Genomic DNA, 137933 nt, shown 5'->3' on the forward strand with positions numbered 1-137933 from the left:
CTTGTCTCTCACACCCACACAGACACACTGTCACACCCACATACATACCCTGTCTCACACACAGACACCGTGTCTCTTTCACACCCACGCACCCTGTCATACACCCCCACACAGACACCCTGTCACACACACACACCTTGTCTCACACACCCACACAGACACCCTGTCACACCCACATACATACCCTTTCTCACACATCCACACACCGTCTCACACACCCATACAGACACCCTGTCACCCCCCCACACACCCACACACCGTCGCAACCAGAGCACCACACAGACACCGTCTCTCACACACGCCGTCATACCCATACACCCTCTCTCACACCCCCACACAGATACCCTGTCACCCCCACACACAGACACCCACACACCGTCACAACCACAGCCCCATACAGACACTCTGTCTCTCACACACCTCGTCATACCTGCACACCCTGTCTCACACCCTCCCACACAGACACTCCGTCTCTCTCTCACACACAACCTGTCACACATACACAGACACTCTGTCATACCCACTCCCCCAGAGACACCCTGTCTCTCTCTCTGACACCCGGTCACACCCACCCCCACACAGACATCCATCACACACACCCACAGACACCCTGGTGCAGCTCCACATAGTGGAGGGGCCTGACCCCGGGAGAGAGTGGACCCCCGAGAAGGGCTGTCGCACTGAAAGAGGTTCCCACCACAGACCACACAGGGCCAAGAGCGGGCATGACCTGTGAGTCTGTGACACACTGTCACACCCACACAGACACTCTGTCGTACCCACACCAACCCCGTCACACCCACACAGACACCCGACCCGGCACACCCACACCCCCATCACGCCTACACCAACACCCCATCACACCCTCACAGACAACACTATCACACCCACATCCCATGTCACACCGTCAGACCCACACAGCCACGCATGACGAAGTTGGGTTTTATTCATCTTAGGTTGCACGTGAGTCTTACTGTCCTATATTAATACTGTGTGTGCCTCAGTTTCCCTGTGTGCTGCCCCAATACTTTGGGGGTGGGAATTGGGGATGTGATTTTGCTGAGGCCCTGGGGCAGGTGAGACTGCCTGGCTGTTTGCACCTGTTTATCCTGAGACTCAGGAGGGAGGGTGCGACCAGGTGACACCTTTGGTGCGTGGAGACGGGACATGAGGAGGTGTTGGTTGGGTGACTGGAGGCTGGCAGTCTGCTTGGTGGGGGACTGGAAGAGGAGGAGTCCAGGGTGTGTGGCCCACAACTCCCCAAGTTGGACTTGGCTGAAAATCACTGATTTCTGTGCTAACAAGCTCTGCCCTACGCTGTGTTCCCGGCTGTGATGCAGTAGGGACTGTCTGTGTGGGGAGTGGGAGAGCAGGGGAGGACTTCAGGGGATGGACGATGCCAGAGCCTGTAACCTGAGCTAGGTAAGGGAGGGGAAAGGTCAACACCTTTGCCCGGGAAGGGGACAAAGGAAGGGAGTGGCAGGAGGGAAGCAGTTTGAGTTTGGGCTTGGGGCTGTGTGGGTGGAATTCAGGGTATCCTAGCTAGGATCCAAGCACCCTGAAAGCCCAGAAGGACTCGGTGAAGGGGTCCTGACTGTGCCTGCAAGCTCTGCTGTAACCTGTGTTCCTGTTGTCCAATAAACCTTCTGTTTTACTGGCTGGCTGAGAGTCACTCTGGGTCCCAGGAAGAGGGGTGCAGGGCCGGACTCCCCCACACTCCGTGACAACTGGTGGTAGCGGTGGGATATACTGCACCCCGTGGACAGCGCTTCCTGCAGTAAGTGACTGGGGAGCAGTAAAACGAAGGGGTGGTTAACCCCTGGGAGTGTGTGCCCAGTGAGAAGGACTTTGCAGTAACAGGGTCCCCCGGGGGATTGCAGCGAGCGGTCCCAGGGGCGGAGGATTCTGCAGCTCAACCCTGGCAGAGAGGTGGTGACCTCAAGAAGGGCTGGTGCACTAGGGGTCCCCCTGGAAACCATGGGGAGCGGCGAGCACCCCGGCCTTTGAGTGGCCAGCAGGAAGATGTATGCCAAGCGGCGCAAGTGCGACCTGCTGGAGCTGTGCAAGCAGAGGGGGCTGCACCCAGGGAGGCTCAGCAAGGACCAGCTGATTGCCCAGCTGGAGCAGGGAGACCGCATGAATGAACGGAGCCCTGTCTCTGAGGGAAGCAGCCGAGCAGATGCAGCGCAGGCACCAGTGTCCCCACTGGGAGTGGTCAGCCCGCGGACGAGGGCTTCCCGAGACCCCCCCTTCCTAGGCCTAGGGGAAGGGCGGGGAGGAGCCCAGTGTATACCGAGGGCACCATGACACCCCCGGCCAGCAGGGGATCCGCCCAGCGAAGCTCACCCCCCAGCAGGGGATCCTCCCGGCAACGCTCGGCATCCGTGGAGCGGAGGCGGCTGGAATATGAAAGGGAGAAGCTAGAGTTAAAGAGGCAAAAGCTGGAGGAGAAGGTGAAACAGCGTGAACATGAGCTGGAGGAGAAGGCGAAACAGCGTGAACATGAGGAGAAACAGCGTAAACATGAGCTGGACCTGGCCCGGCTGGCGAGCAATGGGGCCCCGGCTGCGGTGAGTGAGGGGCGGCCCAAGCCTACAAAGAGCTTTGATAAGCACTTGCTGCCCCGGCGTAAGGAGGGGGAGGACATAGATACCTTCCTGACGGCCTTTGAGAATGCCTGCGAGCTGCACAGGGTTGACCCTGCAGACAGGATCGCAGTTCTCACCCCCTTACTGGACTCCACAGCCATGGAGGTGTACAGCCGACTGAAAGGGGCGGAGGCAGGGGACTACGAACTGTTCAAACAGGCCCTGCTCCGCGAGTTTGGGCTGACTCCTGAGATGTACCGGAAAAAGTTCCGGAGCCAGCGTAAAACCCGTGAGGTCACATACCTACAACTGATCAACCGGGCGCAGGGGTATGCCCGCAAGTGGACAGCTGGGGCCCAAACTAAAGAGGGCCTGCTTGACCTATTCATACTGGAGCACCTGTACGAGCAGTGCCCGTCCGACTTGAGGCTGTGGTTGATGGACCAGAAGCCGGAGAACCCACAGCATGCAGGCCAGCTGGCCGACCAATTTGTGGACAGTCGGGCAGGGGATGGCAGGGAGGAGTCTCGAAGGAGCAAGCCTGCCTCAACACAGAGAGAGAGTCATCATGGGACCTCCCAGAGGGGGCCTATGGAGAACCCTCCCAAAAGGGGAACATCCAGCGTCAGGTCCCTCCGACCCACTCAAGGGGACCCACGAGACATGGGCTGCTATCGCTGTGGCCAACAAGGTCACATACGGGCCCAGTGCCCCAAGCTCAGGGACAGACCAAGCAGACCCAACCCGCAGAGGGTGGACTGGGTAAAAACCCAATCGGAGGAGGGGCTACATTCCCAGGAAAGGGGGGCTGGCAACGTACCACCTATGGATGCTCCAGGCTCCGGGGTTTTGGTTTACCGGGTGGGCGCGGGGCTACCCCTCCGGAAGGAGTGCATTGTTTCCCTGGAGGTAGATGGGAGGAAGGTCACTGGGTACTGGGACACGGGCACAGAGGTGACGCTGGCCCGGCCCGAGGTGGTGGCCTCAGATCGGATGGTGCCTGACACCTACCTGACCCTGATGGGCATGGGCGGGACCCCATTCAAGGTGCCCGTGGCAAGGGTACACCTGAAATGGGGGGCCAAGGAGGGCCCCAAGGATGTGGGGGTACACCCATATTTGCCCACGGACGTGTTAATGGGAGGGGACCTCGAGGACTGGCCTAGTAACACCCAGAGTGCCCTGGTCGTGACTCGTAGTCAGAGTCGGCAAATGGCACTGCTCCCTGACAACGGGGAAGGTACTCGACCCGAGGTGCAGGACCCTAACCCAGGGGGCGGGGAACGCCCAGGGGCACGGTTCAGAGAGGCTGCGGCCTCAGACCCAGCCAGCAAGAGAGAGCCGGTCCCCATCCCTGTCCCAGCTGCTGAGTTCCAGGCCGAGTTGCAGAAAGATCCCTCCTTGCGGAAGCACAGGGACCGGGCTGACCTTAGTGCGGTACAGACCATGAGGAGAGGTTGCAAGGAGAGGTTCCTGTGGGAGAAGGGGTTCCTGTACCGAGAATGGGCTCCCGCAGGGGAAGTAGAGTCATGGGGGATCAGGAGGCAGCTGGTGGTCCCCCAGAAGTTTCGTCACAAGCTGCTGTACCTGGCCCATGACATCCCTCTCGCAGGGCACCAGGGAATCCGGCGCACCAGGCAGAGGCTGCTACAGAACTTTTACTGGCCTGGGGTCTTTACCCATGTCCGACAGTACTGCCAATCCTGTGACCCCTGCCAGAGGGTGGGGAAGGCCCGGGACAAGGGGAAAGCGGCTTTGAGGCCTTTACCCATCATAGAAGAACCTTTCCAGAAGGTGGCCTTGGACATAGTGGGACCCCTCAGCAAGACGACCCGGTCAGGGAAGAAATACATCCTGGTGGTGGTGGATTTTGCCACTCGCTACCCCGAGGCGGTGGCCTTGTCCTCTATCGAAGCAGACACAGTGGCAGATGCGCTGCTGACAATTTTCAGCCAGGTGGGGTTCCCCAAGGAGGTCTTAACGGACCAGGGGTCCAACTTCATGTCGGCCCTGCTCCGGTCCTTATGGCAGAAATGTGGGGTCCAGCACAACTGGGCCTCAGCGTATCACCCCCAGTCCAACGGGCTGGTAGAAAGGTTCAACAGGACGCTGAAGATGATGCTAAAAACATTTATGAACCAGCACCCGAAGGATTGGGACAAGTACTTACCTCACCTGCTGTTCACGTACAGGGAGGTGCCCCAGGAATCTACCGGGTTTTCACCTTTCGAACTGTTGTATGGAAGGCGGGTAAGGGGGCCCCTAGACCTGATGAGGGACGAATGGGAGGGGAAGGCCGCTCCCGAGGAAGAGTCAGTGGTGGAGTATGTCCTGACCTTCCGGGAAAGACTGGCCGAGCTCATGGGCCTGGCCAGGGAGAATCTGGCCCGAGCCCAGAGGAGGCAGAAGGTCTGGTATGACCGCACGGCACGGGCCCGTGCCTTCGCCACCGGAGATCAGGTGATGGTTCTCATCCCTGTGAGGAGAAACAAACTCCAGGCCGCCTGGGAAGGGCCCTTCAAGGTTATCAAGCAACTGAATGAGGTAAACTATGTGGTGGAGCTGTCAAACCGGGCACATCACCGTCGGGTGTACCATGTGAACATGATGAAACCATACTATGACAGGGGGAATGTGGTGTTGGCCGTGTGTGGACATTGGGAGGGGCAGGGAGATGACCCCTTAGTAGATCTATTCCCTGGGACAAAAGCTGTTTCCCCCCTGGAGGCGATTCCCCTCTCTGATCAACTGACCCCGGGCCAGCACGCTGAGATCAGAGGGGTGCTGCATCTATACCGACAGCTGTTTTCCAACCAGCCTGGACGCACTAATTTGACTGTCCACCGGGTGGAGACCAGGTCACATCCCCCTATAAGATGCTCCCCTTTTCGGGTCACTGGTAAAACTGCCCAGGATCTTGAAAGAGAGGTCAGGGACATGCTGGCTTTGGGGGTGATCCAGCCGTCTTCCAGCCCTTGGGCCTCGCCAGTGGTGCTGGTCCCCAAGAAGGATGGGTCAATCCGGTTCTGTGTGGACTATCAAAAGCTCAATGCCATCACCGTATCTGATGCCTACCCTATGCCCAGGCCTGATGAGCTCCTAGACAAGCTGGGAGGTGCTCGGTACCTCACCACTATGGATCTTACCAAAGGCTACTGGCAAGTGCCGCTGGACGCAGATGCCAGGCTGAAATCGGCCTTTATCACCCCTCTGGGGCTCTATGAGTTTCTGACCCTGCCCTTCGGCCTCAAGGGAGCACCGGCCACCTTCCAGCGCCTGGTGGATCAGCTACTGAGGGGGATGGAGAGTTTTGCCGTGGCGTATATTGACGACATCTGCGTCTTCAGCCAGACCTGGGAGGACCACGTGTCCCAGGTTAAACAAGTCCTGGACCGACTCCGAAAGGCTGGGTTAACAGTAAAGGCTGAGAAGTGCAAGGTGGGGATGGCTGAAGTATCTTACCTGGTGCCATCGGGTGGGGAGCGGCTGCCTGAAGCCGGAACCAGCCAAGGTGGAGGTGATCAGAGACTGGCCTGCTCCCCAAACCAAAAAGCAGGTCCAGGCCTTTATTGGGATGGCGGGGTACTATCGAAGGTTCGTGCCCCACTTCAGTGCCATAGCCGGCCCCATCACTGAACTGTGCAAAAAGGGGAAGCCAGACAAGGTGATCTGGACTGAGCAGTGCCAGGAGGCTTTCTGGGCGCTGAAGGAGGCTCTGGTTAGCGACCCAGTTCTGGCAAAGCCAGATTTTGACAAACCCTTTATGGTGTTCACCGATGCCTCAGACACGGGACTGGGGGCGGTGTTAATGCAGGAGGATGAAAAGGGGGAGAGACACCCCATCGTGTACCTGAGTAAGAAGCTGCTACCCCGGGAACAAAGCTACGCGGCCATCGAGAAGGAATGCCTGGCCATGGTGTGAGCCCTTAAGAAGCTAGAGCCATATCTCTTTGGGCGACACTTCACCGTGTACACCGACCACTCTCCCCTGACCTGGCTGCACCAGATGAAAGGAGCCAACGCCAAGCTCCTGAGGTGGAGCCTGCTCCTGCAGGACTATGACATGGACGTGGTCCATGTGAAGGGAAGTGCCAACCTGAAAGTGGATGCGCTGTCCCAGAGAGGGGACCCTGAACTTCCCCAGGTCAGTGGGCAGAGTGACCCCGCTCAGTTCAGTCTCCAAGGGGGGAGAGATGTGATGCAGTAGGGACTGTCTGTGTGGGGAGCAGGAGAGCAGGAGAGGACTTTAGGGGATGGACGATGCCAGGGCCTGTAACCTGAGCTAGGTAAGGGAGGGGAAAGGTCAACACCTTTGCCCGGGAAGGGGAACAAAGGAAGGGAGCGGCAGGAGGGAGGCAGTTTGAGTTTGGGCTTGGGGCTGGGTGGGCGGAATTCAGGGTATCCTAGCTAGGATCCAAGCACCCTGAAAGCCCAGAAGGACTCGGTGGAGGGGTCCTGACTGTGCCTGCAAGCTCTGCTGTAACCTGTGTTCCTGTTGTCCAATAAACCTTCTGTTTTACTGGCTGGCTAAGAGTCACTGTGGGTCCCAGGAAGAGGGGTGCAGGGCCGGACTCCCCCACACTCCGTGACACCGGCTGGCTGAGAATCCCATCTGACTGAGAAGTGGGGGTGCAGGACCCTGTGGCCCCCCTGGACCCCGCCTGGCCGGACGCGCTGTGGGGAGCACACAGAGGGGCAGAGGATGCTGCATGCTCCAAGCTCAGACCCAGGAAGGTGGAAGCCTCCTGCTCAGGAGACAGTCGGCTCCCCCAGAGTCCTGCCTGGCCTCGTATGGACAGGTGACACCACGCACCCCGTCACAGCCCCACACGGGCACCCCCTTTCCCTGTCTCTCAGACACCAGCAAGTACAAACACCCCCCCATAGAGGCACACACTCCGACACCCACAGGCACACACCCTGTCACAAACATGCAGGCACACAGCCCACCATCACACTTGCCCTCTCTCGCGCGCGCATACACACACCGTGACAGGCACACCTGCACACAGACGCCCCCCCATCTCGCTCACAGGCACACCTGCACAGACACACCTGCACGTACAAACACTCCCTGTCGTGCAGACCCCAACAAACGCACGCTGCCCCAGACACAACCGTTCACGTGGATACCCCCATCTTTCTCTCATACACTGTCCCACGTGTACACGCAAATACCCTGTCACAGACACACCCACGTGCACACTCAGCTTTGCGCACACCCACCCATGACAGACACTTTACTGTCACAGATACTTGTGTACACACACACTTCACCATCACAGACACACCTGCACACACAGACACACACCCTGTCACAAACCCACCCATACACACACCCACCGATACAGACATATCCACGCCTCATCACAGACACAGGCCACACACACAGCCCATCCCAGACACACACGCGCACATGTACGTCACAGACACGACTGGCCACACACCCCACCATCACAGACATGCCTGCATGCACACCCCCATCACAAACACACAGCCCACTGTCACAGGTGCCCCCCAGCCCTTCCCCCATTCCAACCCCTACCCCAAAGTCGCTGCCCCAACTCCGCCCCCTCCCTGCCCCAAATCCCCTCCCTGGCCCTGCCTCTTCGCCCTCCTCCCTCCCAGCGCTTTCCATGCAAAACAGCTGTTTTGCGGCGCAAGCATTGGGAGCCGGGGGGAATGGGGCACACAGCGCGCTCAGAGGAGGAGGCGGAGGAGAGCTGGGGCGTGGAGGCGCGGCAGGAGCTGCCAGTGGGTGCTGAACACCCACCCGTTTTTCCCCGTGGGCGCTCCAGCCCTGGAGCACCCACGGAGTCGGCACCTGTGGTCACAGGCTCAGTCGCACACAGCTCATATACAGCCCCCCACAGTCACACATACACTCACCCGCACCTGCCACACATGGCACCACAGCACAATCATGCACACGCCGCACCCTGTCACACACAACACATCACAGTCGCGCACACACATGCCACCATCATAGGTGCACACCATATTCACACCCTGCGCCCACTCCTCACTCCCAAACATGCCCCCTTCCTCAAGCCACCCAGCCTCCTAGAACATCACATCACATCACGTTCACACCCACCCCCTCACATGGACAACCACACCACAATCACATGCCACATTCGCACCCCCCCACCACAATGTCACACCCACAGCAGCAGGAAGCTGGGCTCAGATGCATTTTGCAATCAATCCGGTTACTTAATAATGGGAATTTCCCAGCCCTGGGGTTGTGTTTCCCATCAGCCTCCCCCCCGCCCCCCGCTGGTGGGGACAGGATGGGGTTTCCCGCTCCCCTGGCCCGGCCTGCTGGCAAATCAGCCAAAAATGATTTGTGCCTAATTGCGGGAGGGGTGAAAAAACCTGCGGGGTGTTGGTGCAAGTGTGTAAGGCCTGCAGTGGGTGGGCGTGAATGAAGGCATATGGGGTGTGACTGAGTGAGGGTGTGCAGGAACAAAGGGTGGGAATGGGTTGATCTGCCGGGGGGGGTGTGTTTGGGTTAGTGTGTGTGTGTGTGTTATGGTGCGAGGGTGTCTATTTACACAGCTGTGAGTGTGTGTGCAGTGTCTGTCTTGTGCGTGTTGGTGAGTGAGTGTTTGGGGGTGTGTGTGTGGGACAGGGTGTGCCAGTGACCAAATAACCCCCCAGAGGTGGCGGAGAGCAGCTGGGCCGTATGTACAGTGTAATGCCGGTCGGTTGACGCTTTCACCCCAAAGGGAGAGGAGCCGTCAACTCCAGGAACATGTCCAGGGACAGACCTGGTGCCCCTCGGCCATGGGGCCAGCAGCCTCCCCCAGACACAGGGACCCCCCCGAGCGACACCTTGCTGGGACCCCTGGCAGCCCCCCAGGGCCGGTCTTATCGGGAATCAGCCCCCACCCTGCCACAGCAAGTCGTCTGCTCAGGGTTAGGGTGTTCTCCCTTCCCCCCGGGGAACCTCCTCCCTGGCCCGGGGGCGGGATTAGGGTGTTCTCACTCCCCCCCCCCCCCACCAGCCTCCTCACTGACTGGGGTGGGACGGGGCGGGTGGAGCCAGTCTCAGCCTGGACTCTCCCCAGAGACACTGCAGGATCCTGGTTTCCATGGACGGGGTGAGTCAAAGCCGGTCGGGGGGTCTGGCTGGGAGGGGGGCGGGAAGGGCTGGGATGGGAGGAGGGCAGGGGGTCCCTGGATCTAGGACAGCTGGGAGAAGGGAGAGATGTCTGGGGCTGGCCCACACTTGGGGGGAAGGGGAGGGCAGGTTGCACCCATGGGGAACCTGCTCCTGTAGTGGGGCCCCACCCAGGTGCTGAGCAGCTGCATGGGGAGTTTGGGGGAGACAGGGATGAGGGAGGCACCATGGTGGAGAAGGGGGTTGGGGTTCCCCCATCCTGCTATGGGAACAAGGGGTTGTGGGATGCAGTGGGGGGAGGACAGGGCCCCTGGGGGCAGGTTACCTCTGACCTGACACCTAGGGGGAGCTTCTTCCCCCATTGCCTGCACCCTGACCCCCGGGGTGTCCTGTCCCAGGGCTCAATCTCTGACCCTAGGGCAGCTCATTTCCCCTCTTAGCCAGTGGAACTACCTGCCACTGGGTATTGGGGCTGAGCAGGGTTCAGAACAGGGTGTGGGGGTGTTACATGGAGAATGGACATCCAGAGGTATCCCAGGAGACCCCACTCCCCTCCCAGAGCTGGGGAGAGAACCCAGGAGTCCTGGCTCCCAGCCCCCACTGGTCTGACCCACCAGCCCCCACCCCCCTCCCAGAGCCGAGGAGAGAACCCAGGAGTCCTGTGGGCAGCCGAGTGATGAGGGTTTGGAGCAGGCAGAGGGAATTCTCTGCCAGCTGGTGCCTGTCGCTGCCTGGCTCTGCCCCTGGGTCCCCGCTGCCCCACCCTCCACACACACAGCCGCAGCCCCGCCTGTGTGCGCAGCAGGGTGCACATGTCATTAAGCAGCATTTGGGTTGCGACACTGTCCTCGGTGCCAGGCCGCACCTCCCCACACATACCCCGGGCAGGAGAGCCGCCCTGGGCATTCCTGGCATCCTCCCGTCCACCCTCCTCGGGGAAACCCCTGGGCAGCCCGGCAGCGTCCCTCCAGGGCTCTGGGACCCAGGGGCAGCCCCCTGCCTGCATGGGGGGAGCCCAGTTCTTGGGCACTAAAGGGGCCCCCAGGGACACAGCCCCCCCCACCCCGGAGACCCTGTGCTGGGACAGAAAAGAAAAAGATTCCTGGGCCCCAGCCCAGCTGTGACCCACAAAACCAACCCTAGTGTGAATCGAGCGGGGCTGTGGGTCGGGAGTGAGGGGCACCGGGAGGGCAGCACTGGGCTAGCATGGGCTGTGGGTCAGGAGTAGGGGGCAGGGCTGGGCTAACAGGAGCTGTGGATCGGGAGTGAGGGGCACTGGCAGAGCTGGGGGGCAGGGCTGGGCTGGCAGGGGCTGTGGGCCAGGAGTGGGGACACTGGCTGAGCTGCGGAGGGCCATGGCTGGGCTGGGAGGGCCGTGAGTCGGGAGTCGGGGCCCTGGCCAAGCTAGGGGGGGCATGGCCAGGCTGGGGGGGCCGTGGCCGGACTGAGGGGGCTGTGGGTCTGGAGTGAGGTGTGCCAGCCGAGCTGGGGGGCATGGCCAGGCTGGGGGGGCTGCGAGTCAGGAGTGGGGGTGCTGGCTGGGCTGGGGGGGCTGCAGGTAAGGAATGGGGGTGCTGGCTGAGCTGGGGGGGCTGCGGCTCGGGAGTGGGGTGCCAGGGGGGCAGGGCTCAGCAGGGGCTGCAGGTTGGGAGTGAGGGGCGCTAGCCTAGCTGAGGGGGGGCCATGGCCTGGCTGGGGGGTCTGCAAGTCAGGAGTGGGGGCACCGACCGAGCTGTGGGGAGCTGCGGGTTGGGAGTGAGGGGCTGTGGCCGAGCTGGGGGGGGCACAATCGGGCTGGGGGGGCTGCGGGTTGGGAGTGAGTGGAACCGGGGGGCAGGGCTAGCAGGGGCTGAGGGTCTGGAGTGAGGGGCTGTGGCCGAGCTGTGGGGGCGCAGGGCCAGGCTGGGGGGGCTGCGGGTTGGGAGTGAGGGGCACTGGGGGGCAGGGCTGGCAGGGGCTGAGGGTCTGGAGTGAGGGGCGCCGGCCGAGCTGGGGGGGGGCCATGGCCGGGCTGGGGGGGCTGCAGGTCGGGAGTGGGGGCGCTGGCCGAGCTGCGGGGCCATGGCTGGGCTGGGGGTGCTGCCAGTCAGGAGTGGGGGTGCTGGCCGAGCTGGGGGGGCTGCGGATCGGGAGTGAGGGACCCTGGCTGAGCTGGGGGGGCCATGGCCAGGCTGGGGGGGCTGCGAGTCAGGAGTGGGGGGGCCCTGGCCAGGCTGGGGGGGCTGCGAGTTGGGTATGGGGGTGCCAGCCGAGCTAGGGGGGCCCTGGCCGGGCTGAAGGGGCTGCGAGTTGAGTATGGGGGTGCCAGCCGAGCTCTGCGCAGGTTTTAACCTCCTCTCCTCTCCTCTCCCCCCCTCACCCCAGCATGGCTGGACTGCGCCCCCCAACGCCTCGGCAATGCCCCCCAACAAGACGGGCTGCGGGGAACGGGCCGACTTCCAGTACGTGCTGTTCCCCGTGGTTTACAGCCTGGTCTTCGTGCTGGGCCTGGCCGGGAACGGGTCCGTGCTCTGGTATTTCCTGCGCACCCGGACGGCCACCGCCCCGGCCAACATCTTCCTGGCCAACCTGGCGTCCCTCGACCTGCTCTTCGTGCTGACGCTGCCCTTCCGGGTCGGCTACCACGCCCTGCGCAATGACTGGCCCTTCGGCGAGGCCCTGTGCAAGCTGACCGGTTCCCTCTTCTACGCCAACCTGTACGGCAGCTCCCTCTTCCTCAGCTGCATCTGCCTGGAGCGCTACGTGGCCGTGATGCACCCGCTGCGCTCGCTGCGCCTGCGCCGGCCCCTCTACCGCGTGGCCGCCTGCCTGGCCGTCTGGGCCCTGCTGGCCGCCGCCGGCCTGTACCTGGCCCTGCGCGGGCCCCTGACGCGCCCCTTCCCCGACGGGCGCCTGGCCTGCCTGGAGAACTTCTCCAGCGACTCCTGGAGGGGCCGCATCTCGGGCGTCAGCCTCTTCGCTGCCGCCGTCGGGTTCCTGCTGCCGCTGACGGTCATCGGCGTCTGCTACCCGCTCATCGCCCGCCGCCTGCTGGACACGCCCGGGATGGCGCCCGGCTCGCGGGCCGCCCGGCGCAAGGCGCTGCGCACGGTCCTGGTGGTGCTGGCCGTCTTCCTGATCTGCTTCGCCCCTTACCACCTCACCCAGGTGGTGCACACCCTGGGCCGCCTCGGGACGCTGGAGGGCTGCCGGCTCCTTCGCGGCACCTACGCCGCCCGGCGCGTCACCATGGCCCTGACCAGCCTCAACGCCTGCCTGGACCCGCTGATCTATTACTGCGCGGCCGAGCGCTTCGCCTGGAGCCCGCCCTGCCGTGCCGGGTGCTGCACGGGCTGGCCAGCCTCCTCCGGGGACTCCCAGGGCTCGGGGCTGCAGGCGCTGGACAATGGGGCCTCCCGGGGGGCCCAGGCCGAGACAGGCACCTCGTCCCACGATGTGGCCTGAAGGGGAGACACCAATGGACACCCTCCTCCCCTCCCCCCGCTTGCTGCGCTGTGGGCTCCGGGGCCCCTGGGAGCCGGGCTGCTGCATTCTCAGCTGCTGGACAAGAGAGGGATGGTGAACAGTGTTACAGGGGTGTATACGTCCATGTAGTATTACGTGTGTGCAGTCGTGTGGGCGTGTGTGTGAGCACACAGGCGTGCCAAAGGCCGAGGGGTCGGCGTGTACGTGTGTGTGAGCACATGGGCATGCCAAAGGCCGAGAGGTCAAAGTGTGTGTGTGTGTGAGCGCATGGGCATGCCAAAGGCCGAGAGGTCAAAGTGTGTGTGTGTGTATGTTTGTGTGAGCACACGGGCATGCCAAAGGCCAAGGTGTCAATGTGTGTGTGTGTGTTTGTGTGAGCGCACGGGCGTGCCAAAGGCCGAGGGATCGGCGTGTGTGTGCGAGCACACTGGTGTGCCAAAGGCTGAGGGGTTGGCGTGTGTGTGTGCATGAGTGCACGGGCGTGCCAGAGGCCGAGGGGTTGGCGAGTGTGTGTGCGTGTGAGCGCACGGGCGTGCCTAAGGCCAAGGGGTCAGCGTGTGTGTGCGTGTGAGGGCACGGGCACGCCTAAGTCTGAGGGGTTGGCGTGTGTGTGTGTGTGCGTGTGAGCGCACAGGCGTGCCTAAGGCCGAGGGGTTGGCGTGTGTGTGCGTGTGAGTGCACAGGTGTGCCTAAGGCCGAGGGGTTGGCGTGTGTGTGTGTGAGTGCACGGGCGTGCCTAAGGCCGAGGGGTTGGCGTGTGTGTGCGTGTGAGTGCACGGGCGTGCCTAAGGCCGAAGGGTTGGCGTGTGTGTGCATGTGAGCGCACGGGCGTGCCAAAGGCCGAGGGGTTGGCGTGTGTGTGTGCGTGTGAGCGCACGGGCGTGCCTAAGTCTGAGGGGTTGGCGTGTGTGTGAGTGCAGGGGTGTGCCTAAGGCCGAGGGATTGGCGTGTGTGTGCGTGTGAGTGCACGGGCGTGCCTAAGGCCGAGGGGTTGGCGTGTGTGTGCGTGTGAGCGCACGGGCTTGCCTAAGGCCGAGGGGTTGGCGTGTGTGTGCGTGTGAGCGCACGGGCATGCCTAAGGCCGAGGGGTTGGCGTGTGTGTGCGTGTGAGCGCACGGGCATGCCTAAGGCCGAGGGGTTGGCGTGTGTGTGCGTGTGAGCGCACGGGCATGCCTAAGGCCGAGGGGCTGGCGTGTGTGTGCGTGTGAGCGCACGGGCATGCCTAAGGCCGAGGGGCTGGCGTGTGTGTGCGTGTGAGCGCACGGGCATGCCTAAGGCCGAGGGGCTGGCGTGTGTGTGCGTGTGAGCGCACGGGCATGCCTAAGGCCGAGGGGTTGGCGTGTGTGTGCGTGTGAGTGCACGGGCGTGCCTAAGGCCGAGGGGTTGGCGTGTGTGTGAGTGCACGGGTGTGCCTAAGACCGAGGCATCGGCCTCTCTCCCTTGTTCACGCTGACGTTTGTTGGCATCATCAGATCTCACCGAATTGACCGGATGTTGTGTGCGTGGGCATCCGAGGGAGTCTGTGGGTGTGCTAGGTGTGACTGAGTGTGTGCACCATGGTGTGAGTCTGTGTGCGTGGTACAGGTGTGTGTATGTGTTTGATCCTCGTGTCCGGCTGAGTGTGCCTCTCGTGGGCTGTGACTGCGTGCGACTGTCCTGTGGGGAAGGGAGGCTTGTCCCTTCCCTGTTAGGGGTGGGTGGGTGTGAAACAGAGAGAAACCCCTGGGCAGGGGGCTGCTGGCGTCTGTGTGTCTTGGGGTGGAGGGAGGCGGCTGTGTATGGCTGGGGCAGTTGCAGCTAGTTGTGTGTGTGACACTGTGAGGTGCTGGGTTGTGTGCTGCTGTGTGTGAGAGACACTGGGATGTGTGACGCCGGGGAACCTCCCTGTGGTGTGTGCGTGACACTGCGGGGTGCTGGTTGTGCTGCTGTGTGTGTGAAGTGTGCGTGGCTCTGACTGGGTGGCGGGGGACACCCTCCCTGTCGTGTTTGGGTCCCTGCCTCCTCCCCAGCTCCTTTTTGTATATTTTGCACTTTTGCCAAGTAAAAGCAATGTTGCCACTGTGCTCCGTCCCCGTCACTCCCCAGATGCGCTGCACGGCGCCGGTGCCTCAGCACAGCCCTGGGGGCCTGGGGGGGCGGGGGGAGCCCTGGGCTGGTGCCCCACAGTTGCTCCCTGTCACAGGGTCCCCAGGCCTCGAACTGCTCCCCATGAAGCCAGGCAGGACTCTGGGGAGCCCCCTCTCCCTTGGAGCAGACTGTCTGCAGGGCAAGAAGCTCCCACGGCTTCACCTCCTGGGTCTGAGCATTCAGCATCCTCTGCCCCTCCGTGCGCTTCCCACAGCGAGTCGCCCCAGCGGGGTCCTGGGGGGGGCCACAGGGTCCTGCACCCCCACTTTGCAGTCAGACATGACTCTCAGCCAGCCAGTAACACAGAGGTTTATTGGATGACAGGAACAGGGTCTAAAACAGAGCTTGTAGATACAGCGAACCGGACCCCTCGGCTGGGTCCATTCTGGGGGGCAGTGAGCCAGACCCCCACGTCTGCACTTCACTCCTCGACCCCAGCCAGCTCCAGACTAACAACCCCCTCCAGCCCCTCCTCTCTGCTCAGCCCCTTTCCCGCGCCAGGAGGTCACCTGATCCCTTTGTCTCCAACACCTTCAGCTGGCACCTTTGCAGGGGGGGGCCCAGGCCATCAGTTGCTAGGACACTGGCCCTTTGCTCTGCCAGATACTTAAGAACTGCCATGGGGACACTGAGGCACCAACACAGTATTCAGAGCAAACATTAAGACATTCCCAGTTCATCACACTCCCCACCCCCCCCCGAAACTGAGGCAGCCCCTGGGGCGGGGATCCCTGGGCTGGGCCCCATGTTGGGGGAGGTTCCCAGCGATCCCCAGGGGGGCAGAGTCCTGGGAGAGCCCCACCCCCAGAAGCAGCGCAAACGCCAGGTGCTGGGGGAGCTGGGGGGTGCATGGGGATGGGGGAGAGGTGTGCGTAGGGCTGTATGGGGGGGGGGATGGAAGGGAGGTGTAGGGCTGTTTGAGGGGATAGATGGAGGGGTGTGTCTAGGGATGATGGGGTGTATATGGAGGTGATTGGAGGGGTCTTGGCGGTGAGGGGTGTGTGGGGAGGGGGTGTATAGGGCTGTATGAGGAGGGGAGGGGCATGGAGGAAAAGGGGTGAAGGGCTGTTTGGGGGGATGGAGTGGGTGGAGGGGGGTGTAGGCTCTTGGGGGATGGAGTGGGGGAGGCGATTAGAGGGGGGTGTATGGAGGGAGGGGGCTGTAGGGCTGTTTGGGGGGAAGGAGGGTGGAGGGGTGTAGATGGTGTATGGAGGGAGGGGGTGGGGAGGAGGGTGGAGGGGTGTAGATGGGGCATGGAGGGGGGTGTACGGAGGGAGGGGGTGCAGGGCTGTTTGGGGGGAAGGAGGATGGAGGGCTGTAGATGGTGTACGGAGGGAGGGGGTGTAGGGCTGTTTGGGGGGAAGGAGGGTGGAGGGGTGTAGATGGGGTATGGAGGGGGGTGTATGGAGGGAGGAGGTGCAGGGCTGTTTGGGGGGAAGGAGGGTGGAGAGGTGTAGATGGGGTATGGAGGGGGGGTGCAGGGCTGTTTGGGGGGAAGGAGGGTGGAGGGGTATAGATGGGGTATGGAGGGGGGTATGGAGGGAGGGGGGTGCTGGGCTGTTTGGGGGGAAGGAGGATGGAAGGGTGTAGATGGGGTATGGAGGAGGGTGTATGGAGGGAGGAGGTGCAGGGCTGTTTGGGGGGAAGGAGGATGGAGGGGTGTAGATGGGGTATGGAGGGAGGCGGTGCAGGGCTGTTTGGGGGGAAGGAGGGTGGAGGGGTGTGATGGGGTATGGAGGGGGGTGTATAGAGGGAGGGGGTGCAGGTCTGTTTGGGGGGAAGGAGGGTGGAGGGGTGTAGATGGGGTATGGAGAGGGGTGTATGGAGGGAGGGGGTGCAGGGCTGTTTGGGGGGAAGGAGGGTGGAGGGGTGTAGATGGGGTATGGAGGGGGGTGTATGGAGGTGGGGGGGTCTGGGCTGTTTGGGGGGAAGGAGGGTGGAGGGGTGTAGATGGGGTATGGAGGGGGGTGTATGGAGGGAGGGGGGTGCAGGGCTGTTTCGGGGGACGGAGGGTGGAGGGGTGTAGATGGGGTATGGAGGGAGGTGGGTGCAGGGCTGTTTGGGGGGACGGAGGGTGGAGGGGTGTAGATGGGGTATGGAGGGAGGGCGTGTAGGGCTGTTTGGGGGGAAGGAGGGTGGAGGGGTGTAGATGGTGTATGGAGGGAGGGGGTGCAGGGCTGTTTGGGGGGGAAGGAGGGTGGACGGGTGTAGATGGTGTATGGAGGGAGGGGGTGTAGGGCTGTTTCGGGGGAAGGAGGGTGGAGGGGTGTAGATGGGGTATGGAGGGGGGTGTATGGAGGGAGGGGGTGTAGGGCTGTTTGGGGGGAAGGAGGGTGGAGGGGTGTGATGGGGTATGGAGGGGGGTGTATGGAGGGAGGGGGTGTAGGGCTGTTTGGGGGGAAGGAGGGTGGAGGGGTGTAGATGGTGTATGGAGGGAGGGGGTGCAGGGCTGTTTGGGGGGAAGGAGGGTCGAGGGGTGTAGATGGGGTATGGAGGGGGGTGTATGGAAGGAGGGGGTGCAGGGCTGTTTGGGGGGAAGGAGGGTGGAGGGGTGTAGATGGGCTATGGAGGGAGGGGGTGCAGGGCTGTTTGAGGGGAGGGAGGGTGGAGGGGTGTAGATGGGGTATGGAGGGGGGTGTATGGAAGGAGGGGGTGCAGGGCTGTTTGGGGGGAAGGAGGGTGGAGGGGTGTAGATGGTGTATGGAGGGAGGGGGTGTAGGGCTGTTTGGGGGGAAGGAGGGTGGAGGGGTGTAGATGGAGTATGGAGGGGGGTGTATGGAGGGAGGGGTGTAGAGCTGTTTGGGGGGAAGGAGGGTGGCGGGGTGTAGATGGGGTATGGAGGGGGTGTATGGAGGGAGGGGGTGCAGGGCTGTTTGGGGGGAAGGAGGGTGGAGGGGTGTAGATGGTGTATGGAGGGAGGGGGTGCAGGGCTGTTTGGGGGGAAGGAGGGTGGAGGGGTGTAGATGGTGTACGGAGGGAGGGGGTGCAGGGCTGTTTGGGGGGAAGGAGGGTGGAGGGGTGTAGATGGGGTATGGAGGGGGTGTATGGAGGGAGGGGGTGCAGGGCTGTTTCGGGGGAAGGAGGGTGGAGGGGTGTAGATGGGTTATGGAGGGGGGTATGGAGGGAGGGGGTGCAGGGCTGTTTGGGGGGAAGGAGGGTGGAGGGGTGTAGATGGTGTACGGAGGGAGTGTATGGAGGGAGGGGGTGCAGGGCTGTTTCGGGGGAAGGAGGGTGGAGGGGTGTAGATGGGGTATTAAGGGGGGTATGGAGGGAGGGAGTGCAGGGCTGTTTGGGGGGAAGGAGGGTGGAGGGGTGTAGATGGGGTATGGAGGGTGTGTTCGGAGGGAGGGGGTGTAGGGCTGTTTGGGGGGAAGGAGGGTGGAGGGGTGCAGATGGGGTATGGAGGGAGGCGGTGCAGGGCTGTTTGGGGGGAAGGATGGTGGAGGGGTGTGATGGGGTATGGAGGGGGGGTGTACGGAGGGAGGGGGTGCAGGGCTGTTTGGGGGGAAGGAGGGTGGAGGGGTGTAGATGGGGTATGGAGGGGGGATATGGAGGGAGGGGGTGCAGGGCTGTTTGGGGGGAAGGAGGCTGGAGGGGTGTGATGGGGTATGGAGGGGGGTGTATAGAGGGAGGGGGTGCAGGGCTGTTTGGGGGGAAGGAGGCTGGAGGGGTGTGATGGGGTATGGAGGGGGGTGTACGGAGGGAGGGGTGCAGGGCTGTTTGGGGGGAAGGAGGGTGGAGGGGTGTAGATGGGGTATGGAGGGGGGTGTATGGAGGTGGGGGGGTGTAGGGCTGTTTGGAGGGTGTAGAGTGGGGGAAGGGTATATGGGGCTGACGCAATGGAGGGCTGGGGAAGGAGTGTGCATGGGGCGGAGGGAGCTAGATTAGACTGACCCCCCCGGGACATCCCCCCCAAGGCACCCCCTGCCTGCCCACCTGCCCCATCTCCGATCTGGGGGTGCCCCGCTGCATGTGCCCCCAGGGAGCCGAGCTCTGTGTTGGGAGGGGCGGGGAGGGGGGGAGGCGGCTGCATCATCCCTGCTGGCCACCAGGGGTCGCTGCTGCACCCCAGCCATGGGACCCTGCCCCCCCACACACTGTGCCCCTGACACCTGCTCCCCTCCCCCACCCAGCCCAGGACAGACTCTGACCCCAACTGGGGACAGTTCCAGGTGCAGCCCGGAGTGGGGGGCTGATTACGAACAATGACACCCCCACACTGCCCCACAGGCCGGGCAGCCCCCTGACGCTCGGGTCCCCGAGCCCACGGCTCACAGGCTGCGGGGGGAGGGAGTCCAGACCCCTTCAGCGCCCAGATGCCTTCGTTGTGCCACACCCCAGAGCCAGCCGCCTCTTGGGGCCAGGCAGGGGGTCGCCCCTTAAACAGCCCCCCGCCTCCCATCCCAGAGCCAGCCGCCACTCGGTGCCGGGCAGGGGGTCCCCCCCTAAAAAGCGCCCTATGCCCACCCCAGAGTCAGCCACCACTCGGGGCCGGGCAGAGGGTCCCCCCATGAACAGCCCCCCATGCCCACCCCAGAGCCAGCCGCCTCTTGGGGCCGGGAAGGGAGTCCCCCCTTAAACAGCCCCCCGCCTCGCACCCCAGAGCCAGCCGCCACTCGGGGCCGGGCAGGGGGTCCCCCCTTAAACAGCCCCCCGCCTCCCACCCCAGAGCCAGCTGCCACTTGGTGCCAGGCAGCGGGTCCCCCCATAAACAGCCCCCTGCGCCCACCCCAGAGCCAGCTGCCTCTTGGAGCCGGGCAGGGAGTCCCTGTATAAACAGCCACCCGCGCCCAGCCCAGAGCCAGCCGCCTCTTGGGACCAGGCAGGGGGGTCCCCCCTTAAACAGTCCCCCGCACCCACCCCAGAGTCAGCTGCCTCTCGGAGCCTGGCAGGGGGTCCCTGTATAAACAGCCAGGGGCTGGCTCCCCGGCGCTGGCAGCTACTTGTGGCACTGTTCAGGGGGGCAGCCCCATAGCTCAGGGGCCCTGGCACCTCTGGAAGGAGGAGATTCCCCACGGCTCCAGCACGTCTTCATGAACTGCCAGGCCGGGAACAAGCTCCGGGGGCCCCCCAGGGCCAGGAATAAGCAAGGAGTCCGTCCCCCACCCTGCAACCCCCCCAACTACCTCCTCCCCCGGCCCCATGGGTGATGAGGGTTGCAGGGCTGGGGGAGGGGGCAACTGAGGGGGTTGCAGGGTGGGGGAGGGACTGGCCCTGTTGCCCATAGGGCCAGGGGAGGGGGCTAGGGGGTTGCAGGGGAGGGAAGGGGGCGGTTGGGGGGTTGCAGGGCGGGGGAGGGACTGGCTGTGTCACCCATGGGGCTGGGGGAGGGGCAGTTTGGGGGCTGGGGGGTTGCAGGGCAGGGGGAGGGAGTGGCCCCGTCGCCCATGGGCCCGGGGGAGGAGGCTGGGGGGTTGCAGGGCGTGGGAGGGACTGGCTGCCTCGCCCATGGTACTGGGGGAGGGGGCGGTTGGGGCGTTGCAGGGCAGGGGAGGGACTGCCTGTGTCACCCATGGGGCTGGGGGGTTGCAGGGCAGGGGGAGGGAGTGGCCCCGTCGCCCATGGGCCCGGGGGAGGAGGCTGGGGGGTTGCAGGGCGTGGGAGGGACTGCCTGTGTCACCCATGGGGCTGGGGGGTTGCAGGGCAAGGGGAGCATCTGGCCGTGTCACCCATGGGGCCGGGACAGTGGGGCTGGGGGGGGTCCGCGCACTGGAGGATCACAGGCCAGGGGCCCTGAGGACGGGGACGGGTGGGGTCTGGGGGCCGTGGGAAGGGCCAGGGGTGGACACGGGGGGGCAAGGTGGCTGGGGCTGGCGGGGGTGGGGCTGCCCCCCACACTTCTCCACACCCCCTTAGCAGGGCCTGCCCCACGGGTTGGCTGTCGGTTTGTCCCGGTGCCAGGTTAACCCTGAACACGCCCCTGAGGGGTCTGGGGGGGTTGCCATGGGGGGGTTCTCTGAGCTAGTAGGAATGGGGGGGCAGGTCTCTGGCCGGTGTCACACAGGGGGTGGGAGGACGAGATCCTGTCTGGCTTTGGACTCTCTGAATAGGGGGTGTTCAGGGGTCCTGGGAAGTGGGGGGGTCTGTGGGGGGTTCGTTCCATCTGGGAGCCCCCCAGGGACGGGGTGTGTGGGGTGCTGCATGGATGTGGGTGCCAAAGGTACCAGGGGAAAGTTGGGGGGCTGGGGCAGATGAATTGGGGGTGATGGGCACCAGGGCAGAGTGGGATTATGGGGGGGCTGTGAGGGGGGCTGACAGTGGTACCAGAGGAGGCATGACCCCATCCTGCAGGGGGTCCCGGGGGCTGCACTGGGGGGCTGAGGGGGTGCATTGGGGAGTTGGGGGGAGGGATCTGTCTCTCTCAATGACCAGCCCCTCCCAGTAGCAGTACTGGAGCCCCGACTACCCCATCTTCACCCAGATCCAGGCGCAATGGCCGCAGCGCCCCCCCCAGGCCACGGCACCCCCCTTGAAGCCCCCCATGACTGCCCCAGCACACACCCCTGGCACCCCCCAAAGCCCCCCCACGACCTCCCAGGGAACCTCCAGTGACTGCCCTGCCCTCCCCTTGGTACCTCCCAGTGACCACCCAGTGCCCCCCTGCCCTGTGTGTCCCCCCCATGGGGGCCGTGCCCCCTGGTGGCTGGGAGGGGCCGAGAGGGTGTGTGGGGCTGGGAGGGGCGGTGCCCCCTGGTGTCTGGGGAGGGCCTGAAGGGGGCGGTGACCCCAGGAGAGGCGCTGCCTGTATCCCCTGTGGGGCACTGACCCCGCTCACCCCGCTCTCTGCCCCCTAGGCCCAGTGCTTCTGCTGTCCCTTTGCCAGGCCGAGCGGTGCCAGGCCAAGTGTGTCGCTGCGTGTCCAGGCTGAGTGTGTCGCTGCGTGTCCAGGCCGAGTGGCGCCAGACCGAGTGTGTGACCATGTGTCCAGGCCGAGTGTGTCGCTGCGTGTCCAGGCCGAGTGGCGCCAGACCGAGTGTCTTGCTGTGTGTCCAGACCGAGTGGCGCCAGACCGAGTGTGTGACCACGTGTCCAGGCCAAGTGTGTCGCTACGTCTCCAGGCCAAGTGGCGCCAGACCGAGTGTGTTGCTGCGTGTCCAGACCGAGTGTGTGACCACGTGTCCAGGCCAAGTGTGTCACTACGTCTCCAGGCCGAGTGGCGCCAGACCGAGTGTCTTGCTGTGTGTCCAGACCGAGTGGCGCCAGACCGAGTGTGTGACCACGTGTCCAGGCCAAGTGTGTCGCTACGTCTCCAGGCCAAGTGGCGCCAGACCGAGTGTGTTGCTGCGTGTCCAGACCGAGCGTGTGACCACGTGTCCAGGCCAAGTGTGTCGCTACGTCTCCAGGCCGAGCGGTGCCAGGCCGAGTGTGTTGCTGCGTGTCCAGGCCGAGTGTGTCGCTGCGTGTCCAGGCCGAGTGGCGCCAGACCGAGTGTGTGACCACGTGTCCAGGCCAAGTGTGTTGCTACGTCTTCAGCCCAAGTGGCGCCAGACCGAGTGTGTGACCACGTGTCCAGGCCAAGTGTGTCGCTACGTCTCCAGGCCGAGCGGTGCCAGGCCGAGTGTGTTGCTGCGTGTCCAGACCGAGCGTGTGACCACGTGTCCAGGCCAAGTGTGTCACTACGTCTCCAGGCCGAGTGGCGCCAGACCGAGTGTGTTGCTGCGTGTCCAGACCGAGCGTGTGACCACGTGTCCAGGCCAAGTGTGTCGCTACATCTCCAGGCCAAGTGGCGCCAGACCGAGTGTGTGACCACGTGTCCAGGCCAAGTGTGTCGCTACGTCTCCAGGCCGAGTGGCGCCGGACCGAGTGTGTTGCTGCGTGTCCAGGCCGAGTGTGTGACCATGTGTCCAGGCCAAGTGTGTCGCTGCATCTCCAGCCCGAGTGGCGTCAGACCGAGTGTGTCGCTGCGTGTCCAGACCGAGTGTGTGACCACGTCTCCAGGCCGAGTGGCACCAGACCAAGTGAGTTGCTGCGTGTCCAGGCCGAGTGTGTGACCATGTGTCCAGGCCAAGTGTGTCACTGCGTCTCCAGGCCGAGTGGCGCCAGACCAAGTGAGTTGCTGCGTGTCCAGGCCGAGTGTGTGACCATGTGTCCAGGCCAAGTGTGTCGCTATGTCTCCAGCCCGAGTGGCGCCAGACCGAGTGTGTCGCTGCGTGTCCAGACCGAGTGTGTGACCACGTCTCCAGGCCGAGTGGCGCCAGACCAAGTGAGTTGCTGCGTGTCCAGGCCGAGTGTGTGACCATGTGTCCAGGCCAAGTGTGTCGCTATGTCTCCAGGCCAAGTGGCGCCGGACCGAGTGTGTTGCTGCGTGTCCAGGCCGAGTGTGTGACCATGTGTCCAGGCCAAGTGTGTCACTGCGTCTCCAGGCCGAGTGGCGCCAGACCAAGTGAGTTGCTGCGTGTCCAGGCCAAGCGTGCGACCACCTGTCCCGGCCGTCTCCAGGCCGAGCGGCGCCAGACCGAGCGTGTGACCACGTGTCCAGGCCGAGTATTGCCGCGTGTCCAGATCGAGCATGTCATCGCGTCTCCAGTGTAGGATGAGTGCCCTGCGCCGTGGGGGGGCCCCTGGGGAGGGTGAGCTTCCCACACCATGGGGGGGAATGAGCTCCCCACACCACGGGGGGGGGCCTGGGGGATCAGCACCCTACGCCATGAGGGGGTCCCAGGGGGAGAGGTGAGCACCTCACACCACAGGGGGGGCCCGGGGGCGGTGAGCGCCGTAGTCCAGGGGGAGGGCTGAATGCTCCATGCCACGGAGGGGTCCGGGGGGCTGATCGCCCCATGCCACAGGGGGGTCTCGGGGGGTGAGTGCCGGGGCCCGAAGGGGAGGAAAGAGTGCCCCATGCCATGGGGGGGTCCCAGGGGGAGAGGTGAGCACCTCACACCACAGGGGGGGCCCGGGGACGGTGAGCGCCGTGGCCCGGGGGGAGGGCTGAATGCCCCATGCCACGGAGGGGTCCGGGGGGGTGATCGCCGGGGCCCGGGGGGTGAGCGCCCCATGCCACAGGGGGATCTGGGGGGGTGAGCGCCATGGCCTGGGGGGAGGGTTGTGTGCCCCATGCCAAGGGGGGGTCGGGGGGGTGAGTGATGGGGCCCGAAGGGGAGGACAGAGTGCCCCATGCCATGGGGGGGTCCCAGGGGGAGAGGTGAGCGCTTCACACCACAGGGGGAGCCTGGGGGAGTGAGCGCCTGGGCCCGGGGGGAGGGTTGAGTGCCCCACGCCACGACGGGGCCTGGGGGGGTGAGTGCCCCTCACCCCGGGGGGTCCGGGAGGGTTGAGCGCCCCACACCAGGGGGGAGGGGCCTGGGGGGGGTGAACGCCCCTCAGCATGGGTGGTCCAGGAGGGTTGAGCACCTCACGCCACGGGGGGGTCCAGGAGGGGTGAGCGCCCCACGCCACGGGGGGGGTCCAGGAGGGTTGAGCGCCCCACGCCACGGGGGGTCCGGGGGGTGAGCGCCCCTCACCACGGGGGGTCCGGGGGGTGAGCGCCCTGCGCCACGGGGGGTCCGGGGGGGTGAGCGCCCCGCGCCACGGGGGGGGTCCGGAGGGTTGAGCGCCCCACGCCACGGGGGGTCCGGGGGGGTGAGTGCCCCGCACTGCAGTTCCCCAGGGCGGATGCTCCCCCCAGGCCTTAGGAAATGATGCAGCAGCTGGGAGCAATGGAGCAATCGCACTGGGGGGAAGTGACAGTGTGAGGCCTGCATGGGGGGCAGCGCTGGGGACTGGGGCTCCCCCCCCCTCGCCAAAGTCAACCTAGGGTTGCCGAACTCTCTGACCCCTAACCCGGCCCCTTCCCTGAGTCCCCCCCCCCCCAGCTCACTGGGTATGAGGGGTTTGGGGGGGCTCAGGGCTGAGGGTTGGGGTGCAGGACGGGGTGCAGGCTCTAGGGCGGGGTCGGGGATGGGGGGGTTGGGATGGAGGAGGGGGAATCTGGGTTTGGGGGAATCTCAGGGCTGGGGGTTGGGGAGCGGGAGAGGACACAGTCTCTGGGATGGGGGTGCAGGCTCTGTGGTGGGGCCGGGGATGAGGGGGCTCTGGGTTGGCAGGGCTCAGGGATGGGGATTGGGGTGCAGGAGGGGTGCAGGCTCTGTGGTGGGGCTGGGGATGCGGGTTTGGGGTGCAGAGGGGGCTCTGGGTTGGGGGGCTCAGGGCTGGGGTTTGGGGTGCAGAGGGGACTCTGTGTTGGGGGCTCAGGTCTAGGGGTTGGGGTGCAGGAGGGGTGCAGGCTCTGGGGTGGGGCTGGGGATGCGGGTTTGGGGTGCAGAGGGGGCTCTGGGTTTGGGGGGGCTGAGGGTTGGGGTGCAGAAGGGACTCTGGGTTTGGGGGCTCAGGGCTGGGGTTTGGGGTGCAGAGGGGACTCTGTGTTGGGGGCTCAGGTCTAGGGGTTGGGGTGCAGGAGGGGTGCAGGCTCTGGGGTGGGGCTGGGATGCGGGTTTGGGGTGCAGAGGGGGCTCTGAGTTTGGGGGGGCTGAGGGTTGGGGTGCAGAGAGGACTCTGGGTTTTGGGGGCTCAGGACTGGGGGTTGGGGTGCAGGAGAGGTGCAGGCTCTGGGATGGGGCTGGGGATGTGGGTTTGGGGTGCAGAGGGGGCTCTGGGTTTGGGAGGGCTCAGGGCTGGGGATTGGGGTGCAGAGGGGACTCTGGGTTGGGGGGACTCAGGTCTGGGGGTTGGGGTGCAGGAGAGGTGCAGGCTCTGGGGTGGGGCTGGGGATGTGAGTTTGGGGTGCAGATGGGGCTCTGGGTTTGGGGGGGCTCAGGGCTGGGGATTGGGGTGCCGGAGGGGTGCCGGCTCTGGGGTGGGACTGGGGATGTGGGTTTGGGGGGCAGAGGGGGCTCTGGGTTTGGGGGGGCTCAGGGCTGGGGATTGGGGTGCAGAGGGGGCTCTGGGTTGGGGGGCTCAGGTCTGGGGGTTGGGGTGCAGAGGGGGCTCTGGGTTTGGGGGGCTCAGGGCTGGGGGTTGGGGTGCAGAGGGTGCTCTGGGTTGGGGGGCTATGGGTTGGGGGTCTCAGGGCTGGGGTGCAGAGGGGGCTCTGGGTTGGGGGTCTCGGGGCTGGGGTGCAGAGGGGGCTCTGGGTTGGGGGGGCTCGGGGTTGGGGCAGGATGCTCCATGCGCTACCCCCCACACCCTGTATTGGCCCGTTCCCGTCCAATGGGAGTGCAGAGCCGGTCCTCGGGGCGGGGGCAGCGAAGGAAGCCTTGTGGGGTGCCCCCCCAGCTAGGAGTCAGATCGGGGGTGCAGCACGGAGCCGGGACAGGTGGGGGCTCAGCTGCCTTCACCCTGCAGCTGGTGCAGCCCGGAGCCGCCTGGGCCCCTGTTCCACCCGGTACCGGTCGCCCAAATTCACCCCCTTGGGCTGCCCTGCTCGGGGCGCTGGGCCCCATAGACCTGGGGGGAGCCGTGGGTCCCACATAGAACTGGGGGGAGTCGTGGATCCCCGTCGAGCTGGGGGGTGTCAGTGCTGGCGTGTCTGTGGAAATAGGGGTGATGTTGGGTCCCCTATGGAACTGGGGGGGATGTTGAGTCCCAGTGGAACGGGGGGGGGAGTTGGGTTCCTGTGGAGCTGGGGGGGACACTGGGCCCCATAGAGCTGGGGGGACATTGGGTCCCAGTGGAACTGGGGGGATGCTGGGCCCCATTGAACTGGGGGGGCGGTGCCAGCATGTCTGTGCTTTGAGCTATTTTTAAATAAACGTCTGTGGAACAACCCCCACCCCTGGTGTTGTGGTTGCTGAACTTTCAGCCAAGCCCATAGACAGACCCCCCCCCGGTTGGGCTCCCTACCTCTTCTTAGTTCCCCACCCCCCCAGCTGGGATCCCTACCTTTCCTTGGCTCCCTGCCCCCCTTAGTTCCCTGCTCCCCCCAGCTGGGTGCTCAGCCCCCCCCCTTACCTCCCTGCACCCCTTAGCTCCCTGCTCCCCTCAGCTGGGTGCTTAGCCCCCCCCTTAGCTCCCCATCCTCCCCAGCTGGGCTTCCCGCCCCCCCTTAGCTCCCCACCCACCCCCAGCTGGGTGCACTGCAGCATGCAGCAGCCTAGGGTTTCCTGCCCCCCACCCTACGTGCACCAGGCCCCCACCGCAGGCCCCCCCTGCAGGCGGGGCCCCTCGCTCTCAGCGCCTCCTGCTCACGGGCCCTTTGCATACAGCTCCCAGATCACAGCGAGAACAAGCCCTCCCCACAGCTGCCTCGGGCAACTCGCCCCCAGGGTCACCACAGAGCCATCAGTACCAGGGAGAGAACCCAGGAGTCCTGGCGCCCAGCCCCACCAACCACTCCTGCTCCAGAGCCGGGGGTGGAACCCAGGAGTCCTAGCGCCCAGCCCTCCCCATCCCCCAAAATAAAGGCTGTCGTGTTAACTGGTAAGTGGGCCCCTGGATAACCGCTGAGGAGTGGGGTATAGGGGGTTTGGCAGGAGGGCTGGGACCCAGGACTCCAGGGTTCTCTCCCTGGCTCTGGGAGGAGGGTGGGGACTTGGGGGTGAGAGCAGGGCTGGGAGCCAGGACTCCTGGGTTCTCTCCCCGGCTCTGCGAGGGGAATGGGGGCTGGTGGGTTAGAGCAGGGGGGGCTGGGAGCCAGGACTCCTGGGTTCTCTCCCCGGCTCTGGGAGGGGAGTGGGGGCTGGTGGGTCAGAGCAGGGGGGCTGGGAGCCAGGACTCCTGGGTTCTCTCCCCGGCTCTGGGAGGGGAGTGTGGGCTGGTGGGTTAGAGCAGGGGGTGGGGCTGGGAGCCAGGACTCCTGGGTTCTCTCCCCGGTGCTGGGAGGGGAGTGTGGGCTGGTGGGTTAGAGCAGGGGGTGGGGCTGGGAGCCAGGACTCCTGGGTTCTCTCCCCGGTGCTGGGAGGGGAGTGGGGGCTGGTGGGTTAGAGCAGGGGGTGGGGCTGGGAGCGAGGACTCCTGGGTTCTCCCCTTGGTGTTCCAGTCCCCCACACCTTGTGGGGTGCCAGTGACCACGGGCACTGCTGCAGACCGGGCTGCTGCTGGCACCTCTGCCCCTGCGTTGGGGATTTTTCACTCTCCTGTGATATTTTTGCTCTCAGGAAGCGCAAGTGGCTACAAATGGTGGCTGTGCCGAGCTGCTGCTGGGCTCAGTTCCTGCTTTCTCTCTCTGTGCCAGCAGCACTGCAGCCCACGGGGGGCAGAGGCCTTGCCAGGTGAGAGACCCTGCCGCGGCTCAGGGCTGCCCCAGGGGGAGCGGGGGTCCGGCGGGTAGTGAGGTGTGCCTGGGGTTAAGGGGATGGGTGTGGGGTGTCCATCCAGGTCTGGCCCTTTGGCTTCCCCAGTGGGCCTGCTCCAGGAGCGAATTTGGAGCGCGGCCGGGTGGAGAATGTTTGCCGTGTCCCTTGTCTCTGTTAGCCGAAGGGCTGCGGGTTGTTCGGAGCCCCCCTCCTGTCCCGCTGCCGTGGGCACAAGCCCTGTCCAAACGTGGTTCGTGCCACACCATGTTCCGTCACGGGCCGGAGCCCCAGGAGACTGCTCGGGTGCTTATGCTGGGCTGGGGTGCGATGCCGGAGGAGGCCGGCCCTAACCGTTCCCAGCACAGGGGCGGGCACACAGGGTCTCCGTGAGTGTGGGTGGGCACCTCTCCCTTGTCCGTACCTGCAGAATGGCAGGCGGTACGGCACGGGAAGGCGAGTTGGACGCAAGGGTCAGAGACGCCTGCGTTAAGATGCAGAGGTCCCGGGTTTGATTCCTGAAGCTGAAGACCCAGGACACGGTGTTTTGAATCGGCCTTTCTGCTCTCGCAGGGCCTGGAGCTGGGCCGGAGCCTGTTGGCGATTGTACTTCATCCAGGTCGTTGATGAAGTCAACTGCCTGAAGGGGGGTCCAGAGAGGCTGGAGCTCGGCTGGTCTCAGTGGTGGCAGATGACAGGACAAGGAGCAATGGTCTCAAGTTGCAGAGGGGCAGGTCTAGGCTGGATATTAGGAAACACTATTTCCCTAGGAGGGTGGGGAAGCACTGGGATGGGTTCCCTAGGGAGGTGGTGGAATCGCCTTCCTTAGAGGTTTTTAAGGTCAGGCTTAACAAAGCCCTGGCTGGGATGATTGAGTTGGAGTTGGTCCTGCTTTGAGCAGGGGGTTGGACGAGATACCTGCTGAGGTCCCTTCCAACCCTGATCTTCTATGAGTCTATGAAGATCAACTCCCTGCTGATGCAGTGGCGGGGAGGGGAGGGGGAAGGAAGCAAAGACTGGCAGGCGACAGGTACGTAAGCGTGAGGCTGGGCTGGTCGTTCGGCGCTGAGCGGGGCCCAGCCAAACCCCGTGAGCTGGAGAACACAGCCGGGGCACAGTGATACGTCAGGGATCGAGGATGCCAGGCCCTACTGCAGCATGGGGGCCTGGGGCCTGGATAGCGGCCACTGGAAAGGACTTGGCATTGGGGGCAAACAGTCCCACGCGTATGCTCAGCGCGATGCTGGGGGAAAAGGGCCAATGTCACCCTCAGCTGGAGAAACGGCTGGAGCGAGAGCAGCAGGGCGGGGAGTTTACAGGGCGCTGGTCAGATAGATACTGGCTCTGCTCTCCGGGTTATCAAGGGGAGAGGCAGGAAAGAAAAGCCCCAGCGAGGGACTCAATCCGTTGAGCTTCTCAAAAATCAACGTGACTCAATTCCAGTGTCTGCTTAGCTTCATGGGGAGAGCAGACAGGTACTAACGTGGTCTTGGACATAGCTGAGAGAGGCAGCGCATGAGCCAGGGGCTGGACATTAAAGCCGGACACATTCTGGCTAGAAATCAGGATTGTTCCTGGTGCGGGCGATTAGCGAACTCCCCCGAGCAGCGGTGGATGGTCCCGTTCACTGTAGGGCTGGAGCCGATTTAGTGGCTGGGCTCCACGCACCCCCCATTCTCGGCCTCGTGTGGTCCGTGGGGGGTGCCCCTTTCAGTGTGACAGCCCTTCTCAGGGGGGCCCCTCTCTCCTGGGGTCAGGCCCCTCCACCTCCCGGAGCCGCACCTCTCTGAGCCTCAGCACGTCTGTCTCTGCCGTGGGCCACTGCAGGGAGTCCCCTTGCTCTGGGGCCTCCCCCGGGGCCTCCATTCCCCTGTTCTCTAGCCCGGAGCGACTCTCCGGCCAGCGTAACACAGGAGGGGTTATCGAGCGATGAACCCAGCACAGGAAACTCTCCAGACCTCAGGCCTGGCCTCCCCCAGCCCAGTCCCCCTGCAGCCAGGGGAGCTCTGCCTGCTCCTCCTCTCCAGCCCCGAGCCCTCCTGCTTCCGAGCTGAGATCACCGGCCCCAAGCCCCCCCTCTGTCCATTGGCTTCTCTCCAGGGAAACAGGGTCGTGAACAGGCAGGCCTGGGTCTCCTCTCCTCTCAGCCCCCCTCTGGCCCCTCGGGCTGGAACCGGCTGGTCAGGTCACCGGGGTCCTCTCCCCGCAGCCCGTTGTCCTCCCACTGGCCAGAACTGGCCGCAACTCCGGAGCCGGGTCTCCGGGTCTCCAGGTCACTAGTCACTGGGGTCTCCATCCTCCAGGCTGTAGACTGGGGTCCCAAGTTCCCTCTCCAGTCCCTGTACCAACAAACACCCTCTCCCCTCCCCTCGTTAACCAGTAACACCCGGGGACACTGAGTCCCCCTCCCTCTGCATGCAACCCCCTGGAAAACACACAAACCCCAAAGAAACCCCCCATTTTGTCACACAGGGCCAGCTGGCCAGGGTTATGCAGGAGACCCTCCCGGGGTAACGATTTCCTGGGCGACCAGCTGATCGAATGATCGCTTCTGCGCCAGGATTTCCATTGCATCCAGGCAGGGGCAGGTCGGCCGAGGTTCTCTCTGCTGGTGGCTTGTGGGGGCGGGCAGGGGTGGGAAATTCACTGGCAAGTTTAACATAGGGCCTGATGACTTAACGCTTTTCTCGCCTGTGACATTTCCGGCGATAGCCGGTTTCATAGGTGTGATGGCACGTTGACAGCTGTGAACGCTTTGAAGAGCAGAGCAGCTGTTCGGGGTTCAAACTTAGTCACGTAATCCAGGGGAGCCGCCCACGGCCTGCATCCAGTGCCCAAAAGCGGCCGCTGCTTCCTGGCATCTCTCATCTGCCCTCTGCGTAACCCCTGGACAAAACGTAAAATCTGAGGCCCGGAGCCGCAAAGTTGTTTAGGCTCCGAACGCCTGTTAAAATCAGGGAGTGAGGGGGCCGGAGCGGGGCCTGAACTTGTGCCTGGCTTTCGGAGCACTTGGTGACACCAGCTGTCAAACCAGAAGCTCTGCTCGCAGGGCAGAAGCTTCCAGCCGAATCCCCTTTGGCAGAGAGCGACGGGCGTTTCTGGAAAGCCGCCCAGGGCGGTTTCTCCCGGTGCACGGGTGCTGCCAAGGTCCGAGAGCTGCAGCACATCATGTGTTCTGGTGCCAGGCTGCCTGCAAACATGCTGGCTTGCCGCTGCGTACAAGGCCTTTGCCTCAGTGTGGTTCAGGCTCCAGGCGGTTTTTACCCTGAGTAAGGATTTCAGTATTGGTTCCCCAAAGGGGCCGCAGGTGCCAGGCACCAGCTGGGATTAGTCCCAAGGGGTGAGGGCGGTTGGGGGAGAGAGAGTCTGCGCCCTCGGCCTGCGTTGTGTAAGAATGGCAACGTTTTGATGATTTCCCATGATTTTTATTTTAGGGGGGGAGCTGATTCTTGGGAAACCTTCACGCAAACGGCCTCAAATCTGGACCAGTGACATTACCCGGGATGCCCATGTGGCACAGCGATTTTCACATCAAGCCAAGTAAGCGGCTAGGTTCTCGAGCACGTAGAAAAAACGAGTGTTAAAGATTCACAGAGTATCACTCTTAACCATAATGGTACTCCTTCCCACCATCCATCCATCCCTCCATCTCTCCCTCCTTCCTTCCATCCCTCTGTCCATCCTTCCTTCCCTCCATCCCTCCCTCCCTCCATCCCTCTGTCCTTCCATCCATCCATCCATCCTTCCTTCTGAACCATTTCCTTCTCCCTGCGCCAGGAGCTTTCTGGGACCTGACTCCTGGTAGCAGGCCCAGTTCTCTGATGCAGGCTTCATCTCCCAGGGCTGTTCGCCGCCCCCGCCCCCCCTCACGCAATCTCTGAGTGAGCAGACCCAAAGCGGGCCCTGAGCCGCTGACAAACACAAACAGATTCAGCCGATAGCATCTTTGCACAATCCCCCGACGGACGTGGGGGGGGGGGGGGCGGACGGGGTTTGTGGCTCAACTTACTGTAACTTCTGAGAGTGAAACACGAGGCTGAGTCCTGCTAGAGTCACCCCCGCTGGTGGACCTGCTGCAGTCGTCTGTTAGCCCAGCCCTGGGTCCCCTCTTCACCCAGCTCTGCTGGTGTCCCGCAAGCATACCCTAGACCTCGCCTCCCCACGGCTTGGTAGGTGAGAACCGGATGATAACAAAGGAAAGATAATTCCTTCTTAGTGTCTTGTCTGCACAAATGCTGACCTGTTTTTTCCTGTCCCTGCGTGAGGTTGCCCCCCATTGCTGCCTGCGATCTGTGGCTGCTGAGTCAGCCGTGTCCTCGCTGATGTGACATTGGAGGTGCGGCAAACAGCTTGACATGGCTCAGCTGCCCTCACCGCCTTTGGAGAGATGTGGTGCAGTGTCTCACCAGCCAGAGGCCGGGACTTGGTTCAGCCAAACACCTAGTAAACTGCCCGGCTCAGATTCCTTCACCCCCGGGAAATGCAAGTGCCTTTTAACATAGATTTGTTAACAACAGCTGTTCTGTTCCCCGGGGTAGATTGATTTAAATCCAGGTGACAAGCCACTGACACAAATCAGCAAGCAGGAAATCTTGTTTTAAATCATCAGTTTATTCTCATTGGTTGGTATCATTTGGTCCTTCTTTTTGCTAACCAGGACGATACACAGTGTATCAAGCCACAGTTAGTTAATCAGTTTTACAGCATAACATACTTTTATCCAGTCCTCATGTGAACGTTTGTTTTTATGTTAGAAAATTGCGAATGACACATTTCCTATTGACGAGATGAGGAACTTTTTACTCGTGGTTTGGTCACGCTGCATTTGGGTGGAAACTGGAATTCAACTAAAAATGCACAAAAACAACATTTTAATTTGTTTTCATTGCATAAATCAAACTATTTGACATGTGCTGGACACGGGAAGAGAAAAAGGACGTTTATCAAAGTATGTTTTGCATTTAAAACTGATGGATTTATTAAACAAAGGAACAATTAGTATCTGCAGTTAAGTGAAGTGAACCTGTTATTTCTGATCACCTCACCTTTCAAGATTTTAGAACTAGTAGATTTCATCCTCACACGTAGTTTTTATTCAGCTGTTGGAAGAGGGAAAACAAGCTTTCCTGCCATTTCAACTCCCAATCCATGTCACACAGAATCGTAGAATATCAGGGTTGGAAGAGACCTCAGGAGGTCATCTAGTCCAATCATCTGCTCAAAGCTTTGAACTGAACTAGCTGAATAAACTTCAGTGAAGAAAATATTCCCTCTGCATCTCCTGAAGAAGCTCCTGGCCTCACAAGCTGGCTTAGTATGTCAACAAACTCTAGTTTCTCGGTGCTTAACCAGTGATATCCACCAATTCAGGGGTTTCATGTCCTGCTTGAATATTGTTGCCCCTGTTGACCTGAGTCGCTCACCAATATTTGGGGTGCAGTGGGTTGTTTCCATTGGGGGGAGAAACTGATGATGGACTCAGGCATTTATTTGAAGCCATCCTGTTTCTTTACAAAGAACCACAGCCAGCACTCTTACCCAAACGCTGCTGCTCTTTGCCGTTTCTCGGTGCTGCTCTGGCTGTCTCTGGGGGCTTCCTGATGTCAGTTCTCTCTGTGCTGCTGTGGCCTTTCTGCACGGATCCAGACCCGGCTCCCTCCCTCCAGCAACCAGCTTGCTCACCTCAAGGAGAGCCCCGCAGACTGTGTGGGTGGCTCCTAGTGTTTCGGGCGTCTGTTCCACAAAGGGGCTCTGTGGCTCGTACATTTGTCATGAATTCAGGGTGGCTGCTACGACCACCAGCTTCAATTAGGCTTTGCTCAATCCCCAGCACAGTAACAGGGTTATTTTTAAAAAATAATTTAAATTATTTTAATACATTATAGTGCCCCTCAATCCTGGATTGCAGCCTCTGCCAGCCCAGTCCTGCCCCCCCTCCGCCCTGCCGGTGCTCCTCACTCCCGACCCGCAGCCCCTGCTAGCCCCGCCCGAGGTTCTCCTTGTGGTGGAGCTTTGTAGAGGATGGGTTTCATAGGCCAGATGTGTCCATTGTGATCCTTTCCTCTTGCCTGACACAAGGCACAGGATGACTCCCTATTTAGGGACTGAAATCAGGGTTTGGTTTTCGGCAGAACCGGGCCCTGGCCGATCTCTCTCTCCCGCCCAGCTGCAGTGGGGAGCTCCAGGCCCTCGGCAGTGCTGAGGAGCAGATCCAGGTTTGGCTCTTATCTGCCTGTGGTTTAAGGCCCTGTGGTTTCTCTGAAAAAACTTCTGCTTTTCTGCATGGGCCACTCCTGTTTGTGTGATTTCACCCTGCCCCCGCCCTGTCTATCTCTCTGTCTATTTTCATTCACTTGGGCAGGGACGGGCATCTGGGCAAAGTGTCTGCCCAGCGCTGGGCAAAGCCGGCCCCAATCGCTGACTGGGGCTCCCTGTGGGTGGCCCCAGCACAGAGACAGTCTGGCTACAATGGGCCAGATGGTCCTGCAATAGAAAATGGGGTGTGATCTCTTTAGCTTCACAGGGACTGTTAATGACCAGGAAGAAACCGACTGTAGGGGTTGATTTTCTCACATCTGCTACCGCGAGTTCTCATGCCAGGGTGCTGGCACTGCGGGAGACAAGACGGGCCTCGGTTCCGGTCCAGCTGGGCGTTGCCTGAGGATCTCTGCCCGTAAGTACCAGTTCTAGCAAACGGGCTTTCTCACCACGAGAGGCTTCCACAACAACAGAGGCTTTTTGTGCATATTGAAATTTTTCGGCGGTTTTGGCCAACTGAAACATGTTGTCAAATCCCCCCTAAAGTGTCGTTGACCACGGACGTTTCCAGATCAACCCAAACGCCATTTTCCACTGGGAAAGATTTTTCTACCCTCTCTGGAAGTCACTGAACGAAGAGATGTCCGGTCTGCATGTTCTCCTTTATCCACTAGGAAAAGGCAGAACAAGAGACAATGGCTGGAAAAATTCAGACTGAAAATAAATAGCTACGGTTCAAATGGGACAGGAATTAACCTCAGGACTGTGGTGTATTGAAAACTGTATTGCAATTACAAGCTGTCACTTTAAAGCATAGACTCACAGAATATCAGGGTTGGAAGGGACCTCAGCAGGTATCTAGTCCAACCCCCTGCTCAAAGCAGGACCAACCCCAACTCAATCATCCCAGCCAGGGCTTTGTCAAGCCGGGCCCTAAAAACCTCTAAGGGTGGAGATCCCACCACCTCCCTAGGGAACCCATCCCAGTGCTTCACCACCCTCCAAGGGAAATAGTGTTTCCTAATATCCAACCTAGACCTGCCCCCCTGCAACGTGAGACCATTGTTCCTTGTTCTGTCATCAGGTACCACTGAGAACAGCCGAGCTCCATCCTCTTTGGAGCCCCCCTTCAGGCAGTTGAAAGCAGCTATCAAATCCCCCCTCAATCTTCTCTATTGCAGACTAAACAATCCCAGTTCCCTCAGTCTCTCCTCATAAGTCATGTGCTCCAGCCCCCAATCATTTTCATTGCCCTCCGCTGGACTCTTTCCAATTTGTCCACATCCTTCTTGTAGTGGGGGGCCCAACACAACCCAGCATCCAGATGAGGCCTCACCAATGTCAAATAGAGGGGAATGATCATGTTCCTCGATCTGCTGGCAATGCCCCTACTTATACAGCCCAAAATGCCGTTGGCCTTCTTGGCAACAAGGGCATGCTGCGGACTCGGGTTTTCCCGGTCCTACTTGCAGGCTGGGGGCTCTGTAGGGAAGCAGGTGATCTGGGTCTAACATTGGCCAGTCTGCAGATGGCCTATGGCAAAATGGGGTGAGGGGGGCCTTTCTGCCTTAAGGAGCAGCCTGCTTTCTCTCTCCCTGTTTGGATTTGTGTGAGCCGGGGCTCTGGGTTCTAAGAAGTAAACTCCTGTTACTTTGCAACCATCCAGCAAGAGTATTTTATGTTTTTAATCTAAGGCGTGAGCGCGTGCCGTGAACATACAGGGACCAACTGACTCAGGGCTGGGGGCAGATTCTCCAGCATGTGGAAATTAGGCATCTCGTTCTTAGAGCGCCTCAGATTTGGGTTGTATGGGGCGATGCGGGAGCCCAGAATGGTCCCACAAATCTACTTCCTCCTGGGCTGCTCTTTGACCCCACGGCCAGTGCGACGAATTCACTGTTCCCTGTTTCCTCCTAGGTTGAGCTCGGCGCAATCGTGGATCACGGAGCCGCGTGGGGGGCAGCATCCGGGACTCGGTGGGACAGATGCTTCCCTGACCCTCGTGGGATACTTGTCCCTCACGTGACCTGGAGCTTCGCAACAAGATGACCTCCTCCAATTGCAGCAACAACAGTAGCAGCAGCAGCTCAGCAGACACGGTCTTCGTGGGCCTCTACGCCCTCATCTTCACTCTGGGGCTGGTGCTCAACCTGGCCGCGCTTTACATCTTCTTCCGCTGCAGCAGCATCCGCTCCCTCACCACCGTCTACATGAAGAACCTGGCTGTCTCCGACCTGCTCCTGGTGGTGTCCCTGCCCGTCCGCATCTACTACTACAGCAAGCGGCCCGACCTGGGGGACCAGGTCTGCGAGATCACGGGGCTGCTGCTGCTGGTCAACATGTACGGGAGCATCTTCCTGCTGACCTGCATCAGCTGGGACCGCTGCATGGCCGTCTGCTTCCCGATGCACCCGTGGGTCCAGACGCTGCGCAAGCAGGCCAAGTACATCTGCCTGGGTGTCTGGCTGCTGAGCTGTGCCGGCACCGTGCCCACCTACTTCACCCGGATGAAGGAAGACGGGACGATGAAGCACTGCTTCGACAACCAGCCCAAGTACGTCACCCGGCGCAGCGTGTCCTCGGCCATGGCCCTGTGCTTCGCCCTGCCGCTGCTGGTCATGGTGGTCTGCTCCTGGGCCCTGCTCCGCGCCATCCACCGCAGCGCGGCCGCCCAGATGGAGCTGGTGAACAGCGCCAAGATCCGCAGCATGATCGTGGCCAACGTCACCATCTTCCTGGGCTGCTTCCTGCCTTTCCACCTGGTGCTGATCTGCTACCAGGTAGACGCCCTGAAGGGCGAGACGCTGGACTTTTCCTACCGCTGCACCTTGCTGGTGGCCTCCGCCAACGCGGCCCTGGACCCGCTGGCCTATTACTTCGCCACCGAGACCTTCCAGCGCATGGTGGTGATGGACAACCTACGCAAGGCCTGGGGCTTTCACACCGACAGCGCCGAGGGGCAGAGCCGCTCCCAGACCGCATTCAGGCAGTGCATCTACCTGCAGAACATCATGGCCGTGCCAAACAGCACCCCGCTGGTGGGGAGCCCCAGCAGGGAGCCCCGGAGCTAACGGGCCACACAAGGCCCCCTGGGCAGGGCACAGGGCAGTGGGACGTGAGTGAGGGAGGAGGGTATTTTGTTACATGGGCAACCCAGGTTGAGGGTGTGGCTGGCTTGGGTTACAGTGGGTGCTGGGATGTCTAGACAGTATTTGGGATGGTCTAGATAGTATTTGGTCCTGCCATGAGGGCAGGGGACTGGACTCGATGACCTCCTGAGGTCCCTTCCAGTCCTAGCGTCTATGAGTCTATGTCGCAGGCTGGGTTTGCGCTGGGCGTTGGGACAGGGGCATCGTGGGCTCGGGTTGGGCTGGGCACTGGTGCAACCCACACACGTGGGCGTGGGGCTCTGTCCCATCTAGTGGCACCAAGACCACTTAGAGATGAATGAATCTGCTACAGCCGTAGCTACCAGCCAGCTGGCTTTTGGCTCCTGCGGTAGAGGCTCTGGCGCTAAGCTTCAGAGGTCCCAGGTTCAATCCCGCCCGCCGACAACTGGGGTCTGCCAGTGTTACGCTGGGTTTGTGCCAGGCGCTGGGGTGTCGCAGGCCGGCTTTGCGCTGGGCACTGGGACGGGGGCGTCGCAGGTCGGGTTCGCCCCGGGCGCTGGGACGGAGGCGTCGCAGGCCGGCTTTACGCTGGGCGCTGGGACGGGGGCGTCGCAGGCTGGCTTTGCGCTGGGCGCTGGGACGGAGGCGTCGCAGGCTGGCTTTGCGCTGGGCGCTGGGACGGAGGCGTCGCAGGCTGGCTTTGCGCTGGGCGCTGGGACGGGAGCGTCGCAGGCTGGCTTTGCACTGGGCACTGGGACGGGGGTGTCGCAGGTCGGGTTCACCCCGGGCGCTGGGACGGGGGTGTTGCAGGCCGGCTTTGCGCTGGGCGCTGGGACGGGGGTGTCGCAGGCCGGCTTTGCGCTGGGACGGGGGCGTTGTGGGCCCGGGTAGCGCTGGGAGCTGGCGGTGGCAGTCCCTCGGCTAGGGAGACATAGCGCTCAGAGCCTCGCCCAGGGGAGGTGTCAGAATCAGCAACGGCCCAGCTGCAAACTGTCACCCCAAGGCGCCCAGTGCTCGTGGCCCATCCCCTAACCGGGGTGGGGGAGGCAGGACCCCGCCTGCTCTGCGTGCGTGCATGCATGCATGTGTGAAATTGGGCGGAGGGGGTGGTAATTTGGGCTGAGCCACTGGGGTCGTGGCAGGGGGAGGCGTCTTCTCCCTCCTGGCCCTTGGGCTGCAGCCTGGGGGTCAGCTGGGTGCAGCGTTTCCGCAGCGCCTGCTGCCGGCGGGGTTTGCCTGAGGTTTCACGCCCAGGCTCCTGGCAAAGGCAGCAGGAATTCCCCCCCTCCCCGAGCTGCAGGCGCTTGTGGTTAAACCGATCCGGTGCCGCAGCTGGGCGGCCCTCGCCTGCAGAGGATGACTCAGGGCTCGAGCAGCGGCCGCTCCGGGGTCCCCGGCTTCGTCCCCCGGCTGTCGCTCATCACTCGGGCATTTCTGCTCGGAGCAGCAGCGTGCCAGCCTGTGCTAGCCAGGCCCGCTGGCCGGGTCGGCCAGGCCAGGGTTTTGCGGGGCCAGATTTCACAGCAGCGCAGCTCCCGGCTGGCTGCATCGAAGGAGTTTTGTCTGCTGCCTTGGGAGCTTAAATTCGGGCCTTTAACTGCTGGGCCCAGCCAGTCCTGACTCTGCACTGGGGTTTCGAACGGTCTCTGCTGCAGCACAGGGGGGCAGCCGAGGACAGCGGCAATCAGGGCGCCGGCGTTCAGGGGGGCGTCTCAGCCCCAGCCGTGTCTTCCCGGCGGGGAGCCGGGACTCAGGTTCGGTTCCTGACTGGAGGCGGGAAGCGGGGGGTGAGATTGTGCCCGAACTCCTGGGCTTCGGCTGAGTGTGCGCCAAGGTCCGGCCCGGGGTCCCTGGCAGTGTCATGGAGTTAACGCCACCCCAACCCAGGGCCGGCGCTTCCATTTAGGCGGCCTAGGCAATTGCCTAGGGCGCCAGGACTATTGGGGGGCAGCGTTTTGCCGGGGGGGGCGGCAGGCGGCTCCGGTGGACCTGCTGCAGTCGTGCCTGCGGACGGTCAGCTGCTCCCGCAGCTCCAGTGGACCTCCCACAGGCACCACTGCGGCAGCTCCACCGGACCAGCCGGACCAGGGCGCAGGGCGGTGAAATTGCCGTGCGCCTAGGGCGCTCAAACCCCTAGCGCCGGTCCTGGCCCCACCTGAGGAGGTTTCCCGCTCGAGATGCTGGGGCCCGGTGCAGCCTCATGGCGTGGCAAAGGGGCCGGCTCTCCCCCACTTTGTGACCCGGCCGGCCGGTGGTATCCAGGGGTTGCCCCACTTCCCTTCCCACTCTGCAGGCTCCTGCCAGCACAGGCTGGGCATGCAGCCAGGACCCTGCCTCGGAGCAGGAGGAAGCAGCGGTTGTCCAGGTGTGGGGGGATGTTAGAAATAATGCAGGAGAGTGAGGGGCTGGACAGGGGCTTGGTCCTTCTATTTGCAGCGACTCATTTCCAGCTCCGCCAGGGCTGGTCCTTTTAAAGCAGCAGCAAATAAAACATAATTTTGAAGCAAGAGGCAAGTGTGACACTGCAGGTCACTGGGGGCACTGCCGGGGGAGGGGGGCTGCTAGCACACCCCCCACAGCCTCCGAGTGTGGTGCCGTTTGCTGCGATGGGGCAGGGGGCCTGGGAACTGGTGGGGTTTGTGTGTGAGCGTGTCCATGGGGGTCTGCGTGTCCGTGGGGGGTTATGACATGTCTAGGGGGGTGTTTGGGGGGCTGTAGGGCTGTGTCGTGGGGGGCAGATGTGCATATGTGGCTCTGTCTGGGGACGTGCTGTAGGGGAGGTTCTAGTACACGTGTCTTTGGGGCTGTTCATGGGGGCTGTGGTTGTACCAGGGTTTTTATGGGGTGTCTGTGCCTGTATCTACAGGAAGCCTCGGTGGGGGAGGGAACCCGTATGTCGAGAAGGGATGTTTGAGAGCGTGGCTGTAGCTGGGGTGTCGAGGATGTTTGTGTGGGGCTTGTGGTCATAGGGTATCTAGGGAGTTATTTATGGGTGTGCTCTGCGGCCGCCTGTCCCTGGCCCTTTGCTCACAGAGCCCTGGGGGGGCGGGTGGGGTTATCACACCAGGGCCCCAGGGCCCGCTGGGATGGCCCCCCCCCCCGTTCACAGGTCCCAAAGGGCTTAGGGGGTTTGTGGGGGGCACAGATACCTACATCCAGGCTGGAGGGGTCCCGGGGAGGTTAGGGGGTTCGTGGGGGGCACAGATACCTATGTCCAGGCTGGAGGGTTCCCTGGGGGGTTGGGGGTACATGGGCACAGATACCTACATCCAGGCTGGAGGGGTCCCTGCGGGGGGTTAGGGGGTACGTGGTGGGTACAAATACCTACGACCAGGCTGGAGGGGTCCCTGGGGGGGTTAGGGGGTTCTTGGGGGGCACAGATACCTACAACTAGGCTGGAGGGGTCCTGGGGGGGGCTTAGGGGGTATGTGGGGGTCACAGATACAGAGACCAGCAGCCCCGCACCAGTCAGGGAGGTGAGTGGGTCTGCGCCAGGCACAGGGTCCTGTGCCCAGAGGTGAGGGGCTGCCGAGAGCCAATCACCCCAACTCACCCCCTCCCCATCACAGACCGTGGGGCAGCAAGGGGCAACTCCCCCCCATGCTCCTTCCCCCCAGCTAAAGTCCAGGGGCAGCAGGTTCAGTTTTCACCCTTTATTTGCTCATTTCTTCACTATCAAACCGCCCCAGATGGAGGTTTTGGCTCCGCGGGCTACGGGCGCCTTCCCCAGCAGCCCCGATGCACCAGGGGATTTTATCCTGCTCGGATGTGGCGGGAGGGCCGGCCAGGGCTCCCGCGTCCGGGCGGTGGCACAGGGTGAGCTGGGGCCGACTGAGGCCCCGGCCTCTGGGGGGTGTCGCAGGACGAGCGGGGGCCGGTCGAGGCAACAATGGGGAAGGGTCTCCGGCCCCACGGGCTGGGCCAGACATCCCCCTGCCGGCTCCCCCTCAGCCTAGGGCCGCTGCCGGGCTGGGAGCTCCGTCTCCATTGCCCCCAGCCCCCCTGGGGCTGCCCCCTTTGTGCACAGCCCCCCCGGGCTCGGCCCCCACCAGCTCCCACTCCTCAGCACTCAACACCCTGTAGCTGAGGCTCCGGTACCGGGAGACGTCCTGGCTGCGGCTCGCCCCCGTGGCCTCGTAGATCTTCCTGAGCACGGGGGGCAGGGGCTCGAAGCCGCCCAGCCGTGCCAGCTCCTGGCAGTAACCCCACTGCCGCCCGCCCAGGCGGTGGAAGTGCTGGGGGGCCCCGAGGTGCTGCCGTAACTCCCCCTCGGCGGCCGCCTGCAGCTCGGCGGCGGGGGGCAGGCGGCAGGTGCCCGCCAGCACCGCCAGGCAGAAGAGCAGCTGGCAGTGGAAGTGGGGGAATGGGCAGATCTGCTGGCAGAGCCCGATGAAGAAGAGGCCGGGATGGCGCGGCAGCAGCAGGTGCTGGTACAGCGGTGTCACCGTGTGGTCAGTCAGCCGCAGGCCCAGGCGGGCGGGCGCCAGGAAGGGGAAGCCGTACCGGTACCCGGTGCAGAGGATGAGGACGTCGGCCCTGTGCTCGGCGCCGTCCTCGAACTGGACCGTGGGCCCTGCCACGCCCACCACCGGCGCCGCCTGCAGCACGTTCCCGGGCAGCCCGGGCAGCGGGGGCTGCCGGTGGCTCAGGATCACCCGCCGGGCCAGGGGGGCCAGCTGCAGCGTCAGGTCCACGCCGGACGGGCCGGCCCCCAGCAGCACCACGGTGCGGCCCGCAAAGGGCTCTGGGCAGCGGTACTCGTGGCTGTGCAGCAGCCGGCCTGCGGGAAGGGAGAGAGGGGTGAAAGGGGGAGCTGTGGGGGTTCCCCTGCCTCACGGAGCAGCTCCCTCCTGCTGGCAGCCCCTTCCCCATGCCCGGAGCAAAGGGCGGCTCACAGGAGATGGATCCCCCCCGGGACCCCGGAGGCTCCTACCTGGGAAGGTCTCCAGGCCGGGGATAGGGGGCACGAAGGGGTCAGCATAGTGACTGCAAAGGGAGCAGAAAGAGGGGCCCCATTAGTGCTTCCCTGGGGCCTGGGGGGGTCCCATTCACTGACACAGCCCCCCCCCCCCCGGGAGGGGGATTCTCCAAACTCCAGCCCAGGACCAGAAGTTTGCTCGCCCCCTGAGGAGGGGTGTTTCTGGGGCTCCCCCCTGGCACCCCATGACTGCCCCCCACATCCTGAGCTCCCCCACAGCCCGGTCTTTATCCCCCCAAGGTCTGGGCTCCCCCACAGCCACCCTCTGCACACACCCGGGGGAGAGGCCTCTGCAGAGCAGGCAGCCCTGTCCCACCCACGCACCCACCCCAGCGAGTGACCCTGCTCAGCCCCTTTGCCCGCAGGGCAGGGGGCACAGCAAACTGGGGGTGCCCCCTCACCCCACGCCATCGCCCGAGGACCTCACCCGGTGCAGACAAGCACAGCGTCGAAGCGCTCGGTCGTCTGCACTGTCCGGTCCTGGGCCCGGCAGGCGGTGACGTCCCAGCCGCCCTCGGCGCCCTCGGCCGGGCTCACGGCATCCACCAGCCACCAGAACTGGAAGGGGTGACAGGAGCAGGTCAGATCCAGGTGAGAAGTGGGCGGGGGGGATGGTAACAGCCTCATCCGGGGGCTGCCGGAGCAGCCGGTGCAGTGGCCTTGGCTGGGCAGGGTCTGGGCTGTGCCTCTGTGGGGGGTCACATCCCGCCGGGTGACGAGGTGTCTGGTTTTCGGGGCTAAGGTAGGTACTTGTCCTAGGACACTGCTCTGCGCCTCGGAAGCAGCCAGCAGGTCCAGCTCCTAGGCGGGGGGGCGGCCGGAGGCTCTGCGGCAAGCGTGGCCCCCGCCCCGAGCGCCGGCTCCGCACTCCCATTGGCTGGGAACCTGCCTTAGCTCCTGTGCCGCTGACCGGGAGCCACCTGAGGTAAGCCCACGCCCCAACCCTCTGTCCCAGCCCTGAGCCCCCCCAAACCAGGAGCCTCCTCATCCCTGAGCCCCAACTCTGAGCCCCACCAAACCCTTCATCCCTGAGCCCCAGCCCTGAGCCCTCCCAAACTGGGACCCCCCTCATCCCTGGCCCCAGCCCTGAGCCCCCCCAAACCCAGAACCATCTCCTGCACCCCCAGCCCAGAGCCCAGACCCCCTCCTGGAACCCAGCCCTGACCCCCCCCAAAACCAGAGCACCCCAAACCCCTCATCCCTGGCCCCAGCCCTGAGCCCATACCCCCTCCTGCACCAGAGCCCAGACCCCCTCCTGGACCCCAGCTCTGAGCCCCCCACCAAACTTGGAGCCCCCTCCTGCACCCCAACCCCCTCATCCCCTCCTGCACCCCAACCCCCTGCCCCAGCCCAGTGAAAGAGAGCTGGGGGGGGGCCTTGGGGAAGGGGTAGAGAAGCAGGAGGAACCACGGGGAATGGGGGGTGCTGGGGTGTTCGATTTTGTGCCCATAGAAAGTTGGCAACCCTAGACTGGACCGAGCTCCATGCTCAGGCCCTGTCTTTGGGGGGGGGTGTCCTGAGGGGGAGGGCGCATCCTGTGGGGACCCAACTCCATGCTCAGGCCCTGTCTCTGGGGAGGGGGGGTTGGGTCTGTGCCCCTGGGGGGGGGTGTCCTGCGGGGTCCAGCTCCGTGCTCAGGCCCTGTCTCTGGGGGCGGGGGCCGTGCCCCGGGGGGAGGGGTTGTGTCCTGTGGGGACCCAGCTCCATGCTCAGGGCCCGTCTCGGGGGGAGGGGGCCGTGCCCCGGGGGGAGGGGTTGTGTCCTGTGGGGACCCAGCTCCATGCTCAGGCCCTGTCTCTGGGGAGGGGGGGTTGGGTCTGTGCCCCTGGGGGGGGGTGTCCTGCGGGGTCCAGCTCCGTGCTCAGGCCCTGTCTCTGGGGGCGGGGGCCGTGCCCCGGGGGGAGGGGTTGTGTCCTGTGGGGACCCAGCTCCATGCTCAGGGCCCGTCTCGAGGGGGGTCCTGTGCCCCTGGGGGGGGCCACCTCTGTGCTCAGGCCCTATCTCAGGGGGTGGGGGGGGGCCGTGCCCCGGGGGGAGGGGTCGTGTCCTGTGGGGACCCAGCTCCGTGCTCAGGGCCCGTCTCGGGGGGGCATGTCCTGCGGGGGCCCAGCTCCGTGCTCAGGGCCCGTCTCTGGGGGGGCCGTGTCCTGTGGGGTCCAGCTCTGTGCTCAGGCTCTGTCTCTGGGGCAGGCATTGGGGCCCCCCAGGGGTCCCTGCCCCGCTCGGCCCCCCACTCACCCTGATGTGCTCTCGGACCCCGAAGTGGTCGGCGTAACGCTCCAGATAAGCCAGCACGTGCGAGTGGTGCAGGAAGGACGGCAGCGAGGGGTCGAAGGGAAAGTCGGGGAACGCCATCACCTCCTTGGGCAGGTTGGTCCTGGGGGGGTGCAAATGCTGCTTAACGCCCTCCCCTCTCCAGATCCCCGTCCCCTCCTGAACCCTCAGGCCTGGCCCACGGGGGTAGCAGAGGGTGTCCCAGCTGCAGCAGGAAATGGGGCAGGTGTGGAGGCGGGGGCAGTGAGGAGACAGACCCCCTGGGGGGACGGGATCCTACCCCCCCACACACATGGAGGCCTGACAAGCGCCTCTGCCCCTGCCCGGTGCCCCGCGCCGGCTACCTGAGGTCCCGGTACATGCTGGAGCAGATGGGGAGCCCGTCTGGTCCCTGCCCCGTCTCTTCGGTATAGACCCAGGTGCCCCCGATGCGGCCGGACGCCTCGAACACCACGGGGGGCGCGAAGGACTCGGGGCGGGCAGCGAGGTGGCGGGCGGCGCATAGCCCGGCTGCTCCTGCCCCGATCACCGCCACCCGCAGCTTCCCTGGGGCCGTCATCCTGCAGTGCGGCTGGGAACAGGCAAAGCAGAGGGGCTGAGAGTTGGGGCCCAGGCCTCTCTCACTCCCCCTCACCCCAAAACCTCCCTGCAACCGCCACAGCCCCCCAAGTTCCCCATTGCCCCTCACCCCTAGATCACCCCCATAACTGCCCCCCGCTTTCTCCCCCCTGCCTCCTCGAGAGAACAGGCTCCTACCCCGTTCACAGGCACAAACCTTGCGTGGACTTTGGCCACATCTCACAGACCCTCGGCGGATTCCCCACGGGCAGTCACGCGTCAGCGAGGGGGGAGGGACTTAGAAGGAGTTTGGCACCCGTATCCCCAGCACCTTCCCACCCCCGACCCTGGACAAACTGGTTACCCCAATGGGGTTCCCTCGCCAGCTCCGGGGTAGGGCGTGGGGGCTATTTGCACAAGGAGCCCGCACTGGGCACCGAGCTGCAGCTGCCTCTGGGGTGGAGGGTAACGAGTATTTGTAGAGATCTACGGGACCTGGTTAAAAAAACAGTGGAGGAGGGGGATTTTTTTTGTGTACGTTTCTGAAGCCTAGTCTGGAAACCTTGGGCAAAAATGGAAAAGAAACTAGTCTAGGAAATATTTTCTCTCAGCAAGAACAGTGCAAGAATTTGTAGAGTTACTTTAAAATGCTGTTTGAGTGCAGTGCGTGGAAAATGCTTTCCACTACTCACTAGTCCATGTTTACAACGAATCCGCCGTGTCTCTGGACACAGGAGTTTCTTCTCTTTCGGCAGGATACGGTCGGGTCATTTGGGAGCCCACAGGATCCAGCCTTCCTCCTGGGTTACAACAACGGGGACGTGGGCTCTTGGCAACATGATTTTAAACCCCCCCAAGGTAGGTGACACCCCCCCATCTGTTTAGAGGGGAGCCCAGCACGGTCAGGAAGTGGAAACTAATCCCGTTTCCAGCTGACACTGTGGGGGATATTTCCCCCCCGTGGGGCCAGGACACCAGGAGGGAGCTGCCTGCCGGGGGGGGGGTGTCTCTAACCAGCCCAACAGGGCAGAGGGTGGGGGTCTCAGTCTCTTCGCCCCAGGTGGGGGCTGCCCCCCAGCTGTGCCCTGGGGCTCCAGCAGAAGGGATCCCCCTCACCCTCCTACAGGCACAAGTGGGGCTCAACCCCCACCCCGGCAGGCTCATTGCCCCCCCCTCCTCAGCCCCACTGCTGCCCTCTGACTCACCAGCTGGGCTCAGACCCATATGCACTTTCCTCGGTGGCACCCCACAGCATGCTGGGAGTTGTAGTCTTCTGCCTCCTGCCCAAACTTGGTGCCGAGTTGTGGGGTCCTGTGTCTGAACCCCCGCACCCCCCGCAAGGCAGCAACCAGCCCTCTTTCCCTGCAGCCAGAGGGGGGCCAGGATTGGGTCTGGTGAAACCAGAGTGACCAAATAGCCCGGTTTTATAGGGACAGTCCCGATTTTGGGGGCTTTTTCTTATATAGGCTCCTATTACCCCCCCACCCCCATCCCGATGGTTCACACTTGGTGTCTGGGCACTGTCGGTGAACCTGCACCAGTGTCTCCGTTTGCCTTGTGCAAGGGCCGCACGGCGCGGCAGATAGAAATCAACACACCCGGCCTTGTGTGAGTTACATCGAACGGCCTGAACTGTGCTGGAGCCACCCCTAAAACAAAGCCAAGCCCAGTGGGGGCCGGGGCGGGAGGCAGCGCAGCGGTGAGTTAGCGACACGTCGTACCCGGGTTTGGGGCTCGCTGCTGTGGACGAAGCGTGGCTGCTATACTGCTAATTACGGCAGGGCACTTACCCCTCCGTGGCGCCGTCCGCCACGGCGAGCAGGACAAGCGCTGCAGGAAGTGGGGCTGCCCCACTGTGTGTGTGGGGGGGAATGATCTCTGGCAGCCACATGGGGCAGTGCCCTGTGTACAGACCCCCAACTGCAGCAGTGACCCCTGCTGGCCAACAGGTGTGTGTGTGCAGCACCCCCTGGTTATTCCCCCCCCCACAGAGGCAGTGACCCCTGGGGGGGTAAGTGGGGCAGTCCCCCCGGTTAACCCCACACACACACAGAGGCAGTGACCTCTGGGGGCGTAAGTGGGGGAGCCCCCCCGGTTAACCCCTCCCACAGAGGCAGTGACCTCTGGGGGGGTAAGTGGGGGAGCCCCCCCAGTTAACCCCCCCCCACAGAGGCAGTGACCTCTGGGGGGGTAAGTGAAGCAGCCCCCCCCGGTTACCCCCACACACACAGAGGCAGTGACCCCTGGGGGGGGTAAGTGGGGCAGCCCCCCCGGTTATCCCCCCCCCCACAGAGGCAGTGACCCCTGGAGGGGTAAGTGGGGCAGCCCCCCCAGTTATTTCCCCCCCACACACACAGAGGCAGTGACCTCTGGGGGGGTAAGTGGGGCAGCCCCCCCCGGTTACCCCCCACACACACACAGAGGCAGTGACCTCTGGGGGGGGTAAGTGGGGGAGCCCCCCCCTGTTAAACCCCCTCCCCCCCCCCGAGGCAGTGACCCCTGGGCAGTGGGGGCTGCGCTGTGGGAGGGGGCGGCCAAAAAAAGCGCCTTCGCCCCGCCCCACCCGGTGTTCTGCCCCTCCCCTGGCCCCGCCTCCAGCGTTTGACCCCGCCCCCTGCCCAGACTCCGCCCCCCCGCAGGGGAGTTCCGGACCGGTCAGGGCAGCGTGATGGCGCAGCGGCTTCAGCGGGAGCTACTGAGCATGCGCTATCCGGGCTCCGCGCGCCTGCGCAGTCCCAGCCCAGGCCGCCGCCGCCGAACCCGCCTCCCGGGTCCGAGCCGGTGACGTCGCGTCCGCAGGGCGGGGCCAGGGGCGGGGCTGGGGCCGCGTCCCGGGGCAGGCTGGGAGGTGTAGTACCTGGCGCACCTCGGGCCGGAAGTGACGTCACGGCCGCTGATTGGCGGAGAGACCCTGGGGCTGCCTCGCGCTGGGCCGGACCGAGACTCCCGGAGCCGGGGGTGGGGGCGGGGCAGAAGGTGGGAAATGGGGGGGGTCATGCGGGGGGGGGCTGGGAAATGAGCAAGGGGTGGGGGAGGGGCAGAAGGTGGGAAATGGGGGGGTGATGCGGGGGGGCTGGGAAATCAGCCAGGGGTGGGGGCGGGGCAGAGGGTGTGAAATGGGGGGGCAGGGGTGGGGGAGGGGACAGAGAATATGAAATGGGGGGAGGGGCGGAGGGTGTGAAATGGGGGGATCAGGTGGGGGAGGGGCAGAGGTGTGAAATGAGGGGTTGGGTGGGGGAGGGGGCAGAGGGTGTGAAATGAGGGGTCAGTGGTGTGGGGGGGCAGAGGTGGGGGAGGGGGCAGAGAGTGTGAAATGGGGGAGGGGCAGAGGGTGTGAAATGGGGGGATCAGGTGGGGGAGGGGCAGAGGTGTGAAATGAGGGGTTGGGTGGGGGAGGGGGCAGAGGGTGTGAAATAAGGGGTCAGTGGTGTGGGGGGGCAGAGGTGGGGGAGGGGGCAGAGAGTGTGAAATGGGGGAGGGGCAGAGGGTGTGAAGTAGGGGGGGATCAGGTGGGGGAGGGGCAGAGGTGTGAAATGAGGGGTTCAGGCCGCGGGGGATTTAAAGCTGTTGCTGTGAATCCCTCTCAGCACATGGGGAGCGAGGGGGGAGGACGGAGGTTCGATCCCCTGCTGCAATGATCCCTTTAAAAGGAGTCTGGTCACCTCCTTCCTGAGCCACGTTTCTCGTAGACTTGTGTTAATCCAGAGTCACTGCAAGGCAGAACAGGGAGTGACTCCGGATTAACATGGGGACAGATAAGATCAGGGCATGTCCTGGTGGGGAGGGGGTTTCAGTTGTTGCCAAAGGGGGGAAAGTGACTCAGTTTCTCTCTGTCTCTTTCTCTGCTCAGGATATTGGGGTTGAGCTTCCTGGTTCAGACACTGCTGCCCCGATTGTGGTTTGGGGCCCCAGGCTGAACAGCTGCTGCTCCCCCAGCGGGATCGGGGCTGGGGAGTGACCGTGAGTAAAGCTTCCTCTGTGCCCAGCCAAGGTGAGGATTTTCTCCAGTTGGGGCGGGGAATCACTCCAGCCCCTCGGGAGTGGTGCGATCAGGCAGGCCGGGGCCTGTCCTTCCCAGGCTCCTTCAGGACCCACTTGCCTGGAGGGGCCCAGCCAAACCCCCCACCCGTTTCTCCCCCCCCCCCAACTGGCCGAGACTGATCAGCCTTCTGCATCAGTCCCAGGCGGCTCAGCTCCAGGGAGACAGGTGGGGCCCCACAGGTGGTGGGAAGCAGAGACTGCCTGGAGCCGGAGGTGCACTGGGGTCCGGCCAGGGGGCAGAGAGGACCCACCAGGGGAGGCCAGGTTGTGGAGAGGAGCCGTCAGGGGGCAGACCGAGAGGAGTAAGTGGTGGACGGGGTTGGGGGAAGCCAGCGGGCTGGAGGGGTCTCAGGGCACAGTGCAAGCGGAGCAGGCCAGGGCCTCTTCTGAGCATGGGCCCGGCTCCAGGGTGCCATTGTAAACCCAGCACTGAGCAAGGAGAGGAAAAGCCAGTTCCTGACTCTCCCTGCTCCCCCTGCTGCGGGAGTGCGATGCCCTGGGGGCAGTGTTGGGGAATTCCCCAGGGTCACTTCTTTTGTTTGGTTACTGGGAGGGTTTCAAAATGTCTCGGTGGTTTAGTGCTCGTGGAAGGGGCCAGTCAGTGCTGTAATAAAGTGGCCAAACATTTCCCCCGCATAGAGTCGTAGAACTGTGGGGCTGCAATGAACCGTGAGAGGACAGCTAGTCCGGCCCCCAGCACTCAGGTGTTTGTCCAACCCATCCTTAAAAACCTCCAGTGATGGGGATTCCACCACCTCTCTTGCTAATCTAGTCCGGTGCTTTATTCGTTTTTTTCACAATTGGCTCAGATGCAGTTTGTGATCCGCTATAGCCCCCGATCATTTTCAGTAGTACTAACCCCTGGCCAGCTACTCCCCACTTTATAGTGGTGCGTTTGGTTTTTCTTCCCTAAGCCTAGTACAGTGGTCCCCAACGTGGTTATCCCCCCTCACACACACTGAGGCAGTGACCCCTGGGCCCGGGGAGAGTACACGACGAAATGCCGCCGAATATCAGCGGTATTTCGGCGGGGATGCCTCTTGATGATGTCACTGGTCGACGGGTGCTCCACCACCACAGTGGTCCTTCGGCTGGCACCCGCCAGCCAGAAAGGTTGGAGACCACTGGCCTAGTACTTTGCACTTGTCTTTATTGAATTTCATCTTGTTCATTCAGCCCACTTCTCCCGTGTGTAAATGTTACCTTGAATTCCAATCCTGTCCTCCAACGTGCTTGCAGCCCCTCACACTGGCTGCTATCTGCATATTTAGACAGCATGCTCTCCAGTCCATTATCCAAGTAATGAGTGAAAATATTGACTATGTCAGATCCAGGACTGGCCCCCGGGCACCCCATTGTATACATCCTCCCAGTGGACAGTGAACCACTAATGATTACTGTCTGAGTGCAGCCTTCCAACAACATTGTCACCCATTTTGTAGCACTTTCGTGTGCACCACATTTCCCTGGTTCACTGTGAGAATGTCATGGGGGCCTGTGTCAAAAGCCAGACTGAAATCAAGATATGTCCTGTCTACAGTGTCCCGTGGATCCATAAGTCCAGTACCCCTGTGAAAGCAGGAAATGAGATTGACTTGGCGTGATTTGTTTTTGGAAATCCAGGCTGGCTCTAACTTATCACCTTCCTGTCCTCTAGGTGCTTGCAAATGGATTGTTTAATAATTTGTTTATTCCAGGTATCTAAGGAAGGCTTGACGTTATTCCCCAATTCTGTTTTAAAAGATGGGTACAATGTTTGCCCTTCTCCAGTCTTCACCGTTCTCCAGGCGTTCTCAAAGATAATTGCTAATGGTTCCCAGATTGCCTCAGCTAATTCCTTGAGCTAAGATGAATTTCATGGCTGACTTTAATATATCTAATGTATCTACATATTTTTAACCTGTTCTTTCCCTATTGTGGTGTCTGTTTTTCTCCTCTTGGTTAATAATAATTACCTGAATAATTATAATAACTACCCGAATCGAGGGATGATCTTCAAATAATTGCAGCTGAGTTGCAAAGAAGGCTTGGAAAATCGCAGAAAAGTAATAATGGACCTTTATTAATTGCCGTAATTTGGAAAAGCCACAGCAGACCTATTTGTTAAAGAAAAATCTGCTGGAATAATATAAACATTCAACTATTACATGAAGCCTGTGAATTGTTTTGGTAACCAGACAATTTGCTGCAGCTACAGGGCCATAACACGGGTGGGGTGAGTGGGGCAGCCACCAGGGGAACAAAGCTTGGCAGAAAAATGAGGGTGGAAATTTGAGTCACAGACCATGAAATCGGGTGTCCAGCTGCCCAGCTCTGAAGGCAGAGTGGCGAATGACAGCTGCCGGCTGAGTGCCTCGCTCTGAAGGCAGCACCACCACAGAACAGAAGTTAAGGTGACAATACTAAGCCACTCCTACTTCTCTCCTTCAGAGCTGGGCACCAGCCAGCATCCACCACTCTCCCGCCACCCAGCTCCAGGCAGCGCCGTTGCCAGCATCACCTCAGGAGTAAGGGTGGCAATACCGCGACCCCCTGGTGGGCTTGCGACCCCCTGTTGGGTCTGGGCCCCCAGTGTGAGAAACGCTATGGAGAAATCACACTTTTATGGGTGTATAACACATCCGCGAAGTTTCCTATTTATGCCATGACCAACCCTTGAAAATGGTATGATTCCCCCTCCCCCCTGTGATTTAAGCAGTACCCTACTTATTGCCTTCTACATCCCTTGCTAGGGGTAACTTCTTTTGTGAGTTAATCTTTCGGATTTTGTCCCCACATTCTGACGGTACTCAATAGAGGGAGACAATACCAGAAAATGTGGCAATGGCAGAAGTGCCAAATGCCTTTTGTTTCCGTTGTCACCAAAACGTTTCGCAGCAATTGGACATCTAACTTAATGAATGCCAATGAAAATGAGGTAGGGTCAGAGGCTAAAATAGGGAAGGAACACGTTAAAAATGACAGGTTAGATGTCGTCAAGTCACCAGGGCCTGATGAAATGCACCCTTGAATGCTGAAGGAGCTGAGTGAGGAGATCTCTGAGCCATTAGCGATTAGCTTCAAAAAGTCATGGAAGATGGGAGAGATTCCAGAGGACTGGAAAAGGGCAAATCTAGTGCCCATCTGTAGAAAGGGGAGTAAGGACAACCTGGGGAATTACAGACCAATCAGCTTCTTTTAATTCCCCGGAAAGATAATGGAACAAATAAGCAATCCGTTAGCAAACACCTAGAAGATAATAAGATGATAAGTAACAGTCAGCATGGATTTGTCAGGAACAAATTCTGTCAAGCCACCTAATGTTTTTTTTCTGACACGATAACAAGCTTGTGGATAGAGGGGAAGCAGTAGACATGGTATATCATGACTTTAGTAATGCTTTTGATACTGTCTTGCATGACCTAAACAAACTAGAGAAGTACAACTGAGATGGAACTACCATAAGGTGGGTGTGTAGCTGGTTGGAAAACTGTCCCCAGAGAGTGGTTCTCAGTGGTTGACACTCAAGCTGGAAGGGCATATCGAGTGGGGTCCCACCGGGATCAGTTCTGGGTCTGGTTCTGTTCAATATCTTTGTCAGTGATATAGATAATGGCATAGAGAGGACACTTAAAAAGTCTGTGGACCGCACCAAGCTGGGAGGGGTTGCAAATGCTTTGGAAGATGGGATTAAAATTTAAAATGATCTGGACAAAATGGTCTGAAGTAAATAGGATGAAATTTAAGAACATAAGAACGGCCGTACTGAGTCAGACCAAGGGTCCATCCAGCCCTGCATCCTATCTGCCCACAGTGGCCAATGCCAGGTGCCCCAAGGGAGTGATCTCTTTCCTGCCATCCATCTCCACCCTCTGACAAACAGAGGCTAGGGAGATCATTCCTTACCCATCCTGGCTAATAGCTATTAATGCACTTAACCTCCATGAATTTATCTAGTTCTCTTTTAAACCCTATTACAGTCCCAGCCTTTACAACCTCCTCAGGCAAGGAGTTCCACAGGTTGACTGTGCACTGTGCGAAGAACTTCCTTTTATTTGTTTTAAACCTGCTGCCCATTAATTTCATTTGGTGGCCCCTAGTTCTTGTAATATGGGAACAAGTAAATAACTTTTCCTTGTTCACTTTCTCCACATCACTCATGATTTTATAGACCTCTATCATATCCCCCCTTAGTCTCCTCTTTTCCAAGCTGAAGGGTCCCAGCCTCTTTAATCTCTCCTCATATGGCACCCGTTCCAAATCCCTAATCATTTTAATTGCCCTTCTCTGACCAAATACAGACAAATGTAAAGTGCTCCACTTAGGAAGGACCAATCTGTTGCACACATACAGAGTGGGAAATGACGGTCTAGGAAGAAGCACTGCCGAAAGGGATCTCGGAGGGTCATAGTGGATCACAAGCTAAATATGAGTCAACAGAATAACCCTGTTGCAAAAAAAAGCTAACTTGATTCTGGGCTATATTAGCAGGAGTGTTGTAAGCAAGACACAATAAGTCATTCTTCTCCTCTCCTCTGTGCTGATTAGGCCCCAGCTGGAGTCTTGTGTCCAGTTCTGGGTGCCACATTTCAGGAAAGATTTGGAGGAAGTTCAGAGAAGAGCAACAAAAATGTTGAAAAGTCTATGAGGGAAGATTGAAAAACTTGGGTGTGTTTAGTGTGGAGAAGAGAAGAGAGGGGACATAACAATTTTCAAGCATGTAAAAGGTTGTTATAAGGAGGAGGGAGAAAAATTGTTCTCATTAACGTCTCAGGACAGGACAAGGACAATGGGCTTAAATTGCAGCTGTGAAAGTAGAATGAATTATATTGTAAAAATAAGACTGGATTAAAGAAATGTTGTATGTACCTTTAAGCAGAAGTAAGAAATGCTGAAATACAGGTGCCAGGAAAAGAAACATTAAGCATAAACAATGGTGCTAATGGCGAAACATTAACAGAAGATCGGTAATAGTAAGGAAATAAGATATGCATGCCTAGCTCAGGTAAACTTGTCACATTCTGCTTCCTTTATTATCTTGTTCAGTTCTTGCCCTTTTATCTGTATAAATAAGATAGGTTGTGTCTTGCATGGTGCTCACATTATCTGGGTGTTATTAGCAGAGCGCTGTGCTAATAAAACAGAGTGCTCTGAGAAACGGTGAGTCCTGAGTCTAACTTTGACACAGCAAAGGTGGTTTAGGTTGGACATTAGGAAAAACTTCCTAACTGTCAGGGTGGTTAAGCACTGGAATAAATTGTCTAGGGAGGCTGTGAAATATCGATCACTGGAGATTTTTAAGAGCAGGTTGGATAAGACACCTCTCAGGGATGGTCTAGCTAATACTTCGTCCTGCCATGAGTGCAGGGGACTGGGCTAGAGACCTCTCGAGGTTCCTTCTAGTCCTGTGAATCTATGATTGTGCTGCTCTTTTGAACTTGCCCATAGCAATTTGTCCATGATTCAGATTTTTGTAGGATTCCTTTTTGTTGTCTGGTCTGGTCGTTAAAGAGCGCGTAATGGAGCCGTATTGGCAGCTTACTATTCTTTCCGTCTTTCCTTCGCATTGTCATCGTTTGCTGTTGCTCCTTTAGTCCTGTCTCTGAGAAGCTGCCAGCTCTCCTGAGCTCTATTCTCCTTAGAATTTTGTTCCCATGGCACCTCGCGGTGATGGGTTTGGCCCTTTGGGTGTCACCTGACATGCTGGGGTGCCACTGAGGCAGCCTGTTCTGCCAGCCTGGGTGCCCTTTACCTGGCCGGGTTAGGCTCACAAGCCTCTTCCAGCCAAGCACGCGGCAGAGCCACGCCCAGCTGCATGGAGAGACAGATCCGCTCTGGAAAGATTCAGCCTTAGGGTCTTGCCTCAACACTCTGGTGCCCGCTCCCTTTAAGGGGGACAGACTCAAAGGTTTTATGAAATTCTCCCCCTCCCTCAATGTGGAGGGAGATATGCACGACTTCTTCCCCCCCTCCCCCCGCTAGAAATTACATAAACTGGGTTATATTATAAACAAGAAAGAAGTTTATTAACTACAAAAGGTGAATTTTAAGTGAATGTAAGAGAGAACAGACAGAACAAAGCAGAATACGCAAGTTAAGCTCAAACTACTTAAAAACAGGTTACACAATGTAATTTTTTACCCTACGTGTTATTTGAGGCGGGTTGCAAAGTTTCTATGGTTCAGAGTTCCAGTTACGTTTCTGTTCAGACTGGACCCCTGTCTCAGTCTGGACTCCCTCCTGGCCTTGGCTTCAGGTGGCTTTAGCAGTCTTTCTTCTTGGGCAGACAGGCCATGGAGAAGAGGAGTCTGGTTTGCCTTTCTCTCCACCCTTAAATGGGATTTACACAAGGCGGGAATCTTTTGTTTCCCAAACTTGACCCCCTGCCCCACCCTTCCCTTCCCATGGAAAGTTACAAGAAGTCCCAGGTAATGTTGAGTCCTGTCCTCCCGCCAGTTCGTCAGCATCAACCCTGAAATGCCCGTCCCCTGGTTACTGCGTCCATCTTCTGAAGCAAACGGGTGTCCCCAACACATTCCAAGAGCTCATTGGACACTTTGTGTCTGTTTGAATTACTTTTCTAACAGTGTCTGGGTAGTTAAAGTCCCGTGTCTCTCCCCTCCAATTACTAATTGTGTTTGGAATATTTCTGTTATTTGCGTGACAGAGTCGAGAACATCCGTCTGTGGGGAAAGAGCCGGGGGGAATTGTGATGTGATGCGACTGTCCTGTTCTGACACGTCCCCTTCGTACCCTGACAGGCTGCAGTGTCACGTCCCATCCTCCCAGGGACCAGGGACGGGAAATGGCTGCTGTGGGGCCAGCGCAGGTAGGGATTGTCGGGGAGTTGCTGGTGGGCTCCTGTTGGTGGGAGAAGGGCAGTAAAGACATAGGAGGTGGGTGCTTCTGGGGGTGGTCAGGAGATGGGTGGGGGCAGGAAATACCCAGGGTGGAGAAAGGGAGAGGGAGAGGGTGTGACAAACCGGCTGGGATTAGTTTACAGTGGGGCCTAGATTCTAGCAACAGACCCATGGGGTTTGTGGGTGGAAATTCCCTAATTTGTCAGCCCCCCTGGACTGGGCTGGGGAAATGTACCAGCCTCCGATACTGGAGTCTGAACCTACTAGCCAGAGGGCAACCGGCAGTGAGGCCTGGGGAAGACACCCCATCCCATCCCATCCAAGTGCTGGCACTGAGGAGGCTGTTGGGATATCTGCCAGGGGGCTCCATCACCTGAATCAGCTTCTGGCAGGTAGGTGAGTGTTGAATGTTCAGACCCCTCCCATCTCTCTCTGCTAGAAGGGGCGAGGGGCTCTCTCTCTCTTCCCTCCCCCTGATGCCTCCTGGCTGCTCTGATGGGGAGGGAGTGTGATCCTGCCTGCCTGCCTCCCAGAGCTTCCATGTGATTGGCCCTCTCCCCTGTGACTGGTGGGGTTGTCACTGGGCAGCAGGTACAGAGTGGGGGGCTCTTTCTCTTTCAGGGGCCAGTGACTTTCGAGGAGGTGGCTGTGTATTTCACCAGGGAAGAGTGGGCTCTGCTGGACCCTGCTCAGAGAGCCCTTTACAGACATGTCATGCAGGAGAACTACAAGAACGTGACCTCGCTGGGTAAGGATTCCCATCCCTTCAGTTCTTAGAAGGGGAAATGAAGAGTTAAGGTTCACAATACACCCTCAGCGTTGCCCTGTTTCAGCGACACCCCGAGAGGCCAGTGAGACGCAGACCAGCGCTCTGCCCTCCCCTCTACAGAACACTTTGGGAGCAGAGCACAGGTGCAGGACAGTGCAAACGCTGACACCGTCTCTTTGCTAAGGCAAAACTTGGGATTAGGTCCAATGTAGGGAACAGAAGCTGCCTCCCCCCGGCCTGCGCTCAGATCCTGAGCCTACTGCACACAATCCATCTTGGACTTTCATAATGTCACCACCCCTTTACCCTTCCAATGAGGATTCCTTCTGAGTCCTTGCCTTCACTTACCCCTCACTGAGCCCCAGGGACCCTAGGCATGTATGGCACCAGCCTGCTGACAAACCTTGTGGCAAGAACACACCCTTGTGCGCCTTTATTGATGCTGCCTACACCACTCCGCACTGAAATGAGGAATACCTGTTCCTTCCAGTTTCATGTGCACCTCTCTCCGTGTCACAGCTCTGCCAAGCTAGTCCCTCCACTGTTCATGTAAAGCTACAGCTGGCACAGTGCACGCTGCTGGAGTGCCTGCGAATAAATGCTGGTGTTCACATATGAGGGACACAACGCACAATGGTATGTGCTAAGTCCTTCCTTCTGTCAATCAAGACATTTTAAGGCCAAGGGAGACTATTCGGTCATCTAGTCTGACCTCCTGTGTAATACGGGCCAAGAGAGGTTGTGGGATCCTGGTCACTGGAGGTTTTGGAGAAGAGGTTAAACCGATGATCTGTGTATACTTGGTCCTGCCTCAGGGCTGGAGGACTAACTGACAAGTAGCGTAGGCCTTTCTCCATTTACATGAGAACTGTCCATGTATGAATGCAGCACACTGGACAATGCAAAGTCTCTCTCGTGTGGCTGTAAATACCTACTGGCTGCAGCACCCCAGAAGACATGGTGTTTATAAGGAGTCTGAAATCATTGAAAGCAGCAAAGAATCCTGTGGCACCTTATAGACTAACAGACGTTTTGGAACATGAGTATTCGTGGGTGAATACCCACTTCGTCAGATGCATGTGACGAAGATGCATCTGACGAAGTGGGTATTCACCCATGAAAGCTCATGCTCCAAAATGTCTGTTAGTCTATAAGGTGCCACAGGATTCTTTGCTGCTTTTACAGATCCAGACTAACATGGCTACCCCTCTGATACTTGAAATCATTAAGATTCGCTGAAGTGCCATCATGACCCAAAGATGTGCTGCCTCCAGAATGGCCTGTCTCAGAGTGGTGGAGCTGTGGGGAGCACCCTTCCAAACAGCAAAGCCTCGGAAGTAGCACATATTGGGATGTTTGCGCTGCCTTTGGGAGAGACCCTCCCAGTCTGGGTCCCCAGACTGGCCTTGGTGGCCTGTATGTAACTGCAAATATGTTGTAGATTGGGCTGGAGCTCAGTCTCTTAAGCCTGAGCTGCAGTGTCTGCACCAGCGGTATGTGTACCCCTGGGGTACGCAGAGGTCTTCCAGAGTTGCTACAGCAAAATCACTAGCCAAGTCAGTACAGAGTAAAATTTCATACAATGTCTTGTTTATACTGATCTATATAATATACATTGAAATGTAAGTACAATATTTATATTCCAATTATTTACTTTTATATTATTTATACATTATTTATAATGATATGGTAAAAATGAGCAAGTCAGCAATTCATGGTGTGTGGTGACACTTCTGTATTTTATGTCTGATTTTGTAAGCTGGTAGTTTTTAAATGAGGTGTAACTCGGAGGTACGCAAGACAAATCAGACCCCTGAAAGGGGCACAGTAGTGTGGAAAGCCACCGGTCTACACAACTATTTTTAATGTGCTAGCACCTACAGTGGAGCACCCATAGGGAGACACATCTCAAAGAACCATTGTTACTGCACAAGTTGAGTAACTTCTTCTTTTGCATGTTACCTGATCTCACTGGTTTTCTTTCCCCTGAGCAGGGTTCCCAGTTTCCAAACCTGATGTCCTCTCCCAGCTGGAACGAGGGGAAGAGCCGTGGACCCCAGATCTCCAGGGTTCAGAGGAAAGAGAGATCCTGAGAGGCAGCTGCATGGGTGAGGGATCATTAAACCTACTCAGCTGTTGAAGGAAACAGCTGGGATTCCCAGCAAAGACCTTGTGAGGTCTCTGGCTTCAGGGTGGTCCTCAGCAGGTGTCCTATCCTCAGGGCAGATACTGTTCCTGGCTTCCTACCCATCCTAACTCCTGGCAGTAGTTCTCTCCCCAGACTCCCTTCTCTCTGACTGTTTCAGTGGGAACTGGATGCAGAATTGATCCTCTCCTCTCTCCCCGTTGGAGAAAAATCAGGGACTGAATTTACCCATCTCCAGCTACTGTCTTGGCTTGTTCCCCCCTTTTCCCTTCCGGTTTCTGAGGTTTTCCTTTCTCTGTCCCAGCAGGTGAGGGGATGGTGAGAGAGACTGTGGAGCAGACGCCTCAGCAGGAAGAGGAGCAAGTGGAAGCACGTGGGGCGTTGTTGCAAAGATGCAAAGGGAGTGTGTCCAGGAGTTGTGAGCAGGGAAAAGGCTCTCAGGGGCAGCACAGGCCAGAGAAGCGTCAGGGGAACCAGCCAGCGCAGAAAGTTGGAATATTTGTTAATTATCGGGAAATTCACAAAGGCCTCAAGGAAGCCACGACCCAGCAGAGAATCCTGACGGGAGAGAGAAATAACACAGACTTTGAGTGTGGGAAAAAGTTCAGGAGGCACTTACACCATCAGAAAATCCACACTGGAGTGAGACCCTATGGATGCTGCGAGTGCGGGAAAACCTTCGCTGAGCGCTCAACCTTTATTCGCCATCAGAGGATCCACATCGGAGTGAGACCCTATGGATGCTGCGAGTGCGGGAAAACCTTCGCTGAGCGCTCAACTCTTATTCGCCATCAGAGAATTCACACAGGCGAGAAACCCTATGGATGCTGTGAGTGCGGGAAAACCTTCGCGCAGCGCTCACAACTTCTTAGCCACCAGAGAATCCACACTGGAGTGAGACCCTATGGATGCTGCGAGTGCGGGAAAGCCTTCACTGAGCACTCACGCCTTATTCGCCATCAGAGGAGCCACACAGGGGAGAAACCCCATGAATGCTGCGAGTGCGGGAAAAGCTTCGCTCAGCGCTCACACCTTATTCGCCATCAGAAGATCCACACAGGGGAGAAACCCTATGGATGCTGCGAGTGTGGGAAAACCTTTACTGAGAGCTCGCACCTTATTCACCATCAGAGGAGCCACACGGGGGAGAAACCCTATGGATGCTGCGAGTGCGGGAAAACCTTCACTGACCACTCATGCCTTATTCGCCATCAGAGGAGCCACACAGGGGAGAAACCCTATGGATGCTGCGAGTGCGGGAAAACCTTTGCTCGGCGCTCACACCTTATTCGCCATCAGAGGATCCATACTGGGGAGAAACCCTATGGATGCTGCGAGTGTGGGAAAACCTTCGCTCGGCGCTCACACCTTATTCGCCATCAGAGGAGCCACACCGGGGAGAAACCTTATGAATGCTGTGAGTGCGGGAAAACCTTTGCTCGGAGTTCACACCTTATTACGCATCAGAGGAGCCACACAGGGGAGAAACCCTACGAATGCCGTGAGTGCGGGAAAGCCTTCACTCAGATCTCGGGCCTTATTTCACATCAGAGGAGCCACACAGGAGAGAAACCTTATGGATGCCGTGAGTGTGGGAAAACCTTTGCTCACTTCTCAAATCTTATTACACATCAGAGGATCCACACAGGGGAGAAACCCTATAAATGCCATGAGTGCGGGAAAACGTTCGCTCAGCACCCACACCTTATTGCCCATCAAAGGATCCACACAGGAGAGAAACCCTATGAATGCCATGAATGCGGGAAAACGTTCACTGCGAGATCAGGCCTTACTACACATCAGAGGAACCACACAGGGGAGAAACCCTATGGATGCTGTGAGTGAGGGAAAACCTTCACTTGGAGATCTGGCCTTATTACACATCAGAGGAGCCACACAGGAGAGAAAACCCTATGAATGCCGTGAGTGCGGGAAATTCTTCCATCATGACTCTTCTCTTATGTATCACCAGAGAAGCTGCAAGGGAGAGAAACACCATGAAAATCTCGTCTGGGTCTCAGAAAAGATGTTTTTTCCCTTTTGCTAATTCCCAAGTAGTGAACTTTAGGTAGCATTTATGGCGTCTCAGCTCTCTCAGGTGAGTTGTCTGCTTTTCCATTTTGCAGCTCACCCTTCCTTGGAGTGAAGCCCACGGTGTTTTTCATCAACCCCTTTGTCCTGCATCATGGAAGTGTGCGTCCCTCCAGGATTGTCCGTCAGCCCCAGGTGGGGGAGCCAGGAGTGACCTTTACTCGGTACATGGAGGTTAAATCTACCTGGGCCTTGGCTGCACTAGGGTTTTCCATGGAGTTAGCTAGATTGAGTTAGGGATCCTGACGTAAAAACACAACTAGTTGTTTCAATGAAGAAAATAGCCCATATAGCGTCCAGGGTAAAGTAGCAAACCTCCTCACCGCCGGACACAACCTCCGTCACTTTTCCTAGTCTAACCAATTTTGGAGCATCACGTTTATACTTTTCCTCCCACTGCAGTGATTGTTAGTCACCAGGTTCCCCCATTAGGGACAGATTGCCTCGTTCCCAGATTGCACTGGGTTCTGCTGAATAGCAGTTGTGTCTTGTACCCTTTTTCCTCAATGTAAATATAACAGAGAAGGATCGGGGATAGAGGGTGTGATGAAGTGGGGATTTTCCCTTGTTATGTTGTATGTGAGCCTATGTGAGTTTTACATGAATATTGTGTGTGCCTCAGTTTCCCTGTGTGCTGCACCAATACCTCGGTGGTGGGAATAAGGGTGTGTGACTGTGACAAAGTGGGAATGTTCTCAATGTTTTCTTCGAACACGGGGTGGGTGCCTGTGGCACAGCAAGGAGTGGGGAGTGTTGACCTGGGAAGGTAGCAGGGGAGGTTTATTGGGACTGGCTGCACTGGGGATGGGAGACTTTCCTTGAGGGAAGCTATCTGTGCATGTAACATGAGAACCCAGGAGGGAGGTTGGAGCCAGGTGACACCTCTGCTTGGGAAACTGGACAAAGGCTGGGGGAGGAGCTGGGGGGAGGCTGGGTGAGAGGCTGGAGGGAGGTTCAGTTTGGAGATGGCTGGGGAAATGGAGCGGAGCCAGGTGAGGCTCTGGTCTTCCTGCCTCCCCAGAATGGACCCGGCCAAGGGGTCCCGTTCTCTGTACCTACAAGCTCTGTTTTAGACCATGTTCCTGTCATCTAATAAACCTCTGTTTTACTGTCTGGCTGAGAGTCACGTCTGACTGCGAAATTGGGGTGCAGGACCCTGTGGCTTCCCCAGGACCCCACGTGTGCGGACTTGCTGTGGGAAGTGTACGGTGGGGCAGGGGATGCTGAATGCTCTGGAGTCAGACCCAGGAAGGTGGAAGCTGTGTAAGCTTCTTGCCCTGGAGACAGTCTGCTCAGAGAGAGGAGGCTTCCCCAGAGTCCTGACCGGCTTCGTAGGGAGCAGTTCCAGGGCATTGCCCTGGGACTCCGTGACACCATGTGGAATTGATCTTCTCCACGTTCTACAGTTCCACCGCTCAATGCGTCCTATGATTCAGGGTTCTCAGCCCTCTGTTTGTGGATCACAATTTGTTTCCTTTGCTCCTAAAACAGTAATTTAGGGCCTGAGATGAAAGTGTCACAGACCTGGATGGGGAATTTGAATGGATCGCAAATACAGTGAGATCATTTGGAGTTGAAATCCCAGTTTCCAACGGCTGGCAAAGCCTGTTGTAGGACTTTTCCTACGGAGATGGGTTTGTTTGCAGATGGGGAGGCTGGCTGGTTGGTTTGTTTTTTTCCATTATGGCGATGCTAGAACTTGCGTCTGACGAAGTGGAGATCACCCACAAAAGCTTATGCCCCAATATGTTTGTTACTCTGTAAGGTGCCACAGGACTCTTGGTTGCTTTTTACAGATCCAGACTAACATGGCTCCCCCTCTGATACTAGAACTTCTGTAAATAATATGACTCAGGCCTAATGAGCGAAGGAGGTTTGAACGGCTCAGAGGAGAACGCAATGGGAGAATCTCTTGTCCTGATTCTGAGTGGTCATAGAATCATAGGCTCATAGAAGATCAGGCCTGGAAGGGACTGTGACGTTATTGATATAATCTGGGACCATATAGAACATGGCTGCAACCAAGGTCCTGTAGTGGCACCAAATCTTATGTAAAGGGGATCATATAAGGTGTCTAAGACCAGGTTATGGGTTGCTGGTTAGGATTATGCTGTCTGTATGTCTGTATCATTTTGTAGTTGAAGTTATGAATATTGGCTTTGTACTGTCTGTATTTCAAACTTGTGCTGTGCTGCTGGGTGACACCTCAGACCATTTGGTGTCAGTTCTGCCTAGCCTGCTTGATGGCCCATTAAGGACCATGAGCTACACAATTGACCCATTGAGAGAAGGCAGATACACCTTGTAACTCAACAAAGTATGCAGAGACTTGCCCATGTGACTCCAGACTCCATTTTGCTGTAATTTTCCACAGTAAGAACAAAGAGGTTCTTACACCTGGAAAAGCCTATAAAAGGCTGGTGCCTCATCTCCATCTTGTCTTCAGTCCTGCTTCTTACCTCTAGAGGGACTTTGCTACAAACTGAAACTCTGAACAAAGGACTGATGACCCATCCCAGCTGGGATGTTCTCCGGAGACTTGATTTGAACCTGCAGTTTACTCCATCACTGCTACAAGCCTGAACTAAGAACTTTGCCTGTATGTAATTGATTCCATTTAACCAATTCTAGCTCTCATCTCTATTCTTTTCCTTTTATGAATAAACCTTTAGATTTTAGATTCTAAAGGATTGACAGCAGCGTGATTTGTGAGTAAGATCTGATGTGTATATTGACCTGAGTCTGGGGCTTGATTCTTTGGGATTGAGAGAACCGTTTTCTTTTATTGAGGTGTTGGTTTTCATAACCATTCATCCCCAGGACGAGTGGCACTGGTGGTGATACTGGGAAACTGGAGTGTCTAAGGGAATTCCTTGTGTGACTTGTGGTTAGCCAGTGGGGTGAGACCAAAGTCCTCTTTGTCTGGCTGGTTTGGTTTGCCTTAGAGGTAGAAAAACCCCAGCCTTGGGCTGTGACTGCCCTGTTTTAAGTGATTTGTCCTGAATTGGCACTCTCAGTTGGGTCCTGCCAGAAACGCATCGCTACAGAGGCATAGTCGGCAGGATCCACAGAACTAGGTCAATTAAGCTTTGGGTCAGAACCCCACGCTGTCCAAATTTGAAATTTAATATTGAGAGTTTGGTTGGTTGAAGATCAGTGACCATGAGCCAGAAAGCATCAGCAGAAGCAAGGAAATTGCAAGCCCTGATGGACAGCCTGCAGTTTGAACATGAGCAAAAACTGGCAGAAATTCGAATGGAAGAGGAATACGCCTTGGCCTGGCTGGAGAAAGAAGCTGCTAAGAGAGAAGAAAAAGCTCATAAGAGGTGTCTGGAGCTGCTGGCTGCTGAGGAGAAAGCTCGACAGAGGCAACAGGAGCTGGAACAGGAGACTGGCAAGATGCAGCGAGAAACTGCCAGACTTCAGCTCCTAGTCAAAGAAGCAAGGGAAGAACGGCAGAAATTGGATCCTCTCGGAAGTCCAGTTTGTAACAATATTGGTATGTTGTGTAACTCTGTGCAGTTGTCTGGGGGTAACCAAATGTACCCCAACGTGGCCACCTGTTATGTCAGTGCTGTTACTGTGAGTTCAGTAGAAGGTGGCTCCATAAATTGGGCCAGTGCTCTGTATGGGAGTGGTAATGAAAAATTCATAGGGAGTGTAAAAGTCAGTGGTGAAAGCTGTTTAGGGCAAATGATGGCTTCTAACATCACTCTTGTTAAAGCAGATCTGGTCAAAGAGGAAGATTATTTACCAAACCCAAGTGGGAATGTTATAGTCCTCTGTGAGTTTATGGTGCGTGTGCCTGTAGCCAGAATCCACCTGGAATGGACTGGGGCCCAGCATGAAGTGATAGCTGGCTTCAGGAAGTTGATTGGGGAAGATGTTAAAGCTTTGTTCAGTCCAGGTAGCCAGTCACAGGACAGAAATGATCTCAAACCTGTGTCTATTGTGGGCAATGATTTGCCTGGGAAGGGTTGCTCCAAAGGTGTGTCTGGGAATGGAGTTTCTGAACGTCTGTCTAATGTCTCAGAAGTGAATCTGGGGTTAGATCGAGAGCAGAAAGAGGTCAGTGGTGAGGAAAATGTTTCTCAGGAGCAGATTAATGTGAATGGTCAGGGAGAAGCCCTAACTGAGGAAGGAAAGGGGAGATTTTCTGTAGGTGATGGATTGGTGGCTAGTGCAGCTTGTAAAAGGGAACCTGAAATGAGTAACTGTGATTTGCTGGAAGTAGCTCAGTGTAGTGAGAAGAGAAGCAGCTTATCTGTTGGAAGTGGCAATGTGCCTGGTAGGGGAAGTTTGGATGAGCCTAGGCAGCCTTATGAGCTGATGGCTTTGCTAAGTCAGCGGTTTGGGAAGACAAGGATAGTGGAAGATGAGTGTCCCTATCCCTTACCTGAGTCCTGTGTGGAGAAATGTGACAATGGAGGGAATGTGCCTGTGTCTGTCAGGGGTATTGACTTGCCTATGGAGGAAGCTACCTCGGTCTGCAAACGGTTGTCTGTGAACAGCCCTGTGTGCTGGGACAAGGGAAATGAAATCCCAAGCTGTGTGTCTGGGGAAGGAGAATGTGTCTCCGGCTTTTCCGTGTCTGTGGAGTAGACAGAAAGTGTCTTTCAGCTTGTGATGGTTGAGAATAGTGCAGTTGTCTCAAAGTTGGTTGTGGATACAGCTAAAGCCCAGGAAGGGAATGGTCCTAAGTCTGTGTCTGCTGGGGAGAATGGCACTGTGACTAGGTTGCATCCAGTTAGTATCCTAGCAAAATCCCAGAGACCAGACAATTCTGGTGCTTGTAGTTTGCCAGTTGCTAATGTGTGGTTGGAAAAGGGTGTAGCAACTTCGTCTGTTCAGGGTGATACCCTGGCCAGGGCACAAGCAGAGCATGAAGGTGATTTAATTGTGTTACCTACTGACAGTTTGACAACTTGTAGTAAGAAGGAAAAGATTCCTGAACTTGTTCATGGCCAAGGGAAGGAGAATGCTTCTAATCTGTTATCTAGAAAGTCTATAAGTTTGCGTGAAAGGGGATTGTGTAGAAATCTGCCTGATGGGCCAGAGGTGATTCTGGATGTAAGTGAGACCCAGAAAGAGTCTGTGGTGGCTCAGGAAAGTGTTCCTTTAGAGCAAGCCCTAGGTGAAGCAGGGAAGGGCAACATTTCTGAGAGGAGTGAATTGCTGCGAAGGCCTGATCTACACTACGCGTTTAAACCGATTTTAGCAGCGTTAAACTGATTTAACGCTGTACCCGTCCACACAACGAGGCCCTTTATATTGATATAAAGGGCTCTTTAAACCGGTTTCTGTACTCCTCCCCGACGAGAGGAGTAGCGCTAAAATCAGTATTACCATATCGGATTAGGGTTAGTGTGGCCGCAAATCGACGTTATTGGCCTCTGGGCGGTATCCCACAGTGCACCATTGTGACTGCTCTGGACAGCAATCCGAACTCGGATGCACTGGCCAGGTAAACAGGAAAAGCCCCGCGAACTTTTGAATTGCATTTCCTGTTTGCCCAGCGTGGAGCTCTGATCAGCATGGGTGGCCATGCAGTCCCAAATCCAAAAAGAGCTCCTGCATGGACCTTACTGGAGATACTGGATCTGATCGCTGTATGGGGAGACAAATCCGTTCTATCAGAGCTCCGTTACAGAAGACGAAATGCCAAAGCGTTTGAAAAAAATCTCCAGGCTATGATACAGAGTCCACAGCACAGTGCTGCGTGACAAGCGTAACGGAAAGCCAAAGAATCAAATGGACATTCATGGAGGAAGGGAGGGGGTACTGAGGACTCCAGGTATCCCACAGTCCCCAGCAATCTCCGAAAAGTATTTGCATTCTTGGCTGAGCTCCCAATGCCTGTAAGGTCAAACACATTGTCCGGGGCGGTTCAGGGTATAGCTCGTTAATTTACCCCCCTCCCCCGTGAAAGAAAAGGGAAAAAAAATTTTCTTGACTTTTCAATGTCACCCTATGTCTACTGAATGCTGCTGGTAGACGCGATGCTGCGGCAGTGAAGAGCAGTATCCGCTCCTCTCCCCTCCCCGGTGGCAGACGGTACAATATAACTGCTATCCGTCATCATAATCAGCCCGTGAGTGCTCCTGGCTGGCCTCAGGTGAGGCTGGCCGAGGGCACCTGAGTAGAAATAGGAATGATTCCTGGTCATTTGCGGTAGATGGTACAGAATGGCTGGTAACCGTCCTCATCATAGCAACTGGGGGCTGAGCTTCATCAGCCCCCTCCCTTTCATGTCTAAAGAAAAGATTCTGTACTGCCTGGACTATCATAGCAGCGGGATGCTGGGTTCCTCTCCCCCACACCGCTTAATGTCCTGCCTGGACTATCATAGCAGCTGGAGGCTGCCTCCCCCTCATTTTATCTCATTAACAAGTCAGTGTTTCTTATTCCTGCATTCTTTATAACTTCATGACACAAATGGGGGGACACTGCCATGGTAGCCGCGGAAGGTTGGGGGAGGAGGGAAGCAATGGGTGGGGTTGTTGCAGGGGCACCCCCTAGAATGGCATGCAGCTCATCATTTCTGCGGGAACTGACACGGAGCGGCTGTGCTCTCTGGTACACTGGTTCTCTGGTACACTTGCCCCATATTCTAGGCAGGACTGACTCTATTTTTAGATACCATAAAGGAGGGATTGACTCGGGGAGTCATTCCCGTTTTTGTCTTTGCGCCCCCAGCCGACCTCACCCAGGGGCATCTATGATAGCAGCAGACGGTACAGAACGACTGATAACCACCTCTGCTGTCATGCAAAGGCAAATGAATGCTGCTGTGTAGCGCTGGAGTATCGACTCTGTCAGCGGCATCCATACACATACAGTAACAGTAAAAAAAAAAGCTGAATGGGCTCCCTGGTTGCCATGCTATGGCATCTGCCAGGGCAATCCAGGGAAAAAGGGTGCGAAATGATTGTCTGCCGTTGCTTTCCCAGAGGAAGGAATGAGTGACGATATTTACCCAGAACCACCCGCGACAATGATTTTTGCCCCATCAGGCACTGGGATCTCAACCCAGAATTCCAAGGGGCGGGGGAGACTGCGGGAACTATGGGATAGCTACAGAATAGCTACCCACAGTGCAATGCTCCAGAAATCGACGCTAGCCTGGGACCATGGACGCACACCACCGAATTAATGTGCTTAGTGTGGCCACGTGCACTCGACTTTATACAATCTGTTTTACAAAACTGGTTTATGTAAAATCAGAATAATCCTGTAGTGTAGACATACCCTTAGAAAAGCTCCTGGGGAAAGGAATCCTCATGGTAACCTGTGCAAGCAGTTCGCTGCAACTGAAGGTGTGGAAGTGATTTAGTCAAGGAAGTTTCAGTTCCTAACAGCCAGAAATTGTCTGTTGTAAATGGATCCACTGACTTTCCTTTTGAAAGATCCAGTGTGGGTAGCTCTGAGAAGGTCTCGATGGAATAAAAACTGTTAAGAAAGTTGAGCAGCCCTATAACCACATGGCTATGTGTGGCCAGCGTGTTGGGAAGACCATGGTGTTGGGCCAGGAATGTCTCCATGCTGATTTTGTGAGTGAGCAGTCTGTGCTTCAGGGTCTGAGGACAGATTTGGTTACTAGGTTTCAGAGCAAAACAGTTTTATGGCTGAATGCTTGAGGATGCAGGGGAAAGCAAGCAAAATCTCACCCTCATACCCTCTGGATTGGTGTGGTATCTCTGTAAGGGTATGTCTACATCTACAATTTTGCAGCGCTGGTTGTTACAGCTGTATTAGTACAGCTGTATAGGGCCAGCGCTGCAGAGTGGCCACACTTACAGCAACCAGCGCTGCAAGTGGTGTTAGATGTGGCCACATTGCAGCGCTGTTGTGCGGCTTCAAGGGGCGTTCGGGGAACGCGAGAGCAAACCGGGAAGGAGACCAGCTTCCCCGCGGTTTGCTGTCACGTTCCCCGAACCCCCCTGCAAACCGCAGGGAAGGAGACCTGCTTGCACGGGGGTTCGGGGAACGCGAGAGCAAACCGGGGAAGGAGACCAGCTTTGCCGCGGTTTGCTCTCGCGTTCCCCGAACCCCCCTGCAAACCGCAGGGAAGGAGACCTGCTTGCTCGGGGGTTCGGGGAACGCGAGAGCAAACCGCAGGGAAGGAGACCAGCTTCCCCGCGGTTTGCTCTCGCGTTCCCCGAACCCCCCTGCAAACCGCAGGGAAGGAGACCAGCTTGCACGGGGGTTCGGGGAACGCGAGAGCAAACCGGGGAAGGAGACCAGCTTCGCCGCGGTTTGCTCTCGCGTTCCCCGAACCCCCCTACAAACCGCAGGGAAGGAGACCAGCTTGCACGGGGATTCGGGGAACGCGAGAGCAAACCGCAGGGAAGGAGACCTGCTTGCTCGGGAGTTCGGGGAACGCGAGAGCAAACCGCAGGGAAGGAGACCTGCTTGCACAGGGGTTCGGGGAACGCGAGAGCAAACCGCGGGGAAGGAGACCAGCTTCCCCGCGGTTTGCTCTCACGTTCCCCGAACCCCCCTGCAAACCGCAGGGAAGGAGAACTGCTTGCACGGGGGGTTCGGGGAACGCGAGAGCAAACCGGGGAAGGAGACCAGCTTCCCCGCGGTTTGCTCTCGCGTTCCCCGGACCCGCCTGCAAACCGCAGGGAAAGAGACCTGCTTGAAGGAGAGGCTTCCTCAGGTATGCTGGGATACCTGCTTATTCCACGGAGGTCAAGAAAAGCGCTGGTAAGTGTCTACACTTGATTACCAGTGCTGGATCACCAGCGCTGGATCCTCTACACCCGAGACAAAACGGGAGTACAGCCAGCGCTGCAAACAGGGAGTTGCAGCGCTGGTGATGCCCTGCAGATGTGTACACCTCCTAAGTTGCAGCGCTGTAACCCCCTCTCCAGCGCTGCAACTTTGTGATGTAGACAAGCCCTAAGACAGAGTCCAGCCTTGGAAGTGGTAGCAGCTAAGAAGTTAAAAGCTGGCATTTGTGTTGATGCAAATTACCTGACTGGCAGGGAGAAAACAGACTTGCTAATAGCTGTTAGCACAGAGAGCCCACCCCATCAGCCAGTGAATTCAGTTAAGCAAGAGAAATCAGGGTGTGATCCTGCATGACAAGGAGGAAAGAGAACTGAATTTTGGGAAGGGAAGCCGCAGCTTAACCCTAAAATACCCAGACCCCAATGGTATGGAGCCGAAGGTGTGGCATGACAAACATGACTGCAGATGGACAGTTGTACTGAATTTGCTGTTATTGCTAATGGTGATTTTGTAACTAATGTGTTGCTATTGCCAAGAACCGTAAAAATGTACAATGTGCCTAATCTTGTGAAAAATCCCCTGAACGTGTTGAAAGGAATACGTGAGAACTCACTTTGTTAAAAGGCCTTGCTATATTGGTGTTTCACAGTTAATGCCTGTAAACAGTATTGAAACTTTTCCCAGGGGAAAAGACATTCCAGACCTAATGTGCTGTATGAAAAAGGGAAACTGAGGCACACTACCATATTGCTTGCATGGCTAAATGCCAAGATTCCTGTACTATTGACAACATTAATATCTACATTGATTTGTAAAAGCAGCAAAGAGTCCTGACAGATGTTTTGGAGCATGAGATTTTGTGGGTGAATCCCCACTTCTTTGGATGCATGCCGTCAGACTCATTGATTTGATGTTAATTGGGTTCCAAACATTTGCCAGAGCTTGTATGGATAAAGTAGCTGTAGTAAGACAGACCCAAGGATGGGGAGCTCTTGGGATGCAGTGAGTGATGTTTGTGTCATCCCTTCCTGCATCAATTTTGCATTGGGGGTGTGATGTTATTGATATAATCTGGGACTATACAGAACATGGCTGCAACCAAGGTCCTACAGTGGCACCAAATCTTATGTAAGGGGGTCGTATAAGGTGTCTAAGACCAGGTTATGGGTTGCTGGTTATGATTATGCTGTCTGTGTGCATGTGTCATTTTGTAGTTGAAGTTGTGAGTATTGGCTGTATACTGTCTGTATTTCAAAGTTGTGCTGTGCTTCTGGGAGACATCCCAGACAAGTTGGTGCTAGCTCTGCCTAGCCTGCTTGATGGCCCATTAAGGATCATCAGCTACACAACTGACCCATTGAGGGGAGGGAGATACGCCTTGTAACTCAGCAGGGTGTGCAGGGACTGGCCCATGTGACTCCAGACTCCATTTTGCTGTAATTTTCCACAATAAGAACAAAGAAGTGTTCTTACACCTGGAAAAGCCTATAAAAGGCTGATGCCTCACCTCCATCTTGTCTTCAATCCTGCTTCCTACCTCTGGAGGGAATTTGCTACAAACTGAAGCTCTACACAAGGGACTGATGACCCATCCCAGAGGGGGATGTACTCCAGAGACTTGATTTGAACCTGCAGTTTACTCCATCACTGCTACAAGCCTGAACTAAGAACTTTGCCATTACTGCATGTAATTGAGTCCATTTAACCAATTCTAGCTCTCATCTCTACCTTTTTCCCTTTATGAATAAACCTTTAGATTTTAGATTCTAAAGGATTGGCAACAGCGTGATTTGTGGGTAAGATCTGATGTGTATATTGACCTGAGTCTGGGGCTTGATTTTTTGGGATTGAGAGAACTGTTTTCTTCTATTGAGGTGTTGGTTTTCATAACCATTCATCCCCAGGACAGGTGGCAAACTGGAGTCTCTAAGGGAATTCCTTGTGTGACTTGTGGTTAGCCAGTGGGGTGAGACCAAAGTCCTCTTTGGCTGGCTGGTTTGGTTTGCCTTAGAGGTGGAAAAACCCCAGCCTAGGGCTGTGACTGCCCTGTTTGAGCAATTGGTCCTGAATTGGCACTCTCAGTTGGGTCCTGCCAGAACCACATCGTCACGGGGTTCGTGGGGGGCACAGATACCTATGTTCAGCCTGGACGGGTCCAGGGGGTGGGGCTTAGGGATTTGTAGGGAGCACAGATGCCTACGTCCAGGCTCTAGGGGTCCCAGGGTAGATTAGGGGGTTTCTGGGGAGCACAGATACCTACATCGACGCTGTAGGGGTCCCTGGGGCGATTGCGGGTTGTGGGGGACCAGATACCTACGTCCAGGCTGTAGGGGTCCCGGGGGAGTTGTAGGGGGCACAGATACCTATGTCCAGGCTGTAGGGGTCCCGGGGGGGCTTGGGGGTTTGTGTGGAACACAGATACTTACATCCAGGCTGTAGGGGTCCCGGGGGCTTAGGCGGTTTGTGGGGGGCACAGATAACTACATCCAGGCTTTAAGGGTCCCAGGGGGGCTTAGGGGGTTCGTGGGGATACAGATACCCGCCTCCAGGCTGTAGGGGTGCCGAGGGAGGTTGGGTTCGTGGGGAGCACAGATACCTACGTCCAGGTTGGAGGGGTTCCTGGTGGGTTAAGGGGTTTCTGAGGGGCACAGATACCGATGTCCAGGCTAGAGGGGTCCCTGGGGGGCTTACAGGTTTTCTGGGGGTGACAGATACCTACATCAAGGCTACATTAGTTCCTGGGGGGCTTAGGAGGTTCTTGGGGGACACAGATACCTATGTCCAGTTTGTAGGGGTCCCCAGGGGGCTTATGGGGTCGTGGGGTTCACAGATATCTACATCCTGGCTGTAGGGGTCCCTAGGGGGCTTAGGGGGGTTGCAGGAGGCACAGAGACCTATGTACAGACTCGAGAGATCCCAGGGGGCTTTGGGGGTTTATGGTGGGCACAGATACCAACGTCCAGGCTGTAGTGGTCCCTGGGGTTACGGGGTTTTGGTGGGGACATAAACCAACTTCCAAGCTATAGGGGACCCTTGGGGGCTCAGGGGGTTCGTGGATGGCACAGATACCTGCATCCAGTCTAAAGGGGTCCCTGGGCTGCTTAGAGGGTTCTTGGGTGGCACAGATACCTACATCCTTGCTGTAAGGGTCCTGGGGGGCTTATTGAGTTTGTGGGGAGCACAGATACCTATGTCCAGGCTGTAGGGTTTCCTGGGGGGTTAAGGGGTTTCTGAGGGTCACAGATACTTATGTCCAGGCTGTAGGGGTCCCGGGGGCTTAGGGGGTTCGTGGGGGGCACAGATTCCTACGTCCAGGCTTTAAGGGTCCCAGGGGGGCTTAGGGGGTTCGTGGGGGTACAGTTACCCGCCTCTAGGCTGTAGGGGTGCTGAAGGAGCTTAGGGGGTTCGTGGGGAGCACAGATACCTACGTCCAGGCTGTAGGGTTTCCTGGGGGGTTAAGGGGTTTCTGAGGGTCACAGATACCTATGTCCAGGTTGTAGGGGTCCCTACAGGGCTTAGGGGGTTTGTGGGGTGCCAAGATACCCACGTCCAGATTGTAGGGGTCCCGGGGAAGATACCTACATCCAGGCTGTAGGGGTCCTGGAGGGCTTAGGGGGTTTGTGGGGGGTGCAGATACCTAGGTCCAGGCTGTAGGGGTCCCGTTGGGGCTTAGGGGGAAGTGGGGGACACTGGTACCTACGTCCAGGCTGGAGAATTCCTGGGGGGACTTAGTGTTTTCTGGGGAGAACAGATACCTATGTCCGGCCTATAGCGGTCCTGGGGGGGCTTAGCAGGTTGTTGGGGGCAGAGATACCTACGTCCAGGTTGTAGAGATCACGAGGGAATTGGGGGTTGTGGGGGGCAGAGATACCTATGTCCAGTTTGTAGGGGTCCCGAGGGAGCTAAGGGGGTCGTGGGGTTCACAGATACGACGTCCAGGCTGGAGGGGTCCCAGGGGCGCTTATGGGGTTCAGGGGGGCACAGATACCTACGTCCAGGCTGTAGGGGTACCTGGGTGGCTTAGGGGGGTTGTGGGAGGCAAAGATACCTTTCAGACTGGAGGGGTCCCGGGGGGTTTAGGGGGTTTATGGTGGGCACATATACCAACGTCCAGGCTGTCGAGATCCCTGGGGGGCTTACAGCGTTCGTGGGGGGCACAGATACCTACGTCCAGGCTGGAGGGGTCCTGGGAGGCTTAGGGGATTTGTAGGGGGCACAGATACCTATTTCCAGGCTGGAGGGGTCCGATGTGGGCTTAGGGGTTTGTGGGGGGCATAAATACCTACGTATAGACTGGAGGGGTCCCAAGGTGCTTATAGGTTTTTTGCTGGGCACAGATACCATCGTCCAGGCTGTAGAGGTCCGTGGGTGACTTATGGGGTTGTTGGGGGGCACAGATACCAACTTCCAGGCTGTAGGGGTCCCTGGAGGCTTAGGGGTTTCGTGGGGGACACAAATACCTACGTCTAGGGTGTAGGAGTCCCTGGGGGACTTACGAAGTTTGTGGTTGGCACAGATACCTGTGTCCAGCGTGTAGGGGTCCTTCGGGATCTTATGGGGTTCGTGGGGAGCACATATCCCTATGTCCAGGATGTAGGGGTCCCGGGGGGCCTTAGGAGGTTCGGGGGGACACATACCTATCTACAGGCTGTAGGGGTCCCTATGGGACTTAGAGGATTTGTGGGCGGCCCAGATACCTACGTCTAGGCTGGAGGGGTCCCTGGGAGGCTAAGGGGGTTTGTGAGGGGCACAGATACCTATGTCCAGGCTGGAGGGGTCCTGAGGGGCTTTGTGGTGCTGTGGGGGGCACAGATACCTACGTCTGGGCTGGTGGGGTCCCTGGGTGGCTTAGGGGTTTGTGGGGGGGCAGAGCTACCGTAGTCCAGGCTAGATGCGTCCCAGGGGGATTAAGGGGTTGTGGTGGTGTACAGACAAAACTACACAGGATCTTTTCAGGGGGCAAGACAAAGATACCACATTTATTATGATAATTTGATTTATGACTAATAACTAATATCTTAATTCTTATACACACACATTATACCTAATACCTATACACACACACACACATTCTCACACACACACATCCATCAGATGTTCTGCAGCTGCTGCATAGTTACCAGTCCTGAAGGTAGCTTAAGTTCATGGCTTGATATTGCAGCTTGGGTTCATAGGTTGTGGCGGTAACTGGCCAGGAAAGCCGTGCACAAGGACGAGCTGGGTCTCTGTTGGACACAAGGCCGGTTCTAGCCATTTCACTGCCCCAAACACGGCGGCACGCTGCGGGGGGCGCTCTGCCTGCCGCTCGCTGGTCCCGCGGCTCCGGTGGACCTCCCGCAGGCGTCCCTGTGGATGCTTCACGGGAGCCGTGGGACCAGCAGACCCTCCGCAGGGATGCCTGCGGGAGCTTCACCGGAGCCGCCTGCCGCCCTCCCGGCGACCGGCAGAGCGCCCCCCGCGGCGTGCCGCCCCAAGCATGCGCTTGGCGCTCTGGGGACTGGAGCCGGCCCTGGTTGCACATGCACCAATGTTCTCCCATGTTGGCAGCAGAATGTTACCCAAAGTCTCTCATCTCACCCTTCTTTTTTATAGGCTTTTAGTTTGGATTCAAAGTCTCTAGGTCTTGCTGTGTCACGCTGCCTCTGGGTTTGGTGATTGATCACCCGTCAATTGCAGGCGTGACTTTCAGCCTTGAACCTGGCTTTGATCTTCCTTCTGTTGTTCTTTTGTCCTTTTCTTTTTAGGGTGGATGCTTCTTACTTTGTTTAGGGCTGTTGTCTAGGTCTTCAGCCGTTGGTATTTGAACTTTATCTCATCAGGACAGGCTGGGGCTGGAGGTTGATTCCATCATCCATACGTGCCTCAGTCACACATCTAAACTAGACTAATAAGATTACAGCAGGATTTGCAAAATTGAAGGTTGGAGGAAGCTTTTACAAAATGGAGTGAGTGTTTGAAAATGGGATTTGAATTACAATATGGCAAACAGTGAACAGAAGGTACAATGTAGGCAAGTGCAGTGAATGGTGAAAAGAAGTTACATTAATAAAGTGAACAATTAAAAACAATTTCATGTATCAGTTCTACAGTGGGGGCACAAATACCTATGTAAGCAGAGTCAGGATGAGCTTTACCCTGACGTCTGGTGGTGAATTATGATGAGTGTGGAAAAGAATTTCAGGGGCTGATCGTGTTTGCATAGGCACATCCACCTCCCCCGACATAGCCATGGCAGCCTGGGATGATTGCTTTGGCAGCTGTGGGGTCCCCGGTTTCTTTGTTGTTGGGGCGGGAGATGTGGAGTGTTGTCACCCTGATTGTGTGGATGAGGAACTGTGAAACTGCTTTGAGACAGGGAGTCTCACCATCAGTTGAGTGGCACTCGCTAGACAAGGGAGTGGGCTCCTTGGGTGAGCCAGAAACACCATTTGCACCTTCTTCTCTCTTCACTGTTGAATAGCAGAGCTGATTTTTGATTCCTTTGAGAATCTAAGTTCCAGGTTCTTGAGCTGAAATCACTACAGAGCTGTGCTAGCTAGTGGGGGAGTCTGAAGCCATATTGCAGAGCAGAACAGCTGACGGAGCGGAGCAGCTGGCAGGATGGCTGGAGTGGCCCATGGAGCGAGCAGAGCTGAGCAGTTTGTGGGACAGCTGGAGCGGATCACAGGTCGGCTGGTGGAGCAGAGCAGCTGGTGGACGGAGCTGAGCAGTTTGTGTGGAAGGCGGAAGCAGAATCCCACGGAGAGGCCGGACAGTCGGCCCTGGACCACGTAAGGTGCCCCTTTCTACCCAGGCTGCCAGGGGGAAAACCCCTGCAGATAGACTCTTGAACTCTGGGGCTGCAGGACAGTGGGTGATTTTGGGGTTGCTGGACTCTTGGGACATTTGAGGTATTGGACTTTGGAGTCTTGGGGTGATTTTGGGGTTGCTGGATTCAAGAGCCCAGGGAAAAGGACACGGCCTAGTTGAGGTGTATTCCCAATTTAACGGCCTAGTTGAGGTGTATTTATGTTGTTTATCTCATGTTATTAAACATTTTCTGCTTCACCCAGACTCTGCTTGTGGGAGGGAAAGTATTGCCTCTTTCAGGTGCTCAGGGCTGCGTGTGTAAAATTTTCCCAGGTCACTGGGTGGGGGCTCGAGCTGGTTTTCAGGGAAGGGACCCCTTGTGACAATGCGGTTCTGGTGGGACCCAACTGAGAGTGCCAATTCAGGACCAATTGCTCAAACAGGGCAGTCACAGCCCTAGGCTGGGGTTTTTCCACCTCTAAGGCAAACCAAACCAGCCAGACAAAAAGGACTTCGGTTTCACCCCACCGGCTAACCACAAGTCACACAAGCAATTTCCTTAGACACTCCAGTCTCCCAGTATCACCACCAGTGCCACCCGTCCTGGGGATGAATGGTTATGAAAACCAACACCCCAGTAAAAGAAAAAGGTTCTCTCGATCCCGAAGGACCAAGCCCCAGACCCAGGTCAAAATACACATCAGATCTTACCCACAAATCACGTTGTTGCCAATCTTTTAGAATCTAAAATCTAAAGGTTTATTCATAAAAGGAAAAAGATAGAGATGAGAGCTAGAATTGGTTACGTGGAATCAATTACATACAGTAATGGCAAAGTTCTTAGTTCAGGCTTGTAGCAGTGATGGAGTAAACTGCAGGTTCAAATCAAGTCTCTGGAGAACATCCCCCGCTGGGATGGGTCCTCAGTCCTTTGTGTAGAGCTTCAGTTTGTAGCAAAGTCCCTCCAGAGGTAAGAAGCAGAATTGAAGACCAGATGGAGATGAGGCATCAGCCTTATATAGGCACTTCCAGGTGTAAGAACACTTCTTTGTTCTTACTGTGGAAAATTACAGCAAAATGGAGTTTGGAGTCACATGGGCAAGTCCCTGCACACTTTTCTAAGTCACAAGGCGTATCTGCCTCTTCTCAATGGGTCAGTTGTGTAGCTGATGGTCCTTAATGGGCCATCAAGCAGGCTAGGCAGAGCTAACACCAACTTGTCTGGGATCTTTCGCAGTAACACAGCACAAGTTTGAAATATAGACGTATAAAGCCAATACTTATAACTTCAACTACAAAATGATACAGACATACAGACAGCATAATCATAACCAGTAACCCATACCCTGGTCTTAGACACCTTACATGACCCCCTTTACATAAGATCTGGTGCCACTACAGGACCTTGATTGCAACCCATGCTCTATATGGTCCCAGTTTATATCAATAACGTCACACCCCTATGTATTGAACCCGGCCCTTGCTGCTATCAATTCAGCCTGGCAGAAGGGTTACTCCTACGTACAGGCTGGAGGTGTCCCTGGGGGGGCTTAGGGGATTCGTGGGGGGCACAGATACCTACGCTCAGGCTGTAGGGGTCCCTGGGAGGTTTAGGGGGTCTGTGGGGGGCACAGATACCTACGTTCAGGCTGTAGGGGTCCATGGGTGGCTTAGGGCGTTTGTGGGGGTCACAGATACTTATGTCCCGGCAGGAGGGGTCTCTGGGAGGCTTAGCGGGTTGCGGGGGGTACAGGTACTTACATCCAGGATGGAGTGGTACCTGGGAGGATTAAAGAGTTTGTGGGGGTCACAGATACCTATGCCCAGGCTGTAGGGGTCCCGGGGGTGGCTAGGGGGTTGTGGGGGGCACAGATATCTACATCCAGGCTTTAGTGCTCCCCGGGGTTATTAGGGGGTTCATGGGGGGCACAGATAGCTACGTCCAGCCTGGAGGGGTCCATGGGCGTCTTAGGGGGTCATGAGGTCACAGATAGCTAGGTCCAGGCTGGAGGGGTCCCACAGGGTCTTAGGGGGTTGGGGGGTGCACAGATACCTACGTCCAAGCTGGTAGGGTCCCTGGGGAGCTTAGGGAGTTTTGGGGGGCACAGATACCTACGTCCAGACTGTAGGCATCTCTGGGGGGCTTAGGGGGTTCATGGAGGCACAGATACCTAAGTCTGGGCTGCAGGAGTCCCTGGGATTATTACGGGGTTCGTTGGGGGCACAGATTCCTGAATCCAGGTGGTAGGGGTCCTGGGGGGCTTAGCGGGTTCGGGGGGGGCACAGATATCTTTGTCCAGGCTGGAGGGGTCCCTGGGGGTTCGGGGGGTTGTGGGGTGAACAGATACATATGTCCAGGCTTTAGGTGTCCCCAGGGGTATTAGGGGGTTCGTGGGGCACACAGATACCTACATCCAGGCTGGAGGGCTCCCTAGGGGGATTTGGGGGTTCGTGGTGGGCACAGATACCTACATCCAGGCTGGAGGGGTCCCTGGTGGTCTTAGGGGATCGTGGGGGGTACAGATAGCTAGGTCCAACCTGGAGGTATCCCTGGGGGACTTAGGGGTTTGTGGGGGGCACAGATACCTACGTACAGCCTCTAAAGGTTCTTGTTGGAATTAGGGGTGTTGTGGGGGGCTCAGATACCTACGTCAAGAATGGAGGGGTCCCAGGGGGATTGGGGGTCTGGGGAGGTACAGATACCTATGTCCAGGCTGGAGGGGTCCCGTGGAGCTTAGGGGGTTTGTGGGTGCCACAGATACCTAGGTCTAGGTTGTACAGGTCCTGAGTGGATTAGGGTGTTTGGGAGGGGGGGACAGATACGTAAGTCCAGGCTGTAGGGCTTCCAATGTGCTTAGGAGGGTTGTGGGGGTACAGATATCTAGGTCCAGGCTGTAGGGTTCCCTGGGGGTCTTAGGGGGCTGTGGGGGGCACAAATACCTATGTCGAGGCTGGAGGGTTCCTGGGGGCTTAGGGGGTTCATGGCGGGCACAAATACCTACATCCAGGCTGGAGGGTTCCTGGGGGGTGGCTTATGGGGTTTGAGGGGCAGCACAGATACCTATCACCAGACTGTAGGGGTCCCTGGGGGGCTTAGGGGATTTTGGGGGGGCCCAGATACTTACGACCAGGCTGGAGGGGTCCATGGGGTTATTAGGGGGTTCGTGGGGAGCACAAATACCTTTGTCCAGCCTGGAGGGGTTCCTGGGCAGTTAGGGGGTTCGTGGGGGGCACAGATACCTACATCTAGGCTTGAGAAGTCCCTGGGACGCTCAGGCAGTAGTGGGTATCACAGATAACTACGTCCAGGATGTAGGGGTCCCTTGTGGGCTTAGGATGTTCGTGGGGGGCACAGAAAGCTACGTCCAGTCTGTATGGCTCCAGGGGATGCTTACGAGGGTTTTGGGTGGCAGAGATACCGACGTCCAGGCTGTAGTGGTCCCGGGGGGGATAAGGGGGTTGCGGGGGGCGCACAGATACCTACGTCCAGGCTGGAGGGGTCCCTGGAGATTTAGGGGGTTTGTGGGGGGCACAGATGCCTATGTCCAGTCTGTATGGCTCCAGGGGATGCTTACGAGGGTTTTGGGTGGCAGAAATACCGACGTCCAGGCTCTAGTGGTCCCGGGGGGGCTTAGGGGGCTGCGGGGGGTGCACAGATTCTTACGTCCAGGCTGGAGGGGTCCCTGGGGGGATTAAGGGGGTTCGTGGTGGGCAGAGATACCTGCATGCAGGTATGAGGGGTCCCTGGTGGTCTTAGGGGATCGTGCGGGGTACAGATAGCTAGGTCCAACCTGGAGGTATCCCTGGGAGACTTAGGGGTTCGTGGTGGGCACAGATACCTACATCCAGGCTGGAGGGGTCCCTGGTGGTCTTAGGGGATCGTGGGGGGTACAGATAGCTAGGTCCAACCTGGAGGTATCCCTGGGGGACTTAGGGGTTTGTGGGGGGCACAGATAACTATGTGTAGCCTCTAGTGGTTCCTGGTGGAATTAGGGGCATTGTGGGGGGGCTCAGATACCTACGTCCATAATGGAGGGGTCCCAGGGGGGCTTGGGGGGCTGGGGGAGTACAGATACCGATGTCCAGGCTGTAGGGATCCCGGAGGGGCTTAGGGGTTTGGGGTGGATACTGGTAACTATGTCCAGGCTGGAGGGGTCTTGACGCAGCTTAGGGGGTTCATGGGTGGCTCAGATAATTAGGTCCAAGCTGGACGGGTCCCTGGGGGTTTAGGGGGGTTGTGGGGGCACAGATATCTACCTCCAGGCTGTAGGGGTGCCCGGGAGCATTAGAGGGATCGTGGGGGGCAGAGATACCTACATCCAGGCTGGAGGGGTCCGTGGGGGGATTTTGGAGTTCGTGGCGGGCGCAGATACCTACCTCCAGTCTGGAAGGGTCCCAGAGGGACTTAGGTGGTTGTGGGGTGGCACAGACACCTACCTCCAGGCTGCCGGGGTCCCTGTGTGGCTTAGGGGGTCGTGGGGGACACAGATCCTACATGCAGGCTGCAAGGGTCCCTGTGGGACTTAGGGGGTTCATGGTGAGCAAAGATACCTAAGTCCAGGCCGTAGGGGTCCCCGGGGGCTAAGGGGGTTCATGGGGGCTACAGATACCTACGTCCAGGCTGGAGGGGTCCTGGGCGGGCTTAGGTGGTTTGTAGGGGCAAGGCTACCTATTTCAGGGCTGGAGGGGTCCCAGGGGGGTTTAGGCGGGTTGTGGGGGGCACAGATACTTATGCCCAGTCTGGAGGGGTCCCGGTGGGGCATAGGGGGGATGTGGAGGGCACAGATACCTATGTCCAGCCTGGAGGGGTCCCTGGGGGGCTTGTGAGTTCATAGGGGGTGCAGATACCTACGTCCAGGCTGGAGAGGTCACTGGTGGGCTTAGGGAGTTTATGGGAGGCACAGATACCAAGGTCCACGCTGTAGGGGTCCCTGTGGGGCTTAGAGGTTTTGTGGGGGACACAGATACCTATGTATATGTTGGAGGGGTCCTGAGGGGCTTAGTGGTATTGTGGGGGGTACAGATACCTACGTTCAGGCTGAAGGATTCCCGGGGGGGGCTTAGTGGGTTCGTGAGAGGGACAGATACCTACATCCTGATTGGATGCATCCTGGCGGGGCTCGGGGGTTCGTGGGGGGCACAGATACATACGTCCGGGTTGTAGAGGTCCCGTGGTTGATTAGGGGTTTTCTGAGGGGTGCAGATATCTACGTCCAGGCTATAGGCTCCTGGGGGCCTTAGGGGTTTTTTGGGGAGCACGGATACCTACGTCCAGGCTGGAGGGGTCACTGGTGGGCTTGGGGGCTTTGTGTGGGGTACAGATACCTACATCCAAGCTGTAGGTGTCCTGATAGTCTTAGGGGGTTACTGGGGGGCACAGATACCTACGTCCTGGCTATAGGGGTCCCTGGGGGGGGTCAGGGGGTGTGTAGGAGGTACAGATAACTACGTCCAGGCTGTATGGGTTCCTTGGGGGCTTAGGGGATTTGTGGAGGGCACAGATACCTATGTCAAGGCTGTAGGGGTGCCTGGGGGCCCTAGGGGGTTTGTGTGGGGCCAAGATACCTATGCCCAGGCTTTCCGGGTTATGGGGGCTTAGGGCATTTGTGGTGGCACAGATACCTATGTCCAGGCTGTAGCGGTCCCTGTGGGGCTTAGGGGATTTGTGGGGGGCAGAGATACCTACGTCAAGGCTGGATTGGTCCCGGGGGGCTAAGGGGGGTTTCTGGGGGTCATAGATACCTACGTCCAGGCTGTAGGGGTCGCTGGGGGGCTTAGGAGGTTAGTGGGGGCACACATACCTATCTCCAGGTTGTAGGGCTCCCTGGGGGCTTAGGGGGTTTGTGAAGGGCCAAGTTATGTATGTCCAGGCTTTCGGGATCCGTGGGGGTCTTTGGGCGTTCATGGTGACACCGATACCTATGTCCAGGCTGGAGGGGTCGCTGGGGGGCTTAAGGGGGGTTGTGGGGGGCACAGATAGCTACCTCCAGACTGTAGGGTTAGGGTTTCTATGGTAGGGCACTTGGAGCTAGTGTTAGGGTTCCTGTGCTTTGGGCACTTGGAGCGAGGGTTAGGGTTCCTATGCGTAGGGCAATTGAAGGTAGGTTGAGGGTTCCTAAATCCACCCCCTGATCTCCCATCCCGCAAACAGACAGTCCCTACAGCATCTCAATAATGCCCAGAGCAATTCCCGCAGGGAGCAACAGTGACACCGTGTGGCCACTCAGGGTAACGCACAGAGCAACACACCTACGTAGAGGCTGTAGAGGTCCCTGGGGGGCTTAGGGGTTGTGGGGGGGCACAGATACCTATGTCAAGGCTGTAGGGGTGCCTGGGGGCCCTAGGGGGTTTGTGGAGGGCACAGATACCTATGTCAAGGCTGTAGGGGTGCCTGGGGGCCCTAGGGGGTTTGTGTGGGGCCAAGATACCTATGCCCAGGCTTTTGGGGTCATGGGGCCTTAGGGCATTCATGGTGGCAGAGATACCTACGTCCAGGCTGTAGGGGTCCCTGTGGGGCTTAGGGGATTTGTGGGGGGCAGAAATACCTACGTCCAGGCTGGATTGGTTCTGGGGGGCTAAGGGGGGTTTCTGAGGGTCACAGATACCTACGTCCAGGCTGGTTGGGACCCTGGGGGAGTTATGGGGGCTGTGGGGGGCATAGGTACCTACTTCCAGGCTGTAGAGATCCCGGTGGGGATTAGGGGCTCCGTAGCTGTCCAGGGGTGTCTTAGGGGGTTGGGATGGGCACAGATACCTATGTCCAGGCAGTAGGGGTCCCTGGGGAGCTTAGGGTTTTTTTGGGCTGCCCAGATTGCTACATGCATGCTGTAGCGGTTCTGGGAGGCTGAGGGGATTTGAGGGGGGTACAGACAACTCCGTCCAGGCTGTAGGGGTCTCGGCAGGGCTTAGGGGTATGCGAGGGGCACAGATACCTATATCCAGGCTGTAGGGGTCTCTGGGTGCCTTAGGGGTTTTGGGGGGTTCCCAGATACTTACTTCCATGCTGGAGGGGTTCTGGGAGGCTTAGGGGATTTGTGGTGGGCACAGATACTTACGTCCATGCTGTAGGTCTCCCTTGGGGTCTTAGGGGGTCTGGGAGGCACAGATACCTACGTCCTGGCTGGAAGGGTCCTGGGGGTGCTGAGGGGGTTCATGGGGGTAACAGATACCTCCGTATAAGCTGAAGGGGTCCCTGGGGGCTTAGAGGGTTTATTTGCAGCACAGATACCAACGTCCAGGCTGTAGGGTCCTTGTGGGGATTAGGGGATTCGTGGGGGGCTCAGATACATACGGCCATGCTGTTAGGGACTCTGGAAGGCTTAGTGAATTTGTTGGGGGCACAGATACCTACGTTCAGGCTGTAGGGGACCCTGGAAGGCTTAGGGGGTTCGTGGGTGGTACAGATACCTACATCCACGCTGGAGGGGTCTTGGGGTGGCTTATGGGGTTCGGGCTGGGGCACAGATAACTATCTCCAGACTGTAGGTGTCCCTGGGGGGCTTAGGGTTTTTTTGGGGAGCCCAGATACGTACCTCCATGCTGTAGGGATCCAGGGGGGCTTAGGGCTTCGTGGGGGGCACAGTTACCTATGTCCGGACTGGAGGTGTCCTTGGGGGGTTTAAGGGATTCGTTGGGTGCACACATATGTACGTCCAGGCTGAAGGGGTAAACGGGGGCTTAGAGGGGTTCTGTGGGGCACAGATACCTACGTCCAGGCTGAAGGGGCACAGGGGGGCTTAGGGGGTTTGTGGGGGGCACAGATACTTGTCTCCAGATTGGAGGGGTCGTGAAGGGGCTTAAGGGGTTTGTGGGGGCACAGATACCTACGTCCAGACTGTAGAGGGCCCAGGGAGGCTTAGGGCTTGGCTACACTGGAGAGTTGCAGCGCTGGTGGTGGGTTTACAGCGCTGCAGCTTACTCACCGTCCACACTTGCAAGGCACATACAGCGCTGCATCTCCCTGGCTGCAGCGCTGGCTGTACTCCTGCTCTGCCTGGGGTATAACGAGTGCACCGCTGGGGATGCAGCGCTGCTCCGCAAATGTGGCCACCAAAAGCGCTGTAATTGGCCTCCGAGGTATTTGGAGGTGTCCCAGAATGCCTGTTCAGCCACTCTGCTGTTTTGTTGTGAACTCCGGGCTCCCAGAGCCGCTTATCTAAAAAACAAACACAGCTCGTTTGCTCGAGCAGAGGCAGGCAGGGGGATTCTTTCAGAGTGTTCACAGCTAGTGTTTGCTTGAGGAGAGAAGCAACACGGCGGGGGGGAGGGGGGAGTCTGTTTTGGAGCAGCTGCTTATGTGGTCTGAAGGCTATTTAGGAGTGCATAATTTGCATTTAGTGAATAAGAGAGGGGTGGGGGAAGGGCTCAAAACTTTTAAAATGATTGAAGGTAGGTGCTGTGTATCTTCCAGTCCTTAGAACTTGCAAGGCAGGGAGCTGACACAGTGTCAGCTCCAAAAATCCACTCCCTCTGTCTCCCCCACGCTCCCTGTCACACTCCACCCCGCCCCCCTCTTTTGAAAAGCACGTTGCAGCCACTTGAACGCTGGGATAGCTGCCCACAATGCACCACTCCCAGCGGCGCTGCAAATGTGGCCACACTGCAGCGCTGGTAGCTGTCAGTGTGGCCACCCTGCGACGCTTTCCCTACACAGCTGTACGAAGACAGCTGTAACTCCCAGCGCTGCAGACCTGCAAGTGTAGCCAAGGCCTAAGTGGGTTTCCTATTGGCACAGATATCTATGTCCAGGCTATAGGGGTCCTTTTGGGGCTTAGGGGGTTTGTGGGGGCACAGATACTTACGTCCAGGCTGGAGGGGGCCCGTGGGGTCTTAGGAGGTTCTTGGGGGGCACAGACAAATAAGTCCATGCTCGAAGGGTCCCGGGTGGACTTAACGGGGTTTGTGGGCAGGTACAGAAACCTGCATTCAGGCTGGAGGGTTCCCGGATGGGCTTAGGGGGTTCTTTGGGGGCACAGATATCTATGTCCAGGCTGGAGGGGTCCTGGGGGTCTTAGGAGTTTATGTGGGTACAGATACCTACATCCAGGCTGTTGAGGTCAATAGGGAGCTTAGCGGGTTTGTGAGGGCACAGATACCTACATCCAGACTGTAGGGGATCCTGGGGGGTGAGGGGATTTCTGAGGGGCACAGTTACCTATGTCCAAGCAGGATGGGTCCAGGTGGGGCTTAGGGGGTTTATGGGGGGTACATGTACCAACGTCAAGAGTGTAGAGGTCCCTGGGGGGATTAAGAGGTTCATGGGGGCACAGATACTTACGTCCCGGCTGTGGGACTCTCTGGCAGACTTAGTGGATTTGTGGTGGCACAGACACCTACGTCCAGGCTGTTGGGATCCCTGGGGGGCTTAGGAGGATCGCGGGGGGTGCAGATACCTACGTCCAGGCAGTAGGGATCCCTGAGGGGCTTAGGGGTTTCTTGGGGGGCCCAGATACCTACGTCCATGCTGTAGGGGTCCCGGGGGGACTTATGGGGGTTGGTGGGGGGCACAGATACCTACGTCCAGGTTGGAGGTGTCCCTGGAGGAATTAATGAGCTTCTGGGGGGCAGTGATACCTACATCCAGGCTGTAAGTGTCCCGGGGGATTCGGGGGTTCATGGGGGTCTCAGATACTTACGTCCAGGCTGTAGGGGTCCCAGGGGGCTAAGATGGGTTCTGGGGGGGCACAGATATGAAAGTCCAGGCTGTAGGGGTACTGGGATGGATTAGGGAGTTTCTGGGCAGCAAAGATATCTACGTCCCATCTGTATGGGTCCCTGGAGGGTTTAGGGAGTTGTGGGGGGCACAGATACCTACGTCCAGGCTCTAGGGGTCCAGGGGAGGCTTAGGGGGTTTGGGAAGGGTCACGGATACCTACGTTCAGGCTGGAGGGGTCGCTGTGAATCTTAGGGGGTTCATGGGGGGCCCAGATACCTATGTCCTGGCTGCAGAGGTCCTGGGAGGCTTAGGGTATTTGTAGGGGGCACAGATACCTAGGTCTAGGCTGTAGGGGTCCCTGGGGGTTAGGGGTTTTGTCAGGGGCAAGATACCTACGTCCCGGCTGTAGGGGTCCAGGGTGGATTAGGGGGTTGTCAGGGGCACAGATGCCTACTTCCAGGCTGTAGGGTTTCCTGGGGGGTTAGGGGGTTTCTGAGGGGCACAGTTACCTACATCCAGGCTGGAGGGGTCTAACGGGGCTTGGGGGTTTTAGGGGCTCACAGATATCTAGGTGTAGACTGGAGGGGTCCCAGGTGGCTTAGGGGGTCTAAGGGGGGTACAGATACCAATGTCCACTCTGTAAAGGTCCCTGGGGGCTTAGGGGGTTCATGGGGACACAGATACCTATGTCCAGGCTGTAGGGGTCCCTGGGGCACTTAGCTGGTTTGTCGGGAGCCAAGATACCTACGTCAAGGCTGTAGGGGTCCCGGAGGGGATTACGGGGTTGTGGGGGGCACAGATACCTATGTTCAGGTTGTAGGGGTTCCTGGGGGGTTAGGGGGTTTCTGAGGGTCACAGTTACCTACATCCAGGCTGGAGGGGTCTGGGGGGACTTAGGGGGTTTTAGGGGGTCACAGATACCTAGGTGCAGACTAGAGGGGTCCCGGGGGGCTTAGGGGGTTCGTTGGGGGCTCAGATACCTACCTCCAGGCTGGAGGAATCCCATGGGGCTTAGGGGGTGTGTGGGGGGCACAGATAAGACTGTCCAGGCTGTTGGGGTCCCGGGAGCATTAGGGGGTTTGTGGGGGCTCAGATACCTGCATCCAGGCTATAGGGGTCCCTGGGAGCTTAGGGGATTCGTGGGGGGCGCAGATACCTACGTTCAGGCTTTGGGTTACCTTGGGTGCTTATGAGTTTGTGCAGGGCAAAGATACCTACGTCCAGGTTGGAAGGGTCTGGAGAGGGATTACTGAGTTTTTTTGGGGCAGATATACCTACATCCAGGCTGTAGGGGTCCCGGGGGGCTTAGGGGGTTTGTGGGGGGCACAGATATCTATGTCCAGACTCTAGGGGTCCCTGGGTACTTAGGAGGTTGTGGGTTGAGCAGATACCTACGTCCCAGTTGGAGGGGGCCCTGGGGAACTTAGGGAGTTTGTGGGGGGTACATGTACCTACAACCAGGCTGGAGGGGGCCCTAGGGGTTTTAGGGGGCTTGTGGAGGGCAGAGATACCTATGTCCACGCTGGAGAAGTCCTGGTGGGGGGGCTGAGGGGGTTCCTGGTGGGCAGAAATAGCTACATCCAGGCTGGAGGAGTTCTGGGGGTATAAGGAGGTTGGGAGGGGCACAGATACCTATATCAAGGCTGTAGGCATCCCGGGATTGCTTTGGGGCATTTTGGGGGTGCTGATACCTACGTCCATGCTGTAGGGATCGCTGGGATGATCAGTGGGTTCGTGAGCGTGCACAGATACCTACGTCCAGGATATAGGGATCCTGGGGGGAGCTTAGGGGGTTTTGGTGGGGGGCACAGATACCTACGTCCAGGCTTCAGGGGTCCTGGAGGGGCTTAGGGGGTGTCACGGAGTGTGGGGGAGTCCAGTCCTGCACCCCTCTTCCTGGGACTCATAGTGACTCTCAGCTAGCCAGTAAAACAGAAGGATTTTTTTGGCCAAGAGGAACAAAGGATACAGCAGAGCTTTTGGGCACAACCAGGACCCCAGCTGAGTCCTTCTGGGGGTTCTGGAAGTTTAGTCCCCAGTTTGGGATTCCCTGAATTCCAACCACTCAGCCCAAAACTGAAACTGAACTAACCCAGCTCCCTCCAGCCGGCCCCTTCCTGTGTCCAGCTTCGCAGCAAAGGTGCTGACCCCTCCCCGCTGCCTAGCTCGAGTTAGAGGCTTAGGTCCTGTCCCTCACCTAAAGTCACCCCCTGCTCTCCCGTCCCCCACACAGACAGTCCCTGCTCCATCCTATTAATGCACAGAGCATTTCCCACATGGAGCAACAGTGACACCGTGCGGCCACACTGGGTAATGCACAGAGCATTTCCATCACAGAGCAAGAGTGACACCGTGTGGTCTCGCAGGGTAATGCAGTAAGGATGTCCCCCACAGAGGAATATTAAAACCATGTGGCCATGCAGGGTAATACACAGCGCGTTTCTCTGACGGAGGAACAGTGACACCGTGTGGCCACACAGGGTAATGCACAGAGGATTTCCCGCATGGAGCAACAGTGACACCGTATGGCCACGCAGGGTAATGCACAGAACATTTCCTGCATGGAGCAACAGTGACATGGTGTGGCCATGCAGGGTAATACACAGAGCATTTCCTACATGGAGCAACAGTGACACCGTGTGAACACGTGGGGTAATGCACAGAGCATTTCCTGCATATAGCTACAGTGACACTGTGTGAAGAGGTGGGGTAATGCACAGAGCATTTCCTGCATATAGCTACAGTGACACCGTGTGGCCATGCAGGATAACGCACAGAGCATTTCTATCATGGAGCAACAGTGACACAGTGTGGCTGCGACGAGTAATGCACAGAGCATTTCCCTCACGGTAGAACAGTGACACAGTGTGGCCACGTGGGCTAATGCACAGAGCATTTCCTGCATGGAGCAACAGTGACACTGGGTGGCCACGCGGGGTAACGCACAGAGCATTTCCTGCGTGGAGCAAGAGTGACACCCTGTGGCCACACAGGGTAATGCACAGAGCATTTCTATCATGGAGCAACAGTGACACCGTATGGCCACGCAGCGTAATGCACAGAACATTTCCCTCACAAGGCAACAGTGACACCGTGTGGCCACGCCGGCTAATACACAGAGCATTTATCTCATGGAGCAACAGTGACACAGTGTGGCCACACTGGGTAATACACAGAGCATTTCTTGCATGGAGCAAGAGTGACACGCTGTGGGCACACAGGGTAATGCACAGAGCATTTCCCGCATGGAGCAACAGTGACACCGAATGGCCACGCAGGGTAATGCACAGAGCATTTCCCTCACAGAGCAACAGTGACACTGTGTGGCCACGCCGGGTAATGCACAGAGCATTTCTGTCATGGAGCAACAGTGACACTGTGTGGCCACGCCAGGTAATGCACAGAGGATTTCTCTCATAGAAAAATAGTGGCACCGTGGGGCCACACTGGGTAATGCACAGAGTATTTCCCGAATGGAGCAACAGTGATACCGTGGGGCCACACTGGGTAATGCACAGAGTATTTCCCGAATGGAGCAACAGTGATACCGTGTGGCCACACTGGGTAATGCACAGAACATTTCCTGCATGGACCTAAAGTGACACGGTGTGGCTACGTAGGGTAATGCACGAAGGATATCCCTCACAGAGCAACAGTGACACTGTGTGGCCACGTCAGGTAAGGCACAGAGGATTTCTCTCATAGAAAAATAGGGACACCGTGGGGCCACACTGGATAATGCACAGAGCATTTCCCGGATGGAGCAACAGTGACACTATGTGGCCACGCAGGGTAATGCACAGAGCATTTCCTACATGGAGCAACAGTGACACCGTGTGAACACGTGAGGTAATGCACAGAGCATTTCTTGCATATAGCTACAGTGACACCGTGTGGCTATGCAGGATAACGCACAGAGCATTTCTATCATGGAGCAACTGTGACACAATGTGGCCGCGACGAGTAATGCACAGAGCATTTCCCTCATGGTAGAACAGTGACACCGTGTGGCCACGTGGGCTAATGCACAGAGCATTTCCCGAATGGAGCAACAGTGACACGTCTGACCACGTGGGTAATGCACAGAGCATTTCCTGCATGGAGCAACAGTGACACTTCTGACCACGTGGCTAATGCACAGAGCATTTCCTGCATGGAGCAACAGTGACACGGTGTGGCCACGCGGGGTAACGCACAGAGCTGTTCCTCACAGAGCAACAGTGACACTGTGTGGCTACGCCGGGTAATGCACAGAGCATTTCTGTCATGGAGCAACAGTGACACTGTGTGGCCACGCCAGGTAATGCAGAGAGGATTTCTCTCATAGAAAAATAGTGACACCGTGGGGCCACACTGGGTAATGCACAGAGCATTTCCTGCCTGGAGCTACAGTGACAGTGTGTGGCCACGCAGGGTAATGCACAGAGCATTTCCTGCAAGGAGCAACAGTGACATGGTGTGGCCATGCAGGGTAATGCCCAGAGCATTTCCTGCCTGGAGCTACAGTGACACCGTGTGGCCACGTGGGGTAATGCACAGAACATTTCCCTCAAAGAGCAACAGTGACACTGTGTGGCCACACCCGGTAATGCACAGAGGATTTCCTGCCTGGAGCTACAGTGACACAGAGTGACCACGCTGGGTAATGCATGAAGGATATCCCTCACAGAGCAACAGTGACACTGTGTGGCCACACCAGGTAATGCACAGAGGATTTCTCATAGAAAAATAGTGACACCGTGTGGCTATGCAGGGTAATACAAAGAGCGTTTCTCTGACGGAGGAACAGTGACACCGTGTGGCCACAGATGGTAATGCACAGAGCATTTCCTGCGTGGATCTACAGTGACACTGTGTGGCCACGTAGGGTAATGCACGAAGGATATCCCTCACAGAGCAACAGTGACACTGTGTGGCCACACCAGGTAATGCACAGAGGATTTCTCTCATAGAAAAATAGTGACACCGTGGGGCCACACTGGATAATGCACAGAGCATTTCCCGAATGGAGCAACAGTGACACCCTGTGGCCACACTGGGTAATGCACAGAACATTTCCCGCATGCAGTAACAGTGACATGGTGTGGCCATGCAGGGTAATGCACAGAGCATTTCCTACATGGATCAACAGTGACACCGTGTGAACATGAGGGGTAATGCACAGAGCATTTCCTGCATATAGCTACAGTGACACCGTTTGGCCATGCAGGATAAAGCACAGAGCATTTCTATCATGGAGCAACAGTGACACAGTGTGGCCGCGACGAGTAATGCACAGAGCATTTCACTCAGGGTAGAACAGTGACACAGTGTGGCCACGTGGGCTAATGCACAGAGCATTTCCCTCACGGTAGAACAGTGACACCGTATGGCCACGCAGGGTAATGCACAGAGCATTTCCTGAATGGAGCAAGAGTGACACCATGTGGCCACGCAGGGTAATGCACAGAGCATTTCCCGAATGGAGCAACAGTGACAACATGTGGCCACACAGGGTAATGCACAGAGCATTTCCCGCATGGAGCAACAGTGATACCGTGTGGCCACGCGGGGTAATGCACAGAGCATTTCCTGCATGGAGCTACAGTGACACAGAGTGACCACGCTGGGTAATGCATGAAGGATATCCCTCACAGAGCAACAGTGACACTGTGTGGCCACGACAGGTAATGCACAGAGGATTTCTCATAGAAAAATAGTGACACCGTCTGGCCACACTGGTTAATGCACAGAGCATTTCCATCACAGATCAAGAGTGACACCGTGTGGTCTCGCAGGGTAATGCAGTAAGGATGTCCCCCACAGAGGAATATTAAAACCACGTGGCCATGCAGGGTAATACACAGAGCGTTTCTCTGACGGAGGAACAGTGACACCGTGTGGCCACAGAGGGTAATGCACAGAGCATTTCCAGAATGGAGCAACAGTGACACCGTGTGGCCACGCAGGGTAATGCACAGATCATATCCTGCATGGAGCAACAGTAACACGGTGTGGCCACACTGGATAATGCACAGAGCATTTCCCGCATGGAGCAACAGTGATACCGTGTGGCCACGCGGGGTAATGCACAGAACATTTCCTGCCTGGAGCTACAGTGACACAATGTGACCACGCTGGGTAACGCATGAAGGATATCCCTCACAGAGCAACAGTGACACTGTGTGGCCACGCCAGGTAATGCACAGAGGATTTGTCTCATAGAAAAATAGTGACACCATGTGGCCACACTGGATAATGCACAGAGCATTTTCCGCATGGACCAACAGTGACACTGTGTGGCCACGCAGGGTAATGCACTAAGGATATCTCTCACAGAGCAACAGTGACACTGTGTGGCCACGCAGGTTAATGCACAGATCATTTCCCGCATGGAGCAACAGTGACATGGTGTGACCATGCAGGGTAATGCACAGAGCATTTCCTACATGGAGCAACAGTGACACCATGCGAAGAGGTGGGGTAATGCACAGAGCATTTCCTGCATATAGCTACAGTGACACCGTGTGGCCATGCAGGATAACGCACAGAGCAATTCTATCATGGAGCAACAGTGACACAGTGTGGCCGCGACGAGTAATGCACAGAGCATTTCCCTCACGGTAGAACAGTGACACAGTGTGGCCACGTGGGTAATGCACAGAGCATTTCTTGCATGGAGCAAGAGTGACACCCTGGGGCCACACAGGGTAATGCACAGAGCATTTCTATCATCGAGCAACAGTGACACCGTATGGCCACGCAGGGTAATGCACAGAACATTTCCCTCACAAGGCAACAGTGACACTGTGTGGCCACGCCAGGTAATGCACAGAGGATTTCTCTCATAGAAAAATAGTGACACCGTGGGTCAACACTGGGTAATGCACAGAGCACTTGCTGCCTGGAGCTACAGTGACAGTGAAGTTTCCAAGCTGTATTAAGTTAACGTTCAGTTGTAAACTTTTGAAATGTTTCGTTCCGTGGGACGAACGGTTCAGAGTTGCAAACAACTGCTGTTCCTGAGGGAAACCCCCAGACTCTGCCCTAGCGACTGGTTGTCTAACACCTGTGGCCAGTCCTCTCTTGACTCGCAATGTGTTTCAGTACCAGAGACGCAGTAAAATCTCATCACGGCTTAGGCAGCGTTGGGGAGCACAGTTGAACAGGACGGTGATAGTCAGCAGATTATGGCTTTTCAAGTGATACCGTAGACTGTCGCTGGGTGTTGTGTGTGCAGGTAGATGAGTCGTTCCCCAAAGAGATCGGTCTAGACCGAGTGTGAGAGGCACAGAGGGGAAGGAACTTACCCAAGCAGGCTGGTGGCAGAGCCAAGGGATGGAAACCAGGAGTCCTGGGTCCTAACCTCCCCTGCTCTGACCCACCAGCCCCCACTCCCCTCCCAGAGCCAGGGAGAGAACCTAGGAGTCCTGACTCCCAGCCCCCCCTGCTCTGACCCACCAGCCCCCACTCCCCTCCCAGAGCTGGGGAGAGAACCCAGGAGTCCTGGCTCCCAGCCCCCCCTGCTCTGACCCACCAGCCCCCACTCCCCTCCCAGAGCCGGGGGGAGAACCCAGGAGTCCTGGCTCCCAGCCCCCCTGTTCTAACCACTAGACCCCCTGCCCTCCATAGAACTGGACTGCCATGACCATGCATGTGTGCCCAAAGACACTGCCATCATGACTGCTCTCTCGGGGGCCCATGGGGGTATCTGGCTGCCCCTCCACCACCCCGCTGGGAGGAGGTGGAGGTCTCCATCCTGCACTGATTTCCTCCCCCCCCGCCCCATGCCAGGTGAGCCAGTGGTACGAGCTGGTGGTGTTCACGGCCAGCATGGAGATCTACGGCTCCGCGGTGGCCGACAAGCTGGACAACAACAGGAGTATCCTCAAGAGAAGGTATTACCGGCAGGTGAGTGGGGGGTGCAGAGATGGCAGGGGAGGGACGATGGGGAAGGAGGGGTGGGGTCTGGGGAGCAGAGTGGGGGGAACTGAGGGTGGAGCTTAGGTGTGGCTGGGGGTGGAGCTTAGATGGAGCTGGGGTGTGGCTTTGGAGAGCAGAGTGGGGGGAACTGAGGGTGGAGCATAGGTGTGGCTGGGGGTGTGGCTTTGGAGAGGGGGGCTGGGGGTGGAGCTTAGATGGAGCTGGGGTGTAGCTTTGGAGAGCAGAGTGGGGGGAACTGAGGGTGGAGCCTAGGTGTGGCTGGGGGTGTGGCTTTGGAGAGGGGGGTCTGGGGTGGAGCTTAGATGGAGCTGGGGTGTGGCTTTGGAGAGCAGAGTGGGGGGAACTGAGGGTGGAGCCTAGGTGTGGCTGGGGGTGTGGCTTTGGAGAGGAGGGATGGGGTGGAGCTTAGGTGGAGCTGAGGGCGTGGCTTTGGAGAGCAGAGGAGGGATGGGGTGGAGCTTAGGTGGAGCTGGGGGCGTGGCTTTGGAGAGCAGAGGAGGGATGGGGTGGAGCTTAGGTGGAGCTGGGGGCGTGGCTTTGGAGAGCAGAGGAGGGATGGGGTGGAGCTTAGGTGGAGCTGGGGGCGTGGCTTTGGAGAGCAGAGGAGGGATGGGGTGGAGCTTAGGTGGAGCTGGGGGCGTGGCTTTGGAGAGCAGAGGAGGGATGGGGTGGAGCTTAGGTGGAGCTGGGGGCGTGGCTTTGGAGAGCAGAGGAGGGATGGGGTGGAGCTCAGGTGGACCTGGGGGCGTGGCTTTGGAGAGCAGAGGAGGGATGGGGTGGAGCTTAGGTGGAGCTGGGGGCGTGGCTTTGGAGAGCAGAAGAGGGATGGGGTGGAGCTCAGGTGGACCTGGGGGCGTGGCTTTGGAGAGCAGAGGAGGGATGGGGTGGAGCTTAGGTGGAGCTGGGGGCGTGGCTTTGGAGAGCAGAGGAGGGATGGGGTGGAGCTTAGGTGGAGCTGGGGGCGTGGCTTTGGAGAGCAGAGGAGGGATGGGGTGGAGCTTAGGTGGAGCTGGGGGCGTGGCTTTGGAGTGGGGGACTGGGGGTGGAGCTTAGATGGGGTAGGGGTCGTGGCTTTGGAGAGCAGGGGGACTGGGGGTGGAGCTTAGAGAAATCAGCGGGGGCTAGGGGGAGCAGGGTGAAGGGGCTGGGGCAGAGCATAGGGAGTCTGGGGGCAGGGCTTTCGGGGAGCAGGGGATGGGGCGGAGCTTACAGGGAGCTGGGGCGGGGCTTTGGTTAGAAGAGCTAAGGAGAAGAGGGCGTGGCTTCAGCTGGTGAGAGGGAGCAGCCAGTTGCCTGCTGGGTGGCTGCTGGGGTGCCCCTGCATTCCCCCCCCGTCCTCCTAATCTCCCAGCATGGCCCTGGTGGGGGGGAGGAGTGTGGGCTGGGGCACTGGGGGGGGCACCCTAGGGGTTAGTAGCCACTCACCCCCCACGCCCCCGCCTCTCCCCCTCCCCAGCACTGCACTTTGGAGCTGGGCAGCTACATCAAGGACCTGTCGGTGGTGCACAGTGACCTGTCGAGTGTCGTCATCCTGGACAACTTGCCGGGCGCCTACCGGAGCCATCCAGGTACGAGCCAGCCCCCCGCACTACCCCCTAGCCCCCACGCCCCTCCCAGAGCCAGGGAGAGAACCCAGGAGTCCTGGCTCCCAGCCTCCCCTGCTCTGACCCACCAGCCCCAACTCCCCTCCCAGAGCTGGTGAGAGAACCCAGGAGTCCTGGCTCTCAGCCCCCCCTGCTCTAACCCCCAGCTGCCTCCTGATTGCGCTAATGTCCTGACTCTAGAGAAGTGGCTCACCCCAAATGGATGGGGAGGGATCATGAGCCACAGAGATGCCCCCCCCAGGGGTCTGCTGGGGTACGGGAGGTGGGGCAGCATCTGGGTATGTGGTACTGCGGGGGGGGAGGAGGATGTACACCTCCCCTTCCCCAGTTGGCCAGCGCCGCCCCTTTAAGAGGCGTCCGTCTGTCCCTCTCTCCTAGACAACGCCATCCCCATCAAGTCGTGGTTCAGCGACCCCAGCGACACGGCCCTGCTCATCCTGCTGCCCATGCTGGACGCCCTGAGGTACCCGCCGGGGGCTGGGGGCCAGGACGCCGGGGTTCTCTAGGGAGGGGACGAGGGGCTGGGAGCCAGGCCTCCTGGATTCCCTCCCAGCAGCAGGAGGGAAGTGGGGGCTGGTGGGTTAGAGCAGGGGGGGCTGGGAGCCAGGACTCCTGGGTTCTCTCCCCGGCTCTGGGAGGCGAGTGGGGGCTGGTGGGTTAGAGCAGGGGGGGCTGGGAGTCAGGACTCCTGTTCTCTCCCTGGCTCTGGGAGGCGAATGGGGGCTGGTGGGTTAGAGCAGGCGGGGCTAGGAGCCAGGACTCCTGGGTTCTCTCCCCGGCTCTGGAAGGGGAGTGGGGGCTGGTGGGTCAGAGCAGGGGGGGCTAGGAGCCAGGACTCCTGGGTTTTCTCCCCGGCTCTGGGAGGGGAGTGGGGGCTGGTGGGTCAGAGCATGGGGGCTGGGAGCCAGGACACCTGGGTTCTCTCCCCGGCTCTGGGAGGGGAGTGGGGGCTGGTGGGTCAGAGCATGGGGTCTGGGAGCCAGGACTCCTGAGTTCTCTCCCTGGCTCCGCTTAAAACCCCGCACTGTTCTGAGCTGGAGATCCAGGCGGTCGCAGGCAGAAGGGTTGGAACCTGATGCCTCAGTATCCGACAGACCCCCCGACCCACGCCACAGAGCCCAGGCTGACTGAGCAGGATGCTCCTGTGTGGGGCCGAGCCCTGAATCCTTGCGGCACCACCCTGCCGGGCGCCCTCCTCTGTGGAGTCGCGTCTCCACCTGCCTGGGTTACTAACTGTTGACTGATCCACCCTCCAGGAACTTTATTTTCCCGATCCCGTTACATTTTTGGCGGTCGCGATGTCCTGTGGCGAGGAGTTCCCCAGGTCAATTATTAGGTGGTGATCCAGCAAGGTGGATCCTTTGAAACTGCACAGTCTCTGTGCTGGTACCTAGGGGTCCCTCGCTCAAAGGGGTCTGGGTAATTAGGAGAGGGGTCTGGGAGCCAGGACTCCTGGGTTCCCTCCTAACGCTTCCCTTCCCCTCCCCAGGTTCACAGCGGACGTGCGGTCGGTGCTGAGCCGGAACTTCCATCAGCACCACCTCTGGTGCCGTCAGCACCTCCTTTCTTCAGGCGTTGGCCCCTGACCTCCGCCGGATCCCACCCCTGCCACCATCACCACCACGTGGACTCTGCCACCGATTCCTGAACTCTGGAAAAGAGCGGAGGGGGGGGTCACCCCCCCCCCAATTCCCCACCAACCTACTCCCCCCCACACCCGGCCCTGTGCCAAGAATGGGCGGGGACTGACTCAGAGGGCGGAGCTTATCCGGCAGCGGGACAAAGAAAGGGGGTGTGCAGCTTCACGGCGCGCGGATGGACGTGTCCGATCAGGCCGGGGGGTGGTGGTCTGGTTTTACAAGACTCTGCCCCCCCCCCTCCTCCGGCCTTGTACAAAGACCTCGTTTTTTCTTTTCGTTTCCTTTTTCGTTCTGTTCTTCCCTCCACTTCTCCCCGGGTTGGAGCCGCTGGATTTTTTTTTTTGCCCGGGGGAGGTGTTGGGTCTCGGATCTGTGCCCAAGGGACGACCCTTCTCTGTTGGGTTCTTTCCTCGGACTCGGGAGGAGAAGGAAAACCCGGGTGGGAAATTATAGCCGCTAAGCAAGGCCAGAACCGGTGCTGTGTTCGGAGAGTTTTTACCCCCCCCAGCCCGCTCCACATGTTCAACAGCTGGAGTCTTGCGCAGGGAGATGGAACGATTCTGGCCCCGGCTCTGGGAGGGAAGTGGGGGCTGCTGGGTCAGAGCAGGGGTGGGGCTGGGGGCCAGGACTCCTGGGTTCTCTCCCTGGCTCTGGGAGGGGTGTGGGGGCTGCTGGGTCAGAGCAGGGGTGGGGCTGGGAGCCAGGACTCCTGGGTTCCCTCCGTGGCTCTCGGAGGGGAGTGGGGGTTGGTGGGTTAGAGCAGGGGGGGCTGGGAGCCAGGACTCCTGGGTTCTCTCCCTGGCTCTGTGAGGGGCGTGGGGTTGAGGGGGTGGTGATGGGAAGGTATGTGAGCGCTGGGGCAGCTGCCACCGGAGGCCTGAGGCTGCCTGGGGTCAGGGCCCAGTTGGTTAATAAGCAACAGGGCCCATGTGTCTCCCACTTGGCCTCTGTGCCTCAGTTTCCCCAGTTGCCAGAGGCCTGGGTTGGCTACAGTTCTCAGCCAGTAGGGGAGTGAGGGATTGAGGGTGGGGCCTGTTGTGAGGGGTGAAGCTGGGTTGAAGGATCAGCTGATGCACCATCAGCCCCACCTGCGGCAGGATGGAACCCAGGCGTCCTGGCTCCCAGTCTCCTGTTCTGGGGGAGATGGGGGCACCTACGGTCCTGCTGTGCTGTGGGTTTGAAAGATGGTGTCTTAGCCAGGGGGCGCTGTGGGGGGCTCAGCAGGGGGCAGGTGGGGCTGGTCCCAGGCTGGCATCAGGGGCAGCTGTCGGGCACAGCCCATCTGTTTTGATTGGAAGAGTAAAATACCCCTCTGAGGTCACACAATCCGCAGGTACGTTCCTGGCGCGGGGGGAACTGTGGGGTTAGGGCCAGGTTCTGTTTTCAGGCACTTCCTGCTGCTCCCTGCCACCCCCAGGGTGCAGTGACTCATGGGAGCGTCCCGTGGCAGATGTGTGGGGTAGGGGGGTGGTACTGTTCCTCGAATGCTGAATACAGCACTGGGGAGGGGTTCCTGGGCAACCGGCCGCCCCGCCCCAGAGGTGGGTGCATCTCAGCGCCGGACGAGGGGTCCCCGGGTAACCGGCCACCCCACCCCAGATGTGGGCGCATCTCAGCGCTGGGGGAGGGGTCCCTGGGTAACCAGCCGCCCTGCCCCAGAGGTGGCTGCATCTCAGTGCAGGGCAAAAGGTCCCTGTGTAACCGGCCGCCCTGCCCCAGAGGTGGGCGCATCTCAGAGCCTGTTTCAAGCCAGGCGTTTCTGGGTGTGGGGCAGGGCAGCTGACGTACTCGACATCCTGGTGGTGACTCACTTCCCTGTGGGTGGAGCTGACCTGGGACTCAAAAGGGGAAGCCAGAGCCTGGGGGGTTGGGCGGGGCTGAGATAGGCTATGATGGTGGTGGTGGAGGGGGGGGTCTCTTTGGGGAGCCCCTCCCCTCATCAGTCTGCGCTCCCCCTCCCCACGCCTGCTTTGTGGGTAAACCCCTTCCCACGCAGCAACGAGGTGCGTGATACATGGTCCCCCAGCTCCCTCCACCCTGCTCTAACCACCAGACCCCACTCCCCTCCCAGCGCCAGGGAGAGAACCCAGGAGTCCTGGCCCCCAGCCCCCCTGCTCTAACCCACCAGCCCCCACTCCCCTCCCAGCGCCAGGGAGAGAACCCAGGAGTCCTGGCTCCCAGCCCCCCTGCTCTAACCACCAGTCCCCACTGCCCTCACAGCCAGGGAGAGAATCCAGGAGTCCTGGCTCTCAACCCCCCCTGCTCTAACCCACCAGCCCCCACTCCCCTCTCACAGCCAGGGAGAGAACCCAGGAATCCTGGCTCCCAGCCTCTGCTCTGACCCACCAGCCCCCACTCCCCTCCCAGAGCCAGGGAGAGAACCCAGGAGTCCTGGCTCCCAGCCCCCTGCTCTAACCACCAGTCCCCACTCCCCTCCCAGAGCCAGGGAGAGAACCCAGGCGTCCTGGCTCCCAGGCCCTCCCGCTCACCTGTATTGGACCCTCCCCCACTCAAGGCTTCACCCCCCCCCTTGGTCTCTTCCCACTGCTGCCCCAATGATTTCACCCACCTCTCGGGGCCCCCCATTTCCTTTTTGGTTTCTTCCACAATCACCCCCCCCTCTTGGGTTCCCTTACATAGTTCGTCCCTCCCCATTGGCCACGCACCCCGTCCGCCCCGCCCCTTCCTCCCATTGGTCTCTCCCTCCGCTCCCCTCGCTCGGTCACGGGACCTCTCTCTGAGTATCAGTCTCCTCCGGGCCGGATCTTCTTCCCGACGGGCACGTGATCAAGCCGGCTGCGTGACGTCAGTCACATGACACGTGTTCCTCCGCCCTGGCCGTATCCTTCCGCCAGCTGATTTCTTGGTCAGCTCCCCGAATGGCCACGCCCCCTTCCACAGTGGTCACGCCCCCTCCCCACCGCCCCCTCCCTGGAGTCCTGGCCCCTCCCGCTTATTGGCCGCGGCTCCGTCTCTCCCCCCCTCCCCCCGCCCGCAATATTTTGTTTTGGTGTCAAACTGCCACGCAGCTGGCGCACCGTACGCTACGTGGGGCTCTGTGAATCGCGGCTGTGCGGTTTCCGGCGACGTGGGGAAAGGCCTGGCCTGCGCTATTAGCGTAGCCCCGCCAAGTCCGGCATGAGTCAGGCGGAAGCGGGACTTACGTCCTTTTCGTAACCCCGGAACACGGGGGTAGGTGGAAGATCAGCCCCTTTACGCCAGGGGCGTAGCTGCGAGGGCGTAAAGAACCCGGCAGTTACGCTAGCGGCGTAGGCGGTGGCGGCGGTTGCGCCAGTGGCGCCCGAAATGCGGGGCGGTTCGGGCCGCGGTTACGCCGGTGGCGCAGGGCGGCTGTCGGTTACGCCAGCGGCGCAGGAGGTGTGGTGCTTACGTCGGCGGTGCAGGGCTGGCGGTGGTTACGCTAGCGGCGCAGGGAGCTGAGGCAAGACGGGCGGCGGTTACGCTAGCGGCGCAGCGAGCCGAGGCAGGGCGGGGGGCGACCGTTACGCCAGCGGCGCAGGCCAGGTGGCGGTTACGCCAGCGGCGCAGGGAGCCGAGGCAGGGCGGGCGGCTGGCGGTTACGCTAGCGGCGCACGGCGCCTGGTGGTTACGCTAACGGCGCAGGGAGCCGAGGCAGGGCGGGCGGCTGGCGGTTACGCTAGCGGCGCACGGCGGGCGACGGCTACACCAGCGGCGCAGGGAGCAGAGGCAGGGCGGGCGGCTGGCGGTTACGCTAACGGCGCAGGGAGCCGAGGCAGGGCGGGCGGCTGGCGGTTACGCTAGCGGCGCACGGCGGGCGACGGTTACGCTAGCGGCGCAGGGAGCCGAGGCAGGGCGGGCGGCTGGCGGTTACGCCAGCGGCGCAGGGAGCCGAGGCAGGGCGGGCGGCTGGCGGTTACGCCAGCGGCGCAGGGAGCCGAGGCAGGGCGGGTGGCCCTGTTAAGAAGCTGCCCGGTTAACCACACGCCTCATTTGGAACCGGAAGTTCCTGGCCTAGGCCTTCCAGATGGAAGCTCCCAGCGGGGGGAGGGGCGCAGGGCGGGGTAACGCAGGGGCTTGTGGGAGTTGTAGTGCGCCGGGCCTACAACTCCCATCAGCCCCCGCGGACCCAGCGGGCGCGGCTTTGGGCGCGATAGGCTCCGCTCGCAGGGCGGGGCCAGGAGCGGAAGTGACGTCAGCGATTCGGGGGTCGCCCGCGGTAACCGGCAGAGTCGGGTGTGTTGGGCGCGAGGCGCTGCAGTCCCGGGACGTGGGGCCCCCACGGCGAACCCGCCCCCCCCTCGGGTGTCTGGGACCGTCCCCCTCCCCCCTACGGGCTCCCACAGCCCCCCCCGCCCGGCCACAGTCCCCCCGTACCCCCACTTCCTCCCTGGCACGCCCAGCGCATCTTCCCGCCCCCCCTACGGGCTCCCACAGCTCCCTCTGCTCTGCGACAGCCCCCCACCTTCCCGCCTCCCCCCAGCATGTTTTTCCTTCCCCCCCTGCCCAGCCACAGCCCTCCTATCCCCCCGCTCCCCACCGGCACCCCCAGTGTGTCTTTCCTCCCCCCCATGGGCTCCTACAGCCCCCCCGCCCGGCCACAGCCGCCCATCCCCCCACGGGCCCCGCCCGGCCACAGCCACCCCGCCCCCCGCGGGCCCCGCCCGCCACAGCCCCACCGGCGCGCCCAGCTCATCTTCCCCCCCACGGGCTCCCACAGCCCCCCCATCCCAGCTACAGCCACAGCCGCCCCACCCTCCCGCTTCCCCCTGGCACCTCCAGCTCTCCTTTCCTCCCCCCCACGGGCTCCCACAGCCCCCCCATCCCAGCTACAGCCCCCCCTCACCCAGCCACAGCCCAGTCGGACAGAGACTCCCAGAGCCAGGGGTGGGGGCAGGGCCGAGGGTGTGAAATCGGGGTCAGGTGGGGGTGGGGCAGAGGGTGTGAAATGAGGGGGATCAGGGAGGGGGGAGGGGGCAGAGGCTGTGAAATGGGGGAGTCAGAGATGGGGGAGGGGGCAGAGGGTGTGAGATGGAGGGGTCAGGGATGGGGGAGGAGCAGAGGGTGTGAAATGGGGGGGTCAGGGAGGGGGCAGAGGGTGTGAAATGGGGGAGTCAGAGATGGAGGGTTGGGGAGAGGGCAGAGGGTGTGAGATGGAGGGGTCAGGGATGGGGGAGGAGCAGAGGGTGTGAAATGGGGGGGTCAGGGAGGGGGCAGAGGGTGTGAAATGGGGGAGTCAGAGATGGAGGGTTGAGGAGAGGGCAGAGGGTGTGAGATGGAGGAGTCGGATGGGGGAGGAGCAGAGGGTGTGAAATGGGGGGTCGGGGAGGGGGCAGAGGGTGTGAGATGGGGGGGATCAGGTGGCGGGGATGGGAAGCTGTTCCTGTGAATCCCTCTCAGCACATGGGGAGCGAGGGGGGCGGACGGAGGTTCGATCCCTCGGCTGCAATGATCCCTTTAAAAGGAGTCTGGCCGCTTCCTTCCTGAGCCACGTTTCTGGTAGACTTGTGTTAATCCGGAGTCACTGCAAGGCAGAACAGGGAGTGACTCCAGATTAACATGGGGGCAGATAAGATCAGGGCATGTCCTGGTGGGGAGGGGGTTTCAGTTGTTGCCAAAGGGGGGAAAGTGACTCCGTTTCTCTCTATCTCTTTCTCTGCTCAGGATATTGGGGTTGAGCTTTGTGGGTCAGACGCTGTTTCCCGATTGTGGTCTGGGAGCCCAGGCTGAGCAGCTGCTGCTCCCCCAGTGGGATCGGGGCAGGGGAGTGACCATGAGTGAAGCTTCCTGTGCCAGCCAAGGTGAGGATTTTCTCTTGCTGTAATTAGCCCTATAGGTCAACGCAAGGCTCTGCCCACACTGACATCTGAGCCAGAGATGCTAGGTGATTCATAGAGACCTCAGGGTCTGGGCATGAGAGTGACTCTGCACAAACAGCCCTTCCTCACCCCACATCTCTCCCCCCTTAGCAATTGCAGGAGCCAATCCAGCCATAGGAGAGCAAACCCCCAGGACTGCCTGTCAGCCAGAGGGGGAGAGACAGGGGAAGGGAGACTGAAAAGGGCAGTGGGAGGAATAATTGGGGGGAGAGATTCCCAGATCCCCACACACTTATTGCCGCATCCCTGGGCAGATTCACTTTCCTGTGAGCAAGGTGAGTGCAGGAAGAGGAAAAGCAAGTTCCTGACTCTCCCTGTTCCCCCTGCTGTGGGAGTGTTCTGCCCTGGAGACAGTGTCAGGGGGAATCCCCCAGGGTCACTTCTTTTTGTTCTGCGCTTCTCTCCCATCCGGTTCCCAGGCCTTGTTACTGGGAGGGTTTCAAAATGTCTCGGTGGTTTAGTGCTCGTGGAAGGGGCCGGTCAGTGCTGTAATAAAGTGGCCAAACATTTCCCCCTGTCATAACCTTTAGTCCCAGATTTGGACCTTAGCGTCCAAAATATGGGGGTTAGCATGAAAAAACCTCCAAGCTTAGTTACCAGCTTGGACCTGGTACTTGCTGTCACCACCCAAAAAATTAGTGTTTTGGGGCACTCTGGTCCCCCTGAAAAACCTTCCCTGGGGACCCCCAAGACCCAAATCCCTTGAGTCTCACAACAAAGGGAAATAATCTTTTCCCTTCCCCCCTCCAGGTGCTCCTGGAGAGATACACAGACACAAGCTCTGTGAATCCAAACAGAGTGATTCCCCCTCTCCGTTCCCAGCCCTGGAAACAAAAAGCACTTTCCTCTTCACCCAGAGGGAATGCAAAATCAGGCTAGCAAATCCAACACACACAGATCTCCCCCTGATTTCTTCCTCCCACCAATTCCCTGGTGAGTACAGACTCAATTTCCCTGAAGAAAAAAAAAACTCCAACAGGTCTTAAAAGAAAGCTTTATATAAAAAGAAAGAAAAAATACATACAAATGGTCTCTCTGTATTAAGGTGACAAAATACAGGGTCGATTGCTTAAAAGAATATTGAATAAACAGCCTTATTCAAAAAGAATACAAATCAGAGCACTCCAGCACTTATATTCATGCAAATACCAAAGAAAAGAAACCATATAACTTACTATCTGATCTCTTTGTCCTTACACTTAGAAACAGAAGAGTAGAAAACAGAAACTACTTCTCCAAAGCTCAGAGAAAACAGGCAGACAGAAAACAAAGACCCAGACACAAACTTCCCTCCACCCAGAGTTGAAAAAATCCGGTTTCCTGATTGGTCCTCTGGTCAGGTGCTTCAGGTGAAAGTGACATTAACCCTTAGCTATCTGTTTATGACACCCCCGCATAGAGTCGTAGAACTGTGGGGCTGAAATGAACCGTGAGAGGGCAGCTAGTCCGGCCCCCGGCACTCAGGTGTTTGTCTTACCTGTCCTTAAAAACCTCCAGTGATAGGGATTCCACTGCCTCTCTTGCTAATGTAGTCTGGTGCTTCATCCAGTTTTTCACAATTGACTCAGATTCAGTTTGTGATCCACTGTAGCCCCCGATCATTTTCAGTAGTACTAACCCCTGCCCAACTACTCCCCACTTTGTAGTGGTGCATTTGGTTTTGCTTACCTAAGTCTAGTACTTTCACTTGTCTTTATTGAATTTCATCTTGTTCATTCAGCCCATTTCTCCTGTGTGTAAATGTTATCCTGAATTCTAATCCTGTCCTCTAACACGCTTGCAGCCCCTCGCAGCTGCTGCTATCTGCATATTTAGACAGCATGCTCTCCAGTCCGTTATCCGAGTAATGAGTGAAAATATTGACTATATCAGATCCAGGACTGGCCCCTGGGCACCCCATTGTATACATCCTCCCATTGGACAGTGAACCGCTAATGATTACTGTCTGAGTACAGTCTTCCAACAACATTTTCACCCATTTTATAACACTTTCATGTGCACCACATTTCCCTGGTTCACTGTGAGAATGTCATGGGGGCCTGTGTCAAAAGCCAGACCAAAATCAAGATATGTCCTATCTACAGTGTCCCGTGGATCCGTAAGTCCAGTACCCCTGTGAAAGCAGGAAATGAGATTGACTTGGCATTATTTGTTTTTGAAAATCCAGGCTGGCTTTAAATTATCACATTCCTGTCCTCTAGGTGCTTGCAAATTGATTGTTTAATAATTTGTTCATTCCAGGTATCTAAGGAAGGCTTGACTTTATTCCCAGTTCTGTTTTAAAAGATGGGTACAATGTTTGCCCTTCTCCAGTCTTCACCGTTCTCCAGGTGTTCTCAAAGATGATTGGTAATGTTTCCCAGATTGCCTCAGCTAATTCCTTGAGCTAAGGCTAATTTAATGGTTGACTTTAATATATCTAATGTATCTACATATTTTGTATCCTGTTCTTTCCCTATTGTGGTGTCTGTTTCTTCCTCTTCTTCATTAATAATTATTACCTGAATAGTTAAGGACAACCTGGGGAATTATAGACCAATCAGCTTCTTTTAATTCCCCGGAAAGATAATGGAACAAATAATTAAGCAATCATTTAGCAAACACCTAGAAGATAATAAGGTGATAAGTAACAGTCAGCATGGATTTGTGAGGAACAAATTGTGTCAAAGCACCCTAATGTTTTTTTTCTGACAGGATAACAAGCTTGTGGATAGAGGGGAAGCGGTAGACATGGTATATCGTGACTTCAGTAATGCTTTTGATGCTGTCTTGCATGACCTTCTCCTAAATAAAGTAGAGAAGTACAACTGGAACAGAACTACCATTAAGTGGGTGCGTAGCTGGTTGGAAAACTGTCCCCAGAGAGTGGTTCTCAGTGGTTGACGCTCAAGCTGGAAGGGCATATCGATTGGGGTCCCACTGGGATCAGTTCAGGGTCCGGTTCTGTTCAATATCTTTGTCAGTGATATAGATAATGGCATAGAGAGGACACTTAAAAAGTTTGTGGACCACACCAAGCTGGGAGGGGTTGCAAGTGCTTTGGAAGATAGGATTAAAATTTAAAATGATCTGGACAAAATGGTCTGAAGTAAATAGGATTAAATTTAAGAACATAAGAACGGCCGTACTGGGTCAGACCAAGGGTCCATCCGGCCCAGCATCCTATCTGCCCACAGTGGCCAATGCCAGGTGCCCCAAGGGAGTGATCTCTCTCCTGCCATCCATCTCCACTCTCTGACAAACAGAGGCTAGGGACACCATTCCTTACCCATCCTGGCTAATAGCCATTAATGCACTTAACCTCCATGAATTTATCTAGTTCTCTTTTAAACCCCGTTATAGTCCTAGCCTTCACAACCTCCTCAGGCAAGGAGTTCCACAGGTTGACTGTGCGGCGTGTGAAGAACTTCCTTTTATTTGTTTTAAACCTGCTGCCCATTAATTTCATTTGGTGGCCCCTAGTTCTTGTAATATGGGAACAAGTAAATAACTTTTCCTTATTCACTTTCTGCACATCACTCATGATTTTATAGACCTCTATCATATCCCTCCTTAGTCTCCTCTTTTCCAAGCTGAAAAGTCCCAGCTTCTTTAATGTTTCCTCATATGGGACCTGTTCCAAACCCCTAATCATTTTAATTGCCCTTCTCTGACCAAATAAGGACAAATGTAAAGTGCTCCACTTAGGAACGACCTATCAGTTGCACACATACAGAATGGGAAATGACTGCCTAGGAAGGAGCACTGCCGAAAGGGTGCTGGGGGTCATAGTGGATCACAAGCTAAATATGAGTCAACGGGGTAACCCTGTTGCAAAAAAAGCGAACTTGATTCTGGGCTATATTAGCAGGAGTGTTGTAAGCAAGACACAATAAGTCATTCTTCCGCTCTGCTCTGTGCTGATTAGGCCTCAGGTGGAGTATTGTGTCCAGTTCTGGGTGCCACATTTCAGGAAAGATTTGGAGAAAGTTCACAGAAGAGCAACAAAAATGTTGAAAAGTCTATGAGGGAAGATTGAAAAACTTGGATGTGTTTAGTATGGAGAAGAGAAGAGAGGGGACATAAGTTTTCAAGCATGTAAAAGGTTGTTACAAGGAGGAAGGAGAAAAATTGTTCTCATTAACGTCTCAGGACAAGGACAATGGGCTTAAATTGCAGCTGTGAAAATAGAATGAATTATATTGTAAAAATAAGACTGGATTAAAGAAATGTTGTATGTACCTTTAAGCAGAATTAAGAAATGCCCCAACACTCTGGTGCCCGCTCCTTTTAAGGGGTACAGACCCAAATGTTTTATGAAAATCGTCCCCTCCATCAATGTAGAGGGAGATATGCACAACTTCTCCCCTCCCCCCCCCCGTTAAATTACATAAACTGGGTTATATTATAAACAAGAAAGAAGTTTATTAACCACAAAAGGTGAATTTTAAGTGAATGTAAGAGAGAACAGACAGAACAAAGCAGAATATGCAAGTTAAGCTCAATCTACTTAAAAACAGGTTACACAATGTAATTTTTTACCCTAAATGTTATTTGAGGCAGGTTGCAAAGTTTCTATGGTTCAGAATTCCAGTTATGTTTCTGTTCAGACTGGACCCCTGTCTCAGTCTGGACTCCCTCCTGGCCTTGGCTTCAGGTGGCTTTAGCAGTCTTTCTTCTTGGGCAGACAGGCCACGGAGAAGAGGAGTCTCGTTTGCCTTTCTCTCCACCCTTAAATGGGATTTACACAAGGCAGGAATCTTTTGTTTCTCAAACTTGACCTCTTGCCCCACCCTTCCCTTCCCATGGAAAGTTACAAGAAGTCCCAGGTAATGTTGAGTATCGGGTGACAAGACCACCTTACTCGGTAGTGTCACAGCGTCCTTGAGTCAGTGGCAGTACGGAGTCTTTTCACAGTCCATTGTCCTGTCCTCCCACCGGTTAGTCAGCATCAACCCTGAAATGCCTGTCCCCCTGGTTACTACGTCCATCTTCTGAAGCAAACGTGTCCCCAACACATTCCAAGAGCTCATTAGACACTTTGTGTCTGTTTGAATTCCTTTTCTAACAGGTGTCTGGGTAGTTCAAGTCCCGTGTCTTCCCCCCGTCCCATTACTAATTGTGTTTTGAATATTTCTCTTATTTGCATGACAGAGTCGAGAACATCCATCTGCGAGGAAAGAGCCGGGGGGAATTGTGATGTGACGTGACTGTCCTGTTCTGACACGTACCCTTCATGCCCTGACAGGCTGCAGTGTCACGTCCCATCCTCCCAGGGAAGAGAGATGGCTGCCGTGGGGCCAGCTCAGATAGGGATTATCGGGCAGTTGCTGGTGGGCTCCTGTTGGCAGCAGAAAGGCTGTAAAGCCATAGGAGGTGGGTACTTCTGAGGGTGGTTAGGAGGTGGGAGGGAGAAGGAAATACCCAGGGTGGAGAAAGGGATGGGGAGAGGGTGTGACAAACGGGCTGGGATTAGTTTACGGTGGGGCCTAGATTCTAGCAACAGACCCATGGGATTTGTGGGTGGCAATTCCCTAATTTGTCAGTTGTCACGGTGTCCCCGGGCGATGCTCTGGAACTGCTCCATACGAGGGCAGTCAGGACTCTGGGGGAGCCTCCTCTCTCTGAGCAGACTGTCACCAGGGCTTCAACCTTCCTGGGCCTGACCTCGAGCATTCACAGCAGCCCCTTCCACATGGTGGCTTCCCACAGCGAGTCTGCCCAGGCGGGGTCCTGGGGAAGCCAGAGGGCCCTGCTCCCCAACTCCGCAGTGAGACGTGACTCTCAGCCAGCCAGTAAAACAGAAGGTTTATTAGATGACAGGAACACGGTCCAGACCAGAGCTTCTAGGTACAGGAAACAGGAGCCCTAAGTCAGGTCCATCGTGGGAGGGTTAGGGAGCCCGGAACCCAGTTCTGGGCCTCCCTCCATTTTCCCAGCCAGCTTGAAACTGAAACTCCCTCCAGCCCCTGCTCTGGCCTCTGTCTATTTCCTGGGCTAGGAGGCCACCTGATCTCTTTGTTCTCCAACACCTTCAGTTGGCACCTTGCAGGGGAGGAGGGGCCCAGGCCATCAGTTACCAGGAGACAGGGTGTTGGCCATTCTCTGTGCAGACACCATCACACTGGCCCTCTAGGGCTCTACAACAGTCACACACCCTGGTCCCCACACCTAGATACTTAAGAAAGGCATAGGGGAAACTGAGGCACCCACAAAATATTCAGAGACAACATTAAGAACATTCTCACTTCGGCACAGTGGGCCTGTTGGCGGGAGAAGGGCAGTAAAGACATAGGAGGTGGGTGCTTCTGGGGGTAGTCAGGAGCTGGGAGGGGGCAGGAAATACCCAGGGTGGAGAGAGGGAGAGGGTGTGACAAACCGGCTGGGATTTGTTTACGGTGGTGCCTAGATTCTAGCAACAGACCCATGGGGTTTGTGGGTGGAAATTCCCTAATTTGTCAGCCCCCCTGAACTGGGCTGGGGAAATGTACCAGCCTCCAATACTGGAGTCTGAACCTACTAGCCAGAGGGCAACTGCCAATGAGGCCCGGGGAAGACACCCCATCCCATCCCATCCAAGTGCTGGCACTGGGGAGGCTGTTGGGATATCTGCCAGGGGGCTCCATCACCTGAATCAGCCTCTGGCAGGTAGGTGAGTGTTGAATGTGAAGACCCCTCCCATCTCTGTCTGCTAGAAGGGGCGAGGGGCTCTCTGTCTCTCTCTTCCCTCCCCCTGATGCCTCCTGGCTGCTCTGATGGGGAGGGAGTGTGATCCTGCCTGCCTGCCTCCCAGAGCTTCCATGTGATTGGCCCTCTCCCCTGTGACCGGTGGGGTTGTCACTGGGCAGCAGGTGCAGAGTGGGGGGCCCTTTCTCTTTCAGGGACTGGTGACTTTCGAGGAGGTGGCTGTGTATTTCACCAGGGAAGAGTGGGCTCTGCTGGACCCCGCTCAGAGCGCCCTTTACAGACATGTCATGCAGGAGAACTACAAGAACGTGACCTCGCTGGGTAAGGATTCCCATCCCCTGAGTTCTTAGAAGGGGAAATGAAGAGTTAAGGTTCACAATACACCCTCAGCGTTTCCCTGTTTCAGCGACACCCCGAGAGGCCAGTGAGACGCAGACCAGCGCTCTGCCCTCCCCGCTACAGAACACTTTGGGAGCAGAGCACCGGCGCAGGACAGTGCAAACGCTGACACCATCTCTTTGCTAAGGCAAAACTTGGGGTTAGGTCCAATGTAGGGAACAGAAGCTGCCTCCCCCCGGCCTGTGCTCAGATCCTGAGCCTACTGCACACAATCCATCTTGGACTTTCATAATGTCACCACCCCTTCATCCTTCCAATGAGGATTCCTTCTGAGTCCTTGCCTTCACTTACGCCTCACTGAGCCCCAGGGACCCCAGGCATGTATGGCACCAGCCTGCTGACAAACCTTGTGGCAAGAACACACCCTTGTGCGCCTTTATTGATGCTGCCTGCACCACTCCGCACTGAAATGAGGAATACCTGTTCCTTCCGGTTTCATGTGCACCTCTCTCGGTGTCACAGCTCTGCCAAGCTAGTCCCTCCACTGTTCATGTAAAGCTACAGCTGGCACAGTGCACGCTGCTGGAGTGCCTGCAAATAAATGCTGGTGTTCACATCTGAGGGACACAACGCACAATGGCATGTGCTAAGTCCTTCCTTCTGTCAATCAAGACATTTTAAGGCCAAGGGAGACTATTTGGTCATCTAGTCTGACCTCCTGTGTAATACGGGCCAAGAGAGGTTGTGGGATCCTGGTCACTGGAGGTTTTGAAGAAGAGGTTAAACCGATGGTCTGTGTATACTTGGTCCTGCCTCACGGCTGGAGGATGGACTAACTGACACCTTGAGGTCCTTTTACCCCGTGTGTTCGTTATTTTATGATTCATGCTCCTAGCCCTTCACTTTGACTTGTCTCCCTCTGGAGAATGGGGGCTTTATTTAGTAGGTTTTTTAATGACAAATAAGCATGGGTCAGCTTCCCTCTCAATGTGCTTCGTTACTGACTGGGTGTGAAGGAGTGAATTCCTCTCCTGGGATGGACGTGTAATTCCTGTTGAAGTAGCATAGGCCTGTCTCCATTTACATGGAAACACGATCGAGAACTGTCTGCGTATGAATGCAGCACACTGGACAATGCAAAGCCTCTCTCATGTGGCTGTAAATACCTACTGGCTGCAGCACCCCAGAAGAGACGGTGTTTATAAGGAGTCTGAAATCATTGAGACTCGCTGAGGTGCCATCATGACACACAAGGGTGCTGCCTCCAAAATGCCCTGTCTCAGAGTGGTGGAGCTGTGGGGAACACCCTTCCAAACAGCAAAGCCTCGGAAGTAGCACATATTGGGATGTTTGCGCTGCCTTTGGGAGAGACCCTCCCAGTCTGGGTCCCCAGACTGGCCTTGGTGGCCTGTATGTAACTGCAAATATGTTGTAGATTGGGCTGGAGCTCAGTCTCTTAAGCCTGAGCTGCAGTGGTTACACCAGTGGTATGTGTACCCCTGGGGTACGCAGAGGTCTTCCAGAGTTGCTACAGCAAAATCACTAGCCAAGTCAGTACAGAGTAAAATTTCATACAATGACTTGTTTATACTGATCTATATAATACACATTGAAATGTAAGTACAATATTTATATTCCAATTATTTAGTTTATAATGATATGGTAAAAATGAGCAAGTCAGCAAATCATGGTGTGCGGTGACACTTTTGTATTTTATGTCTGATTTTGTAAGCAAGTAGTTTTTAAATGAGGTGTAACTTGGAGGTACGCAAGACAAATCAGACCCCTGAAAGGGGCACAGTAGTGTGGAAAGCCACCGGTCTACACAACTATTTTTAACGTGCTAGCATCTACAGTGGAGCACCCATAGGGAGACACATCTCAAAGAACCATTGTTACTGCACAAGTTGAGTAACTTCTTCTTTTGCTTGTTACCTGATCTCACTGGTTTTCTTTGCCCTGAGCAGGGTTCCCACTTTTCATCTCCCAGCTGGAACAAGAGGAAGAGCCGTGGGCCCCAGATTTCCAGGGTTCAGAGGAAAGAGAGATCCTGAGAGGCAGCTGCATGGGTGAGGGATCATTAAACCTACTCAGCTGTTGAAGGAAACAGCTGGGATTCCCAGCAAAGACCTTGTGAGGTCTCTGGCTTCAGGGTGGTCCTCAGCAGGTGTCCTATCCTCAGGGCAGATACTGTTCCTGGCTTCCTACCCATCCTAACTCCTGGCAGTAGTTCTCTCCCCAGACTCCCTTCTCTCTGAGTGTTTCGGTGGGAACTGGATGCAGAATTGATCCTCTCCTCTCTTCCCCTTGGAGAAAAATCAGGGACTGAATTTCCCCATCTCCAGCTACTGTCTTGGCTTGTTCCCCCCTTTTCCCTTCCGGTTTCTGAGGTTTTCCTTTCTCTGTCCCAGCAGGTGAGGGGATGGTGAGAGAGACTGTGGAGCAGACGCCTCAGCAGGAAGAGGAGGAAGTGGAAGCACGTGGGGCGTTGTTGCAAAGATGCAAAGGGAGTGTGTCCATGAGTTGTGAGCAGGGAAAAGGCTCTCAGGGGCAGCACAGGCCAGAGAAGCGTCAGGGGAACCAGCTAGCGCAGAAAGTTGGAATATCTGTTCATTATCGGGAAATTCACAAAGGCCTCAAGGAAGCCACGGCTTGGCAGAGAATCCTTACGGGAGAGAGAAATAACACGGGCTTTGAGAGTGGGAAAAAGTTCAGGAGGAGCTCACACCATTAGAGAATCCACACTGGAGTGAGACCCTATGGATGCTGCGAGTGCGGCACTGAGCGCTCAACTCTTATTCGCCATCAGAGGATCCACACAGGGGAGAAACCCTATGGATGCTGTGAGTGCGGGAAAACCTTTACTGAGAGCTCGCACCTTATTTGCCATCAGAGAATCCATAGAGGGTAGCGCCTGTATGGATGCTGTGAGTGCGGGAAAACCTTTACTGAGAGCTCGCACCTTATTTGCCATCAGAGAATCCATAGAGGGTAGCGCCCGTATGGATGCTGCGAGTGTGGGAAAACCTTCACTCAGCATTCAAATCTCATTGCGCATCAGAGGAGTCACACAGGGGAGAAACCCTATAAATGCTATGAGTGTGGGAAAACCTTCTCTTGGCACTCAGCCCTTCTAAAACATTGGAGGATCCACACAGGTGAGAAACCCTACAACTGCCGTGAGTGCGGGAAAACCTTCATTGACAACTCACACCTTACCTGCCATCAGAGAATCCACACTGGGGGGCGGGAGACCTTCCATCACAGCTTTTCTCTTATGTATCACCAGAGAAGATGCAAGGGAGATAAACACCATGAAAATCTTGTCTAGGACTCAGAAAAGATTTTTTTTTTCCCCCCTTTTCCTAATTCCGAAGTAGTGAACTTTAAGGCAGCATTTGTGGCATCTCAGCTCCCTCACCACTGGACACAACCTCCATCACTTTTCCTAGTCTAACCAATTTTGGAGCATCACGTTTATACTTTTCCTCCCACTGCAGTGATTTTAGTCACCAGGTTCCTGCATTAGGGACAGATTGCCTCGTTCCCAGATTGCACTGGGTTCTGCTGAATAGCAGTTGTGTCTTGTACCCTTTTTCCTCAATGTAAATATAACAGAGAAGGCGCGGGGATAGAGGGTGTGATGAAGTGGGGATTTTCCCTTGTTATGTTGTATGTGAGCCTATGTGAGTTTTACATGAATACTGTGTGTGCCTCAGTTTCCCTGTGTGCTGCACCAATACCTCGGTGGTGGGAATAGGGGTATGTGACTGTGACAAAGTGGGAATGTTCTCAATGTTTTCTTCGAACACGGGGTGGGTGCCTGTGGCACAGCAGGGAGTTGGGAGTATTGACCTGGGAAGGTAGCAGGGGAGGTTTATTGGGACTGGTTGCATTGGGGATGGGAGACTTTCCTTGAGGGAAGCTATCTGAGCATGTAACATGAGAACCCAGGAGGGATGTTGGAGCCAGGTGACACCTGTGCCCGAGAAACTGGACAGAGGCTGGGTGAGAGGCTGGAGGGAGGTTCAGTTTGGAGATGGCTGGGGAAATGGAGCGAAGCCAGATGAGGCTCTGGTCTTCCTGCCTCCCCAGAATGGACCCGGCCGAGGGGTCCCATTCTCTGTACCTACAAGCTCTGTTTTAGACCATGCTCCTGTAATCTAATAAACTTCTGTTTTACTGTCTGGCTGAGAGTCACGTCTGACTGCGAAATTGGGGTGCAGGACCCTGTGGCTTCCCCAGGACCCCACCTGTGCGGGACTTGCTGTGGGAAGTGTACGGTGGGGCAGGGGATGCTGAATGCTCTGGAGTCAGACCCAGGAAGGTGGAAGCTGCGTAAGCTTCTTGCCCTGGAGACAGTCTGCTCAGAGAGAGGAGGCTTCCCCAGAGTCCTAACCGGTTTCGTAGGGAGCAGTTCCATGGCTCCATGACACCCGCTAGAATTTATCTTCTCTACTTTCTACAGTTCCACCACTCAATGTGTCCTATCATTCAGGGTTCTCAGCCCTCTGTTTGTGGTTCACAATTTGTTTTCTTTGCTTCTAAACAGTAATTTAGGGCCTGAGATGAAAGTGTCACAGACCTGGGATGGACCTCAAATACAGTGAGATCATTTGGAGTTGAAATCCCAGTTTGCCAACGGTTGGCAAAGCCTGTTGTAGGACTTTACCTACTGATATGGGATTGTTTGCAGATGGGGAGGCTGGCTGGTTGGTTTTGTTTTGTTTTTTCCATTACCACGATGCTAGAACTTGTGTAAATAATATGACTTGATTCTAATGAGAGCAGGAGGTTTGAACCGCTCAGATGAGAATGCAATGGGAGAATCTCTTGTCCTGATTCTGAGTCGTCATATTTAACCTGCTCTGGAATTTCTAGTTCTATGAAACTGGCTGTATCTTGTGTGATGTGGGTTTTTTTCCTCTTAAAGGACATTGGGTCACATAAGCAGATATTAATTTTATTTGCCAAACTGTGGCTCAGGTTTATTGGGGACTTTGAGAAAATGCCCATTTACTGAAATAGTCATTTCTTATTTTGTTTGCTTTTTCTCTGCTCCTTCCATGACAACATGGAGAAACTTCAAATTCAGTTCAGTCACCAGGAGAGACCACTCCAAGGTCTTGGACATACTACCAACTGTTGTTAAATCTCCAGTCGGAAATGGGGTGGGGGCTAGTTCATCAAGTTGTGCAACTAATTGAGGTGAGGGACGGAGGGTCTCTTTCCTCCATGGCTGATTGGCCTTTGTGGGTGGCGGGGAAGACGGAGGGTCTTGTGCTTTCTCCCCCTGTGGAGGGAGGAGGCAGAACCTCGGAGCTGCCAGTGCGGGGTGAGAAACAAGCTGGGACCTACCTGCCCTCAGTATGTGCAACAGCGAGTGTCAGAGGGAGCGCTGCTGACCGATGCTGCCAGGGGAGCAGCCAAATGTGCAGTGAGGGGGACGGGTGACCCCTGCCGGGACTGGGGACAGTAGGTTACGGGGTTTTCCTCAGCCATTCCCCCCTCAGCTTTGCTTCCCCTCCCTGGTTTCTGTGCCTCAATTTCCTCCCCTGAAACCACTTCAGCCCCTGCTCCCCTCCCCCAGGCCCTCACCCCTCTCCCCTAGATCAAGCCCCCTAACCCCGCCCCCGGAGGCATGTGCCCCCCATCCCAAATCCCCTCATTTCCCTGTATCCCCTTGACCTCTGCTGCCCCAGCTCCTCCCCCAACCCCTCACCTACCCCTTCCTCCTCCCAAATCCCTTCATTTCCCCGAATCCGCTTCATCCCTCCCGCCCCAGCTCTTCCCCCAGCCCTCACCACCCCCCTTCCTCCTCCTCCCAAATCCCCTCATCTCCCTGTATCCCCTTCGTGGGTGTGATTGTGGTGTGATTCAGGTGTAAAGGGGTGTGATTGTGGTGTGATTCGGGTGTGAGGAAGAGTCATTGGGGCGATGGGATGTGATTCGGGTTTGATGCCCATGTCCCCCCCTCCCCCATTACCACGGGCCCAGCTGAGGCCTGCCCGGGGGGGAGGGAGGAGTCGCGCCGCAGGGGCTTGTGGGAGACGTGCTGCCACCGCGGCTCGACGGGAGGGGGCGGGGCCGGGGCCGGAAACGGGAGTGGTGGGAAGAGGAAGTGACGTCACCAACCAGTATAACAACCGTGAAGCGCTCGGGGCTCCCAACTTCCTCCACCCCCCCCCCGGCTCCTCACCCCCCCGGTCCTGGGCCTCCACCCCTCCCCCCTTTCCTCCCCCAACCCCCCCGGGCTCCTCCCCCCTTCTCCTCCCTCCAACCAACCCCCCGGGCTCCTCCCCCCCTAGACCTCCACCCCCCCCACTTCTCCTCCCTCCAACCGCCCCCTCGGGTCTCCCCTTCTCCCTCCAACCCCCCCTGAAACCTCCTACCTTCAGCCAGGGGCCCCTCAGCCCCCCTTCTACCCCCAACCCACCCCCAGGCTCCTCACCCCCCCCGGTTCTGGGCCTCCACCCCCCACTTCTCCTTCCTCCAGCCACCCCCTCGGGTCTCCCCTTCTCCCTCCAACCCCCCCTTAAACCTCCTACCTTTTGCCAGGGGCCCCTCAGCCCCCCTTCTCCTTCCTCCAACCCACGCCCAGTCTCCTCCCCCCCGGTTCTGGGCCTCCTCGCCCCCCTTCTCCTCCCTCCAACCCCCCTGGGCTCCTCACCTCCCCTTCTCCTCCCTCCACCCCCCCCCCGGGCTCCTCAGCCCCCGCCTTAAACCTCCTCCCCTCAGCTACGGGCTCCTCCCCTTTCTCCTCCCTTAGCCCCCCCCTTAGTCCACCCTCCAACCCCCCCACTGATGTGCCCTTCAGACTCCCCTTAATCCTCCCTCCAACCCCTGCAGTGATGGGCCCCTCAGCCCCCCCGGTCCTGGGCCTCCAGCCCCCCTTCTCCCTCCAACTCCCCCCACGGGCCCCTCAGTCCCTTTCTTCTCCTCCCTCCAACCCCCGCCCCGGTCGTGGGCCCTTCATGCCCCCCCCTTCTCCTTCCACCCACCGCAGTCATGGGCCACTGACCCCACCCTCCTCCTTCCAACCCCTTCAGTTGTGGGCCCCTCACGCCCCCCTTCTCTTTCCTCTAACCCCCCTGATCTTGGGCCCCTCAGCCACCCCTTCTCTTTCCACCCCCCAGTCGGGCCACTGACCCCACCCTCCTCCCTCCAACCCCCTCAGTCGTGGGCCCCTCAGCCTCCCCCTTTCTCCATCCAACCCCCCCAGCCCATCTCTCCAATCATTGGGCTCCTCAGCCCCCGTTTTGCCTTCTTCCACTCCCCGAACCCACCCCAATCTGCCCCGTCATCCCTACTCTTCTCCCATCTAGTCCTCTTTCTGTGGGGGCCCCTCAGCCCCCATTTCTCTCCAACACCCACCCAGCTCACCACAACCTGCACCCCAGCCCATTCCTCCTCCCGTAGGGACTGCTCAGCACCCCCAGTTCATCCCCCTTCAGCCCCTTTTTCTCCTCCCTCTAACACTCCTCAATCTCCACCCCCAGTCCCTATCTCCATCTATGGGGCCCCTGAGCGCCTCTCTCTCCTTCTTCCCCAACCCCCTCCCCCGGTCCATTTCAACCATTTCTCCTGAACCCTGGGACCCTCATCATCTTCAGTGCATTCCAGCCTGCCCCACAGTGAGACCCATTCAACCTCCTCCAACCTGCTCCCAAGGCTTGCCAGCTCTCCGCTCACCTCACCCAACCTGCCACCTGCACATGCACTCGTGGCCAAGCCGTCGTTCAGTCTGCACGTTCCCTCGGATGACTGATAGATTTATCATCTCATTATTGTTTAGTCCAGGGGTTGGCAACCTTTCAGAAGTGCTGTGCCGAGTCATCGTTTATTCACTCAAGGTTTTGTGTGCCAGTAATACATTTTAACGGTTTTAGAAGGTCTCTTTCTATCAGTCTATATTATATAACTAAACTATTGTATGTAAAGTAAACAAGGTTTTCAAAATGTTTAAGCCTCGTTTAAAATGAAATTAAAATGTTGATCTTACGCCACAGCCTGCTCAGCCCGCTGCCAGCCTGGGGTTCTGTTCACCTAGGTGGGCAGCAGGCTGAGCAGGGCCTGCGGCCAGGACCCCAGACCTGGGGGGGGCATTCAGGGGTCAGGGCTGGGGTGTAGGGCAGAATGCTGAGTGTGTGGGAGGGTCGGCAGAGATATGGGGGGGTCAGGGCAGAAGGCTGTGTGTGTGTGGGGGTCAGGGCAGAGGGCTGGGGTGCTCGGCTTGTGGGGGTGCCCCCAGCCCCCTGCCCTGAGCGGCTCATGGCAGGGGGCTGGAAGGGATGTGCCCTCTTCCACCCCCTTCCCCAAGGCTCCATCCCTACCTCTCTCTGTCTCCTCTAAGGAGCTGTGCACCTGCTGCTGCTCTTCCCCCTGCCCGTCACAAGGGCCATCAGATGATTGGCGCAGGGAGGGAGAGGGGGCAGGGCAGGAAAGCACCATGCTGGGGGAAGAAGAGGAGCAGGGGGAAGCTTGGCTGCTGCAGGACCAAGCTTCTGCCTCCTGCCCCCACAGGGGAGAACGGTGGGTGGGGGGGCTGAGTTAGGCTAGGGGCTGGGACTGTGGCAGGCAGCTGCTTGCTGCTCAAAATCGGCTTGCGTGCCGTAGGTTGTCAACCCCTGGTTTAGTCCCTTATGGTGGGCCTGGGAATGTTGGGCCCGGGACTGTGACTGAGGAATGTAGCGTTATGACTGAGCATTAGGGGCCCTCCCAAATAATATCTATGAATAATGTGGATATGGCACATATATGTTTGTAGTGTATACAGGCATATATGTGTAATGTGTGTGTATACATAGAAAAGCAATTTATATCCAAGCAGAACAATTCTTTCCCAATTTGTTGTTGTAGTTTGGCCCTGATACTGCCGATAGCAACCCACTGTTATTAGGGCAATGACAGTTGCCATTTGGTTGGGTATTAATAGTAGGCTGAGTGTTTTGAAATACTGGGGGAGGGATTGTGATAATGTAGGTGAGAAGTAAAACAGAAATTTGGAGTAGTGACACTGCCACTGAGGCCTGTTATATATAACTATCTTGTGATTGGTTACTACACAGCACTGCCCATCCAGGTTATAAATGACCCCTCCTGCTGGTTGTCACCCTCCAGAAAGCTTCACTGGGCAGGAAAGGGAGCAGCGCCTCTCTGCTCCATTGCTCAAACTGCTCTGTGCTACACCAGGAGCTGATGTAGATCCAGTTGCTTCATACGGCTGCTGTCTCTCAGATAAATTGGTTACTGTCCATTCAGTAGGTTATCAAATATTGTTGTGTCAGGATTTAATATTGGTACCCAGACACTGAACAAGATTGTTTTGAATAATGTGTGCCTCAGTTTAGGATGTCGTGTCATTGACCCAAATTATGACTCGTACTAACAGGCAATTTGTTCACCCAATTTGCAATTACTATGTAACTTTTTGTTTGTTTACCAGTTTTTCTTCCTTGCCTTTGTGATGTTTGCTGCTGTTTGTTTAAGTTTTAGCTGTGTGTTGGTTAAACAGTTTAGCAAGGTTATGCACCTTGTAAATGTTGTAAAGCAATAATACACAGTACAATGATAATACAGTAATACAGCAACAATACAGTTTTTACACAGTAACCAAGTTGAAATTAAATGACGGTTTATCCTGGTCCAGCTAATGGTTTTTAGCTGATTGTTAACTTAATGGTCCATATATGACAGGTAGAGGTGTATTTGACCAGTCTCTTATTTATAAAGCACTTCATTTTTCTTTTCTTGATGCTTTGGGGGTTTCTTCACTGTATACTGATATCCGTTGGTTTCTTCAGGGTGTGATATTTTCTGGTGGCTTTAGTCTGTGGGATGCAACTTAAACTTTTTACTATGTTAACTAACAAGTTTGTTTTTCCTTTCTTGTTTTCAGTAACCCAGACTTACTACATTGTAAACAAACTGAGTTAAATTGTGTATTAAGAACAAAGTAATAGGGACCAAGTCTTTTATAACGCAAGGTGTACTTTTGCAATTGTTGTCTAGACATTCATTTTCCTTTGAGGTGCATTACTAATATTTCATAGTAAACGTAATGCTTAATGGCTAAAATAAATGCTCACAACCTTCCACGAGAAGGTGTGTCGCTTTCACTTGCTGAACACTTTGTTTTCAGGAAAAGAGTGACTAACATCATTTTTAACAAGCTTTTTAGAGTTAATTTGCTTGTGATACCAACTTCACTTTTGTTAACTGTTTAGAAGCACAAACTTTAACCACTACTACTTCCCATTAACATACCATAACAAAAGAAAAGCGTATCAAATTAAACGAAAATAAATTTTAAATACCAGGTTCATGCAAATACTTTGAAGGTATTAATCTTTGATGCTTTGTGTTTGGGAGTCAAAAGCGGAAACTTGTTGAAAACGTGGAGACCTGTTGACATTGTTTGGTTAGCTTTATTCATAAATGTTTTGCTATCACATTCTTATAGCTATATTTAAAAGTACAAACAAGTTTATAAAAAGCCCAAACAAGAAATTAAGGTAAAGATAATATTAACAAAATGTCAATGTTGAGGTTTCCCCTTATCTTTTTTCTTTGAATAACAATAAAACATACTTAAAAACCAAAAGTGTTTTCAAAAGGAGAATCCTTTTTGTTTGCAATTGCATTATTTCTTGAGGCATAAATATATGTACATATATTTGTAACTGAAACCTTTTTGAACTTTGCATAAAAAATTGGTGTTAATATTATGATTATACTCCAACCATGATTTTAAAATAGTGTGGTACCACATATGCATATATTTTAAAAAAGGGGATTAAATTGACTTTTGTTGCAACAAAATAAAAATAATAAAAAATAGTCACATGACATACAACATAAGACAACACACGTGACATATAGGACAAACTTATAATTAAAAAAAAATGGTGCCAAAATTCTATTCATAATTATACAAAATTAGGTAAACAAAAATAAAAATGGTTAAACATTTGAGTAAACAAATTATTACCTTATTTAAAACTTGTATTATAAATTGATAAAAGATATTAATATATGGCAAATGTATTGTATTAATTTGGTAGCAAGGAATTTTGCATTACTTTATATTTAACATTATTTTAAAATTCTGCTATATTAGTGCATGGTTAGGATTAGAAGCAGAGTCTGCATTTCTGTTGCTTGCCAACCGTATCTTCAAGAAAGGTAGGAATAATTCCAGCGGTTGCATTCCTGAAGGGTTAAAATAATAAATTCACTGGATTTATTTAAAGTAAAGGTTTTACCTTGTTTCCTTTTTGTTTTGTTCTTTTTTCAGTTGCTTCATCCTTTGGAGGCTTCTGTAAAAAGTACAACTTTTAACTTTTAAAACCAAGAGCTGAAGTGAGGAGAGGCGGGAGAAGGGGGGTTGGAGAGCAACCTAGGAAGGTAGTGAGACCTGAGCCAAGAGAGATTAATGCCATCAAGGTACTTGAAAGTACGGGCAGCAGCGCATTTAGCAAAGTGAGGAGGCACATAATGGAAAAAACGTAACTGGTATGTACACACATTTGAGAAGTTCTATTATTAGATATGAGCGCGGAGTGTGGTTCTGTGGGTCAAAGCATTTGGGAACCTACACAGTAGGGAACTGTACCCCTGGTTTTTATTCTGGCTTTGAGAGGAGAGTTGGAGTAGTTACCTGCTCTTGTAAAACCTGAATTTGTTACCCCAGTGTCTGTTGCTTTTGTGTGCGTGCCAGATGGATGGTGGGAATGCCCTTTTTTTGCTGCAGTTAACTGTTTTTGGGCAACTCCATGTGTTGATGCGTCAATTCTAGGTGTTAATCCACTTAATTTTGGGTATTTTACTGTGAAATTCTTTTTTATTCTGTCCTCTGTGGTCGAGTCGCAGCTCCTGGCTCCTAATGTGCTCTGTGAACTGTTCCATATTTTCCTTCATCTGATTTACCAGTTCAGTGAGAGTATTGTGCGCTACTCTTTCCTGCCATGCACTTGCTTGTCCCGTTCTGACAGGCACCAGCTTCGGTCTCAGTTTAACCGGAACCTGGCTGTTTTCATAAGGTGGTGATTGCAATGCAGTGGACCCCGTTTCATCTTTTCATTTTGCTAGGGCCCCCTTTTTCCATTTCTGTCCCCATTCTTCAGGCACAGGGGAGCTACCTGAAGCCTCCTCTTCACCACCAGTATTTATAACGGGACGGCACATGTATTTTTTGTAGGTTGTTTGCAGCTGTTTGCAATGTTTTGTTTTCCTGCTATATTTGCTCGAGCCTATCGTGACTCTGGGCCACCTGTTACCCTGCTAAAAGAGCTTGGGCTTTCCAGTGCTTGACTGCCCGGGTTGCCTCTACCTGTTTTTTCCATTACTGGTTGGGCCAGTATGGTGGCGTGCTGTTTGAGCCATCTATCCGCCATAGACGTTAGTTGCAAAATTCTTGATTTTTTTACTTTTATTATTTTTTAGAGCCTCGGTTTCTACTGTTGCTCTTGTCAAGGTTCCTTCCCCACTCTGAACTTTAGGTTACAGATGTGGGGACCTGCATGAGAACCCCTAAGCTTAATTACCAGCGCAGATTTGGTTGCTGACAGTTTGGTTACACAGAGCCACCTGAAGGCTCAGTGTGGGGCACGGTCTTTCTCTCTTGTATTATAGTTCTTATCTGCTATTTTGTTCCCAAAACCAGATTTAAATAAAACGCAAAGTCGTGGCTGCAGCAGGGCAGTGAAAGCCAGGACAATGGGAAAAGATTTTAAAACAGTTTAATTTTTGTAAAGCACTGAGTTACCTTAAGGGTTAAATGTTCAATACCAAAGTTAAACAACACTAATTACCTGTGTCTGGCAAACATGTTGTTTGGTTTTGCAACTTTGGCTATGTCTACACTACAGCATAAAATCGAAATTACTAAAACCGGTTTTATAAAACTGATATTATAAAATCGATTTTATGCGTCCACACTAGGGCACATTAATTCGGTGGTGTGCGTCCATGGTCCTAGGCTACCATCGATTTCTGGAGCGGTGCACTCTGGGTAGCTACATTAAAGGAATGAGACCACTAACTTCGATTTCCATCCACACTAACCCTAAATCGATATAGTAATATCGATTTTAGGGTTACTCCTCTCGTTGGGGAGGAGTAAAGAAATCGATTTTAAGAACCCTTAAAATCGATTTAAAGTGCCTTGTAGTGTGGACGGGTACAGAGCTAAATCGATTTAACGCTGTTTAAATCGATTTAACTGTGTAGTGTGGACCAGGGCTTTGAATGGAAGATTTCAAATGGATTGTAGTGTTAGTATTTAACACCACATCAATTCATTTACCCCGAGTGGCCACCAAGAGTCACTGTTGCTCCAGGAGAGAAATGTTCTGTGCATTTCCCCAAATGGCTGCCCAGTGTCGCTGCTGCTGCTTAAGGAATTGCTGTGTGAGTACCGCAGGTGGCAACACACTATCACTGTTCACCCATGAGGGAAATGCTTTGTGCATTAACCTGAGTGGCCATCGGTTGTCACTGTTTCTCCTTGAGGGAAACGCTCTGTTCATTACCTGGATTGGCCACTCAGTGTCACTTTTGCTCCATGGGGATAATACTTTGTGCGTTACTCCGAGTGGCCACCCAGTGTCACTCCGGAAATATTCTGTGTAATTGCACTGAGTGGCCACCTAGTGTCCCTGTTGCTCCCTAAGGGAAATGCTTTGGTATTACCCCGATGGGGCATCTGGTATCACTGTTGCTCCACGAGAAATTATCACTCAGTCTCTGTTCAAGGGGTGGGGTGATGTGGATGGGATGGGAGAGGGAGACAGGGATGGGGGCAAGATTTCACGCACCGACAGAGCTTTGTGTACTGATGGCTCATGCTTGGCTTTTGCAGCTGTTCTTGCAGAGGAAACGTCCAGGAGCCCCAGCCAGAGGAGAAACTGGCAGACGTGGACCTGAGCAGCTTGGACGTCCTTCTAAGCAGACATGAACAGTCCTCAGCTTTCTGCCTCTCGCTTAACTGGCTGTGAGTAAGAGGTGAGTGCTTTCAATTCCTCATCTGTACTCGGTGTAGTTTTCTTCACAGGCTGTGTGCTTCCTCGTTGAGTACGTGACTATTTTAAGTGTAGGTGCAACAGACTCATTTTTCGTTGTAGTGCTAAAGATGTAATGGAAAGAGATTTGAGGGTGGAGCTCCACTATGTGGGAGAGGCGAAAAGAAGAGCCTCTGAGACGTTGCAGCCTGAGATGGTAACTTGCGTGTCTTGTGCTGGGTTTAGTACCAGGTGAAAAGAAGTCGCACGTCAGAGTCTACTGCCCTCATGCGATGGAAAGCGAGCGAGAGCGATGAGACCTTGAGTATTGTTCTTGCCACACAAAGCCATCCATCTGAGAGCGGAACAGATGCCACTGTCACTGAGATAAGTGTTTTGCTGAGAGTTCTGCTCACGGCCCACCTGGCTCCAGGTAGAAACGCCCCGTTAGCTGGGGCTGGGTTTGTAAAAAAAAATGATCCTCACTAGCTGTGGTTATGAAGGAGACATTTTCAGGGCGTGCTCATTTCTCTGTCTAGTAGCAGTGTGTCATCTGCAGCAGAAGGTTGCATCTAAAAGGATGACTCCAGTGGTGAGTTGCTTGCCTCTGTCCCATATTTTTCTTTCTTTCACTCCCTCTTCTCTATTGTGTTGGCCAACACACACTCTCTCTCTCTCTCTCTCTCTCTCTCTCTCTCTCTCTCTCTCTCTCTCTCTCTCTGTCCTTGCCTTTCCTTGTGCTGTCTCCCTTATTAGGACATGGGCAGGAGTGCTAGGTGTGCATCCCCACAGGTTGTGTCTCAGTTGCCATGAAGAAGTAGGAGAGGATGAAAATCATGCAGGGTAGTGGATAGTGGAGCAGTTTCTGTTGGTGTTAACTCTATCTCTGTTAATCGAGTGGAACTCATGTAGATGAAATGAGAGTGGGAGGCAGGGATGAGGGCATTAATAGAGCTCTGCATAGTGATAGTTCTTGCTTGGCTTTATTAGTTTGCAGAGGAATTGTCCAGGAGCCCTCGCCTGAGGAGATACTGGCAGAGGTGGACCTGAGCTGCCTGGGCATCCTTCCAAGCAGATATGAACACTCCTCAGCTTTGTGCCTCCCGCATAACTACACTTCACAACTTCTAGCTGTGCACGGCTAAAGCCAAAGATAAATGCAGGGCAGAGGCTGAGTACAGATTGGCTGCTTCCTTTTAGGTGGGTTTGGTTTCTCATAAAAGTTTACTTCTTTATTCTGGGTTCGGGAGGAGAATTTTCCTATCTTCTAAGCTGCTGATCTTCCAGGTCAGAGAGGAGCGGGTTCTTCTGAGCAGTGGCCTGGAACCAGGAAGGTGGGTACAGATGCTGAGTTGGATCTTTCGTATGTCTGTCTGTCTGTGTCTCTCTCCTTGTACTTTCTCCTTGCATAGAACATGGGCAATGGTGCATGCTCACAAGCTTGGTCTGGAGAGCCTGCAACTCACTCGTGCATTGGGAGGGGGAAGAGAAGCATGATGGGTACTAGATCCTTCATTGGTAGTGGTGAGGGAGACTGGGAGTTGACTCTGACTCTGTTCATCAAGTGGGGCTGATGTGCGGTGGGTGGGAGAGGGAGGGCAATATCTCAGACACCAATAGAACTTTGCGTGGTGATGGCTCCTGCTTGGGTTACATGCTGTGTTTGCAGAGGAATCGTCCAGGATTCGCAGCCAGAGGATAAACTGGAAGAAGTGAACCTGAGCAGCCTGGACATCCTTGTAAGCAGAGATGAACAGTCCTCAGCTTTCTGCCTTCTCCATGACTGGCGGTGAGTGAACAATTATGGCACTCTATCCCTCATCCGTACCATTCAAGTTTTCTTCAGAGGCCGTGAGCCTCCTCGTTGGGCACGGGGCTCTGTGGGATTATGACCAGGGGAAGGGACAACGGTTTCCTCTGCACAGTGACGGTCTTGGATGCAGGTGCAACAGGCTGCTTAACATATGAACGTAAGAATGGCCAGACTGGGTCAGATCAAAGGTCCATCTAGCCCAGTATCCTGTCTACCAACAGTGGCTAATGTCAGGTGCCCCGGAAGGAATGAACAGAACTGGGAATAACCAAGTGATCCATCCACTGTTGCCCATTCCCAGCTCCTGACAGAGGCCAGGGACATCATCCCTGCTCATCCTGACTAATAGCCGTTGATGGATTGATTGTCCATGAATTTACAGTAACTCTCGCTTAACAATGTTTCGATCTTACATCCCTGCTCAATTACAGAACACGCTGTATTTACAGTTGTACAATGCTTTGCTATAACATGGTTTGGCTGCCTGCTTTGTCCACAGCTGGCAGCCTCCCATCAGTTCTCCTATGACCCCCCCACAACGCTTCCCGCCCGCCAGCAGACACCGTGGATCAGTGCCTTTCCCCACCGCCTCCTGCCTGCGGCAATCAGTTGGCTTGTGGCGTCCGGAGACGGGGAGTGAAGATTCGGCATGCAGACTCCTCCCTCCCTCCCCTGCTTCCAAACGCCGCAAGCCAGCTGATTGCTGCAGGCAGGAGCGAGGACGCGGTGTGTGAAGTAAAGGGGAAGGAGCGAGGAGGAAGAGGCAGGTTAAGGGTGGGGGTTTGAGGGAAGAGGCGGTGTGGGCGGCCGAGGGTTGAGGCCCCCGACCCTGGTGCTTGCAGAGTAGGGGAAGGTGCCGCTCCGCAACGTGCTTCTCCTAGCCTACAGCACCTTCAGCCTCCTTGCCTGCCTCACCTCCAGTGCCAGTGGGCTGGGCCTGTGTAGGGTAAGGCAGGGGCACCCCCAACTATAGTACTGTACTATATGGCAAAAAATAATTCCCTGGAGCGTAACCCCCCCTCCATTTACATTCATTGTTATGGGGAAATTGGACTCGCTTAACATCATTTCACTTAAAGTCGCATTTCCAGGAACATAACGGCAACGTTAAGTGAGGAGTTACTGTACTAGCTCTTATTTGAACCCCATTATAGTCACAGCATTCTCTGGCAAGGAGCTCCAAAGGCTGAGTGTGCATTGTGTACTTCTTAATTGTATCTATAAAGGTGTAATGGGAGATGGGAGAAGAAGAACCTACACAACACTGCAGATTGCGGATGATACCTTCTGTTTTTCCCTCTTGTGTTGTGCTTAGTACCACGGAGAAAGAGGTCAAGGGTAAGAGCCCACCCCCATTGTGAGATGGAAAGTGCACAAGAGCTGTGAGACAGCGAACGTTGTTGATTCCAGGCTATGCAGATGCCATGAAGCTGGGAGTGGAGCAGACGTCACCATCAGTGAGATAAGTGTCTGGTTTGGTGAGGACTCTGGTAGCGCCCACCTGCCTCCAGGCTGAGACTTGTCGTTAGCTGGGGCTGAATTTGTAGGAAAAGTTTCCTGAGTAGCTGTAGTTACGAGGGAGACAAGGTCCCCATTTTCAGGGTCTGGTCATTTCTCTGTTCACAAGCAGCGTGTCCTCTGCAGCAGAAGGTTGGATCCAGGGGGATGGCTCCAGCTGGTGAGTTTTTTGACTTCCTCCCACGTTTTTCTCTCTCTCTCTCCTCTAATGTGTTGGCCAACACACTCTCTGTCCTTGCCTCTCCTTGTCCTGTCTCCTTTCGTAGGACATGGGCAGGTGTGGTAGCTGTGCATCCCCACAGGCTAGGTCTTGGGAGTGATGAACAAGTAGGAGGGGACCAAAATCACACAGGGTGGTGAGCACTAGAGTGCAGCGGTGACTGTGGGTGTTGATTGAGTCTCTGCTCTAGTGGGGCTGATGTGGATGGCATGGGAGAGGGAGGTAGGGATGAGGGCAAGATTTCGTGCACCAGTTGAATTTTGTGTACTGATGGCTTTTTCTTGAGCTACTTACTGCGTTTGCAGAGGAATCATCCAGGAGCAGCAGCCGGAGGAGAAATTGGCAGAAGTGGACCTCAGCTGCCTGGAAATCCTCCTAAGTGGAGATCAACAGTCCTCAGCTTTCTGTCTCCCACATAACTGCCTGTGAGTAAGAGGTCAGTGCTTGGAATTCCTCATCTGTACTCGCTGCTATTGTCTTCACACTGTTTGCTTCCTCGTTGGCTATGGGGCTCTGTGTGATTAAGGCTCGGGAAGGGACCAGAGTCTCTAGATCTCTCCTGGCGTCTGCCGTCTGGGACTGTGGTGGGCCCGCTGTGCACCCCTGACTCTCGCCCCCCTTTGCCTCTGCTTGCTGGAAGCAACAAGCTACAAGAAGCAATGTTACAAGCCAAAAACATGCTTTTCCCCACAGGTTTGGTGTGTGTGACCAGAGTGTGCTGTGCAGAGTGACTGTTTAAGGTGTCATTCCAAGGGTTGCTTTCTACTTGTAGGTCCTAAAGTTGTGATGGGAGGAGGGTTCAGGGCAGAGCCTCACTGTGTGGGAGAGGCGAAAAGTAGAGCCTCCCCAACATAGCACACTGAGATGGTAACTTACTTGTTTTTTCCCCTCGTGCTGGGTTTAGTACCAAGGGAAAAGAAGTCACATCTCAGAGTCTGCTGCCTTCATTTCACGGAAAGCGAGCGAGGGCGATGGGACCTCAAGAACTACTGATGCCAAGGAAAAGCCATCCTACTGGGAGTGGAACAGTTGCCTTTCTCAATGAGATAACTGTCTGTTATGGTGATTGCTCTGCTCACGGCCCACCTTGCTCCTGGTAGGGACGCTCCATTTGCTGGGGCTGTGTTTGTAAGAAAGTGTTTTTGACTAGCTGTGTTTGAGGGAGACGAGGTCCCCATTTTCAGGGGCTGCTCTGTTCTCTGGCCAGTAGCGGTGTGTCCTCTGCATCAGAAGGTGAAATCCAGAGGGATAATTCCAGGTGATGAATTGCTTGCCTTCCTCCCATGTTTCTCTCTGTCTCTCTTCTCTAGTATGTTGGCCAACACTCTTTTTTTCTCTCTCTGTCTCTGTCCTTGCCTCTCCTTATCCCGTCTCCCTTCATAGCACACGTGCTAGGTGTGCATCCCCACAGCTTAGGTCTCGGGAGCTATGAACAAGTAGGAGGGGATGAAAATCATGCAGGGCAGTGGGCGCTAGAGTGGTGCAGTGTCTGTGGATGTTGACTCAGTCTCTGTTCATCGAGTCGGGTGGAGGTAGATGGGATGGGAGTGGGAGGCAGGGATGAGGGCAAGATTAAATGCGCCAGTAGAGCTCTGTGTAGTGATGGTACTTGCTTGACTTTATTAGTTTGAAGAGGAATCATCCAGGATCCCTCAATGGGCGAGAATATGCAGAAGTGGACCTCAGTAGCCTGGACATCCTTCTAAGGAGACATGAATAGTCCTCATCTTTCTGCCTTCTGCATAACTGGCTGTGAGTAAATGGTCAGTGCTTTCAATTCCTCATCTGTACTCGCTGTAGTATCCTTCACAGGCCATGTGCTTCGTCTTTGGGTACGGGGCTCTGTGGGATTCATACCAGGGAGAGACCAGAGTGACTATGTCGGGTGCAAGGGCTGCTTTTTGGTTGTAATGCTAAAGGTGTATGCGAGATGGGTCGAGGGCAGAGCCATGGGATAGAGGATTTGTGAAATGAAGAGACTGCGACATTGTAGAGGGAGGTGCTAATTTTTTTTTCTTCTCCCCCTCCTCCCACCCTGCTGGGTGTCGCATCAGAGTCTCCTGCACTGGAAATCAAGTGAGAGCAAGAGGACCTTGAGAATTATTAATGCCACAAAAAAGCTGTCCCACTGGAAAGAGAACAGCTGCCACTCTCAATGAGATAAGTGTCTGTTTTGGTGATTGCTCTGCTCACGGTCCACCTTGCTCTTGGTAGAGATGTCCCATTAGCTGGGGCTATGTTTGTAAGAAAATGTTTTTGTCTAGCTGTAGTTATGAGGGAGACGAGGGCCCTATTTTCAGGGGCTGCTCAGTTCTCTGGCCAGGAGCAGTGTATCATCTGCAGCAGAAGGTTAGATCCAGGAGGATGACTCCAGGTGGCAAATTGCTTGCCTTCCTCCTGTGTTTCTCTTTCTCTCTCCCCACTCTAGTATGTTGGCCAACACACACTCTCTCTGTCCTTGCCTTTCCTTGTGGTATCTCCCTTTATAGCACACAGGCACACGTACTAGGTGTGCAACCACATAGACTGTGTTTCAGGAGCAATGAAGGAGGAGGAGGAGATGAAAATCATGTGGGGCAGTGGGCGCTAAAGTGGAGTAGTTACTGTTGGTGTTAACTTGATCTGTGTTCATAGAGTGTTGCTGATGTAGATGGGATGGAAGAGAGAGGCAGGGATGAGGGCAGGATTTCAAGCACCAGTAGAGTTTTGTGTAGTGATGGCTCATGCTTGGCTTTTGCAGCTGCGCTTGCAGAGAAATTGTCCAGGAGTCTCAGACGGAGCAGAAACTGGCAGAGGTGGATCTGAGCAGCTTGGACATCCTTCTAAGGAGACATTCAGAATGCAGAAAGCTGAGGACTTCATAACTGGCTGTGAGTAAGAGGTCACTGCTTTCAATTCCTTATCTGTACTCGCCGTAGTTTTCTTCACAGGCCGTGTGCTTCCTCATTGGTGTCATGGAGTTTGGTGGAGACAAGGCCCTGCACCCCCGGCTTCCTGCCATTCATGAAGACTCTGTCAGCCAGTAAAACAGAAGGCTTATTTAGACGACAGGAACACAGTCCAAGACAGGTCTTGCAGGTACAGATAACGGGACCCCCTCAGTTAGGTCCATCCTTGGGGGGCCCAGGGAGGCCAGAGCCCCGTCTGGGCTCCCCTCCTTTTTCCCAGCCAGCTCCAATTGGAGACTCTCCAGCCCCACTTGTCTGGCCTTTCTCCCTTTCCCGGGCCAGGAGGTCACCTGATCTTTGTTCTCTGACACCTTCAGTTGGCACCTTTGCAGAGGAGTGGCCCAGGCCATTCGTTGCCAGGAGAGAGTGCCGGCCATTCTCTATGCAGACAGCATCACAGGGGTCCTCTAAATCTCTGCAACTATCATACACCCTGATCTCCCACACCTAGATATTTAAGAAAGGCGTAGGGGAAGCTGAGGCACCCACACAGTATTCAGAGAAAACATTAAGAACATTCCCACTTGGTCACAATTGGGTACGAGGCTCTTTGGGATTAAGGCTAGGGAAGGGACAAGAGTCTACTGAGCAAAGTGACTATTTATTTTGGGTGCAGTTACAATGGGTCCCTTCTAGTTGGGGGTGTAAATTAGCTGAGGGCGGAGCCATGGGATACGTTAGCTGTGAAATGAAGAGACTACTCGACATTGCAGACAGAGATGCTAATTTACTTTGTTGTTCTCCCCTCTGCTGCGTTCAGTGCCAAGGGAAAAGAAGTCACATGTTAGATTCTACTGCCCTCATGCGATGGAAAGTGAGTGAGAGCAGCGAGCCTGTGAGTATTGTTCACGCCAGGCAAGAGTCGTTCATCTGGGAGCCGAGCAGACACCACCATCACTGAGATAAGTGTCTGTTTTGCTGAGGGTTCTGCTCACGGCCCAGCTGACTCCTGGTACAGACACTCAGTTAGCTGGGGCTGGGTTTGTAGGAAAAGGTTCCTGACTAGCTGCAGTTAGAAGGGAGACAAAGTCCCCATTTTCAGGGGCTGCTCAGTTCTTTGGCCAGGATCGGTGTGTCCTATGCAGGAGGTTAGATCCATGTGGGTGACTCCAGGGGGTGAGTTGCTTGCCTTCCTCCTGTGTTTCTATCTCTACTCTACTCTACTCTGTGTTGGCCAACACACATCCCCTCTCTCTCCCTCTCTCTCCCCCTTCATAGGAACGGGCAGGAGTGCTAGGTGTGTATCCCTACAGCCTAGATCTCAGGAGCTATGAAGAAGTAGGAGGGGTGAAAAGCATGTAGTGCAGTGGGTGCTAGAGTGGAGCAGTGACTGCGGATGTTGACTGTCTCTCTGTTGGAGTAGGGATGATGTGGATGGGATGGAAGAGGGAGGCAGGGATGCGGGCAAGATTTCACGCACCAATAGAGTTTTGTGTGGTGACGGCTCATGCTTGGCTTTTGCAGCTGCACTTGCTCAGGAATTGTTCTTCAGGAATCCCAGACCAGGGAGAAACTGGCAGAAGTGGACATGAGCAGCCTGGACATCCTTCTAGAGAGACATGAACAGTCCTCTGTTTTCTCTCTCCTGCATAACTACACTTCACGACTTTTAGGGGCACAGCTAAAGCCCAAGATAAATGCAGGGTAGAGGCTGAGTACAGATGGCTGCTTTCCTTTAGGTGAGCTTGGTTTCTCATTAAAGTTTTCCTCCTTATTGTGGGTGCAGGGCCGGCGCTTCCATTTAGGTGGCCTAGGCAATTGCCTAGGGCGTCAGGATTATTGGGGGGCGGCAGTTTGCCTGGGGGGGTGGCAGGCGGCTCCGGTGGACCTGCCGCAGTCATGCCTGCGGAGGGTCCCTGGTCCCGCGGCTCCAGTGGAGCTGCCGCAGGCACGGCTGCGGCAGCTCCACCGGAGCCGCGGAGCAGCGCGTGGGGCGGCGAAATGGCCGCGTGACTAGGATGCTAAAAACAGTAGTGCCGGTCCTGTGTGGGTGCAGGAGAAGAATTCCCCTATCTTCTAAGCTGCTGATCTTCCAGGACAGAGAAGCGGGTTCTTCTGAGCAGTGGCCTGCAACCAGGAAGGTGAGTACAGATGCTGAGTTGATCCTTCTTCCTATGTGTGTGTTTGTGTCTGTCTGTCTGCGTCTCTCTCTCTCTCTCTCTGAGCTCTAATATGTTGGCCAGCATGCTCGCGCTCACTCTCTCCTTGTAGTCAAGTATCAGAGGGGTAGCCGTGTTAGTCTGGATCTGTAAAAGCAGCAAAGAATCCTGTGGCACCTTATAGACTAACAGACGTTTTGGAACATGAGCATTCGTGGGTGAATACCCACTTCGTCGGATGCGTCTGACGAAGTGGGTATTCACCCACGAAAGCTCATGTTCCAAAATGTCTCTCCTTGTACTGTCTCCTTGCATAGAACATGGGCAGTGGTGCATGCTCGCTTGGTCTGGAGAGCCTGCATAACACTGAAGCACTGGGAGAGGGAAGAGAAGCATGATGGGTACTAGATCTTCCATTGGTAGTGGTGGGGGTGACTGTGGGAGTTGACTCTGGCTCTGTTCATCAAGTGGGGCTGATGTAGAGTGGATGGGAGAGGGAGGGCAGCATCTCAGACACCAATAGAACTTTGCACAGTGATGGCTCCTGCTTCGGTTGCATGCTGTGTGTGCAGAGGGATTGACCAGGAGCACAGACAGCGGAGAAACTGGGAGAAGTGAACCTGAGCAGTCTGGACATCCTTGTAAGCAGAGATGAACAGTCCTCAGCTTTCTGCCTTCTCCATGACTGGCTGTGAGTGAACAGTTACGGCCTTTATTCCTCATCCGTACCACTCTAGTTTCCTTAGAGGCTGTGAGCGTCCTCGCTGGCCATGGGACTCTGTGAGATTAAGACCAGGGGAAGGGACAATAGTCTCCTCTGCAGAGTGACTCTCTTGGATGCAGGTGCAAGGTGCTGTTTAACATACAAATGTAAGAATAGCAATACTGGGTCAGACGAAAGGTCCATGTAGTCCAGTATCCTCCCTTCCGACAGTGGCTTCCGTCAGAGGGAATGAACAGAACATGGAGTCACCGAGTGATCCATCTCCTATTGCCCATTCCCAGCTTCTGGCAAACAGAGGCTATGGACGCCATCCCTGACCATCCATAATAATAGCTGTTGACGGACCTTTCCTCCATGAATTTACATAGTTCTTTTTTGAACCCTATTAAGCTTGAGCTTGACAACATTCTCTGGCGAGGAGTTCCACAGTTTGAGTGTGCATTGTATGCTTTTTAATTGTATCTATAAAGATGTAATGGGAGATGAGAGAAGAAGAACCTACACAACATTGCAGATTCCGATGATAACTTTTGTTTTTCTCTGTTGTGCTTAGTACCACAGACAAAAGTCAAGGGTAAGAGCCCACCCCTGTTGTAGATGTAAAGTGCACAAGAGCCGTGAAACAGCCAGCGTTGTTGATGCCAGGCTATGCAGATGCCATCAAGCTGGGAGTGGAGCAGACGTCACCATCAGTGAGATAAGTATATGGTTCGGTGAAGACTCTGCTAACGGCCCACCTGCCTCCAGGTTGAGACTTGTCGTTAGCTGGGGCTCGGTTTGAAGGCAAAGATTCCTCACTTGCTGTGGTTACGAGGGAGACAAGGTCCCCATTTTCAGGGTCTGGTCATTTCTCTGTTCACAAGCAGTATGTCCTCTGCAGCAGAAGGTTGGATCCCGGGGGATGACTCCAGCTGGTGAGTTTTTTGACTTCCTTCCACGTTTTTGTCTCCCTCTCCTCTAATGTATTGGCCAACACATACACTGTCTGTCTGTCTCTCTGTCCCTCTCTCTCTCTGTCCTTGCTTTTCCTTGATCTGTCTCCCTTCGTAGGAGATGGGCAGGTGTGGTAGGCAGGGCTGGCTTTAGGCCTGTTCCACCAATTCCCCCGAATCGGGCCCCACGCCCAGTGAGAATCCCTTCCCTGGCTAGAGGCACCTTTTTAATTTTCTCTCACCTGGTAGTGCTTTGGGTCTTCAGCGATGGGTCCTTCACTCTCTCCGGGTCTTCGACGGTACTTCAGTGGCAGATCCTTCGCTTACTCTGGGTCTTCGGCGACACTTTGGCAGTGAGTCCTTCAGTGCCGCTGAAGACCTGGAGCGAGTGAAGGCCCACAACCAAAGTGACGCAAAGACTCAGAGCACCGCCCGGTGAATACAACCCCACGTGTTTCTTTAAATGTGTGTTTTTTTTCTTTTTTTTTTTTTAAGTCATCCCTGCCAGGGTCCCGTCGAAACTGTTTGAATTGGGCCCCGCATTTCCTAAAGCCGGCCCTGGTGGTAGGTGTGCATCCCCACAGGCTAAGTCTTGTGAGCTATGAACAAGTAGGGGACCAAAATCATGCAGGGTAGTGGATGCAAGAGTGGAGTGGATACTGTTGATGTTGACTGTCTCTGTTTGAGTGGGGCTCATATAGATGCAATGTGAGAGGGAGGCAGAGATTAGGGCAAGATTTCATGCACCTTCAGAGCTACCTGTAATGCAGGCTCATTTGTGGCTTTTGCAGCTGCACTGGCAGAGGAGTTGTCCAGGATCCTTCCCTGGATGAGAGACTCTCAGAAGTGGACTGATCAGCCTGAGCATCCTTCTAAGCAGAGATGAATAGTCCTCAGCTTTCTGCCTTGCACATTACAGGCTTTGGGGATGAAAATCATGTGGGATAGCAGGTGCGCGAGTGGAGTGGAGCGGAGCGGGGTTTGTCAGTGTTACAGGGTCTGTGTTCATCGAGTCGGGCTGATGTAAATAGAATGGGAGAGGGAGACAGAGATGAGGGAAGATTTCACGCACATTCACAGTTTTGTGTAATGCTGGCTGATGCATGGCTTTTGTAGCTGCGCTGGCAGAGGAATTGTTCAGGAGCCCTACCCAGAGGAGAAACTCTCAGAAATGGACCTGATCAGCCTGAACATCCTTCTTAGCAGACATGAACAGTCCTCAGCTTTCTCCCTCCTGCATAACTGGCTGTGAGTAAATGGTCAGTGCTTGGAATTCCTTATCTACTTGCTGTAAATTTCTTCAGTCACCATGTGCATCCTCGTTTAGTACGGGGCTTTGTGGGATTAAGACTGGGGAAGGGACCAGAGTTGCAGTTGCACGGGCTACTGGGATGATCCGAGGAATGGAAAACCTGTCTTATGAAAGGAGACTCAAAGAGCTTGGCTTGTTTAGCCTAGCCAAAAGAAGGTTGAAGGGGGATATGTTTGCTCTTTATAAATATATCAGAAGGATAAATATTAGGGAGGGAGAGGAATTATTTAAGCTTAGTACCAATGTGGACATGAGAATAAATGGATATAAACTGGACACTAAGAAGTGTAGACTTGAAATTAAAATAAGGTTTCTAACCATTAGAGGGGTGAAGTCCTGGAACAGCCTTCTAAGGGGAGTAATGGGAGCAAAAGACACATCTGGCTTCAAGACTAAGCTTGATAAGTTTATGGAGGGGATAATATGATGGGCTAGTATAATTTTGGCAACTAATTGATCTTTGATTATTAGCAGGTAAATATGCCCAGTGGTCTGTGATGGGATGTTAGATGGGGTGGGATCTGAATGACTACAGAGAATTTTTTCCTGGTTGCTGGCTGGTGAGTCTTGCCCTCATGCTCAGGGTTTAGCTGATCACCATATTTGGGGTCAGGAAGGAATTTTCCTCCGGGGCAGATTGGCAGAGGCCCTGGAGGTTTTTTCGCCTTCCTCTGCAGCATGGGGCATGGGTCACTTGCTGGAGGATTCTCTGCAACTTGAGGTCTTCAAACCACAATTTGAGGACTTCAATAACTCAGACATAGGTTTGGGGTTTGTTATGGAAGTGGATGGGTGAGATTATGTGGCCTGCATTGTGCAGGAGGTCAGACTAGATGATCATAATGGTCCCTTCTGACCTTAAAGTCTATGAGTCTAAGTGAAAAATCAAGCTAATTCCATTTCAGAGCAAGCCAATCCCTAAGAATCCCAATGTTCTATTTGACTAGATCTCTCCTGGTGTGCAGTCTGGGACTGCGATGGGCCTGCTGTGGATTCTCTTCCCTTCTTCCCCCTGGCTTGCCCCCGATTGCTGGGAGCTGATCAAAAAAAAAAAAAAAAAGGCAAGAAGCTACAACAAGGAACAACCTGCAAGCCAAAAACTAGCCAGCAAGCAACTCACGAGCCAATTAAGCCAAAAGCAAACTCAACTGCTGCATATTCTTCTGCAGGTTTGGCATTTCTGTGCAGAGTGGCTTTTTCGGTGGATGTTGCAAGGGGTCCTTTCTACTTTTTGTCATAAATGTGTAATGGGAAAAGGGTTGAGGGTGGAATCCCACTGTATGGGAGAGGTGAAAAGAGCCTACCCGACATTGCTGACTGAGAGGGTAACTTACTGATTTTTGTCCTTTGTGCTGGTTTTAGTACCAAGACAAAAGAAGTCATGTGTCTGAGTTTACTGTCCTCAGACAATGGAAAGCGAGCGAGAGCGATGAGACCACGAGCGGCATTGATGTAATGCAAAAGCCGTTCAACTATGAGTGGAACTGCCGCTGCTCTCAGTGAGATAAGTGTCTGGTTTGCTGGTTGCTCTGCTCACGGCCCACCTCCTGGTAGGGACACCCCGTTAGCTGGGGCTGGGTTTGTAAGAAAAGGTTCCTAACTATTGGTTACGAGGGAGACA

General features: G+C 56.4%; 7 protein-coding genes across 17 annotated transcripts in view; 6 read left to right on the forward strand and 1 right to left on the reverse strand.

Annotated features, from left to right (window-relative positions):
• Positions 1 to 9622: 9622 nt before the first annotated feature.
• Positions 9623 to 14333, forward strand: LOC127039613 (lysophosphatidic acid receptor 6-like). 2 transcript variants are annotated; one of them, XM_050933400.1, is made up of 4 exons: positions 9623 to 9694; positions 12079 to 13650; positions 13814 to 13928; positions 14076 to 14333. In XM_050933400.1, exons 1-2 carry the CDS (start codon positions 9686 to 9688, stop codon positions 13156 to 13158), a joined length of 1089 nt encoding a protein of 362 aa, XP_050789357.1. In that variant the 5' UTR covers positions 9623 to 9685; the 3' UTR covers positions 13159 to 13650; positions 13814 to 13928; positions 14076 to 14333. The 2 variants fall into 2 exon arrangements, with proteins under 2 accessions (XP_050789357.1, XP_050789358.1); XM_050933401.1 differs by lacking the exon at positions 13814 to 13928 and having other exon boundaries at positions 14100 to 14141.
• Positions 14334 to 27366: 13033 nt separating this feature from the next.
• LOC127039614 (lysophosphatidic acid receptor 6-like) lies at positions 27367 to 37926 on the forward strand. Of its 2 annotated transcripts, XM_050933403.1 has the most exons (5): positions 27367 to 27660; positions 28338 to 28451; positions 31907 to 32012; positions 34988 to 35145; positions 36648 to 37926. In XM_050933403.1, the coding sequence occupies exon 5, from the start codon at positions 36776 to 36778 to the stop codon at positions 37799 to 37801; it is 1026 nt and encodes a 341-aa protein (XP_050789360.1). In that variant the 5' UTR covers positions 27367 to 27660; positions 28338 to 28451; positions 31907 to 32012; positions 34988 to 35145; positions 36648 to 36775; the 3' UTR covers positions 37802 to 37926. The 2 variants fall into 2 exon arrangements, with proteins under 2 accessions (XP_050789360.1, XP_050789361.1); XM_050933404.1 differs by lacking the exon at positions 28338 to 28451.
• Positions 37927 to 41692: 3766 nt separating this feature from the next.
• LOC127039611 (uncharacterized) lies at positions 41693 to 47506 on the reverse strand. Of its 5 annotated transcripts, none has more exons than XM_050933394.1 (8): positions 47441 to 47506; positions 46343 to 46450; positions 46015 to 46145; positions 45437 to 45663; positions 45057 to 45195; positions 43246 to 43376; positions 42774 to 42826; positions 41693 to 42620 (listed from the first exon to the last, which is right to left on the reverse strand). In XM_050933394.1, exons 4-8 carry the CDS (start codon positions 45649 to 45651, stop codon positions 41788 to 41790), a joined length of 1371 nt encoding a protein of 456 aa, XP_050789351.1. In that variant the 5' UTR covers positions 45652 to 45663; positions 46015 to 46145; positions 46343 to 46450; positions 47441 to 47506; the 3' UTR covers positions 41693 to 41787. The 5 variants fall into 5 exon arrangements, with proteins under 5 accessions (XP_050789351.1, XP_050789349.1, XP_050789347.1 ...); XM_050933392.1 differs by lacking the exon at positions 47441 to 47506 and adding an exon at positions 46856 to 47422; XM_050933390.1 differs by lacking the exons at positions 46343 to 46450; positions 47441 to 47506 and adding an exon at positions 46856 to 47422.
• Positions 47507 to 48517: 1011 nt separating this feature from the next.
• On the forward strand, positions 48518 to 62649 carry LOC127039610 (zinc finger protein 436-like). The gene is made up of 6 exons (XM_050933389.1): positions 48518 to 48626; positions 49501 to 49641; positions 56338 to 56499; positions 57152 to 57278; positions 59294 to 59407; positions 59750 to 62649. The coding sequence occupies exons 3-6, from the start codon at positions 56476 to 56478 to the stop codon at positions 61288 to 61290; spliced, it is 1806 nt and encodes a 601-aa protein (XP_050789346.1). The 5' UTR covers positions 48518 to 48626; positions 49501 to 49641; positions 56338 to 56475; the 3' UTR covers positions 61291 to 62649.
• Positions 62650 to 94396: 31747 nt separating this feature from the next.
• Positions 94397 to 98355, forward strand: LOC127039770 (CTD nuclear envelope phosphatase 1-like). The gene is made up of 4 exons (XM_050933628.1): positions 94397 to 94606; positions 96096 to 96207; positions 96622 to 96706; positions 97733 to 98355. The coding sequence occupies exons 1-4, from the start codon at positions 94397 to 94399 to the stop codon at positions 97827 to 97829; spliced, it is 504 nt and encodes a 167-aa protein (XP_050789585.1). The 3' UTR covers positions 97830 to 98355.
• Positions 98356 to 102002: 3647 nt separating this feature from the next.
• The window catches only part of LOC127039618 (zinc finger protein 2-like), a 284621-nt gene continuing 248690 nt past the window's right edge, over positions 102003 to 137933 (forward strand). For 4 of the 5 annotated variants that reach the window (XM_050933435.1, XM_050933423.1, XM_050933440.1 and 1 more), the window contains exon 1: positions 102003 to 102098. The gene's annotated coding sequence lies outside the window, so the exon portion shown is untranslated. The remainder of the gene's footprint in view (positions 102099 to 137933) is intronic. The other variant, XM_050933433.1, reaches the window with a different exon arrangement.
• LOC127039771 (zinc finger protein 2-like) lies at positions 109006 to 113518 on the forward strand. The gene is made up of 3 exons (XM_050933629.1): positions 109006 to 109096; positions 112714 to 112815; positions 113161 to 113518. The coding sequence occupies exons 1-3, from the start codon at positions 109006 to 109008 to the stop codon at positions 113478 to 113480; spliced, it is 513 nt and encodes a 170-aa protein (XP_050789586.1). The 3' UTR covers positions 113481 to 113518.

The sequence above is a fragment of the Gopherus flavomarginatus genome, chromosome 23 (assembly GCF_025201925.1).
Source record: "Gopherus flavomarginatus isolate rGopFla2 chromosome 23, rGopFla2.mat.asm, whole genome shotgun sequence".
In the NCBI taxonomy this organism is placed as follows: domain Eukaryota; kingdom Metazoa; phylum Chordata; order Testudines; family Testudinidae; genus Gopherus; species Gopherus flavomarginatus.

Coding starts and splice junctions, on each gene's coding strand:
- LOC127039614 (XM_050933403.1), top strand. CDS start 36,776: ATGACCTCCTCCAATTGCAGCAACAACAGTAGCAGCAGCAGCTCAGCA.
- LOC127039611 (XM_050933390.1), bottom strand. Junction 45,664..46,014: donor GGCGAGGGAACCCCATTGGG/GTAACCAGTTTG, acceptor GCCTGTTCCCAG/CCGCACTGCAGGATGACGGC. Junction 42,827..43,245: donor GCTGTGCTTGTCTGCACCGG/GTGAGGTCCTCG, acceptor CTCCCTTTGCAG/TCACTATGCTGACCCCTTCG.
- LOC127039610 (XM_050933389.1), top strand. CDS start 56,476: ATGGCTGCTGTGGGGCCAGCGCAG. Junction 56,500..57,151: donor CTGCTGTGGGGCCAGCGCAG/GTAGGGATTGTC, acceptor TTTCTCTTTCAG/GGGCCAGTGACTTTCGAGGA. Junction 59,408..59,749: donor CCTGAGAGGCAGCTGCATGG/GTGAGGGATCAT, acceptor TCTCTGTCCCAG/CAGGTGAGGGGATGGTGAGA.
- LOC127039770 (XM_050933628.1), top strand. CDS start 94,397: ATGGGGGTATCTGGCTGCCCCTCCACCACCCCGCTGGGAGGAGGTGGA. Junction 94,607..96,095: donor AGAGAAGGTATTACCGGCAG/GTGAGTGGGGGG, acceptor CCCCCTCCCCAG/CACTGCACTTTGGAGCTGGG. Junction 96,707..97,732: donor CCCATGCTGGACGCCCTGAG/GTACCCGCCGGG, acceptor TCCCCTCCCCAG/GTTCACAGCGGACGTGCGGT.
- LOC127039771 (XM_050933629.1), top strand. CDS start 109,006: ATGGCTGCCGTGGGGCCAGCTCAGATAGGGATTATCGGGCAGTTGCTG. Junction 109,097..112,713: donor AGGCTGTAAAGCCATAGGAG/GTGGGTACTTCT, acceptor TGCCCTGAGCAG/GGTTCCCACTTTTCATCTCC. Junction 112,816..113,160: donor CCTGAGAGGCAGCTGCATGG/GTGAGGGATCAT, acceptor CTGTCCCAGCAG/GTGAGGGGATGGTGAGAGAG.